A 122,000-nucleotide genomic window follows, 5' to 3' on the forward strand; every position below is an offset into this window, starting at 1 on the left:
GAGATCCTTTTTTAACTTTTCAGATCTTTAAATAATAAAATGCTTGGTAACATGTTGCTAAAAGATGGGGACACTATACTTTTTTATGATATTGGTGGGAGTATAAATTTATTAGGACACTTTGGAAGGCAACTTAGCAGTGTCAGACTTTTAATACAGACCTCTGTTTAAGTATCTATTTTATAGAAATACTCTCATGTGTTTAGGAAGAACGCCATTAATACAGGAATAGATATATTAAATATGTAATATCCATATGATAGAATATTATGCTGTATATCAATCAGCTTGAATATGTTTCAAAAACCTGTTGAATGAAAAAGCAAGTTGAAGAATGATACTAAGAGTATGATGAAATATATATATACACATATAATATCTAATGATACTATCTTTATGAATGTACATATATTTAATGTATTTTTATGATTTGTACTTTAATTGTAAAATTTAGTCTAGTATGATAACTGTCTAAGATAGCAGTTCACTCTCGAGGGGGACTTTAGATCTCTCTGTGAGTTTCCTTTTTTATTCTTTTGGAGAACCTATTCATATACTAGTTGGAAAACTTCTGAAAGATCTAAAAGAATGGAAGCAAACATGTCAAAATAATAACAAAGGTTGATCTGGGGTGATGGCAATGTGGGTGATTAGTACAGAGTGAATGTTACTAACTTTTTCAACTTTCTCTATATTCTCCAAATATTTTTTTAAAAGAGAACTGTAAAACTAGGGTAGCACAGAGTGGCTTTTGTGTCCCACCAGCCCAAAATTTGCCAATAGTGTAACCTCACTGCTAAAATTATCAGGAACATTAATATAATTTGATCACTGAGTTCATACCGAGTTACCAGCTCCAACTTACCGTTATAGTGAAGTCATATTTGGAACATTGTGTAATTTTGAGTGTTACACATTGGATGAGGTGTTGACAAACTGAAATAGATTCCAGAAAGATTAGTCAGTCTAATGAAGAGTCTAAACTTTAGACTCCAAAAACATGGTCCTATGAAGGAAAATCGAAGAAACTATTTAGCATAAAAACAGTTAAAAATATCCTAATCGAAGGAGATATTTAGCATAAAAAAGATGTTAAAAAAAAGAGGGAAATTGCCTCTAACTATTTGATGTTCTGTCTTATGGAAGAGGCATTAAATTTACAGTTAAATGCAGGACTGTTATGTAGGGGAAGAGTTAACTCAATCCTGAAAAAAGAGGATAGTATTAAGAATTAAATAAGTTCTGGTAAGAACTCATAAAATAATGAGCCCCATGAACCCTGGAGTGTTCCAGTATAGTTGGATGACCCCTGTTAGAAAATGGTCTATATATACTTCCTTCTCTAGGTTGGTGATTTGACTAGATGATCCCAAGGTGCTTCCTTTCAGTCTGAAGCATAAATGATTTTATGCATCCTTGATCTTTCCTCCCCAGACTGGAAATAGACCTAGAGTGTTTGTTACTCATCACTGATAGGGCCAGCTGAGCACATCTGGCCAGAACTTTAGAACATGCATAGGATGGGTGTAAGCTCTTCCCCCAAATGTTTCATTTTCCTCTTGTTTCTCCAGAAACAATAGGATGCAGTAGACAACTGTTGCTCAATAAATTGGAAGAATTTAATAAAAATCTCATTTCATGTTGCTAAACATCACAATTATAATTTAAGAAATATGAATTTCTTACATTATGTCTAGTAATTAACTCATCAGAATTCTGGATGACAACAGATGGTAAAAGAAAGAGAGACCCTCAAAATTGTACAATCACAGATAAAACCACTCTCTCTTGAAGGTGTTTCATACTTCTTGTGACTTTTCAAATTGCTGTAAAAGTTCCTTCTTACTGTTTGTAACCATTTTCATTCCATTTCTTTCTGTTTAAAATGCTTTGAGGTCTTCAAGGAATTCTTTGTAGAATGTATGTGGTGAAGTATTAGGTTAACTAGCTAGTATACTTTATTATCGCTCCATCTTTCCTAATAAGATACCACTTTGCATTTTTCTCATCACCCTTTGATCAATAATAGGGATGGAGAGAGCTAAAATGGTGATTTGTAGACAAGATATTGAGACATAAACTACTACATATTCATTTAACCAAAGTCATGGGTATGAGGAAGGGATAACTGGATGTAATCATACCTAGGTGAGGTTTCAAACTTTCTTGGTATATCACAACTTTCTAGGGGCTGGTGTTAATCTGAATGTTCAGCCAACACTCCATTGGTGTGAGAGAAATGCCATGCAATCTTACAGCACAAGGGACACACTTGGGTAGGGACTTTCAAATCCAGATGGTAGGGAATTGGCATTGGTAGATAGAAGGGGGTCAAGGATCGTATTCTCTCCCTTCAAATTCTTCCTTGGAGTAGAAATATTGTATCTGTTCAGAGCTGACAGAGACCCAGTGATTTACACCCAGGAGTAAGGGAAGGGAATGATTACTGAATCAGGAAGCCTTTCCAGACTCTACATTGCCCTGTTTTCACATCTGGCAAATGTTTTATGGGCTGTGTATTTGAAGCCTTTTCCCTCTTTCATTGGGTTGATTTCTCCCCTAAGAATCAGAGGGGATCAAGCTCTTAGTAGCTTCTGGCCAAGCTCCTCAGTTTCCTGTCTACTCTCCAAATACAGCAGATGCCCTATAAGGAAACTGGCCATTTAAGTGCCCTCATGTTTCCAATTTGTTTTGCAACCTCATGAGATTTCAAGAGCCTTGCCAAAGTCTTCTCTAAGGGCCAAACCCAATCCTCAGTTCACACACAGTATATACAGGATGGGTGAGAGAACAGCAGACAATTACCAGGTCATTGAGGAATGCTTTCCTCTGAATTTTAGTTCATACAGTCCTCAGTTTTTCCACAGCTACCTGTTGTGTATAAAAGTGTAATTTTAAAAATTATCCAGCTTTCTATAGGTGTTGCAGTGGGAGTGTTAACTAAATGTGACCTACTATATTTTATTTAGAATGGGAATACCTTTTTAAACTCTTTATTGAAGTATTTAGTTCATTAATCTTTAGCATTTAAGTTGTTTTTTAAAAATAAAATATTTGAGATATAACTCATGTACCATTTAAGTGTAAAATTCAGTGGCTTCTAGTATATTCATAGAGTTGGAAAATCATCACCACAATCTATTTTAGAACATTTTTGTTATGTACCCATTAGCAGTCACTTCCCATTTCTTCAACCCTTCAAGCCTTAGATAAGCACTAATCTAACTTCTGTTTCTATGGATTTGTCTAGTCTGGACATTCTACGTTAATTAAATCAAATAATATGTGGTCTTTTGTGACTGGATTCTCTTATTTAGCATAATGTTTTCAAGGCTTATTTCGCTGTGGCAGTATGTATCAGTAATTCATTTCCTTTTACTGCCAAATAATATTCATTGTATGAATATATCACATTTTATTTATCCATTCATCAGTTGATGGATATTTGGGTTGCTAATGCTTTTTTGCTATTATGAATAATGCTGCTATGAACATTTGTGTTAACGTTTTTTGTGTGGACATGTGTTTGTATTTCTCTTGGGCACATATCTTGGTGTGGAATTGCTGGGTCATACGGTAACTCCAAGTTTAACCTTTTGAAGAACTATTAGACTGTTTAACAAAGTGGCTGCACCATTTTATATTCCCATCAGCAGTGTATGAAGGTTCCAGTTTCTCCATATGCTTGACAACACTTGTTATTATATCTTTTTTATTATAGCCACCCTAGTGTGTGTGCAGTGGTCTCTCATTGTGGTTTTGATTTGCATTTCCATGTGGATAATGATATTGACCATCTTTTCATGTATTTATTGGTCGTTTGTATAACTTTGGAAAAATGTCTGTGCAGATCATTTCTCCATTTTTAATTTGGATTATTTGTCTTTGTATTATTGATATGCAAGTGTTCTTTACATATGCTAAATACAAATCCTTTATCAGATATATGCCCTGAAGATGCCTGTGTGCTGTATTTTCCTTTACTTGATGGTGTCCTTTGAAGTACACAGTTCTTAATTTTGGTGCAGTCCAACATGTACTTTTTCTATTGTGACTTGTGCATTTTGTGTCATGTCTAAGAAGACACTGCCTAACTCAAGGTTGGAATATTTATTGCTTATATTATTTTTCCAGGACTTTTAGTTCTTCTATGTAGGTCTGTTATCCATGTTGAGTTTATTTTTGTGTATGATGTGAAAAAGGGATCCAAGTTATTATTTTGTACAACAACATTCAGTTGTCACAACAGCATTTCTTGAAAAGCTACTTTCCCAATTTAATGATATTGTCATCCTTGTTGAAAATCGACTGACTGTAAAGTGTGAGGGTTTATTTCTGGACTTTCAATTTCATTTCATGGAAAGTTCTTAAATTCTTAGCAGCTTAGCAGCCTATTTATGTGAGTGTGTGTGTGTGTGTGTGTGTGTGTGTACATACATAGTTTTAGTTGTTGCTAGCAAAAGACTCATTTAGGATATCTAGTCAGCTATGTTACTAGACATTTTTAACTGTAAAAAATATTTCACATTAATTTTCTTCATCTTGCTCTAAAAATATCTCCATATTTTTTTCAAATCACTTGGTATGGTTGTCCCAATTCAGATTGTTTGTCAATTGTTTTCAAAATGACTGTCTAATCAGTTTTAAGAGGAAATTTTATAACAGTTTAACGAATTCTGGATCATTCTTAAATTATGACTCTATTTTTTTCTCTCTGCTATCTTGCATCTTTTTCTCCATTAAGTTTCTTTGGGTCCCAGATACCACTTTTGACCTGGTAATAAAGAATATTTCACATTTTTCTTAATACTATTTTGTAGTTATTTGATGTAAATATATCTCCTTTTCCCTTCTATTTTAGTTCTGTATTGCTTTAATTATCTCATTTGCCCCTTAATAGCTATCTAGTCTTCTCCCTAAGATTGCAACCTTCTTCCCAACATAATCTCTTGTTTCCTCTAGTAAATTAAACTTGTCTTATTTTACTCAATTCTTCCAATTTCTTATGTCTGATAGTAAAGAATATGTTTTCTTTTTCATTTCCTAAGTAGATATGATCCTAGAAGGGAGTGTTCAATGCACGGGTGTCATTAAATATCTTTGAGTCTTCAATACTTTTGTTGAGTTTTTCTCAGTTTTGTCCCAGGAAATATTACATGACATTTACAAAAAGTATCTCACTCTTTTTGTTTTGTTTTGTTTTGCTCATTGACAAAATCTACCAAGGTGCACAGGTGTTTCAGTGGTGGAATGCTCGCCTGCCATGCAGAAGACCAAGGTTCTATTCCTGGCCCACACACCCAAAAAAGGTTAAAAAAATAAAAATCTGCGTCTAGCTACAGTTAAAACTATATTTTGCTGCTCAGAGGTATAAAACTGGGGTCAGAACACTATGACATGCAAAAAGAACACTATGACATGCAGTAGATTTATTGGAACCCAGGCACAATCATTCATTTATGTATTTACAAAGGTCTGTGGTTACTTTCATGCTACAGCAGTAAAGTTAACTAGTTGTGACAAGACCATAAGGCCTGCAAAGCCTAAAGTATTTACCATCTGATTGTTTACACAAATAAGTTTGCTGATCCATAAAGGCAATGAACAAAAATTATGTAATTAACAAACCTCAACTATAGCATGAGGTGATGAGATAAGCCACATAAATAAAAGAGAATAACCTTATAAAGAGATATCAATAATAGGTAGTGAGTGGAAGAAGCTGAACTATGCATACTGATCTTCCTCCATACCTACCAAACTTAGAGGCTCATTCACCCCTCCAGGAGGAATAGACTGTGAAGCAAGAGCAAGGATGTCTAAGGAAAATCTCTCCTCATGCAGACCCGAAGAGCAGGGAGAATCAGAACTTAATGATGGCAAAATAACACCACAAAAACTATAAGAATAGAATAAAAAAAAAAACAAGTATAAAAAGCTGATGAATGGAAAAAAATGTATGGCTGTGGTATTAAAACACAAATTTGAAAACATAATGGAAGACTAATGCCTTTTTTTTTATATGCTGCATGGCAGGGCCACATAGCCTTTTTTTTCTATGTGAGCATCCCATTATTGCAGCACCATTTGTTGAATTTTTGTTTGTTTGTTTGGTTGGTTTTGGGGGGAGGGCATGGAACGGAAATCAAACCCAGGTCTCCTGCATGGCAGGCGAGAATTCTACCATTGAACTACCTTTGCATTACCTTGATGTCTTTTTAATAATCAGACTTTTCATTTCTGTCAGAATTTCAGAAAGGGAAATAAATACTTGTGATCTCATGAAATCTGAGATCGATGTTTTACTTATGGTAAGTCATGCTTGAAAATGGTACGAAGGGTAAAATGGTTTCCAAAGTTCATACAGGTCAGCAAGTGACAAACTTTGCTCTGAATCCTGAGATAGGTGGAATGAAGCAAATTTTGTAGGTATTCAAGAGTCACAGTATTCTAGAAGAAAATATGCTTCTTTGCATTGTTTTCAATCCTTACTCATTTGGTTTCCCATTTCTACATTTGTAATTTGTAGATCACATTGGCATTTGAGACCAAGTATTTCGTTCCCTCTTGCTTCAATTCTTTTTGTTTGTTTGTTTGTTTGTTTGTTTTTTGGTTACACCATGCTCTGATTATTAGCCCTTTTTAAAGTGGCTTCCATTAATATTCGAGGGAGATTTAAATGTCTTAATCTCATCTTCATGTTTCTTTTGAAATCACACTGACTATAACCTAAAATAGTAGTCAAAATCTGTATCTTAGAACAACTGTGAAAACACAAACTATTACTCGTCATGAATTTCATACTAGGAAATTAAAGTTGTAAATAACAAGGCTGCTGGGAGCAACTGATAAGATATTTATGGATTACTCATATTACTGGATGATTCCTCCTGAGATGAAACCATCGTTGATTTGCTATTTTTCTGAAAGAAAATCCCTAAATTAGAACAACTATTTTCTTGATGCTCCACATGAAATTTACTCAGGAGATTTTAGGTTTAAAGACATTTTTCTGAAACTAGTACAGATGCCAAAATTCCTTGATATTTTGGTATTTTTCCTAGAGGATAACAATGATGGGACTCAAAACCTGTTGCTTGTTTTAAATGTCCTTAATAGGCATGTTTGAACTCAGTATAAATTTAAGAATAAAGATTGGCAAATTTTATGAGTAAACGAATACTTTTCCATGGGATTTGGACTCAGAAACTTTTGGGTCAAAACTCAACTCTGTGATTTTTATTTATGTGTTCTTGGGTAAGGTTTTGTATTAGTCAGTGTTCGCTAGGAAACAGAACCGACAGGAGGTATCTGTAAATAGTGTGAGATTTTATAAAAGGGTCTCATGCAACTGTGAAGATGCATGAGTCCAAGTTCTGTAGGGCAGGCAGCAAGCTGGCACTCTGATGAAGGTCTTTGATGAATTCTCCTGAGGAGGCTGGATGGCTGAAGTAGAGATGAAAGTTATCTCTTCTGACTGCTGAAGTCATCACCCTTTGCTTAAAAGCCTTCAACTGATTGTAAGATACTCCTCTTTGTTGATTGTAGATGCAATCAGCCATACATGCAATCGATGATTTAAGTCCACAAAATACCCTCGCTGTAACAAATAGGTCAGTGCTTGCTTGACCAGACATCTGGGTCCCATCCCCTGACCAAGATGACACATTAACCTAATCATCATAGATTTCTTACCTGCTTTTACTTCAGTCTTTCCATTTGAAAATAATGAGAATAATCATACTTTTGTCATGGGGCTGTCAAAGATTTGTTGAAATAAAATTTAAAGAGAGTTTAACACAGTGCCTAGTGTTTATTAAATTCTCAATCATTTGATATCTATTAATACAAAGAAATCCAACAAGAAGATCCTAGCTACTGCATCCCTCAAAAGATAGAGAATTTATGTACCCAGATCCAATATTCAAGTCAAAGATTAAAAATTTCCTTTCCAGCTGCTGTAGCCTATGAGTGTTGGCCAAGTGACTAGATGTATCATAGAAAAAGTTCATCAACACTGAGTTATGTGAATTGTGAAGAAAATATTGACAATATAAACAATTGGAAAAGGATTATTATAAAAAATTAAGAAGAAAGCCTAAAAGTAAAATCAATTTCAAACTATATGTCCTAATTAGGGCTGTCTAGATTATGCTGTGACAATTAATAATTCACAGAACCTGGTAATTTAAGATAAGAAGATGTGCTTCTTACTAATGCAACATGTCCATCATGATTTGACTGTGGATACTGCTTCTGTGAGTTGTGCTGATGAAGTAGACACTATCTGGAAGGTTTCCATTCACTATAGCAGATAAAACATGAGCCCAGAAGGGCTCATGTATTAACAGTTAAGTGTATTAGCAATTAAGTGCTCAAGCCCAGAAGTGACAGTCATCATTTCCTCTAACTTCAACCACATGTAGATCAGGAAGTGTGAGCAGGCCATGTGCCTGGAAGCTAGAGAGCTTCAATGGGTAACATAATGGCCAGTGTACAGAAATATGTTCAAAAGCTGTGGACAGATATTTTACAGAAAAGGAAACATGCATGGTCAGTAAACATATAAAATGATACTTAACATCATCATTCGTAATCCAGGAAATGTAAACCATATTAGCATACCATTTTATGCTTACTGGGTTGATAAAAATTAAGATCTGAGAATGCTAAATATCATATATTCACATAATCTCATATGTTGCTGGTGAAAATGTAAATAAGTATAATCATTTTGGAAAAAAATGTATTGATCTTCTAAAGGTCAACATTCATATACCCTAAGTTCTAATTCTATTTACAGGTATAGACCCAGAGAGCCTATTGCACATGTCCAACATGATATATTTAGAAGAATGCTTATAGAAGCCCTGTTCACAATAGCAAAATCAACATGATGTTCACCAATGACAGAATAACTGAATAAAACATATAGACACATAACAGAATATAAAACAGCAGTCAATATGAGTGAAATATATTAAACTCATCCATGAGATTTATGGATGAATTTCAACAAAATAATATTAAATCAAAATGGTATTAAATAAAATGCATTTTTCAAAACATGGCATACCACTTGCATACTTCTCAAAACCCAGGACAAATCTAAGAAAAGAAGAATGAAGTTGGAGGACTCATACTTACCAATTTAAAAACTTATTACAAAGCCACAGTAATCAAATCAGCATGATAATGACATAAAGTTAGGCATATTGACCGATAGAACCAAAGTGAGTGTTCAGAAATTAATCCTCTCACCCATGGCCAACTTGTTTTCCACAAGGGTATGAAATCCACTCAGTGGGGGACAGAACAGTCTCTTAAACAAATGGTGCTAGAAAAACTAGATATCCATAAGTAAAATAATAATAATAATAAGATGGAGATCTACCTCATACCTTGTACAAAATTAACTGAAAATGGATCAAAGACCTGAGTTCCCAAGACTAAAACTATAAAATTCCTAGACATAACTATAGGGATCATTCAAGACCTTGAGTTAGGCAACAGTTTCTCAGACGTTATGCCCAAAGCTCAAGCAACATAAGAAAAAATAGGTGTGAGATTTCATCAAAATTAAAATTTTTTGCACATCGGAGGACTTTGTCTAGAAAGTAGAGTCTACCTACAGAGTGGGAGAAAATATTTGAATATCACATATCCTCTAAAGGTTTAATATCCAGTTTATCTAAAGAAATTGCACAATTCAACTATAAGAAGACAAACAACCTCAACCCAATTTAAAAAATGGGGAAAAGACTTGAACAGATGGCTCTCCAAAGAAAATGCATAAATGGCTAAGAAGCATATGAAAAGATGCTTAGCATCATTGGCTGCTAGGGAAATACAAATCCAAACCACAGTGAGCTTTTCATTAAAAAAATGGAAAATAAGTGTTGGAGAAGATGCGAAAAAAACAGCTACACTCACTCATTGTTAGTGGGAATATAAAATGGGGTGTCTGCTGTGGAAAACAATTTGGCAGTTCCTCAGAAAGTTATGTATGGAATAGCTGTATGACCTGGCAATGCCATTTCTAGGTATATGCCCCAAATAATTGAAAGCAGGGATTTGAACAGATATTTGCACACCGATGTTCATGGTGACATTATTCACAATTGTCAAGAGATAGAGGCACCCCAAGTGTCCATCAACAGATAAATGGGCAAACAAAATGTGATATGTGCACCAATGGAATATTATTCACTCGTAAGAGGAATGAAGTTCTGATACATGCAACACGGATGAACCCTGAAGACCTCATGTTGAGTTAAACAAGCCAGACACAAAAAGACAAATATTGAAGAATTCATTGATATGAAATAATTAAAATAAGCAAAATCTTAGAGTCAAAAACTAGAATGCAAGTTACCAGGAACTGGGTTGATGGTAGGGAATGGGGAATTAATGCTTAAGTGGTGCAGATTCTACTTGGCTTATGGAAAAGTTTTGGTAATGGACGGTTGTGATGGTGGCACAACATTGTAAACATAATTAACAGCACTGAATTGTAAGTTTGAATGCGGTAAAAAGGAGAAATTTTAGGTTTTATACATGTTATCAGAATAAAAATAATGGACTGTACAACACAGTGAACCCTAACGTAAACTATGGACTTAACAGCACATTATTTTAAAAACAGCAAAGGTGGCAAAAACAAATATAGATATACTTTTTGGAAAATATATAGATGCAACAAAATCATATAAAAGAGGAAAACAAGAGAATAACATGGGATTGAGAATGATATTTACATTATGTGGGGTAAAGCAGAAAGAAGGGATTGGAGGAGCCATAAGATTAGATGTAGGCTACGGTCAAAATCCTGTAATTTATTTGGGATTGTAGTTTCATGGATAGTCAGTAAATTATTTTAACAATAATTTTCTATTTTTAACCAATTAAATAAATAAATGAATACATAGAAGTGGGTCATGCATGTAAGAACATGTAATGTATCACGGATTATGATTTTATACTTAGACACTCCAAAATAAGAAGGAAAATCATTTGGACGAAGAAAAAAATGTATTGGTCACCTGAGAGAGACTCAGAAAGAAGGAAGAGAAAACAGGAAACCATCACTAGGGCCAGATCCCAAATTCCTCATTTCGGAGAGGAGCTAAAGCCATGCCAGCAGTGTGGTGGAGCATGAGAACCAAGCTTCTAGGATACTGATAAGAAGTGGGACTGCCCTTGCTCAGTCTTGAATAAATCTTAATACATCTAGTGCCAAGGTAGAAGTGAGCTGCCTGCCAGTGAATGGGGCAGAAAGAGTTAATTGCCTGTATCTTATAGGTGCGAAGCCCAGAAATCACTAGAAGCCTAACTTGAGCTGCCTGTAATCAATATCATTTGAAACTATCCACCTCATATGACACAGACATTAGGAAAATTCCTGCACAAAGAAGCTGTTACAAATCAGGGCCTATATGAGTTGTGGTGGTGGAATGTAAATTAGGCAACATCTGAAATAATTCATCCCTGCAAAAGATAATTCACAGAGCTATAGTTCTGGCAAGATGCTGTACTTAAGATAAAAAAAAAACTCTCCACTGTAAGATCCAGAAAAGATAGAATATTCCATAGATGATGCTTGAAAAAATGGCTTTTCAGAGCAAAAGGTAAAATTAGGTCCTTAGTTCATACCATACGCAAAAGTAAATTATAGATGAGTGACAATTCTATTCAAAGTGAACAGAGACATATTTTCATAATGTTAAGGTGGAAACACTTTTGATCAAAATGATAAAATCCCAAAGGAAAAGACTGATAAATCTAAATGCATTAAAATGTAAACCTTTTCTATGATCAGAAATAAAATCAACAAAATGTAAAGACAAGTCACATATTTGGAGAAGGCATTTTTAACACAGTTATCAGAATACATTGCATTTCTATTAAATGACAAAAAACAGTAAGTTAATAAGAAAATATATACAAATATATACAAATGGCCACAAAACATAATAAAGGATGTTTAACTTAATTAACAAATAGGAGACTACAGATTAAGACCAAAAATATTATACTACTGATGTCCATCAAGTTGAAGAAATTGTAGTAAATAAAAATGGTATAAACAATATTGGTGGTGAGTGTGGGGAAATTTGTATTCTAAAATGCCAGTGGAATTTAAAATGGAGCAATTCCTTTGAAGATCATTTTTTGCTTATTAAAGTAAATATATAACTGTCACCAGGCCTTCTATATGGCTTATCAAGAGAATTTCTGGTAAATGTATACAGGGAGTCATAAAAATAGATCTTTCTTAAAGTACTTTGGGAAAGAAAGAGAGCAATTAATTTTCTCAAAATACATGCACATAACAAAAGTTCAGATGTGTATGAGCATTCCTGAGTTTGTTGGGAAGATAATTAAACAGTATTGGCCAAGTCCCACAATGGACTGGAGAAAAAATACAGGATTATTAAACTTTCCCACCTGGGAAATCCCTGATACTCTCTCAAACTTTAGGGATTCCCATTAATAGGCCAAGCCCTTGATCTTGAGGCTTGTGCTTATGAAACATATCTTTAATGGAGAAGCTAAGCCTACCTATAATAATGCCTAAGAATTACTTTCAGAGAACCTCTTTTGTTGCTAAGAAGTGGCCTCTCTCTCAAAGCCTAAATCTGCAAGTAAAATCATTACCCATTCCTCTACATGAGGCATGATTCCAGGGATGTAAGTATCCATGGCAACATGGGACATGACTCCTGGGAATGAGCCTGGTCCTGGCACCATGGGATCGATAAAAATGGGAAAAGAAATGTAACAAAAGAGGGTATCACTGTCTAAGAGATTTCAAATATGGCTGAGAGGCTATTCTGAAGGTTACTATTATGCAAGCTTTGGCTAGGATATTGCTAATTGCCATGGTACGCCAACCAACAGTATTCCTATAAACGCTAAAGAATATCCAGGGTTCTACATGAGATTCTACAACAGTTTCACTCACTAAGTTTATTTTTCAAGAACCTGTAATCTCCATATGGTCTCTAGGTCAGATAAGCTCTGAAACCCAGAGCTGACAATCTCTCCGAGAGCATCAACCAATTGCACCCCCCTACCCCATAATGTTGACATTCTTTTTAACCTGAGGTAGTTAGAATGACCATTGCCCAAATATCTCTAAAGAGTGGAAGAAAGGTCAAAGGAGAAGAAGATTTGTAACAGAGAGGATAGGCTTTGACAAATGACTATCACTACTGATTCATTGTATTGATATTTCTTTTTAGTTTCCAGTGTCTTAGAGCAGCTAGAAAGAAACACCTGAAATAGTGGAACAGTAACCGAAGCCACACTTTGAAATTTGTTCTAAAACTACTTGTTAAAATGTACTTTGAAATTTATTGTTTTATATATATATATTTCACAATAAAACATGTTAAAAACATGTATGTTAAAATACATAAACATTAGGAGCATGAGAACAGAGAAAATGATGGGGAAAGGATGTGGCTTAGTTGTTTCTCTAAATTGTTATTTCTTTAACATAAAAATATACTGTGCAAATGTGTTTATATCTGTTAAATGTGAGTTCATGGGAGACTACTATGTTGCTCCCTGTAGTTTTCATATTTAGAGATTAGTACTGAACTCTGTTAGAAAATTCACATTTGTATACTTCTGTTTAAATGGCAAGTATAGCCATTAAAATAAGGGCAATAAAATGCACCTCTTCCTAGTGGAAACAAAGAAAACTCAATAATGAGAAGAAACAACATGGTAAATAGAAAACATAGAACAGGAATATATTAATGATTACAAAATATATTAGTGATTACAAAAGTGTTAAATAGCAGAAACTGATTTATCAAAACAGATTGTTTTAAATGAGGAAGATATTAGAACGGAATGGAAGAAAAGTCTCGTTTCAGGAAAGCCTGGGATCACATCAACTGCCCAGAATGCCTCCTGAGAATCTACTTCTGATGTAGAAGAGCACATTTGCTCCAAGTACCCTCAGAAGTTCACCTGCAGTAAACACTAACAGGCTGAAATGAAACTAGAGCAACAGCTAGGAGTACAGACCCGTAATTATTAGGCATGTAGACCTTTCGGAGAAGACAGTGAGCAATACACAATTGGCTCTGAAATCAGGCTCTGCTGAGAAATAATAAAGAGAATGTAAGCTAATCGTGACTCACTTGGTAATCTGGTGTGGGCCACTTCCTTTTGTGTACAAACATGACAAACTGTGTTCCTCTTTCCCATCCAGGAATGGTGGGAATAAAATAGTTTTAGAAAAGTTTGTCTCTATGTATTTCTGAATGTTTTAGTGTGATTTTTTTTTTTAAACATTAGCTTTAGCTTCAAAAACAAAGTTTATGAATCCTCTACTTATCACACCGTTGGAAATGCCTTTGTCTTCTCTCAGTCTACACTGACCGTTCGCTTGCCCAGGCCCTGATCCATTTCTGCCTAAATTAGAAAAGACAGAAATGCAATAACTAGAGTAAAAGTTTGCAGCCGTAAAGCACTTGCTTGAGACTTAGGAGAACTGAGTTTATTTCCTGCTTTGGCATTAAGAAGTAGTGTGATTTAATCTCTAAACAGTGTGGCTTTCTTGTTTTTAATCTTTCTTATTCAGAGAAAGGGGTTTGGCTAGGAGAAGCTTTATGAATTCTTCTCACCTAATTGCTTTTTCTGCAACCGTGTGCCTGATATACTCAGCATCATCTCTGATGGGTTACAGTGTGTTGAGGAAAGCATGTTTGATATTCATAATATCAATCTTTCCCTTCCTTGGTTCTTTCTTCTCCCTTTCCTCCATCTTTTTTTTCTTTCTTTCTTTTTTCGCATGGGTAGACACCAGGAATAGAACGTGGGTCTCTGGCATGACAGGTGAAAACTCTGCCAGCTGAGCCACCATGGACCTCCCTCCTCTAATGTATTTTAAATTACCTTCTTCATTATACACTGTGAGTTAATTCTGCAGTAAATAACAACCCTGATCTTCCTGTCTTTTCTATCTTTGATTGATTCTAATTTCTAATTGCCTCCTGCTTATTCCCTCTTTAACTCCCCCCTCAACCTCCCATCTTGTATCCAAGTCATTAGAAATGATTAGAACTACACCGTTTAGATTTTCCATGTGCTTCTTTCTCTCTAGGCATGACTTATTCTTACACAAAATCATGTCATGGACAGAAAGACTAAATAAACCCTGATCAATGAAACTGTTGCCTCTCCTCTGCCACCTTCTTCAATTAGTGTGCCATTTGATCTTTTATTTTAGGCTCTTATTTTATTTATAGACATGGGCAAACTGAATTTTCATGCTTATTTTGTTACTTGTGTGACATTTGGCAAGGGACTGCTGTGTTACTTGTGGGAATTCATACTAACTGTACCTGTCCCATGATCTCAGGGTGCTCTTCATGAAGCTGCTTTCTTATCCTGCTGTGTCCTTTTTAAACTTCACACATTAGGACATCGTGTGAGTTTTTTTTTTACCATGGTTTCTTTAAAGTATGATACATGTGTATTTGTGTGTGTGTGCTTTGTATTTGGGTTTTTATTGCCACCTCACTCTGAAGTAGCTAGCATAATGCTGATATGTAGAAGGTAATGAATAATAATTTATGGAGTGAATGAATGGAACTGATGCAAATATAGAAAAGTCAATGAGGTATAGAGAATGCCGTTTTCTATTAATAAATAGGACAGAGAAACACATTCATCTATATAAGAAAAGTCAATGTTTTTAAAAAAAATTCAACAAGATATTTGTGTAGCTCCCACTCTTCAGATTTGTCTTGGAATTTTCTAAATCCCACATGTTCTTAGAAGACACATTTAATGTTTTTAAATGTTAGAAAAATAAATCATGTTTTCTGGGAAACATCACTATGATAGCAATTACTTGATTTCCAATTTTCAGATGACTGTGGCTACCAACTGTCAGGTAACAGAGACTACAAGAGCATGCTAAACATAACAGAGTTAAGTTTTCCAACAAGAAAAGTAGTTTTGTTTTCAATAAAAGATAAAGCCCACTTTGGCATGAGTTGGACTGATTTATAGTTCACTACACTGGTGTGTATAAAAATAATTAAACAGTCCAGTTTAACCAAGACTCCAACTCAGTGTGTGACTATCAAATAGAAACTGGCTAATATACTGAAGAATGTTCTAAACCCCACCAGAAAATTTTTTTTTTTTTTTTGTACATGGGCAGGCACCGGGAATCGAACCCAGGTCTTCTGGCATTGCAAGCAAGCATTCCTGCCTGCTGAGCCACCATGGCCTGCCCCAGATAATTTCTTTAAACATCTATGTCCAAATGGTGAGTGTACATATGCTTGTACAAGGGTATTCTCTGTAGCATTGTTCATGCTAATGAAAAGTTGGAAGTAATTCAAACAAAAGAGCATTAGTTAAATTATTTCATATCTATAAAATGGAGACCTATGCTGCAATACAAATGATGCAGACTTGTATCTGTTAACCTAAAAGAGTTCACAATATATTTTAAATGAAAAAGATTTTTGTAAAGCCTGTTAATACTGTGTTCTTATTTTGGAAATATATTATTTTAAATCCTTTTTCCTCTTTTTGCTTGCTGGTACTTCCTTTTGTTCTATATTCAATATGAGTTAATGTTATAAAAAGAAAAATACTGTCAGGAAGGATATAATCATGTTCTATGCATAAGAACATTTTTATGCTTTGGAATATAATCCAAGAAAATTATTAGCAATGTATGCACCACGTGTAGAATTTTTAATTTATTTACCCTTCCTTCAGCAGCGGTTCCCATGGCAATATTAGACATTATCATATTTAAATATTTGTCAATTTGATAGGTGAAAAATAAATGTTATATATTCATATTTTATTTTGAATCTTTAAGCAATTTGGAATTAGTGTGTTGAGCAGGAATTTTAAGTTTATGCTTTACTTTTCCATGTAGCTACCTAGTAAAACTAATCTCATTTATTGAGTAATTGAGGCTTCCCCTTCTAATATGAAATTGTAATCTTTTAACACACTAAATTCTTAGATGTTATCTGATCCATTTCCAGACTTTCGAATCTGTTTCACCTATTCATCTGTTTATTACTATGCTATTTTAGTTTGTGAAAGCTGCTGGAATACAATATGCCAGAAACAGAATGGTTTTTAAAAAGGGAATTAATTAAGTTACAAGTTTACAGTTCTTAAACCATAGAAATGTTCAAACTAAGGCATCTAGACAAAGATACCTCAACTCCAAAGACTATTAAAAATAGAAAATTATCAGTGAAGGAGGTCAAAAATATGAATAACAGTGTTGTGCTTATAAGGGACCCCTTATAAAGTGTTGACAGGTATACTGATGATATATTTCTCTAGGTCTCTGGATCAGCAAGTTTCATGACCAAGTTTCATTTGCTGACCAGTGCTTCTCATCAGTTTTTCTGCTGTAGATTTCTGTATCCTTATTGCTATAAGTTCCCTTATCCTTGTTGCTATAAATTTCCTTATCCTGTCACCCAGCTTATTTCCCAGGGACGAGCTGTAACAGTAGCTCCTTGCAGTCTGTGACTCATGTTCCATAATATTTAATCTGCTGTTTTGGCCTTTTTCACAAAAATACCTCTTCTACAGTAAATCACATTTTAAGTTATGCATACAACAGGTGTGGTATGTCAAGCAACTCTGGTCAGTGGTTCATTAGGAAACATGGCATGTGGTAACTATTTGAGAGTGCTTCTGAAATTTTATGGTGTTCATAGGAAAGATATTTCAAGATAATATTCATCTGTAAAAACTCTAACCTTTTCTGCATTCTTCTTATTTTTGTTAGAGTATTTTCTCTTAGAATTGAACTTTTTCCCGTCAAGAGTCCTGTCATCTTTGGCCATCTTTCCAAATGGATACAAACTTTGTTCTTATCTCAAAATTCCTTTGTGCCAATTTATCACCCCAGCATGGATAGCTCCTTCAGATTTTCCATTTTGCCTTCTGGAGTGACTGCCTCATTGTTTACAAGATCTTCATTACCTTTCAATTCATTTTACCTCATTTGACTAACAATATCAAGGATAACACCTGCCTCCTTTTAGTAAATGATTCTCATTTTATTGTCTCAATTATTTTTTCTGTGTCTCTACTGGAGTCCATTCTGACCTAACCTGGCTTGCGCTCTGGAAAAATGGCTGTGTGGGTGAATTTTAAAAGTTGTAATGTAATTCAAACCAATATGAGCAGAGAGCACCTAACTTCAGCCAGAATATCTTTCATATTCTAAAGGTCTCTTTAATTGCCTGTAGCTCTTGAGTAATGATAAACAATATGGCCAGCAGCAGTGCAGCACTGTACTCTATGACAGCACAAGTGAGCTGCAGTATATTTTGTAAATCACCAAGGAGTGTCTAGAAGAAGAAACATAGATCCCTGAGTTCATGTTGTCATCTTACATGAGGGTTCTCATGCACTTTTCTTGTTACAGGAAATTTCCTTTGCTTCTACTGTCATTTAATGGTGTTTCATCTTTATGGGTTTTTTCTCTAATTATATTGAAATTTAAAAGCAAATCTTTTTGGGGGGAAATATATGCTTCCTAAATTGTTTTTTTTTATACTTTTTTGAAATTATTTTAAGAAGCATACTTTTTTGAAATTATTTTAAGAGGTATTGGTTCTTGTGTTTCCTAATAGACATGTTGGCAGAGCAACCACTATAGATTTATGTGTCCCATATATCCAGCCTTCCCCCTACCCCTCATTCTCAGCAGATCACTTTGGTCTTATTCCACATGAAAATATATTTGCTATAATGTGTGTTTCTGCAGAAACTATCAATATATATTTTAAGTGTCCCTATATCTGTTACCATTTTATTCCAATTATTTTACCTGTTTTCTTAATCCCATCTCCTTAGCACCCAATGAGAATTAAGTTTAATCCTCCCCTCTGATTTTTCATTCTTTATTGGGGGGGGGGGGATTCTTTCCATTCAGCCTATTATAGCCTGTATTATTTTAGAAGCAAAAGCAATCTAAATTTTGGAAGCAAAAGCAATCTATTCCTTCTTTCCTTCAAAGGAAGGTGTTCTAGTTTGCTAGCTCCCAGAATGCAATATACTGGCAACAGAATGGCTTTTTAAAAGGAGGGTCTAATAAGTTGCAAGTTTATAGTTCTAAGACCAATTAAAGAAAGTCTATAGAAATGTCCAATTTAAGGCATCCAGGGAAAGATATCTTGGTTCAAGAAGGCCGATGAAGTTCAAAGTTTCTCTCTCAGCTGAAAGGGCAAGTGGTGAAGTCTGGTAGCTTTCTTTTCTGGCTTCTTATTTCAAGAAGCTCCCCAAGCGGCATTTTCCTTCTTCATCTTCAAAGATTGCTGGCTGGTGGACTCTCTGCTTTGAGGTTCTGCTGCATTCTGAAGCTTTCTCCACAATACTTCTTTTATAGGATACAAGTAAACTAATCAAGTCCCAGGTAGAATGGGTGGAGAAACAATCTCCACTTAATCAATATTAATACACACATTTGATTGAGTCACATCTCCATGGAGATAATCTAATTAAAGTTTCTGACATACAGTACTGAATAGGGATTAGAAGAAATGGCTGTCTTTACAAAATGGGATTAGGATTAAAATATGGTTTTTCTAGGGTACATAAATCTTTTCAAACCAGCACAGAAGGGTCCTATAAACAATATATTTTTATGCATACTCTCTCATTAATGCTGCCCTCATCTCTCCACTGAAATTACCCTTGACAAAGACACCAGTGACCTTTCAATTGCAAAGTATCCAAAGACTGCTTTTTGATTACTACATTTAGCTACGTTGGGATATTTGATATCCTGACCAATTAATTACTTATTTAACCTCTTCTGCAATCCTAGCTCTCTGGTTTTCTACAATTCTGGCTTATTGTTATTATTTTTTAATCATTTTTTAATTGTGAAATACAACATATATAAAACAAAGTAATAAATTTCAAAGTACATTTTAACAAATGGTTATAGAACAGATTTCAGAGTTTGGTATGGGGTACATTTCCACAATTTTAGCTTTTTCTTTCTAGCTGCTCCATGACACTGAAGACTAAAAGAAATAGAATGATTCAAAAGAAATAGAATGATTCAAAAGTCCTACTCATGTGTTAAATCCAAACTTCTTGTAATAACTCCTCCTTCTCCTTTAATCCTTCTCCCAATCTTCAGAGGTATTTGGGTTAAGCCCATTCTAACTATTTCACATTGGAAAGTGGTGTCAATAATATGGGTGAGGGGGGTGGAACTAACTGATATTCTTGGAGAGACTGGTTTCTCTGGGTTTCAGGATTTATCTGGCCTAGGAATTATCTGGATATTTTAGGTTTCTGGAAAGTAATCTTAGTTTTGTAGAATCTCAGATAAACCCCGAGGTGTTCATTAGGGCTAACAGGAATGATTTTGGCTGGGTCTGGCAAACCTTGGTTATTTGCAAATAATATCTAGCTGAAGCTGGCCTAAGAGTAGCATCCAGAATAGCTTCTTGACTGTTTGAACTCTCTTAGCCACTGATACCTTATTTTGTTACATTTCTTTTCCCCATTTTGGTCAGGAAGGCATTGTCGATCCCATGATGCCATGCCAGGCTCATCCTTGGAAATCTATCCCACATTGCCAGGGAGATTTTCACCCCTGGATATCATGTCCTGCATAGAGGAGAGAGTAATGATTCTCTTTGCAGAGTTGGGCTTAGAGAGAGAGAGAGAGGCCATATCTGAGAAAAAAAAAAGAGGTTCTCTGAAGCAACTCTTAAGCATAATTATAGGTAGGCTTAGCTTCTCCACTACAGAAATAAGCTTTATAAGAGCAAGTCTCAAGATCAAGGGGTTGGCCTTTTGACTTGGGAGTCCCTAATGTTTGAGAGAGAGTATCAAAGGTTTCCTTGTTGGTAAAATTTAATAGTTCCATGTTTTTTCTCCAGTCCCTCATGGGACTTTGTCTGCCTTATTTTTAATCACCTATATAGGACCAAGATTTTCTATTTCTCTTTTTTGTTTTTCTTAAGTCTATGTCTCTGTCATGTGTTGAGTTATTGCAGTGTGGCCTTCTCTACCCCATGCCCCAAAGACTAGTAATCATGGATAGGTGGGGGAGAATCATGATTTTCCCATTCTTTGGGAAAACATTTGCACAAACATTTTCATCAGTTATTCTCTGGCATGCCTTAAGTGGTAGAAAAGGAACATGCTAACTATAAGTGGAATGTTATGTCCAAGACACATTTACCAGTTAAATTCTAAATCTTAATTTCTTCAAAATGATAACTTTACCATTCACCTTATCCAACACTAATAGCATCTTTGAATAGTTGGATTGGTTTCATTTATAAATGCAGTGCATAAATGATCAAAAATTAATAAGAACATGTATATAACAACTTTGCTTGATTATAAGTGAAAGAGAAATCAGAAAGGATTACCTAGTTCTACCCTTTGACTATTGCCAACTTCTCAGAAGCTTGTGACACAGAAACAGAGTTTGTAGAGTGACTCAGCTATTGATAGATAATGTTGTTAAACAATGTTCTTCCACATAGCTTGTTTGAAAGTAAGGACAATGCCATAAGGCTCAGCGTTTCTGTTGGTTATGGCTGATGAGATCCTACTGAGTCAAAAATGAAGAATGAGGTCTGAGGATCTACTGAAAAAGTTTACTCAGAGCTTGAAATTAACAACTTACATTCACTCTCAGCTATTTAAAGTCCATTTTAATTAATCTATCACATCTTTGGCATTATTATTCACGTGGATATCTCTTACTTTGTAGACTATGCATAGGGTTTCTATTACAGAGAAGCTGATCCTCTTTGTCTTCCAAAGGATCCATTCTGGGGCCATCTTAGTTATACAAAGCCAGGGTAAGCAGATATTTTTCTAGGATTAATGTATAATAAGATTTTTGTTTTATTTTTTAAATGGCTAAAAAAGCTGCAACATCTGCTTGTTATGCAGAGTAGAACTCTGCAGAAAAAATGATAATTTAAATGTAGAGCCCTGGGTCTCCATGAAAGGGTCAAATTCTAAACTATATATATATCTTCCAAGACTCAAATTTAGGGAGTAATTATGGGGTGGGTTAGGGTGCTATGAACAAAGAAAGAGATTTATGAATAAATAACATTAAACCACGACATTCATCACACACTCACCATTGTAGAGCTCATCCTATGCCTACCTTAAATGCTATAGGAGAACAGTCAAATCACAGTTACCTGGGTCAAAGGATTGCCAGCTGTGGGACATATAGTGTAGCACCTGACAATGAGGTGATTCAATCAACTGTTGAATCCCAGACAGAGAGATCCTGAAAGCCACAAGAGACAGGTAACGTATTATGTATAAAGGAGGCTCATTAAGTACTGATTGCTCAACAGAAACCTTAGGGGCAAGAAGGCAGTTGGGTGACATATTTAAATGCTAAAAGGAATAAATTCTGTATTTGGCAAAACTGTCTTTTGAAAAAGAGGGAGAGATTAAAAAATTCCCAAATAAATAAAAACTGAGAGAGTTCATCACAGATAAATCAGCCCTATGAAAAAATGCTAAAGGGAGTTCTTCAGGTTGCAAGAAATGAACACTAGACAAAAGGTCAAAATCAAATGAACAATTAAATGTCTGCAAAGCTAACTACATGGGTAAATATAAATGCCAATACTACTGTATTTTTAGTTTGTAACTATACATTTTATTATTTACAGTATCTGATATGGAAAGATATAAAAAATAATGAAAAATCTATGGTTTGGATTCAAAATGTATAAATGTGCAATTTGGAAAGAACAATAAAAAGATGAGTAGAATGGAGGGCATAGAACATAGTTTGTGTATGTTGTTGAAGTAAAATTAGTAAAGTTGGTATCAAATCAAACAAGACTATTATATTAGGATGTTAGGATGTTACATTTAAGGAGATATCTGTAAAATATACAAAGAAAAAATGAGGAGGGATTGTAAAGGCTTCACTACCAAAGATCAATTAAATATAAAAATAGATAGTAATGGAAGAATTGAACCATGCAAAAAGGTATAAGACCTACAAAATCAAAGGGAAAAATGTCAGTAGAACATCTGCATTTTCAGTAGTTAATGTAAATGTAAATGGGATAAATTCTCTAGTCAAAAAGCAGATACTGGGAGAATTGATAAAGAATGACCCAGCTATATGTTATTTTGTAAGAGACACACCTTCAATTTAGAAACACATGTATGTTGAAGGTGAAAGGATGGAAAATATATTCCATGCAAATATTAGTCAAAAGAAAGAGATGGGTGGAAATTCTAATATCAGACAAAATAGAATTTAAGTAAAAAACTATTGCAAGGAACATAGAAGGAACCTATACTTATAACAGTGTTAATTGATCAAGAAGATATAACAATTACGAATATATATATACATCAAACAGCAGAGTCCCAAAATATATGAAGCAAACATTGATAGATTTAGAGAAATAGATAATTCTACATTAATAAAAAGAGACTAAATACACTTTTAAAAAATAAATGATCTTCTAGACTTAAGCTTAATAAGAAAATAGAGGATCTATACAACACTATAAGCCCAATATGAAAAGCAAATATACTAACATACACACACACAACACTTCAACAAAAACAGAATGCTCATTCTTCTCAAGTACACATGGATCATTCTTTATGATAGACCATATATTAGGTCATGTATCAAGTCTGAATAAATATAAAAAGATTGGTCTCATACAAAGTATTTTTACCAAATAAAATGGAATGAAGCTAGAAATCACTAGTAGAGGGAGAACTAAAAAATTCATAAATAGGTGGAAATTAAACAATACTCTATTAAGCAACCGATAAATAAAAGACGAAATCACAAGTGCAATTAGGAAATATCTTGATATAAATGAAGATAAAAACACAACATACCAAAACATACAGGACTGTGTCAAAGGCAGTACTGAGAGGGAAATTTATAGGTCTAAATGCTTACATTAAATGGAAGAAAAATCTCAAATCAGAGAGCTAACCTCGCAGCTGGAGGCTCTAGAAAAAGAAGAGTAAACTAAACCCAAATCAAGCAGAAGGTAGGAAATAACAAAGATTTGAATAAAGATAAATGACATAGAGAATTTAAAAAATAGAGAATCAAACCAAAAATTGGATCTTTGAAAAATACAATAAAATTGACAAACCATTAGCTAGACTGGCAAAGAAATGAAAAGAGAGTATGCAAATAACAAAACTAAGAAATGAAATGGAGGCCACACTACTGACTCCACTGAAATAAAAAGAGGATATTATGAGCAAGTGTACACCAACAAATTAAATAACCTAGATGAAATGGACAAATTCCCAGAAGCATACAAATTACCCATACTGACTCAGTAAGAAATAGAAGATCTCAACAAACCAATACCTAGTAAAAAGATTGAATCCATAATCAAAAACCTCCCAACTAAAAGCGCCCAGGACCCAGATGACTTCAAAGGGGAATGTTATCAAATATCCCCAAAAGAATCAACAACAATCTTATTCAAACTTTTCCAGAAATTTGAAGATGAGGGGACACTTCCAAAGTAATGCTCTGAGGCCAGCATCATCCTAATATGAAAGCCAATTAAAGATATCACAAGAAAAGAGAATTATGGACTAATATCCCTTATCAATATAGATACAAAAATCCTCAACATGATATTAGTAAACTGAATCTAACAGCACATTAAAAGAATTGCCCAACATATATCCCAGGAATCTAAGGAAAGTTTGATATAAGTAAAACGATAAATATACATTAATAGAATAAAGGAAAAAAACACAATATCATCTGAATTGATACAGAAAGGGCATTTGACAAAGTTTAGCTTACTTTCTTGATAAGGCACTCAGAAAACTAAAAATAGCAGGGAACTTCCTCAACATAATAAAGGGAATATATATATAATGGTGAAAGACTAAATCTTTCCCCAGTTATACTGGCAACAATACAGGGGTACCTTCTTTAACCACTGTACAATATGCAGCATTGTATAGGAATTGCTAGCCAAAATAATTAGGCAAAAGAGGTATCCATATTAGAAAGGAAAAAGTAAAACCACTCTTATTCACAGATGACAGGATCCTATCTATAGAAAATCCTTAGAAATCTACAAGAACATTAATAAAAATGATAAATGTGTTCAGCAAAGTTGCAGGATATGAGATCAACATGCAAGAATCATTGGTTTTTCTGTACACCAGTAAAGAACAATCTGAAAAAGAATCAAGAAAATATTCCATTTGCAATAGCAACATAAAACATAAAATATTTAGGAATAAATTTAATCAAGGAAATAAAGGGCTATTACATAGAAAACTATAAATTATTACTGAATAAAGGACTTGTACATAGAAAACTATAAATTATAACTATAAAAATTTTATTTTGAAATTAAAGCTCAAAATAAATGGAAAGGTATACTGTATTCATGGATCAGAAGGCTTAATATCATTAAAATGTCAACACTATCCAAAGCAATTTACAGATGCAATGCAACCCCAACCAAAATTACATCAGCCTTCTTTTTTGAAAAAGAAAAGTTAGTCATTAAATTCATAGGGATGGATGAAGGAATCTGAATAGCCAAAACTACCTTGAACAAGAACAACAAAATTCAAAAATTCACATTTTCCAATTCCAAACCGTATCCCAAAGTTACAGTAGGCAAACAGTGTGGAAGTGGAATAAGGAATGAATATAGCCCAAGGAAACAGAATTTGAGAGTTCAGTAATAAACCCACATATTTACGGACAACTGATTTTTGACAAGGGTGCCAAGTCCAACTCAAGGAAAAAATTGCTCTTCAACAAATGGCGCTGTGAAAACGGAATATCCACATACAAAACCAATGAAAATGGAACCCTACCTCACACCATACAGAAAAATTATCCCCTAATGGATCAAGGATCTGAATATACATCTTATAGACAGAAAATTCTTATAAGACTGCATAGGGAAAATTTTTAGCACCTTGGATTGGCAACAGATTCTTAGTCTTTATACCAAAAGCATGAACAACAAAAGAAAACATAGGTAAATTGGACTTCAGCAAAATTAACCACTTTGTGCATCAGAGGACATTACCAAGAAAGTGAAAAGACAACCTACAGAATGTGAGAAAATATTTGGAAACCATATATCCAGTAAGTGTTTAATATCTAGAATGTATAAATAACTCCCAAAACCCGAGAACAAAAAGACAAATGATTCAATTTTATGCACATACACACACCAGAATGGTTATTATTTTAAAAAATGCAAAAATAAAAAGTGTGAGGATGCAGGAACCCTAGGAAATTGTTGGTGGGAATATAAAATAGTACAGTTGTGCGAAACAGTTCGGTGGTTTCTCAAAAAGTTAAACATAGAACCACCATATGACTCAATAATTCCATTCTTATTTATGTACCTAAAAGATATGAAAACAGGGACTCAGAACAGATATTTATGCACCAATATCAGCATATTGTATCAGCATTATTTACAATAGCAAAAAGGTGAAAACCACAGATGAATGAAAAAAAATGGTGCATAAACACAATGGAATATTATTCAGCTACAAAATGGATTAACCATGAAGACATCACGTCAGGCAAAATAAATCATGTTGAATACATGCTCCTTAACTAATTCAATATGCATTCATTAGTACTATTATGTGTCACATACCAGAATCACGGTTTAAAAACACAATCAAAAGGACTAATATTGTCTGATTCCACTTATATGAAGAAACTGAAAAATGTATATTTATGGAGGCAGAAAGTAGAGTACAGGTTAGTAGGGGTGGGTGGATGGGGAAATAATCTATAACTGGTAGAGGGTCTCTATTTGCAGTGATGGAAAATTTTGGTAATGAATGGTGATGAAGGTAGCACATTATTTTGAATATATTAATACCACTGAATTGTATGCTTGGGATTGATTGAGATATTTTATGTGGTATACATGTTACCACAATTTTAAAGAAAGTGAGAGACTAAAGAGACAATGACAATTGAATACCATATTAGATCCTGGATTGAATCTAGTAATGAAGGAGGACATTCCCAAAGAATATTAAAGGGAAAATGAAAAAAATGGAATATACAGTATATACCTTACATGATAAATTTACTCAACTTGATAATTGTACTTATCCCAGTAAACTATTGGGTTGCATAAATGAATATCTTTATTCTAAAGAAATATACATGGTAGTAAAAAAACATAATGAATCAAAGAAAATTTATGGAATGCCTCCCAAAGTTAGGAACATGTGATTGTTACTTGGAGGTATGTGTGTTTTCAGTTGGAGGTAGATATAGGTTGGCAGTGGAGCCCAGAAAAAAAAAAAAAAAGAAAGAAGAATAATAGAGAAAAAGATGGGCGGTTTGTATCCTCTTTCTACCTGGAAGAACAAGTGCTTGGTCAAACCACATCTGTTTGTTAAGCACATCGGATTACACAAATGGTGCATTAGCCTGACCACATTCCATATAGTCATCACCATGCTTTTTTAGTTTAAGTATTGTATAATAAGAGGAAAGGCCACTTCATGTCACTAACCCAAAGGACCTATTCGAATAAAGCATGTCTTAAATACACAGCTAGTGGAAAAAGGCCAAAGGGGTTACTGGTCCATTGTAAAATTAAAACCTAAGCAAGAAAATAGAACCTCATGTAAATATAGTTCCTGAAAGGTGATAAGAAAATCTTTTGATTTTCTTTTGTAAAAATGTATTTGCTAAGCTTAAAAGCAAATAGCTTTCTTTCCTTTGTGTCACCTTATCTACTTACCACTGGTGGGAACATGATAAGTTAGAATAGGAAACCCTAGGACTTTAAATTGGTTTTGGTGTTAGAAGACAACTCTTTTTCCTTTTTCTTCTAAGACTCAGCTGCTCATGCCTTGTGGTTTATTTACTCAGTGTCTTCTCCGTTGAGCAATCAGAGGCTTTGCTTATTTCTCAAGAATGGTCCTCCTTCAATCATTCATTCAGTGCACAAACATTTATTCAGTAGCTACTGCTTTTTAAGCAGGGACTCAACATTGACCACTACATATCCAAAGGAGCACTCAGTCTAGGCTAAGGGAGGTTTATCTTAATAACTTTGTAAAATATATTGATTTTTGTGCTTACTTTCACATAATTGTTAAATTATAAATGTAATATATTATCATTAGTTAAAATTAGAAATACATTAAGAAAAGAGGGGAAAAAAACACTTGTCTTCTACCACAGAAAGAAAACCTCTTTAAATATTTTATTTTCCCTCTCAATAGGTTTTAAAGCTTTTTTAAATTTTGATTATTTTGTATATAACTTTATTGCCTCATTTTCCTCTAATATTGTAATGGAAATAATTCTCATAATATTAAATCTCATCCTAAAGTTCATTTAAAATTATGGCTTAATATTTCATTGAATAAGCATGCAGTGATTTATAAGCCTGTTTTTGGATATTTATTTTTATTTAAAACTTTATAAATAAGGGAATTGACATCTTGATGTATAAAGCCCTTTCCATATTTCAGACAGTTTCCTTAGTGTGGATTCTCAGTAGTTTAATTATTTGTTTAAAATACAAGAAAATTTTTAAGGGCCTTGCTGCATATTGAAATCTTGAATTTGGCACTCTTTAGAATGTATCTTCCCAGAAGTTACTTTCAAACTCTAAGTTTGTACTTTTGGCTGTTCTTTTACCCTAAGTAGAACTACAGATGTGATGAGGTACAGTTTTCAACAAGTATCAGTGTGTGTGCAGAAGAAAGAAAATGAATGTGGTCAACCAGATAAAAACCCTGTAGCCCATAATCCCACAATTTGTCCCATAGCATGTATTTATTCAGTGTCTACTGTCTGTCGGTCAATTATATATTCCCATCAAGCAAAAAAGGCAAATGACTCAGTCATCAATGATCTTGTAGTCTACCTTTTGTTTGAAACAGTGTCATCTCTTCCATTCATTCCAGAAATGATCTGAGAGCATAGCTGTTTAGGAAATAATTTTTTTTAATTATAAAAATGTGTATTGAGGATCACTGACCCAATGGTCCCAGAATTTGTCATTTATATTTAGAAAAGACCTACTGTCTTATATATCTCCATAATACACAGAGGTCCTTTTCAGGATTGTGATGAAGAATGCTATGTGCCAATATAAAGCACAGCCTAATCATGTAGGAAACATTTTGAATAGCAGGAAAACTGTTATTATCCCCCATTTCCAAACCACTTCCCATGTAAACAGACACATGTGTAAATTAATGCACTCATTAGAACCCATCAGTAAAGCCAATTCCACCCAACTAGTATACCAAAAACATGTAACTTTGTTATACTAGTAGCTTCTGTTCCCATTTCCCCAGGTAGTGTTTGTTCCAGTAATACCAAAAGATTACCAGCAATAAACTAATGTATTATACTATATCCTCCTCACAGTCTTCATTGACCAACTTGTTCCTGCCTTCTGGGAGCTTTCCTTCCCTCGTTGAGTGTCAGGCCCTGACCTCTGTGCATAAATGTATTCCAGCATTAAACACAAATGTATTGCGATGATATACAGGCAGTACTCACTTTGCACAATTCCATGGTAACTGCTTTTGTCTGTCTCCCTCATCAGACTCTCAGCATCTCAAAAGAAGCGATTGTGTTTTTTACTGTGATCCTGGTATGTGACACATAGTAGGTACTAATGAATGCCTATTGAATTAGTTGAGGACCATGTATTCAACATGAGTTAAAAAGTGGATATATGTTTTTTGTTCCCTGTAAGAGACAAAGGAGTCAACCTGGGCTCAAGAGATAAGGGACCTGTGAAATTCCCAATCCTGATGGCTGGAAATGCTCAATAACTAGATTTAAAAATTCCCCTGTGGTGTTAGTTGAATGCATTGTGATCCTTTAGAGAAACTCCATTTCAATGAAATCACTTCATTAGGAGAATGTGCTCCAAAATCCATAAAAAGATTAATAATTTTAGTGGGCAGGAATAAGTTTTGTAGTAATAACATGGGTTCAAATATATAAATGATATATTTGGAGTAAAAATAACTATATAAATAAATAAATAAATATAAATGATATATATATACATAAAATAAAGAAAAAATCTGAGTATTTGAGTCAGAAGAAAAAAATCTGGAGATGTAAGTCAGCTGTACAAGTCGGAAACAGGTTGGTGATGGAGCACTGAGACAAAACCTAGTCCAAATTCCAACCCTACCACTTACTAGATAAGTGACTTTGGGCAAGCTAATTAATATTCTTCCTCTATAAAATGAGTACAACTGAAATTTACTCTTTTAATCCTTTTATCATTTTACCCTCAATTTTTTCATCTGTAAAATAGTACTTCTCACAGGAGTGTAATAAGGATCAATAAGATAACGTGTTTAAGGGATTTAGGAGGATACTGGAATTTACTAGGTATTTGAATTCAATAATTTGAATTAACTAGGTATATATGAGTTATTTTATTAATCATACAGTGTAATTTCATGAACATGCCCACTTAGTTTCTCTACCACCAATTCCTGAAATTTCATTCTTTTTTCCCTCTCCTGGTTGTCAGTTGTAATACGAATACTCCTGGTTAGGTAAAAAACCTTGTGCTTGTGTTCTTGTGCTTACTACAGGATAATTCAAGCTCCCTGAGAGCACAATTGTGTAAGAATGGAGCACAAGATAATTACAAAGGAGAATTCAACGTATTAATCAGATTGGATTAAAGCTGTTCCACTGAACTGCATGTGTATGTAAAGGAAGACTAGCATTCTCAATCACTTTTTGCCAACATAGCAAAAAAATACATAGAATGAGAGAGACAAACATAAATATATATATGTATATAAACATTTAAATGTGCATATATTATTTCTTTAATCTAGGTTGTATGACTGCCACAAATCCAAGATATATCAAAATAGTTACCTCATTGTGGCTTATTGGGTTATAATAAAATTTTGGAAATGGACTATTTTTAAGTGCGGAGTATGGAGGAAGATAGAGAAATGACATTTTATGGCAAATGAATCTTAGAGCTGTGCAGCAGTCAGAACTTCCGTCTGCCGTGCCATTGTGCAGGATCACAGCCTCAAGATTGCACAACACCTTTAGTAAACACTTCCTTAAGCAGAGACAAGAATGAACCCAGGCATTTCATTCGTCTCAGCTGAGAGGAGGCAGGTACAGACCACACAACACTCGTTTATATGAGCAAGAAGGGCAGACACTAAACTCCTGGAATCACCAAGCATGTTGCAAGGGCTTCTTCTGATGGCTACTTTTCTCCTTTCTGCAGACCCAAGTAGGTGTTTTCATCCTTTTCAGTTTCTGTGAAGTCCCAGGGAGGTGTTTAACTCCTTGTTAGATTCTGTTAAGTACGTCAGCAAACTGCTCACTTTTCATCTTCTCCAAAAAATTTACTTTGTAGACTATTTTAAGAGGTTGGGTTTTTTTCTCCACAATCAATTTTACTAACCAGGTAGGGCTGGTTTTAATCTGTTGTTTTAGGGATTGTGTCTGACTTGAAGAGTCATTGTAAAGGGAAAGCTGTAAGAAGTCTTGAACCAATACATGTCTGTTCTGAGAATCTATAGAAATAAAAGGAGAGATTTCATAATTTCAAAATCACATAGTTTAAAAACCAGTGTCCTTTTTGAGTCAAAAATGGAATTGTAAAAATTGACTTTGTCTTTTATAGAGCAGTAAAGCAGCCAATTTTACTGGTTTGAGGTGTGTAGATGGTTCTCAAGAAATATTTGCTATTATTGTTTGGGCCAGTTTTGTTGATTCTGTTGGCTTTTGAGTGAACTTTTATTGGAAATAAACAGTTAATCAATTTTATGTTTGTAATTTACTTGACAAAGCAATTTTGCTATTAAATTTAAGCAAATAATTCACTTCCATTGTCCTGGTTATACAAAATATTTAAGAATTCAAAGATAGAGGAATACTGCTTCTAATTAATAAATCATGTCTAGCAAGTCTTTCCATTTCTGGTAAATGTTTTCCAATTAGATTTTGACTAAATTAGAATGGATAATACATTTCCTCTGCTTATTTATTTTTATTGAGCCTATCAAAGTCAGCATATTGGCTGCAGTGACTAGGACTCCTTCCCTGGTAAACCCCTTCCCTGGTAAACCTTTTATTGGATCTTAAAATGCCTGCCATTATCTGAGAATGGCAATGAGGAATGGACTATTAGCAAATGGGGGCATAAAAAAGATTCACCTCCCATACCCACTGAATATTTTATCACTAAAAATAATTTTTTCCACACCTGGCTTCTCATTCATTTTCCAGACTTGTGAAAGTTTCATTAATATATTTAAATATAGAACTGATACTAGGTAAGTTACTGAATTAAAATTCCTACTTTTTGAGCTAATCTTAATAGAAATCTTTCTCTACACTCTCCAGAAATGCTACCACCATGGACTCTGAGGGACTCCTCTTTTAGTTGAAGCATAAGAACTGCTTGGGTACTAACTTTGTTCAAAAGCCTAAAGATCAAGCAGGATCTATTAACAAAATTCCATGGCTAACACTGGGGATCCACCGACATTACGGTTTTTTGGTGGACTCAGGCACTCTGACTGATTCTGCATCATCTGATTATGTAGTCACAACATGGCAACAGGTGCAGCCTAGGAAGTCCTGCCTAAAGGAGTGAGGTCATTCTGAGAGCTTGATGGTTTTGAAATTGTTCTTGTGATAAGTGTAGGACAAACAGAAAAGATCTTACCTTTTATCCTGTATTTTATCTTGTATTTTCAAGAGTGTGTCCAGAAATATCCCTGCTATTACTCCTACTTGGCTTTATTTCCCAGTCAGAATGTAAAAAGTAAAGAAATTTTCCTTTTTCCAACTCTTACTTATTTCTGTGCCCCTGTCATTAAAACAATAAGTATTCTTCTGTGACCCTCTGACCATTACTTTTCCCCAGCTCCCACATGCTTGAAGTAAAAGAATAAGGTAATTATAAGGCCCCTTTTTGTAATGAGTGTCACAACCCCCTGAGAAAAACAGCCCAAGGGATTTCATTATAGGAAAAGAAAAAACATGAATATTTATGAAGGATCTGAGAGATGTTGGGGATGAGGAACTAAGTGTACTGACAAAAGGAGAATGGCCTTTATTATATTCCAGCAGAATATCCAAGGAGTACGCTAGTTTTTCAAATTATTTTACTTCAATTTAGCACCTGTCTCCTGCTTTATAAGGTGTCTAGAAGACCCACATGATTAATTGCAGTTTAACCCTGATGGCCCTAAGAACAGATTTAGTCAGGATGTGTTTACTTCCTCAATATTTGTTCTCACTTTTAGTCCATAATGTTTAAAATCAAAAGGTAGTTTGAAGGTGCAGAGAATCTTAGCTGTTCAGTCAATGTCATTGCATAAACTCTGATAGAGCGGTTAAGGTCCTGTCTTCAGTTTAGAAAGACATTTCTTTAAACAGTTTTGAACAGATTTGTGCAAAAAGACAATGTCAATATTATATACAAATGTTCTACACTCCAAAGTGGCCCCCAATACTTTTTTTAAATAAATTAACAGCCCAGGCTGAGGTCTGTTATATCAATCTCATTAATGAGCTTTGACTTTTCAGAAAATAATGAACATAAGAATACTTATCTAACCCAAACTAAAATAACTATTTTCTTTTACTTGATCCAGTTTTCCTGGTTAAAACTAATCCAACATGTGAGGTCTGTGGGAGAGTTTGTGAGGAAGAGAAAGCAAGTATTAAAATGAATTAGTAGAAACATATTGTATTACACCTTGGATTTGTGTAATCCCTGGCAGTTAGATGGGTTTATTCCACAGGCTTTGAAATAATTAACCTGACGTTACTCAGCTGGGAGGTGTTATTCAGCGAAATCACCATCCAACTAAAGGATGAATGAGCCAAACGATATGTAGGTCTGCATCACCTCATGACCCCTGTGTAAGTTGTTATTTATCAGATCTCCTTTCACGGGCCTTCTTTAAGGGAAATTCTGTTGTTTTTAAGACAGCATACTGTGTTATGAGGATTTGGGAAGAGGTGGATATCAGATCACTTCAAACTGAAAGAATGTGAGGATGCCTGAGGCTTCCAAAAGAAATATTATGTGTAGTTGTTGTTGCCATTTGGAAGCGCTTGGCTATCGAACAAAGAGTTGGAAATAAAGTACTCAACTAATTTACATATTTGACTTTGTGTTTAAAATCCAGTTGGTAATTTCTGATTTCATGAAACACTGGGATTCAGATACCAACTAGAGACATGGAGATCAATGTGCATATCGGGTAAAACTTGTGTTGACTGGATTGGTCTGTCAACACTTCTAAGCAGGGAGAGTGTGTTTGTGTATAGCCTTCTGTCTTCATAAAATTAATTAGTTGGGCATTATTATTTTATGACTTGAAGGCAGCTTGGACTAATATTTTTGGTTAGCATCATGTACATTATAGATGAAAACCACTAACAGCAGTTTTAGAAGAATGACTCTGGCTGTAACACTGGTGAATATACGACCTTATTAACTCCATATTAACGAGACTAATTGCATTGATTAGACACAACATACAAAACAGCATGTTTGTGCCTTACGATACACTTGTCTTGTGTCACGGAAGTAAAGGGGCAGTAGGGAATTATGTCAAGACCATCAGTTAATTTTTTTTTTTTAATAAAAGGGTATTTATTTTGTTAGTTATTCAGAGGAAAGGCAGCATCAGTTAATTTTTGACCAGAATAATTTCCTTCTTTCTTGTTGTCCTACAGTTTCATAATAATTATGATAATTATGATCATTTAACTCAATTAAAAGAAAATGATTTATTATTATTTTATATATATTAAATATATATATATAATAATATATATATATATATATATTTTTTGCATGGGCAGGCACTGGGAATCGAACCCAGGTCTCCGGCATGGCAGGCGAGAATTCTGCTACTGCACCACCATCACCTGCCTGAATGATTTCTTTTTTATTAGAGAAGTTATTCGTTTACAGAGAACTCATACAGAAAATACAGAGTTAACTCCCCCCATTATTAATACTTTGCATAAGTGTGCTAACTTTGTTCAACTGATGAAAGAATATTATTATAATTGTACTATAGACTAAAGTCCATAGTTTACATTAGGGTTCCCTATTTGTGTTGTATAGTCTTATGGCTTTTTTGAAAAATTTTATTCTAGTAACATATAAATACAACCTAAAATTTCCTCTTTTAACCATATTCACATATATAACTCAGTGCTGTTAGTCTTTTTAACTTTGGTTATGAATTTTTTTTAAACTAATGCTATTATTTTCATTTTTTAGCAAATAACTTAAATAGAAATGAAATTTGCCTGGTGATTACCTCTATGACAGTAAAAAGTGAGGAACTGAGAGACCTTGTGGTGTAGGTTTTGAGTTGTGGCTATAAAGTGATGAGGCTTATTTTATCACAACAGGCTAGAACTTAACTATCCAAGTGATTTTCTGTCCTTCAGAGAAGTTATAAGAGATTCTGTATTTATTTTCATAAAAGTATAGACTGCTTGAATTGGCTTTAGAGACCATTTAATCTACCCTCTCTTTTCACTGAACTAAAAAACCCATACAAAACTAAAAATTAAGGCATTCTAGTGTTGGTGTTGTGGCTTTAAGCATTTTTTAAATGTTTTTTGAAGTAAATCTCAAGCCCCTGAAAGAAAAGCTCTTTCATTATTTCAAAACCTCATTTTTGACTGAGGGAATTATTAGTGAAATTAATCACCTGTTTTCTGTTCTCCAAAGTTAAATGCAAATAGCTTTTGTCTGACCAGATCAAGAAAAGCCATCATAAATGATAAAAATGGACAAAATTAGGACTTTTTAAAATTTTATTTTAGCTTCTGAAGAAAATTTGAAAAGTAGATGTTTTCATTTCTGGCCCATTTTGGGTTAAGTGTACATTCTTCTAAGGTGACTCACCAAGAATATTTGAGTGACTCAATTTAGTGGCTTGTTAAAAAAATTGACCTAAGTGTTAGTTTTCAAACTACTAGAAATGGAATGGTTTTAAAAAAGGGAATTTAATAAGTTGCAAGTTTACAGTTCTAAGGCCATGAAAATGTCCAAATTAAGGCAAGGCTATAAGAGTGTCCAAATTGGCTCCCACCGCCGCCATCCAGCCCTCCTCTCCCTCTTTCTCCGCGGGCGGGCGGAGGAGAACCAGCTCCGGTGAGATCGCCGAGGGGTGCGGGCTTTCCCGGGCGGGACGGCAAGTGGCCGGAGTCCCTCCCTTCCTCCTTCCCAGGCCAGCTGGCAGAATTGGGCAGGCGGTCCCCTCAAACTGCGGCGGCTGGCGCCCCCACCACGCGAGGTCCCCCGGACCAACTGAGAGAATTGGATTGGAAATCCCCAGACCGCGGAGAACGGTGACCGGGGGGGGTCCCTTCCAAACACGTGACTCCCTGGTCCGGATGGGAACGGTACACTCTCCCGGGCTGCGGCGGCTGGCGCCCTACCGTCACGCTGGGCGCCCCGGGCCGACTAGGAAATTTGGTCGGGCGCTCTCCCGGGCTGCAGCGACCAGCGACCCTCCCCGCGTTTGGACCCCCGGGCCGGCTGGCACTCTTCCAAGCCGCTTCGGCTGGTGAACCTCCCCCACGGCGAGAGTTATCCAAAATTAAAGGACCCACAGCACCTTTTACTGGTGGAACCTGCAGACAAACGTGGGCCATGAGTGCCACCTACTGGGAAGGATAAGAAAAACAGAACCCAGAGATTTCACAGAAAAATCTTTCAACCTGGTGGGTCCAACACCCAGGGAAATCTGACTAAATGCCCAGATGCCAGCAGAAGATAATGGATCACGCTCAGAAAATTGAAAATATGGCCCAGTCAAAGGAACAAACCAATAATTCAAATGAGATACAGGAGCTGAAACAACTAATGCTGAATATACGAACAGAAATGGAAAAACCTCTTCAAAAACGAAATCGATAAATTGAGGGAGGACATGAAGAAGACATGGGCTGAACAAAAAGAAGAAATAGAAAAACTGAAAAAACAAATCACAGAGCTTATGGAAGTGAAGGATAAAGTAGAAAAGATGGAAAAAACAATGGATACCTACAATGATAGATTTAAAGAGACAGAAGATAGAACTAGTGAATTGGAGGATGGAACATCTGAATTCCAAAAAGAAACAGAAACTATCGGGAAAAGAATGGAAAAATTTGAACAGGGTATCAGGGAACTCAAGGACAATATGAAGCGCACAAATATACGTGTTGTGGGTGTTCCAGAAGGAGAAGAGAAGGGAAAAGGAGGAGAAAAACTAATGGAAGAAATTATCACTGAAAATTTCCCAACTCTTATGAAAGACCTAAAATTATAGATCCAAGAAGTGCAGCGCACCCCAAAAAGATTAGACCCAAATAGGCGTTCTCCAAGACACTTACTAGTTAGAATGGCAGAGGTCAAAAAGAAAGAGAGGATCTTGAAAGCAGCAAGAGAAAAAGAATCCATCACATACAATGGAAACCCAATAAGACTATGTGTAGATTTCTCAGCAGAAACCATGGAAGCTAGAAGACAGTGGGATGATATATTTAAATTACTAAAAGAGAAAAACTGCCAACCAAGACTCCTATATCCAGCAAAATTGTCCTTCAAAAATGAGGGAGAAATTAAAACATTCTCAGACAAAAAGTCACTGAGAGAATTTGTGACCAAGAGACCAGCTCTGCAAGAAATACTAAAGGGAGCACTAGAGTCAGATATGAAAAGACAGAAGAGAGAGGTATGGAGTAAAGTGTAGAAAGAAGGAAAGTCAGATATGATATATATAATACAAAAGGCAAAATGGTAGAGGAAAATATTATCCAAACAGTAATAACACTAAATGTTAATGGACTGAATTCCCCAATCAAAAGACATAGAATGGCAGAATGGATTAAAAAACAGGATCCTTCTATATGCTGTCTACAGGAAACACATCTTAGACCCAAAGATAAACATAGGTTGAAAGTGAAAGGTTGGGAAAAGATATTTCATGCAAATAACAACCAGAAAAGAGCAGGAGTGGCTATACTAATATCCAACAAATTAGACTTCAGATGTAAAACAGTTAAAAGAGACAAAGAAGGACACTATCTATAATAAAAGAAACAATTAAACAAGAAGACATAACAATCATAAATATTTATGCACCGAACCAGAATGCCCCAAAATACGTGAGGAATACACTGCAAACACTGAAAAGGGAAATAGACACATATACCATAATAGTTGGAGACTTTAATTCACCACTCTCATCAATGGACAGAACATCTAGACAGAGGATCAATAAAGAAATAGAGAATCTGAATATTACTATAAATGAGCTAGACTTAACAGACATTTATAGGACATTACATCCCACAACAGCAGGATACAACTTTTTCTCAGGTGCTCATGGATCATTCTCAAAGATAGACCATATGCTCAGTCACAAAGCAAGTCTTAACAAATTTAAAACGATTGAAATCATACACAACACTTTCTCAGATCATAAAGGAATGAAGTTGGAAATCAATAATAGGCGGAGTGCCAGAAAATTCACAAATACGTGGAGGCTCAACAACACACTCTTAAACAACAAGTGGGTCAAAGAAGAAATTGCTAGAGAAATTAGCAAATACCTCGAGGCGAATGAAAATGAAAACACAACATATCAAAACTTATGGGACGCAGCAAAGGCAGTGCTAAGAGGGAAATTTATTGCCCTAAATGCCTATATCAGAAAAGAAGTAAAAGGCAAAAATTCAGGAATTAACTGTCCACTTGGAAGAACTGGAGAAAGAACAGCAAACTAATCCCAAAGCAAGCAAAAGGAAAGAAATAACAAAGATTAGAGCAGAAATAAATGAAATTGAAAACATGAAAACAATAGAGAAAATCAATAAGACCAGAAGTTGGTTCTATGAGAAAATCAATAAGATTGATGGGCCCTTAGCAAGATTGACAAAAAGAAGAAGAGAGAGGATGCAAATAAATAAGATCAGAAATGGAAGAGGAGACGTAACTACTGACCTCACAGAAATAAAGGAGGTAATAACAGGATACTATGAACAACTTTACGCTAATAAATACAACAATTTAGATGAAATGGACGGGTTCCTGGAAAGACATGAACAACCAACTTTGACTCAAGAAGACATAGATGACCTCAACAAACCAATCACAAGTAAAGAAATTGAATTAGTCATTCAAAAGCTTCCTAAAAAGAAAAGTCCAGGACCAGACGGTTTCACATGTGAATTCTATCAAACATTCCAGAAAGAATTAGTACCAACTCTCCTCAAACTCTTCAAAAAAAATTGAAGTGGAGGGAAAACTACCTAATTCATTCTATGAAGCCAACATCACCCTCATACCAAAACCAGGCAAAGATATTACAAAAAAAGAAAACTACAGACCAATCTCTCTAATGAATATAGATGCAAAAATCCTCAATAAAATTCTAGCAAATCGTATCCAACAACACATTAAAAGAATTATACATCATGACCAAGTAGGATTCATCCCAGGTATGCAAGGATGGTTCAACATAAGAAAATCAATTAATGTAATACACCACATCAACAAATCAAAGCAGAAAAATCACATGATCATCTCAATTGATGCAGAGAAGGCATTTGACAAGATTCAACATCCTTTCCTGTTGAAAACACTTCAAAAGAAAGGAATACAAGGGAACTTCCTTAAAATGATAGAGGAAATATATGAAAAACCCACAGCTAATATCATCCTCAATGGGGAAAAATTGAAAACTTTCCCCCTAAGATCAGGAACAAGACAAGGATGTCCACTGTCACCACTATTATTCAACATTGTGTTGGAGGTTCTAGCCAGAGCAATTAGACAAGAAAAAGAAATACAAGGCATCAAAATTGGAAAGGAAGAAATAAAACTGTCACTGTTTGCAGACGATATGATACTATACGTCGAAAACCTGGAAAAATCCACAACAAAACTACTAGAACTAATAAATGAGTACAGCAAAGTAGCAGATTACAAGATCAACATTCAAAAATCTGTAGCTTTTCTATACGCTAGTAATGAACAAGCTGAGGGGGAAATCAAGAAATGAATCCCATTTACAATTGCAACTAAAAGAATAAAATACCTAGGAATAAATTTAACTAAAGAGACAAAAAACCTATATAAAGAAAACTACAAAAAACTGCTAAAAGAAATCACAGAGACCTAAATAGATGGAAGGGCATGCCGTGTTCATGGATTGGAAGACTAAATATAGTTAAGATGTCAATCCTACCTAAATTGATTTACAGATTCAATGCAATACCAATCAAAATCCCAACAACTTACTTTTCAGAAATAGAAAAACCAATAAGTAAATTTATCTGGAAGGGCAGGGTGCCCCGAATTGCTAAAAACATCTTGAGGAAAAAAAACGAAGCTGGAGGTCTCGCACTGCCTGACTTTAAGGCATATTATGAAGCCAAAGTGGTCAAAACAGCATGGTATTGGCATAAAGATAGATATATCAACCAATGGAATTGAATAGAGTGCTCAGATATAGACCCTCTCATCTATGGACATTTGATCTTTGATAAGGCTGTCAAGCCAACTCACCTGGGACAGAACAGTCTCTTCAATAAATGGTGCCTAGAGAACTGGATATCCATATGCAAAAGAATGAAAGAAGACCCATATCTCACACCTTATACAAAAGTTAACTCAAAATGGATCAAAGATCTAAACATTAGGTCTAAGACCATAAAACAGTTAGAGGAAAATGTAGGGAGATATCTTATGAAACTTACAGTTTTATGGACCTTAAACCTAAAGCAAGAGCACTGAAGAAGGAAATAAATAAATGGGAGCTCCTTAAAATTAAACACTTTTGTGCATCGAAGAACTTCATCAAGAAGTAGAAAGACAGCCTACACAATGGGAGATAATATTTGGAAATGACATATCAGATAAAGGTCTAGTATCCAGAATTTATAAAGAGATTGTTCAACTCAACAACAAAAAGACAGTCAACCCAATTACAAAATGGGAAAAAGACTTGAACAGACACCTACCAGAAGAGGAAATACAAATGGCCAAAAGGCACATGAAGAGATGCTCAATGTCCCTAGCCATTAGAGAAATGCAAATCAAAACCACAATGAGATATCATCTCACACCCACCAGAATGGCCATTATCAACAAAACAGAAAATGACAAGTGCTGGAGAGGATGCGGAGAAAGAGGCACACTTACCCACTGTTGGTGGGAATGTCAAATGGTGCAACCACTGTGGAAGGCAGTTTGGCGGTTCCTCAAAAAGCTGAATATAGAATTGCCATACGACCCAGCAATACCATTGCTGGGAATCTACTCAAAGGACTTAAGGGCAAAGACACAAACGGACATTTGCACACCAATGTTTATAGCAGCGTTATTTACAATTGCAAAGAGATGGAAGCAGCCGAAATCTCCATCAACAGAAGAGTGGCTAAACAAACTGTGGTATATACATACGATGGAATACTATGCAGCTTTAAGACAGGATAAACTTATGAAGCATGTAATAACATGGATGGACCTAGAGAACATTATGCTGAGTGAGTCTAGCCAAAAACTAAAGGACAAATACTGTATGGTCCCACTGATGTGAACGGACATTCGGGAATAAACTTGGAATATGTCATTGGTAACAGAGTCCAGCAGGAGTTAGAAACAGGGTAAGATAATGGGTAATTGGAGCTGAAGGGATACAGACTGTGCAACAGGACTAGATACAAAAACTCAAAAATGGACAGCACAATAATACCTAATTGTAAAGTAATCATGTTAAAACACTGAATGAAGCTGCATCTGAGCTATAGGTTTTTTTTTTTTACTATTATTATTACTTTTATTTCTTTTCTCTATATTAACATTCTATATCTTTTTCTGTTGTGTTACTAGTTCTTCTAAACCGATGCAAATGTACTAAGAAACGATGATCATGCATCTATGTGATGATGTTAAGAATTACTGATTGCATATGTAGAATGGTATGATTTCTAAATGTTGGGTTAATTTCTTTTTATCCGTTAATTAATAAAAAAAAATTTTTTTAAATGGAGAAAAATCAACCCCCCAAATTATGTGTAACACCTTAAGAGAATTCAACAAGATTTCCGGATACAAGATAAATATATAAAAGTCAATAACACTCCTGTATACTAGAAATGTTCAATTAGAAAATATAGCAAAAAGGTCACATTTACAAAAAAAAGGAATATTTAAAAAAAAAAAAAAAGAGTGTCCAAATTAAGACATTCAGGGAAAGACATCTTGGTTCAAGAAGGCTGATGATGTTCAGGGTTTCTTTCTCAACTGGAAAGGCACATAGTGGCGTCAGCTAGCTTTCTCTCCAGGCTTCTTCAATGGCTTCACCAGGGACATTTTCTTTCTTCATCTGCAGCAGTCTCTGGTTGTGTAAACTCTGGTGGTTCTGGTGGCTCTAGAGCTTTTTCCATAATGTTCTTCTTAAACAGCTCCAATAAGCAATCCCACCTTGAACAAGTAGAGACGCATCTCCATGGAAACCACCTATGCTAAAATTACCACCACAATTAGGTTGGTCATTATCTCCATGGAAACAATAAAAAAGATCCTACCCAGCAATATCGAATAAAGGTTAAAAGACATGGCCTTTCTGGAGTACCCAACAGATTTAAACTGGCACACTCGGTAACATAAGTTTATATTATCATAGAATTTACATCTGAGTACTTTAATGAATGAAGTAACCTTTAGAACCCTCTCAGGCATTGATCAGAGAAGGGAACTAAAGCCTTTGCAGTCACAGTGTTAGTAGGTTGTTCAATTGGCCTGTGGTTTGCCTTGTTTCCTACCCCAATCTATGTTCTGGGTATCCCTGCAGCCACCTATAGCAGCCAAAAGCAGGTTAACTTTGTGAAAACTCTGAATTTCTTTCTAAAATGACATAAAAAGAAAAACATTGAGATAAGAATTCAAGATTCAGATAGCCGGTTGGATTAGATAACCTTCCCATTCCCTCTTAATTTAACATAGGCTCAGGCAAGTTCTTCTCAGGCTAATGATTTGTTCTAAATTTCTGCTGCTCCAACTTTCATTTTTTTATGTGTTTTATATATAAAAGCAAAGGTTTATCTATTGATAATTCCAGCCCATTGTACAGATATGGTATTGGAGCTTTTCATTCATTGATGTAGAACATTACTTTTGCCAAATCCAAGAAGAATATCCTAGAATCAGAAATGATGCACATGAGTTATTTTTATTTTTATAACACTTTATAGTTTCTAAAAGGCTTCAACTCAGTTATTCAGAGACTGATTAATTTCTTAGCGATTTAGTTTGGCTTCTGCCTTCCTTTTCTTTTGCCTCGTACTGCTTCCATGTCCCTGTACATGGACCCTCCACAAGGAGTCCAAGATAGGAAAGAGAAATGAGAAAATTCACAAGCAATATTTTTAATAGATAATGAAACACTCTAATGTTAGTGGAGAGAATATTTGAAGATACAGTGTAAAGTAAAGATTTGGGAGAAAGAGTGGGCTTCTGGTTTGTCCATCTCTTCTGTTATCTGCACTTTTACAAGCCTCTGACATAACTACCTTAAGGTCTCTGTGTGTGGCGTCACTTCTGCCAAATGGATGACCATTACTAGTTGATCTATTTTACTACTGCCAAGCTAAGTTTTCTCTTTCCTTTACAGTAAATGCCGCAAAAAAACAACCTGGAATAAAGATGTATGAAGTGGTTTATCCCAGAAGAATTCATCCACTACACAAAAGAGAGGCCCAAAATATTAAGGAACCAGATCAACAGGTATACCTTTTGGTTTATCCAATATTCTTGATGTGCGTGTATTGTATCAAATGGACTTTGTGAAGTTTTCAGGCATAAAGATTTGGAGTTACATAACAATTATATCTGCACTTGTGTTTGTTTTGTGACTAATTTTTTAAATGTAATTTTATTAAAATATATTCACATACCATACACTGGAAAGAGTGTATACAATCAAAGTTTCACAGTATTATCACATAGTTGTGTATTAATCACCATCATCATTTTTAAAACTGTTACATTACTCCAGAAAAATGAATAAAAAGAAAACCCCAAACATCCCATACCCCTTGCCCCTTCTTCTTATTGAACACTAGTATTGCAATAGAGATAGATTTTGTAAGTTGTACTGTAGGATTTACAATAGAGGTAGGTTAATTAGGATAGTATATAGTATTGATATATACTGATACTGATATATATATATGTCAGTGGCACAGAACAAAACATCCAGAAGTAGGTCCATGAAAACACTGACAACTTTTTTTTTTTTCACTATAGTTATACAATCATTATCAAAGATCAGGGTTACTGGATTACAGTTCAACAACTTCTGGTATTTCCTTTTAGCTATTCTAAAATATTAAATGCTAAAAAAAATCTATGTAGTGAGTCAGTAGTCACAGTCATCTGTTCAATCCTAATTTCTTATTTATACTTCCTCACCCTCATTTGATCTTTCTCTCAATCTTCAGGGTTATCTAGGCAATGACCATTTTAACTTCTTCATGCTGAAAAGGGGTACTGACCTTATTGGGTAGAGGAATGAAACTGGTTGATATTCTTAGAGAGACTGCTTCTGATGGTTTTCAGGGCTTATCTGACATAGAATCAATATGGAAGCCTTAAGTGTCTGAGAAAAATAAAATCTGTAAGAAAACTTTTATAGAGGCTTAGATAGAACCCAGGCACTATTTTCAGGAATACTGTTGGTTGAGGCTTGGCATAACATGGTAGTCAGCAACATCTGGCTAAAGCTTGCATAAGATTAACTCTCAGAATGACCTCTGAACTCTATTTGAAATTTCATAACCACTGAAACTTCACTTTGTTCCATTTATTTACCCCTTTGGGTCAAGAATCTCAATTCTACAATGCTAAGATCAGGCGTATCCCTGGGAATCCTATGTTGCCAGGGAGACTTACATCCTTGGGAATCATGTCCCACTTAGTGGGGGGGGGGGGAGGTGTTAGTGAGTTGTAAAGTTGTTTTAAAGAGAGAGATCGCATCTGAGCAAAAAAAAGAGGTTCTCTGGTGATGGCTCTTAAGCATAATTACATGCAGGTCTAGCTTCACCATTACAGAAATAATTTTCAAAACAGCAAGCCTCGAGATCAATGGCTAAAAATGACAGGTCGTGTTTTATGACCTATCTTTTCTTTTTTTTTTTTTTTTCACATGAGCAAGCACTGGGAATCGAACCCAGGTCTTTGGTGTGGCAGCAGAAACTCTGCTTGCTGAATCACTGTGACCTGCTCATGACCTGTCCTTTTTAATCTTCAGTATAACCAACAGTTATATTGTTTTCCTTATTTTGCAAATTAAGATTCTGAGAGATAAAATAAGCTGTCCAAGTTCACATAAATAGTAAGTTTTAATATATTTATGATAATTTATAATATCCTGTTTCCTTCCAATAAAAATTGCTTACAACTTATTTTATATCTGTCTCTATGTATCTCTCTATCTACCTATCTATGTACTTACAGAAACAAACAAAACCATGACTCTTAAAACAAGTAGAAAATAAGATATTGTAGGTGTGTGTATGTATATAAAATTAGGGTGAATTACTATAATGGAACATGAGATTTACCTCTGTCCTTTCTAAACAGGCAGCTATTAAAATTTGTATAGTTCTTGCTACCTAATGAAACAACACTTTTTCAGTCAACATTCATTCTACAAACATTTATAGTTGTAACAGAAAAGCTGAAACATAAAGATTCATTCAATAGCAATTAGCAATTTTCTAATTATCTACACTCTGAAGTTTTCTTCTTGGAGCCAGGAAAATACAAATAAATGAGATATAAGGAAGGACTTGAGAGAAACTTGCCAGGTACACATATTCTCCCACTGAACAGGATTCATCTGGATTATTCTAAAGCTGACAAATTTATTGTCATAATATAAATAATAAATAAACTTGTGGTTGACTATGTTTCCCAAAATAATTATCATTCATCAAAATGTTTCCTCTAAGCGTAAAGGATATCCATATGCACTACAGTCCCCTTAATATGATTTTTTTCTGAAGCTTCTGGCATGCTCTTAAAAATGCCAGATACCTTTTATCACTGAAGACACTGAGGAAATTTGAATACAGGCAAAAGGTTTTTAATCACAGATCTAAAGTGATTTTCTTGTAACTTTAAAAATAATTTTAAGCTTTTGAACAGTTTATTTTGATGAGAAACTATACATTAGTTACTGATACATATTAGGTCCTCAATATTAATTTTTGAAATGATTGAACAGATGGATGTGTTTAATATAATGTGCTTGATATTTATTGCAAATAAATTATATAGTCCGTTTCTACGTTAAATGGCTGCATGAGGCATATATTTTCCTTATCCTTAGTGAAAGTATAAAGAATTTGAATTCATATGACCTGTGTTCATGTCTTAGCTTTGTCGATTCTCCCTGTGTGAATTTGGGCACATGTGATCTTTAAAGTCTTTGTCTTACAGTGGAGATAATAACAATAATTCTTATATGATGTGGTTATTTTCAGATATGCATGAAAACTGAAGCAGAATATGTATGTTAATTCTCTTCTTAAGATTATGCCATATATTATATTCTAGTTCTTAACTTTCAAGTCTCTCTGTGACTTTGTGACACAGTTTATTAAAACTTTTTCTTTCTGCTTCTCAATATAAACTCTTTTGTGTTTAGCCTGAGTAGTAAGGCTTGTTTCTACCTCCATGCCCTTGCTGATGGATTTCCTGCTACTTAAAATGTTCTCTCTGTATTAATGCCCAGCTTATTTTAATATTCTTTGTGAAGGCAGCACTGAATATTCTTCTATATATCATTACATCCTTGTCCTGAAATCCTACTTCAATGGCGGTCAGTGTTGCAACATTTAGTACTTAATTAAAAAAAATATATATTGATTTTATATCTGTAGTGCTGATATGTGATGTGTACGTGTGTGTGTATGTGTATGTGTGTGTACCTATGGCAATATGTATAGCCTTCCCTTCTGGTTTGAACCTAACAGGATCGATTTTTTAAAGATAAATCTATGTTTTTGGTAAGTTTCTGCCTTATCCATTCATCTTGCCCTCCAACCCCTATCCCAGAACATAGAAAGTGTTTAACAAATACTTGTTGATACAAAGAAATCCTTAGAAAGTGCATCAATTCTATCTATTAAAGGAAATAAAAGCATTAAAACAGATATCCTAGAGAATTAAAAAAGGGTGCACAGATCATTTGAACATTTCAATGTTTTCTTATTTGGTGAAACTTATTTTTCTTTTTGTAATTTTATTTGCCTAGAACATTTCCAAGTTTCCTCCTGCACCCTTTATCTATAAAGAGTAGAAACAGGCAAAGTATTGGACATGATGAATATAATAGGTGAGCACTGGATGCTGCCACTCTGTCCCACAAATACAGCTAAGTCTCTCATGTGTACTCCTTAGTGTCAGGGTGACATTAATCACTGGGTGATGACTGAAGTAACCCGAACAAGTAGGTGGCTGATGTATTAAATGCAACTCCTGGCTAAAGAAATATCCCAGCAGAATTAATCTGATTTTTCAGATGATGGTTCCCATGCTCTCGTTTCTCAGAATCTCATCTTTTTTTTCCTATTTACTGATCTCTAGTTTACATTATTTCTCATATATTTTGAACTGCCATATGTGTAGGGTTGTCAAGTAAAAGTATAGGGTGCCAAATTAAATTTGAATTTTGGATAAGCAACTACATTTTAGTATCAGTATGTCTCAAATATTGTATGGGATATACTTATATTCAAATTATTCACTATCTACACGTAAAATTTAACTGCTGCACTTCATTTTACTGAGCAACCCTATCCACATGGCTTTCATTTTCTTTCTGTGAATATCCAGAACTAAACCCTAGCAGTCTATCCATTCCAGCTCTTGTTCTACCTACAAATATAAGGCTCCAATCCTGCTGAAAGACTGGTATTTCAACCCTATCCTGTTAACATCACTGAATTCAGCCATATTACACATATTTTACAAGCATATACTAGAGAAGCAAGTTACAACTTTGGCTGCCTTGCAACAGGCACATTCCTTCCACTAGTATATAATCTTTTTTTCCTCAGCCACAGTTTAGGACTAACATGAACACTGTCCTACAGGTACAAGCCAAGCTCTTAGGAATTATCCTTGTGGTTTCTATTCTAAGATGATAGATCTGCCTTGTATAAAGGTTTCACTAGCAATTACTTGAAAAATTCATAATTCAATACAATGCATATGACAAGGGAATTTCTGTATTTCATTTATGCTCCTGGGCCTCTCATTCTATTAATCATTCTCAAGTCAGTGAAGAGATGGATGACCCATCTTAATTATTATGTGATAGTGCTTTCTATCTACTGGGCTAGAAAATAAAGCTACCAGACATTATCTGTCAGCTGTGCCAAAGGCATGGTCTCATCTTTTCCCACTTCATCACACATGGCAATCTTGCTTATGGGTTGAGTTGGAATGAAATAACTGTTTGTAATGATTTTCTGGAAGGGTGCTAAATACCAGGGGAGAAACTTGAATATTTTAATCATGATTTTATATTATTTAAATGACTTAACATGAAAATTGAATAAACACTTCTTGACTAAATAAGTAATGGACGAATGAATGAGTGAATGAATAACTATATTGGAGCACACTGCCCGATGGTTTGCTTGCATAAATATATATGCAAAGAATACTTAATCAAGGTTCTTGATGTTAGGAACTTATGTTCAAAGTTTGTCACTATTATGCACAGACTTCTGCCTCCAGATTGCACAATTCCTCAGAGGCCAAAACCAGTCTTGCTGTTGGCCTGTGACATAAGATAGAACATCGGACAGCATAATGCCTCTTCCACACTGAGAACAATTTCAGGCCACTAGCTAGTTCTACCAGGATTTCTAGAGACCTGAAGTTCAGTGTATGTAATGGTACCAATTATACTACTAGAATTAAGAATGTCTCTGGGAATTCTAGGGTTTCATTTGCTTGCTATTTCCTATGCATCCATGGACGTCATCTTTATGGATTTTCTCCCATCCCAGGATCATCCATGACTGTAGCCTTCACAATACACCCACTGAATCTCACCTATGACATTTTTTTTCTGGAGGAAATTTTGATCTACATTTCCCTGGGCTTAATTAATTTCATTCTGGTTGACAGCCTTAGTGGATGTTCCCCAAATCAAATTGCATCTTTTCTTTCCTAATGTATAGTTCAGAACTCAGATAGTATGCAAATAGGACATGCTGTTTATCAGCAGGCATTATTCTTATTCATGGATTTCTACTTCAGAAGTATGGCCATCACATCACCCAGTAAATTCTCCATAATGGTTGCATTGGGTTGCTGTAACAGAGTACCACAAAATCACTGGCTCAAAATAATAGAAACTCTTTGCCTCACTTATAAAGGGTAGAATCCAAAGTCAAGGTGTCAATAGGGCTTCTGAAACTTGTAGGGGAGAATCCTTCCTTGCCTCTTCCCAGCATCTGACGGTTGGCAATGCTGGGCTTTCCTTGACTTGCAGCCTCAGCACTTCAATTTCTCTCTCTATTGTTACATGTCATTCTCCTCTGTGAGTCTGTTTCACCTCTCCCTGTTTTATAAGGACACTAGTCATATTGGACTAAGGGCTCACTCTACTCCAGTATGACCTCATCTTAACTTCAAATTCCATCTTCAGTGACTCTGTTTCCAAATATGATCACAATCTGCAGTATATTTGGAGTAAGGGTTTCAACATATCTTTTTTGTGGGATACAATTTACCCTATAATGTTTATAATTCAACTCCTAACATCTTCCTTCACGGAGGCTCTATTTTCCTTTCATCCATAATCTCAACCTCAGTGTCTGCTACCTCAAAAACAACTCCAATTAAAAATTGTGTCTTTGTCTAAAATAACCTCCAAATAATATTTATGTGAGGATCCACTAAAAAACATTGCTGTCAGGAAACAGATAAAATACATACCCTGGAAGGCTCTTCTTTGTAGAATACCATATCTGGTATTCTCCTAATGTCTTCATTATACTTGACCTTTCTTAAATTTAATAAGTGATTATGATGCTTCCCCATGTCTTTTATTTCAACCCTCTGGCTTTATTCCATCTCCTGTTATCCATGAAAATGAGCTGAATTCCATCAGCTTCTCCTAATCTAGAGTATTGTATATTTATAGTCTGGAATTTTTGACACTAGATCAGACCCAAATGACTGATGATTTAAAGGAAATGGTCAAATCCCTGCACAATACCCTTGACTGAGGACTCTGATCCACTGTTTTTCCTCGATGAGCTCAGATATTCTTTGTGCCAGGTATGAGAGGGAAGAAGGAAGGCTTGGCCTTTGATGCAACATAGCAGAGGAAACCTGATGTGGTCCTTAGTAAGTGGCTCTCAACCACATCTGGTCTACCATTCTTAGATGTCTTTAATGACAGTTTCCTAGTACTTCCCATGAATTTTTAAGTATTCGTTACATCTACTGATAATAGCCCTATTTTGTAGATGGACATCAGAATTCAGTACCAAATGATATCTTCTTTAAACTAATTGTGTATAGTCTTCTATATATCCTTTTGTGAATGCAAATATAAACTTAAAACTAAGGTTCTGCTTTTTCCACATGGTTTACTTCAGGTAATCTTTCCTCTTTCTGAATTTCTAAGACTGTGTTTTCTTCTTGATGATTTCTTCCCACATTAGGGTTTATGTTCCTGTTCTTTTGCCCATATTCTGAGCTCCCCTTCATCTCGAGAAGATATTAAGACTACAATCTTCAGTAGGGACCAACAGAGGTTTTGGTCAAATGAGCCAGAGCCTAACTGGCTAGTTCATGTCTCAGCTCAAATGTCACTTCCTCAAGGAAGATTTCCCTAACTATAAAAGGCTAAACTCCCTACACTGCTTCCATATATATATATATATCTTAGCATACAAGAGATATATGGTCTGTATTCCATAAGATTAGAAACTGTCTGAAAGCAGGTATTAATTTTTCTTGCATGGAGTTGAATTTCTAGCACTGAGCAGTGTCATACACATAATAAGCATTCAAACAATATTTGTATAATGCATGGATGGGTAGATGGATGAATGGAAAATAAATTGACGATGTCAGATAATTTGTCTATTTAGTTGGCAGTGTTGTTTGATCTGTTAGGGACAGAGGCAGACATTTGGCATTATACTGGCTACTGCTAAAGCGCAGCAGAAAACATGTGCTAATGATTAAACAGATTGACATAATAGCCAAATGAGTATTTGGGTGTGTTTTTTTAATTACCAGTAAAAATTTGTGTATTTTTACAGGAAAAATTTGAAACTGAATTGAAATATAAAATGACCATTAATGGAAAAATCGCGATACTTTATTTGAAAAAAAGCAAGTAAGTATCTTTACTTCTGACATTTCCCTCAACCAATAGAAAGTTAGCATGTGGAAAATGCACCAGTTGAGTCTATTACTACCTATTGCTCTCACAAATGTTGACTACTCAGCTTTTGCTGTAAACTGGCCTGAAGTGGTATGACAGATACCAAGAATAGTAGAAACACGTTAGGTAAAACAGCAGTTTACTAGTGATCTGATACTTTAAAAATAAAACCCAGTGAATAAGTACAAACAGACATACATTTCATCAAATTCTATGAAGGAGAAGATAAAGAGTCTCCAAGTTTTCAGTAATTTTTAATTCCCCCCTTATTACTACATTTTTTTCTTCCAACTCTAAAAGACTAGGTATTAAAACCATTTGCCGTAACTAAACACTACAATTAACAATAGCACTGCAATACTCTTTTATCAGTTGTAACACAAGTACTATACCAAAGCAAGCATTGATAATGGGAATAAAAGGTATGAGTTTTTTTTTTTTTCAGGGCAATAAAAATGTTCTCAAATTTACTGTGGTGAATGCATAATTCTATGATTAGCCCAAGAGCCATTGATTGTAAACTTTAGATGGATTTATATGGTATATGAATAAAACTGTTAAAAAAAATTTACCAAAAAAAAACATTTGCAACTAGGAAAAAACAAGACACATAAAGTTAAAAAGAACTCTAGATCAAAAGAATACATTAGTAGTAAAATGAGAATTAGGCTCTTATTTCAGCACCAGAGCTCTTTTAAGTCAAGCTCACCACTAAATCCTCCATTTTTCTCGTATATTATGTTTTCTTATTCCATCATTCTCCTCGTTCAGTCCATTCTACATCCTGCTAAATTTAACCTTTCATTTCAATTTTCTATGAAACAGCTCTCACCTAGACACTGATTATTCTATAATATACTATTTTAAAACAGTTTTTTTCTAATTCCACGTTTGCAATCTCTTTCAATTCCTACTTTGTTCTGTGAAGGACAGGAAGATTTTGCTCCCTTCTCCAAATAGACAGTAAACTTTTGTAAAACAATACATCTGACCAGAGTTTGGAAATAGTGTGGTATAATGGAAATGGTACAGGTTTTGCGTACAGGCAGACATGGATATGATTCTTCGCCACTTGAATTATAAAATTTTTCTGAGAAGTAGTGAGAATAATAAATAACTCATAGAATTGTTGAAAGACTTAAACAATGCATGCAGCATGTCAAATACAGATATAATGATGGCATTCTATACACATTAGTTTCTTCCTTCTCTCCTTGCCGCCAGTTATTTTGAAAATATATTCAAATTCTGGTTTCCTGGTATCTGATGAATTTTAAGAATCTTAGTGAAAATGCTGGAAGGAACCTAACTACCATATTCAAGTCAATTTCCAATAAACTTTCCTCTGCACTGGTAACAGTCACTGAAAATAATCAGGGTACAAAATTCAGTCATCTTAAACTGGTGAGGAGCATTGCCAATTTCATTCATTTTAATTGACTTTGCTCTTCTCCACTCCATTTCTTTCTAAAGTCTCTTCTCAAGCAAGTATACATAGTCCTAGGAGGGGGGAGATGTTCCACGCTAGTCAGGAATGCCTCTGCCTCTCTCAGGCTTCCCATTTTAAGCAATCCTTTCATTCATATTCTAGTTTTGAGATGCAAGTAAGATGAGTTCAGGATGTAAAACTTTCATGCCTATCCAGTGAATGCTTTTACTTTGATCATTGGCCTTTGTTACTAGCATGCATAACCATGACATTTTTTGTTGTTATCCAGGGATCTCCTTGCACCAGGCTACACGGAAACACATTATAATTCAACTGGGAAGGAGGTCACCACAAGCCCACAGATCATGGTATAACAGAGTCTCCCTGTTAACTGGGATGTGATCTACAGACCCAAAGGCAGCATCCTTACCAAGCAAATAGTAGAAGAAAAATGGCATTTGTAGCAGTGGACTGGTGCATGCACTGTTCAGCAGTATAGTTACTTACTTGAACCTCCAACTTTTTTATAGTTTGACAATAAAAAAGGAATTCCTTGAAAACCATAGTAACCCTTTCCAAACTTCAACAGTTCTCATAGGAGAGTAAGCAGAAGGAGCTTGTTCTTTTAGTTAGAGGAGTTTGCATGTCTGGTGTTCTAAGTCAATGCCAATGACTTAGAATAATAACATAATAATGGATTATGTCATTTCTCAAACTCAAAATATTATTCCCTCAATGTAGAGTTGTAGAATTCCATTTTTTCCTTTAATTATTTCCAAATGACTCTTTTTTTTATAGAGCCTCTCTTTGCTCAGACTGAGCAATTGACAGTGTTCTGGATTTATGAGAGATAAATTATCATTGTTTTCTTTCCCTATCCCCATTCTCTACTTAGAAACCCTTTAAGAAGTCTCTTCTATATCAGTGATACTAAGTTTTACGTGAAGCAACTCCTCTTCTGTCTCAAAGTAGGACAGTCTCCTTGCTTGAACACCTACAAGAAAAAGTTTCAGGATAGAATTTTACTCCAATTGGAAGCAGGGAATATGGTGCTGATACAGTGATTTTGGTGGAATTCTTTGGATTAAAAAACACAAACAAACCAACCAACAAAAGACATCAAGAGGAGCTTGTAGGTCTTCATTAGAAAAATTTAGCAACCAGCCAAGGGGAAGAATGAATGTCTGATGTTTTGTGGATGCAGTGTTTAAATTTACCTATGTAAATTTGTTTCCTCCGAACAGTATTCAGCCCTATTATCTTTGTCCAGCAACACCAACATTTAGTTAATACTCTCTAAGTGTTTGGAGATCATTGACTAAAATTTAAAGATTTTACCATAAAAAATATATTTTTTTGTTCTTTTTGAGTCTTTAAGTTGACTGTTGTTCAGCAGAAAATGGTTTAAAAGCATTATAGATTGTGTTTCAAAATTTCAAATTCAAATTTATTTGTTCTTTTTGAGTCTTTAAGTTGACTGTTCAGCAGAAAATGGTTTAAAAGCATTATAGATTGTGTTTCAAAATTTCAAATTCAAATTTAGCACATCTTCCTTTACAAAAATCTTTTTTTTTCCTTTTCTTTAGGATAACTGCTATTACCAGGGACACATCCTTAATGAAAAAGTTTCTGATGCTAGCATCAGTACATGTAGGGGTCTACGGTAAGACTTTGTGGATGTTTTTCATTGACCTGTGATTGTGGTGTGCTTTTTATAAACCTAAAGAATCTTAAATATAATTAATTTTATTATAGTTGCCTATGTATCCTAAGGGCTCAAAATTGTTGAAATTTGAGGGAAATATCCCTTATCTTGAGAGTGATTTGTAAATTCCACTTTAGAATTCTTTGCAGAGTTGTTTTTTAAATTATACATTTTTGAGTTCCATTCTTCGAGTCAGATTCTTTAGGGAATTGGTGTTCCACTCTATCTCCTCTCCTTATTCTAAACTTTCTCTCTAGCTTCTTATCCATGCCTATGACATTCATTTCTTTTTGTATGTTTTTTTTACCTCCCATGCATCTGTCTACATTAAGACGTCTCTTCTGATGCTCAGACTTGATTATCTAATCTCCTTTTCTGTATCCCAGTTAGATAAATTAAATAAACTTTAAACTCAGTATGTCCCAGAGAAAACTAGTGGTTTTTCTTCCAAGTTTTGTATTTTACCAGTGTTCTTAGCTCAATTGTATAGTATGATCAATCAACTGCATGCCCAATTCAACAACCTAGGCTCCTTCATGAATTCTCACTTCTCAACTTCCCATTTAATCCATTACTAAGCCCTATTAATGATATAGTCTAAATATTTCCTGAGAAACTGCCATATCCTAGACCAAACTACCATGATCATTTATGCAGACCATTGTAGTATACCACCTAACTCATCTCCCTACATCCACTCTAGCTGTCTTCTAATTATATGTACACTTAATCCAGTCTCTTTTATTATATGCCCTTGGAGATCTCCAACTTTTCTTCATAGTGATTATCTGTTTGTAGTTACATGTTTCTGGGATTATTTGGTACACATCCATCTTCTCCATTTGAATATAAACTCATAAGAGGACAGACCTTGTCTCTTTTTTTAATCATCTGCCCTTAGGCCAATGCCTAGTAATGACCGGTGCTGCTCCATGTTTTGGTTGAGTGAATCTTAGCTCAGGGCCTCAGCAGAGAGAATTGAGAAGAAATTGATGATATTCATTGATCATATGTTTTGTGTTATCTTCTTTAATACTTATAATCATCCTATTTGGTAGGTATTATTCCTATTTTATAAGTGAAGAAACTGAAGTTATGTGGGTTTATGGAATTTTCCCATGGTGTCACAGCTAATAAGTGAGACCCAGGTTTGAACCAATAAAAGACCTAAAAAATACACAGTTCCTGTTTTTTTCTAGTGCATTTTTAGCACAGTCAAAACATGGAAATTGGAAGAACACTGATATGAGAATTGGGACATTTCTATTCTAGTGCTGGCAGTGACCTGGGCTAGCTGTATAACATTACAGTAATCACTTCTCTCCAACAGGTCCCACTTCTTCATGAAGGAAATCATTTTAAATATCTCTAAGAGTATCTTCAACTATAACTTTTCACTGTATTCTATTGCCATGAACTTGAACTGCTTTGTCATAGACTAGCAATTCCATAAGGTTATATTTTGGATGTCTAGAAGTCTATAAACCCAAATGCAGGAACACTTTTGTTAAAAAGCCTGACTTCTCATGTTTTTCAGGGGCTACTTCAGTCAGGGAGATCAAAGGTACTACATTGAACCTTTACACTCCACAAATCAGGATGGACAGGAGCATGCACTCTTCAAGCATGACCTTTATGAGAAGAATGCTGACATCACCTGTGGGATAGATGATGTGTTATGGGCACATGGATCTCGGCACAATGTGGCCCCACCTGACGACACTCTGATTGTATGGATAAACTTTAATTTTTTTCTCTGCAGTGCTCTTCAGAATCCTGTCCTGGCTGCTCTGTATTTCAGTCTTAGCAGCTGCAATTGAATGAAAGTTTACATTGTTGAAAACAGTAAGCTATTAGAGATGCTAATCATAAAAACTTGCTATAGGGCCATGGTGGCTCAGCAGGTAAGAATGCTTGCCTGCCATGCCAGAGGACCTGGGTTCGCTTCCCGGTGCCTACCCATGTAAAAAAAAAAACTTGCTATATATTGGTGGTTCATTTAACAAGTTCTTGTGGCTCAACTATTATCAACATGCAAGGATTAACAAGCACTTTAAGGTACAACCTGTCCTCTAGGAACAGGCAATTTTCACAATACTCTCTGAAACCAATAACAAAGCACAAAGTATAAATTATTATTAATATTTTGAAACGGAATACCAGCTGTCTTCATGAATTCATTCAACACATCTTGCTTAAAGTACTGCCATAGGTGATGGGGAAATAACAGTGAGCAGAATGGATTTAGTATCTGTCCATAGGATCTTAGAATCGTTTTTCATGTATGGAATTCTACTTCTAGTCACAGAAGAAAATGAATATGGTTTTTTTAGAACTGTGAAGTGCATTTCAAAATAGTCTAGTCATTATTAATTTTAAGTCCTTCAGGATCCTCTTCAAATTCAACCTCTTCTAAATGTCCTCAGAATCCGTAAGCACTGGACAGAATTGGTCTTTCTGGTTCCATTTACTGTGGATTTAAATTCTACCAGTGATAGCTGAGAACCCAGAACCACACCTAGCTATATCTTTATATGCTCCCATAAATTTTGGCCTCCTGATTTACCTGGTTACAGGCCTTTGTTCCCGCCCTCTCAGTTCCTCTGAACCCATGTGGAAATGGTCTTGTCTTTCATGATGCCATATTGTTTTGGTTTTCCTCCTACTCCACCAGTGCTGCTCCTTTTCAGTTCCTTTTGTTGGTACCATCTTCAGGCTGACCACTGAGTAGTAGAGGACCTCCCAAAGCTCAGTCCTCGATCTGTTTCTTTGCTTTATCCATACATTTTCCTAGTAATCATCCTGTTCTCTGTCTTGTTTAATAGGAGTTATATATTAATTAATGTATATCTCCAGTCTTGGCCTCTCTCCCAAAGGCCAGACTCTTATAATTAATGACTACTTACTTGATGCATCCATTTGAATGTCTAATACCAAAAACTTCTTGTGTTCAAAATAAAACTACTGATTTCCAGAGCCCACACAAAGCGTCCTGTGCTTTTTCTCTCCCGTCTCAGTTAGTAGTACCATCATTCACCATTTGTTCAAGCCCAATCAGGAAGTTATCCTTGGTCCTGCTTTCCTTCATCCCTCCTCATGTGATGGTTGTAATTATGTGTCCCTAAACATATTCCAGGTCTTTCACTCAGCTCCCTTTTCATGACTCCCACAACATACCATCCATCTCACAGTAACTATGGCAACAACCTCTGACCTTCCCACTTCCACTCCTACCTCAGTAGAATTCATTCTAGGTGGAGTGATTTTTCTTTTAATTGTAAATCACAGCGTGTTTCTTCTCTGCTTAAAGTCCTCTACTGGCATCCCATTTCATTTAATACAAAATTCAAACACCTGCCCATGGATTACGAATTCCTATGTGATTAAAGCCCCGCCTGCCTCTCTAATCTCTTCCACAGCCTCTCCTGACCTCCTGTTTATGGTTTGATAAACACTATTTTTTTTCCCAATATTGGTTTACCTTAGATTCTTTTTGCTAGTTTTCTCCTCTGCCTAGAATTATCTGTTTATCCACCCACTTTTGGTTGCTCATTTTCATTAATATGTCTGCTTAAGGGCCAACTATTTAGAGAAATGTTCCTTAGCCATCTATTCTGAAATAACTACCCAGACACCCAATAACATATCACCCTGTTTAACCCTCTGACATTTCTATATTTGTTTGTTTATTGTGAGGGCCTTAAGCACATGGACTGTGTCTATTTCACTGCTATATCCTTAGCACCCAGAGCTGTGTCAGCACACAGTGGGTATTAATGCATAGGTTGCTCCTGGGGAGGGTGGAATGGGGGTGAAAGTACATATCTCACTGGATAATACCTGAAAGTCTGCCTCCTGTAATTTGTTTTCATTAATGGAAGCTGTTTTACCTCTGAAAAAGTCAGAATTGCCAAAAATGCAACATATATACGTGTACACTATGTACACAAAAATGTATACAATTTGATGGCTTATTATTTAGTATGAATATTGTGTCTGCTACTGTCAATGAGACAATCCACTATGTAAAGCTTTTTTTTTTCAGAGAAAATAAGGAAGCTTGGAATGTGTGCTGCCTGATCCAAGGCTGCCTGAAGCAAAAAGAGCAGATTAGGGTCCATGGCAACTCTGGGCATTGAGTACAATTAAAGAGGGCATGTCACCAGGATAGGAATAAAAGGCTACTACAAAAGACATTAGGAGAATGCTGAGGTCAAAGTTTCCCTATTTCTGGCAGGATGACTAGGAAAGTATATGTTCAAACCATCAAAAGATTTTGGTTTTCGTTCCAACTCTCACAACAATTATTTGTGTAGTCATTTAAACTGTGGTGAAATGATGGGGTCAAATGAACGTTACTGATGTCTCTTGTAATTCTAACATTCTGAGTCCAGTCTATAAGTAATGCTGGCCGTTGAATTGGAGTTAAAATGGTAATACTTTCTTCTTTTACTCTCAGCTACTAGTTATCCTCTTATAAAATGACACATTTCAAATAAGAGTGACTACCACAAGAAAGATATCATCTTAGTAATTTTCCTCCTTATGTTTCAGAAACTGAAAGACCAGAAAGTCCAGGAACGTAAAAAATACATAGAATATTATTTGGTCCTGGATAATGGTGAGGTAATTATATCAGATAATTGCAGTTAAGCCTCTCTTTACATAAATTTATTTGCGATATTAAATGTTCTGAATCAGTTTAAAATATCATGAATAGGAGCTATGTTTACAAATTGCTCTGAACCTGTGAAATTTGACATTTTTAATCAAGCAGATATGATTTCTCTTTTTCAGAAATGTGTGCCTGATGTGATATGTAAAAAATTGAATTTGTGCACTATAATGCTCTTTATTATTGTTTGAAGAGCTATTGCATAGCTTCCAATTAAATTCCTTCTCACATTACCTTCTGTCAAGTAGTACCGCCATTTATAAACTAGATATTATGCTCATCAGGGAGTCATAAATATAAAAATATTTTTGAATAGAATCCTCTGAAAAAGACAAGTCTTTGGTAAATTCACTGTTTTCTTTTATAAGAATGCATTTTCATATATTGGGTTTTCTAAGAATGAGGTCCACATGTGTAATTTCAAAAAGAAAAATCTCATGCCACAAAATTATGGGTAAATTAATTAGTTCAGATCCTAAAACTTTGATCTCTCATTATATTAAATTCATTTTTGTTCATATTTTTTAAATGAATAAGCTATTCTTTGGACTGAATCTGCATGGTGTAGAAAGTATGATATTTAACTGAAAATATGTTTGGGGCATTCCTTACAGCCTTATACCGAACAAGTTCTTCAAGTGACAAGACATCATATTTTCTCCCAAATGCCTTAATCTAGTTGTTAAAGTAAGGAAGCAATTTGTTTGTAACTTACAAGTGTTAACTTTTATAACTGATCCTTAATTATTATTGATAATGATATATAAGCTGAGATTGTCTTTTAAATCTTCCAATTAAATTGATTTCTATTAATGTCCATTTTTTTGTCTTGCTTTTAGTTTAAAAAATACAATAAAAATCCGGAGAAAATAAGAAAGAGGGTTTTTGAGATGGCCAATTACGTCAACATGGTATGATATATTTCTTAAATGTAATTTCAGCCAATTTCCTGGGAGTTGTCATTGGGTGTTTTCTATGACTGCTCATGAAAAACAGGGAGGGAGAGTCAAGACCCCTGAGATGATGCTGTTGATTGGCTCCTCTTAGATCTCTTAAATTCCAAAGCCCATCTCATTCATAAAACTGTTGGTTCTATGTTCTTTAAACATGATTTTATCATCTTTAGATTACAGAAAAACTTTAAAGTTTTTTTGTATCCCTTATAATTAAATCTTAATTGTTAGTTTCTTATTAGTTGAACAGATAATTGACATGCTTCATTTGAAACGGATGAGTTATTTTGTGGAATCCCATAAATACTGTAAGAATATAAAGAAAATGAGGGTAGATTCAATGAGTGAGACCACATCTCTCCTCTCACCATAAAGATTACACTGATTTTCTAAGAAACCCCAAGAGCTGGTTTTATTTACTGAGTACCTATTTTGTGCCAGGTAATTTTCTACGTTACAAGATAAAGTGATGAAGACAAGAGACAAATATCCCTTCCTTCAAGGAGTTTACATTCTTGTTCAGTGAAACAAACTGAAAATATAGAAAATAAAACATATAGCATATCAGATGGTGATAAGTGCCATAGAGAAAAATAAGCCCAGATAAAAAGAGAGATGCTGCCTCATGGGTGCTGTAGTCTACGGAAAGGAGATAGGTGCCAGCTCTTCAGGGAAGAGGATTCAAGGCAGAGGAAGAGCAAGAAGCAAAAGCCTTGAGGGCAGGACCTTGCCTGTCATGTCTGAACAACAGCACAGAGGCTTGTGTGGCTGGAATGGAGGGAGCCAGGGTGAGGGTAGGAGGAGATGATCTCTGAGAGGTGGTGGTAGCCACCGTGCAGGCTCATGAAGTCCTTTGTGGACCTGTGTAAAGTCTTTGTTATTCTGTATGAAACAAGAAAATATTGGAGAGCCTGAACTGAGAAGTAACATGATTAGATTATTACAAAGAAATACCTGTAAAGATGTTCTTTAAAGATATTGTTAACCATTATGCTGAAAATAACCTGAAGAAAAGCAAGGGCAGAAGCAAGAAGACCAGTTAGGAGAACTGTGACATAATTCAGGGCAAGAAATTATGGTGGCTTGCATAAAAGTGGTAATAGTAGGTTTGATGCGACTAGCTGGGCTCTGGATATAGTCAACAGGGTTTATGGGGAGCCAGGGATAGGAGACAAAAGAAAAAGGAGTCAAAGTAACTTTGAGATTCTGATTTGTGCAACTTCAGGTCAAGGAAGAATGATAGAGAAAATGACTAGGGAGAAAGATTGGGGTTTCTCTTTTGGACACATTACCTTTGAGAGAATTAAGTGAATATGCTGAATAGATGGTTAAATAGACGTGATTGGAGTTCGGGGCTAGAGAATATATCCTGAAATCTGCATAACGATATAAATCTCTAAGTCTTCAGATGATATAGATGGCATAAGACAGAAGTCAGCAATCTACGGTCTGTGGGCTAAATGCTATGTTTTCAAATAAAGTTTTGGTAGAACACAGTCAGGCCCATTTGTTTCCATACTATATTTGGCTGCTTTCCCTTTATGATGGCAGGGGTAAGAAGTTGCAACAGAGATCATCTGGGCTACAAATCCTAAAATATTTACTATCAGGCCCTTTACAGAAAATGTTTGCTGACCCCTGGTATAAGGTCATCAAGGAAGTGGGTGTAGATAAGTAGGAAACAAACCCAAGGTCTGAGCTCTGGCAGTCTTCTTTAATTAGACAGCAAAGTGGAGGAGAAACTGCCAGAGACCATGAAGAAATCAACAGTCAGGTAGGAGGAAAATCAGGGGAAAGTGTTTTTCTGAAACCTAATTGAAACAGAAAAGTATCAAGGGACAGGGATAATCAATGATGTCAAATACTTCTGGGGACTGAGAGTTGGTCATTGGATTTAATGGTTACATTGATAAAGCCAGTTGCTTTGGACTGTAAGAGCAAAAGCATGATTAGAGAGTATACAAGAGTTTTGTTATAAAAGGGAGGAGAGAAATGGGGCACAGATTAGGGTGGGAAGTGGTATTAAGAGGGGTTTAATTTTTTCTACCTAAAAATGGATCAAATAACAGTCGGTTTTATGCTGATGGGAATGACTTGATGGAAAACTAAACGTGGATAATGCAGAAAGGAGACAACTGTTGGAATATTATCTTGATTGAGGGAGAGATGTGAGATCTAGTACAGTTGGGAAGTTGCCCTTAGGCTTACATCACAGAGGAGGTATAGAGCATTTGGATGAGTGTAGATGTGGTAGAGGGAAATGGAGGAAGTTGTCTTCTGATTATTTCTATACTGGCAGTGAATTTGGAAGCATGGGCATCTGTTTTAAGTAGGTACATGTAAAGAAGCGTTGCAATTTCTAAGAGAGAGAAGTGGGTATGGAAAAATGTTGCTGAAGACTATGAGAATGAATGGATTTTGAGAATGCAGCAGGTTTGCTGGGGAGAGTAAGGGTCACCTACTGGTTAATCGTCAGCTGACTTGTATGTTTTACCAATGTGTCTTCAGGGGCATAATGGGGGACAGAAGTTGTGGAGAGGTGGTTTTGACCAGGGTTGGGGTTTTATCAGGTGACTAAAATAAAGCATGTAGGAACAGGAAAGTTGAGGGATGGATAATAGTCTGGATGGATTTGTATTTCTCTTTGGTGATCGTTACAATCCTGAATGTTTTGCTTTCCAAGCTATTTTTTTAATTGTCTTCAAATTTCTTAGCAGAAAGTTACCCCATAAAAAGGCCTATCACTGCACAGTTTAATTAACCCTACCAGTCAGTTAAGTTTTCATCTTTTATTGTCTCATAAAATTAACTCTTATTTTCTAAGGTTTATTGCACATGCATTGTCATTTTTTATTTCAGTCCTGTTTTAAAATTTAGAGACACTTACCTTATTGTGTTTTTCTTGTAGTGTGGTCCTCCTTTAATGCTCAAATCATCATTGAGCCAACTTTGTAATTCTGAAATATTGTGCCTTTGAAAATGTTCAAAAACATATGACTAAATGTAATTATAATTTCTTGAGTTTCAAAGCAGAAAATGTTTCTTTCTACAGGGCCTTTGAACCAAAAAAAGGAGCTTATAGACCAAAGCATCTAAGGGCATCTGGCTTGCCTTTGAATGGGGATGATAGGGTCTGCAAAAAAGAGATGGTAACTTCTGTCTCACAAATATGGTTGGAAAAAAAGGTTTTATACTGCTGCTATAACTTTGAAAATATAAAGTACATTGGGGGGCAATGCAGCGGTGGCTCAGTGGCAGAATTCTTGTCTGCCATGCCAGAGACCCAGGTTCCTGGAGCTTGCCCATGACAAAAAAGTAAAAAAATAAAAAATTAAAATAAGTAAACATAAAATATATTGGGAATATTAAAAGATAGTATCAGTATCATAAGTCATTGTTTTGCCATTTACTCTCTTTGGCAGCTTTATAAAAAGCTCAATACTCATGTGGCCTTAGTTGGTATGGAAATATGGACAGACAAGGACAAGATAGAGATATCCCCAAATGCAAGCATCACCTTGGAAAATTTTTCCAAATGGAGGGGAAATATCCTCCCAAGAAGAAAGCGCCATGATATTGCTCAGTTAATCACGTATGTATAGATTTTCCCCTTTGCACACTACATGATATTCAGCATAAAAACTTTTCAAAACCTTGGCAAAGTAGGTGATATCTGAAGGTATAAGGTGAGAGGAAAGTACTTCATAGGTGGTTTTACACATACAGCAGCCAATAAAGCACTCATTTGGATCTTTAAATATGCCTTTATTTTGATCCAAGGATTTTCATTTTCAACAGATAAGCCAATAACAGCAAAGATTCATAAAAAGTTTTGTCTGCTCTATTGAGGGTACAGAAAGGAGAGATAAATTTAGATAATGGGAAGAGGAATTTATATTCTATGTTTAAAAAGAATTCCCGGGTGTTAAGCTCTAGTAAGGAGAAACTTCTTGGATAGAAGGAAATACAAGTATTATCTTCTAATCCCTCATCTGTACCATTCTGTGAAATGACCAATTAAAAGATCAAGGAAAGAAATGCAATGACTGTAAATTACACAAGACTACTGAAAATAAATCAATGAAATTCTGTAGCGTTTGCAGTTGGAATCAGAAGACTGCAGGAAGGAATGATGAAATTATTGGGGAGTTCTCCTAAGTCCTGCCAGAATTAATTAATATTCTAGGCTGGTTTTCTATTGCTATTTAACAAATCAGCCTAAGTATTCCAAGATGCCTAGGAGATAGCTTTAGAGTTTCTTCCCACTTAACCAGGATTCAAGGGGAAGATACTACAAAAGGGCATGAATACTGCAAGATGGACTCATTGGAGGTTCATCTTTGAAGAGTATCTTCCATGAGTCATTAATTCTAGACTAATGGGTGCACCAGATAATGGAACTCATTCTTTATGGAGAGGTTAGTGATTTTTCAACATCTCATAGCTAGTGAGTAGTAAGGAACTTGAACTCCTACCACAAAGCCTCCAGAGGATATACTCAAATTGCAAAGTTCCATGTACTCTCATATTGTAGAGGAAAAGGGTAGAAAGTGAAAAAGCATAGAAAAAAATGACAGATGTATAGGTAAAAAAAAATGGTATTTGAATACTAAGCGTATATTTCTGGAAGATACCAAGGAAAAAACAGGATAAAGGTACTGATAAAGATATGATGGAAGGACCTTTTCTTTCCATTTGTAAATTAAGAGTCTTAAAATGTGTTAGAAAAGTTAATGAAAGATAACCTTGAAATGAAAGAAACAGGGTATAACCTGTTTAGAATCCTAGACTATAAATCTACTTTACTCACTAAGAAGAGGAACCAAAATAAGTAACTCCAGAATAGGGGAAAGTTTTATTTTCTATAGGTGAGCTAGTAGTAAAATTGAAATCACACAAATGTAAAATTAAGTATAAATAACTTTGTTATATAATTTCAAATAAGAACAGAAATGTTATAAATCTTTAAAATATGCATAATATGAAATACGATTTAAAAATAACAAATAATCTGAAATCTCAGATTAAATAAATAGATAAAGCTCTTTGGTAGGGTATGGAAAATGGGAGGAATTTCCTCATCTGGCATAGGGAAGTCATACTTTTCGCTCTTGATGTTGATATATAGAAAAATATAGGCTCAATTTTTAAATTTAAATGTATCCACTAGAAGAATCAGAGACCAGAATTTTCTACAGAAAGCAAAATAAAACAAATCATTGCAAATGTAATGAGAAGCAAAATTACATAAGACCAAACATATCATTTATATAAATAAATGTGAATGATTTGAACCCCTGTTTAGTAGGGAAAGTACTTCAGTAAAATAAGTGTTTTAAATAACACAAATACTTTCAGAATGGGCCAAAACCCCAAATCCTTCTAAAATGTTGAAGGAAAACAGCAGTAAAAGCATGTAAAAATATATGAAAATTACATATATATAAATATATAAAAAAGCAAGGGTGGCAGCACTAGTATTAAAATGAGATATTTCATATCTAGAGAGGAAGAGGGATATTTATTAGGACCAAATAAAACATACTCTTTTTTTTCTTGGTAAAGGATGAGTTTCACAATGAAAATAGAATAGTCATGAGTGAGAGATATCAAATATTCAAAGCGATTACACCCGAATACTTGGATTTCAGGTGATATGAGAACCATTCTGTGAGGGAAAATGTGTCTCATGCAAATTCAAAAGCTGAAGGGAAAACTCAAGAATGATAATTTGCAATATCTGCTAACAAACTAGACCTCTGGATGAATTCTCTCTTAAAAAATATAGCTTAGAATCATGAGTTGGTTATATCAACTTCTTCCTTTCTTTCAGGGCAACAGAACTTTCTGGAACTACTGTGGGCCTTGCTTTCATGTCTACGATGTGCTCTCCTTATCACTCTGTTGGCATCGTTCAGGTTTGTTTGAAGACTAACTGGTAATTCTACAGCTCATGGTGATTACTTACTTTAAAATAAGAAACCTCTATGATCATGAATAAATATAAAAGTTTCTAAATACCCAAGATTTAGAGACCAAATTAAGCTAATGTATTTTACCACTGCTATGATATATGATGATGGTGCAAAGTGTTGGAGAAGGAAAAATTTGATACAAGCCTGAAGAGTGGGTAAAGAGATGAGAGGGATAGTAGGTGTTACCTGGCCTTTGGAGAAAGGACATGGTTTATATAGGCTGCTGGGCATATTACATTGGGAGAATATCTGAGCAAAAGGGATATGGTGCACATGTGTCTGACATATAAGGAGGTTTGCATAACTTGGAATGGAGGTGAAAACTCTGATTATCTGAAATGATAATTAAACTGCCTCCTAAAATTGACTTCTGGCAAACATATCAAAAATATTTTTGAGTGATGTTCTTTGAAATGTCAGGAATAAAAAAATATGGCCCCATTATTTCACTCCTAGGACACATGTGGAACAAACCATGTGATATCTGTTATAAGTTTTATGAGTTTGATATCTTAAGGTAGAGTTACCTGATAAAAAAGAGTGGCTGGAAAAAGAGTTTATAAAAGATATACAAAAGAGAAAGGATGAAATATGTTGGAATATGTCAAAGAGAGAAGAGGGACCTAAGATTTTCTACAGATACAGCAGTTATGCTTGTTTGGATAAAAGGGGCAGATACAAATGAGGGGAATTTGGCAACTACTTAAATATTTGAGACATCAGGACGCAAACAATTTTTAGTGAGAATGAAGAATTTTAATTATGTTGATGATGATATTTCATATTTTTTAATGTACACAACATGGGATGAGGGAAGAGAGCACAATAATTCAATCAGAAACTAATCAAATGACAGTGCAAAGCTGCTTGAATTATTTCAGTTCTTAATATATTAGAGTTCTAAAAGTCAGGCTTATTGATATATAATTTACATAACATAAATTCATCTTTTTTGAGGTACAATTCTATGATTCTTTAAAATGCTTACAATCATGTAACCTACATCTCTATGAAGGTTAGAACATTTTCACCACTTTAAAAATTTCCCTAGTACTGCTGTGTAGTCAGCTTCTCCTTCCTCCTCCATTCCCTGGCAGCCCGTAGATCTGTTTTCTTCTCCAGAATGTCACATAAATGGAATCACATAGAGTTACTTTTAATGAGTCTAGCATCTTTCAGGTATCACAATGAATTTGAGATTTATTTATGTTGGTGCATATTTTTACATCATGATGTCCTGTTCTTTTTTTATCAGGTTGAGGAAGAAATATCACTTCTATTCTTAAGTTGTTGAGTTTTGATCATGGATGGATGTTGAAATTTATCAAATACTTCTTTTCTAATCATAAAGGATTTTTATTGTGAAATATAACATATATGCATACAACAATACAATTCAAAGTACATTTTAACATGTAGTTTTAGAACACATTTCAAAGTTTGCTGTGAGTTACAGTTCTGTAATTTCAGATTTTTCCTTCTAGCTGCTCCAAGACACTGGAGACTATTAATGATTTGGTAGTCACACTCATGTATTAAATCCTGACTTCTCTATTATAGCTCCTCCTTCTCCTTTGATTCTTCTCCTAATCTTTAGGGGTATTTAGGTTATACCCATTCAAATTTTTTTCATGTTGAAAGGGGTGTTATCAATTTGGGATGGGGGATAGAAGTAGTTCATGTTTCTGTACACACTGGCACCTCTGGGTTTCAGGACTTATCTGGCCTAGGAACCATCAGAAGGTTTTAGGTTTCTGAAAAGTAAATTTAGTGCATGCAATATTTGTAGGATCTCAGATAGAGCCCAGGAATGATATTGATTGGGGTTTGGCCAACCACAGCAATTAGCAATATCCAGCTGAAGCTTGCATAAGAGTTGCCTCCAGAATAGCCTCTCAACTACATTTGAACTCTCTAAGCCACTAGTACCTTATTTTGTTACATATCTTCTCCCCCTTTTTGTCAGGAAGGCATTGTTGATCCCACTGTGCCACTGTCAGTCTCATCCCTAGGAGTCATGTCCTATGTTATCAGGTTGATTATATCCCTGGACGTCATGTCCCATGTAGGGGAGAGGGTAGTGATTTTCCTTGAAGAGTTGGACTTAGAGAGGAAGAGAGGCCACATTGGAGCAAGAAAAGAGGTTATCTGGAAGTAACACTTATGCATAATTATTATAGGTAGGCTTAGCTTCTTTGCTGCAGAAATAAGTTTCATAAGTTCAAGTATCAAGCTTGACCCATTAACTTGGGAGTCCTTATTGTTTGAGAGAGTACCAGAGGTTTCCCAGTTGGGAAAGTTTAATAGTTCTGTGGTTTTCCCTCCAGTCCCTCAAGGGACTTTGCCAATACTTATTAATTATCTGCTCAACATTTTTCTGGGATGTATCCAGATATTACATTAAGCTATACAGGATTACAAGCCCTCATTCCCAGTTTGGGCTCCATGTATTTAAGTTATTCAAAGGAACTATCCAGATGGGTTGAGTTAGATTGTGTACTACAGAAATTTTAAGTTTTAGACAAATAAAGGTCTCTTCCTTTGGCCTCATACAGTAGGTGAAGTTCTAAAATACACTGTCATCCTTTCTCTGTATTGTTAGTCACCTTAGTCCCAACCATATTGGCTCCATTTTTATCTCTAATTGAAGTCTGATCTCTTTTTTGGTTTCTTTAACAGTTGTTATATATAGTAATGCTGACTTTCAGAACTTTAGAATGCTAACTTTGAGTCTTAGATGTCAACACAGATACCCAGAGCTCCAGGGAAATATCAGGTTATACACATATGTTATAGCATTTCAGAATCTAGCAATAGCACTTAATGCTTGGGAATAAATATGACTGCTATAATAACTTACAATATGGACCCCAATTTTCTTATAAGTATTCTCTAAAAGTGACCATACACTATTTATCCTTTTGTTTCTGGCTTATTTTGTACAACACAATGTCCCCAAGTTTCATTCATCTCATTGCTTGTTTCACAACTTATTCCTTTCTGTAACCACCACAATATTCCATCATAAATATACATCACAGTTCGCCTTTCTGCTTCTCAGTCATTGTACCATTTGGCCACCTTCATCCTTTGGGTGTAATGGATAATGTCCAAAATAAGCAATCCATGTCTCACAGTATCCTCACTTACTTGTACAGTCCTTATCACTCTCGATTTTAGACACTTTTCACTGCTCCAAGGAAAAAAGTAACTGGCAAGCACATCCTGACCAAAGAGAAAATCCAAAACTCCCCTTAACTCTTGTCCCTTCCCCCAATTATTTATCACTAGTATTGCTGTAGTACTGGTGATGTCTTCCTGTTAAATATAGGCCATAGCATGCAATAGAAGTTTTTCCCTGATTCCCTTCTATTATTGACTCTTTGTACAAGATTCATGCTTTTGAAGTGGTTCATGCAAAAGCTTACTTATATTTGTAGTGTTAATCGGTGAAATACATGGCTCTATACAAACCCTTTCAATCATATCCATCTTCAGTATGGCAATATTATAAACTCTCTAATGAACTACCCTCACTTCTATCTATTCCCATATATTTGAGTGCAACATCATTAGGATGCTGTTTACCTATCTCTAGCTTCTGTGTGTATCTAGGTCCCCTATATCTACCTTAAGAGACCTTGTGTTTACCTTTACCAGGGTCATATTAGCAAAATCATGCAGTATCTATCTTTTTGTATTTGGCTTATGTCATTCAGCATTATGTCTTCAAGGTTTATCTATGTGGTCATATGCTTCAGAACCTCATTTCATCTTACTGCTGCATAATAATCCAGCATATGTTATATACCATTTTGTTTATCCACTCTTCTGCTGATAGGCATTTGAATTGTTTCCATCTTTTGGCAATTGTGAATACAGCTGCTGTGAACATTAATGTGCAAATGTTTGTTCATGTCACTGCTTTCAATTTTCTGGGCATACACTGAATAGTGGTATTGCTGGGTTAATGGGCAAATTGATATTTGTTTTTTTGAGGAACTGCCAAGCTATCTTTCACAGTGGCTGTACCATTATACATTTCCAACAGCAGTGAATATCTATTTTAAAATTTCCACATCCTTTCCAACTTTTGTAGTTTCCTGTTTGTTTAATAGCAGACATTCTTATAGGTATGAGATGATATTCCATAGTAATTTTTATTTGAATTTCCCTTATAGCTAATGAAGGTGACCATCTCTTTATAAGTTTTTTTTTTTCCTGCATGTTGTGTGGCAGGGTCACATTTCATTATTTTTCTGTATGAGTATCCCGTTATTGCAGTACCACTTGTTGAATTTATTTTGTCCCGGTTCAGTGGATTTGGGAGTCTGTTGAAGATCAATTGACCATAGATTTGGTGGTCTATTTCTATACTCTTAATTTGATTCCTTTGATCAATATAATGTTTGTGCCAGTTCCATGCTCTTTTGACTACTGTAGCTTTGTAATAAGCTTTAAAATCATAAAGTGTCAGTCCTTCCACTTTGTTCTTCTTTTTTAGAATATTTTTGGCTATTTGAGATCTCTTTCCCTTCCAAATAAATTTGATAACTAGCTTTACCAGATATTCAAAGTAGGTTGTTGGAATTTTGATTGGCATTGTGTTGAGTCTGTAGATCACTTTGGGTAGAAATGATATCTTAATGATATCATTAATTTAACCTACCTATCCATGAGCACAGAATGTCTTTCCACCTACTTAGATCTTCTTTAAACTCTTTTAGCCATGTTTTTTAGTTTTCTGTGTACAGGTCCTTTACATCCCTGGATAAGTTTGTTTATAAACTCTTGATTCTTTTAGTTGCTATTTTGAATGGCATATTTTCCTTAATTGTCTCCTCAGTTTGGTCATTACTTGTGTATAGAAACATTTACTGACTTGTGCACATTAACTATGCATCTCGCCACTTTGCTGACTTTGTTTATTAGCTCCAGTAGCTTGGTCCTGGATTTCTCAGGATTTTCCAAGTATAGGATCATGTCATCTGCAAATAATGAAATTTTTATTACTTCCTTTCCAACTTGGATGTCTTTTATTTATTTTTCTTTCCTGATTGCTTGTGCTAGAACTTCTAGCACAATGTTGAACAATAGTGATGACAGAAGGCATCCTTGTCTTGTTCCTAATCCTAGGGGGAATGCTTTCAATCTTTCACTACTAATTATGATGCTAGATATGGGATTTTTATATTTTTCATACATACTTTTTATCATGTTGAGGGTATTTCCTCCAGTTCCTACCTTTTGAAGTATTTTTATTGTAAAAGAATGCTGAATTTTGTTGACTGCTTTTTCAGCATCAATCAAGATGATCATGTGATTTTTTTAAACAATCAAATATTTACCAATCTCTTACAATTTCTTCTTTGACCCACTGATTGCTTAAGAGCATGTCGTTTAATCTCCACATACTTGTGAAAGTTCTGGTTCTTTGGTGGTTATTGATTTCCAGCTTCATTCCATTATGACCAGAGAAAGTTCTTTGAATAATTTCAGTCTTTTAAAATTTATAGAGACCTGTTTTGTGCCCCAGCATATGATCTATCCTGGAGAATGTTCCATAAGCACTAGAGAAGAATGTATAACTTGGTGTTTTGGGGTACAATGACCTGTATATGTCTGTTAAGTCTAATTTATTAATCACACTGTTCAGGTTCTAACCAAAGTGTGGCTTCGGGACCACTTCTTTCTGTGCACCACCGCTTGCCCAGGTGAAGTCATGACTGAGCACACACACTCCATTCTCTCTGTCCCAATTTCTCCACTTTTTCATCCAGGACCTCCCTATGTAATGTAGAAGACTCTCTCTGGTCTCTTGCACCCTGGAACTGCTGTCACAGTCATTTTTATGTCCATTACCTAGTTGTTCCATAGAACAGGGATGAGCTCGGACTATCTTATTCCACCATCTTTCCAGAAGTCTCATATAGTTTTTCTTCTGTAATATGTTGACATGGTAAATGACATTGAATTTCGAATGTTGAACTAATCTTGCATTTCCAGAATAAGCCCAACTTGATCATAATTATCTTTTAAGTATATGGCTTGATTCAATTTGCTAATATGTCTTGAGAATTTTGACTTATCTTCATAAGATATATTAGTCTGTAGTTTTCCTTTCTTATGACATTATTTTTTTATCAGAAAATAAATATTTTTTTCTATCAGAGTAAAGCCAACCTCAGAAGATGAATGAGAATGTGTTTCCAACTCTTCCATTTTCTGGAAATATTTGAGTAGAATTGTTATAATTTCTTCCTAAAATAGCTGATACAGTTTACTAGTAAAACCATTTAGCCCTGGAGCTTTCTTTTTGGACAGGTTTTTAGCTATAAATTCAATTTCATCAATAAATATAGGACTATTCAGGTCATCTTTCCCTTCTTGAGCGAGTGTTGGTAGTTTATGTCTTCCATGACACTTCATTTAAGTTGGGATAAATTTTAAATAATTTCTTTTATTATGCTTTTAATATCTGTGGAATTTATGTCGATGCTCCCTCTCCCATTTATGATATTGGCAATTTGTGACTTTTTAATGGCCAGTGTGGCTGAAGGTTTATCAGTTTTATTAATCTTCTTAAAGAAGCAGGTTTTAGTTTTATTGAAACTCTTATCTTCTCAAGCTCATTGATTTCTGTACTTGCCTATATTGTTTGCTTCCTTCTCCATAATTTGCATTGAATTTGTTCTTTTTTCTTCTTGTTTCTTAAGGTGAAATTTTATGTCATTTATTCAAGATTACTGCTTTTCTAATAAAAGCATTTAAGACTATCAATTCCCACTAACCCCAAGTTTAGCTGCATCCAAGATATCTAGGTATATGCATTTTAATTTTAATTCCATTTGCAATATTTTCTAACTGCTCTTTTTATTTTTTCTTTGATGTGTATATTATTTAAAAGTGTGTTGTAATAATCTCTTATTGATTTTTTAAAGTTCTATTATGTTCTGAGACTCTATTTTGTAGAAATTTAATATTTTTAAGTCTTTCACATTTGTTTTTGTAAATGTTCCAAATGAACTTGAAGAAAAGAGTTTATTCGTTGTTGTTGAGTGGTGTGTTCTATAATTGTCAGTAAGATTAACTTGGTTATAATGATGTTCAGGTCAGGTCCTTTAAATCCTTATGGAGGGAAAGGGTTTAAGTATCCAGGTCTAACTTTGGATTTGCTACATCGTCCAATTCATTTAAGTGGCATAAATTTTAAACAATTTCTTTTATTACACTTTTATATCTGTAGAATTTGTATTGATGCCCCTTCTCTCATTTATGATATTGGTAATTTCTGACTTTTTAACAGCCAGTCTGGCTAGAGGTTTATCAGTGTTATTAAGCTTCTTAAAGAACCAAATTTAGGTTTTATCGACACTCTTACCTTCTCAATTCATTGATTTCTGTTCTTGCCTTTATTGTTTGCTTTCTTCTCCATAAATTTTGTTTAATGTATTTGGAAGCTCTGCTGAGAGGTTTGTACACATGTAGGGGTGTAATAACTTCTTGGAGAATTGCCCCCTTTAGCATGATGTCATTTCCCTCTTTAATCTTGACAACTATCCTTAACTTGGTTGTTTAAATAATTTATATTTAATATGATTTTTTACATTGTTGGGCCAAAATATTCCATCTTGCTGGTGGTCTGCACTTTGTTCCACCTATTCTATGTTTTATTTTTTTCTGTCTGCTTTTGGATTATTTGCATATTTTTAAATAATGTCATTTTATGTCCACTATGAGCTTTTTATTGGTACCTCTTCCTTTTTGTTAGTACCTCTTTCTATTTATTTTTTGGTGGATTTCCTTGCATTTACCACATACATCTTCACTAGTCAATTTAACTTGTAATAGTATTACACTCCTTCACATATCCTATAAGGATTTTGTGAGAGAATAGCCCAACTTCCTCTCTCCCATACATATACACCTTATAATGTATTTAAATTTTACAGGTGCTATAAAACACAGTGCTATACATTCACTTTAGAAAGTGAGTTATCTTTTACATAATTTAAAATAAGAAAAAAATGAATTTTATATGTACCTTCAATTATGCATTCTTAGAATTCTTCATTTCTTTGTGTAGATTCAAGTTTCTGCCAAGTATTATTTTTTTTCCAGAATAAATTTTTTTCTAAACATTTCTTGTAATGCAGGTCTGTTTATAATGAATCCCTTGCCTTTTTTTTTTTTTTTTTTGTATGAGAAAGACTATTTCTCCTTCATATTTGATACTTCCTCTAGGTTTATAATTCTGGGTTTACAGAATTTTTCTTTAAGTACTTTAATTGTTTCAAGTTACTATTTTCTGGCTTGCAGAGTTTCTGATGAGATGTTTGTTGTAAACCTTACCTTTCTTCCTCTGTTTGAAAGGTCTTTTTTTCTGACTACTTTAAGACTTTGTGTTTTTCTTGCATCAATGTTATTACGATCATAATCTAGGGGGTTGGGGTGGGGGGAGTTGCTATTTATCCTCCGTGGTATTCCTTGAGCTTTGGGGCCTTGAGCCTGTTGTCTGTGATTAACTTCAGAAAATTCTTGGCCATTATTTCTCAAATATTTGTTCTCTCCCACTCCTCTCTTTTCTGAGATTCTAATTACACATATGTATGGCATTTGATATTGTCCTATAAGCCTTGTTTGCACTCTTCTTTTCTTTCCATCATTTTCCTTTTTGTGTTTCAGTTTGGGTAATTTCTTTTGATGTATTGTCAAAGCCGCTGATTGTTTCCTCAGTTATATCAGTCTGTTTCAAACATTATTCATCTTTGTTACTGTATTTTTCACTTTTAGCATTTCCATTTCATTCTTTCTCAGTGTCCATTTCACTGTTAAGCTTCCTACCTGGTCTTGCATTTTGACAATTTTTTTACACTAAAACTTTAACATTTTGATCAGTTATTTTAAATTCCCTGTCTGATAGTTTTAATGCCTGTGTCACGTATCAGTTATTCTGTTGTTTGCATGTTTGTGTCTTGTAGGGGTATTGATGTCTCCTTGCTCTTTTGTACACATTTTTATTGTTTGTTGAAAGCCAAATAGCTTATATAACACAGTAGACTGAGGTAAATATATTTTAGGCATGGGAATAACCTCATTCCTTCTACAAGGCCTTTAGTGAGAGGGTTTGAGACAATCTAACAGGAAGTGATCTGTACGTGTTATGTTTTTGTTGTTGCTTTGGTTACTTCAGCACACCACAGACTTCAAATTCCTCTAGAATCACTCTGAGTTTAGAGGTAGATGCTGCTTTGCCAGAGTTTTTCTCAAAGTCTGCTCCACACTCTTCTTTAGGCTTTCCTTTTGAACTGTACCTCACTGAGGTTCTCCAGATGCTCTTGCTATCTTTCCCAGTAGTTGATTGTCATTATTTGTTACTGGGTGCTGCTATCCCTTTCGTGAGAGGAGGGGATAACTAGTCATTGGCAAGTCTTGTGCCCCTTGGATCCTGGAGGGTCCATCTCATGTTCCTGCCTCACAACCAGCTGGAGGAGACATCTCATGGCCTGGTTGACTATATATTCCTGCTCCTCTCCCATAGGTAGAGGGTTTTTTGTTTTTTTCTGTTTCTTCCTCATAGTTGCATTGGGTTTTACCAGTGCCCTAAGGGTGTCAGGATATGTTGTTCTTCCCCCAGCAATTTGAGGCTTTAGTTTAGGGCCAGGACCAGGATGAGTGAAGTCTTAAGATATTGATGTTTTATTTACCGTGAATTTTTTTTTTTGCATCAAGTTTTATTGTTTTAGATATTGTATCAAAATATTTATTAAGATTACTGAAGATTTTGGTACATCCTTAAAGTTTGCATTTGAGGTGTGTTTCTCAATTACCACACCCTAATCCTGGCCCTGCTCTTGTTCCAAGGGAGAGAGAGAGAGAGGACAAGGGTCACAAGAAGGATCCTGGTGGGGAAGGGGTTCATGCCTTTTCTTCCGCTTCCTTCCACCAGGCCTAAACTATGAGGACGGCTTCATGGAGAGTTTCATTTGGTAATGTCAGTGGAGAAAAACCTGGGTGGGTAGGACTTCTTGTGTCTACAGTCCCACATGTTGTGTATTCTCTTGCTAGATCACAGTTAGCAATTAAAAAGAAAGATTAGCTGAGTCCTTACTTGTATCAGTTAATGTCTTGTATCAGAAAGCAAATTTTTACATCTCTAGGTACATTTGTCCTTAGATTTTAGGTTTGTTCTTCCTGCAACTTCACTTCTAGGATGGGTTCCAGAAAATTGTGAATTTGTCTATTATCTAGTGTCTTATTTATTGCAAGTTTGGGAGATATGGTCTTTTCAGAGCATAAGTGGAAAGAGCATGACTAGGGGAGGATTTCTCTTTTACTTTGTCTGGTTTTAGTCTTGCCTGGATTTCAAGAGTGAGCCTTTTTTTAGGGATCCGGCCCATCCTTCCTGTAGCAGCCAAATTCTGCTATTTTTGATAGGTCTTTTGTGGGAGAGTGCTTCCTACCCTACTGCAGTGAGGGGAGACCTCAAAGTTGCTATTTATATAGATTCTTGGGCTCATGACTGTTTTCAGCCCCTCCACTGGGGGGAGTAGTAAGGGGTCATGCTTTGTTTTGTAAAAATATTTTCAAGCCACAACAGACCTTCAGCTGAGCCCCAGGTTGTCAAGGATTGATGCTTCTCCTCCAGTGGCTTATGGCTTAAAGCTTGAAGATTTTGTTCCTTAGGGGAGGACAGTCCAGCTACAGCTTCATACTTTTCTCATAGCAACAATTGTCACTTTGCACCTCCAGGCCTGCATTACCAGGGAAGGCTCTTTCTAATCTACTACTCTGCCACCAAAATCTGTCATGATCTCCTGGATGAGGCTTTATTTGGACACTGTTCCATTCTTTTTTAAACTTTGTGGTCTCATTTTTTCCATCTATTGTTAAACTTCATATTACTAAGTAGCAGGATTTACCAGATTCATCTCACTAGGATAAAACAATATAAATGGTAGGCATTAACCTCCTACCTTAAAAACATGTTCCTTTTTGCCACCCTCTACTCTTCCTCATGAATCTCTGTATTTGATTTTTTGAAATGTAACTAGATAAGGGAATCAAGTCTCTGTGGGTAGGGGTTGCTGGTGGACTCCTCTCTGTCTACTAGGTGATTAGAGCAAGCAGTGACTCTCCAGTATTGTTATATTGCTCCTTGATAACTCGTAGAGGATAATGATTCATTTCCTTGCCCAAGAACCTCTAATTAGAAATAATTTGAAAATGAAGTTGGCTATTGGAGTTGACTGATGTCTTGCTTAGACAGTAATAAAATTGAGAAAAATATGAATGATATCAAAGGCTAGGTTAACAAAGTTTTACATCCCTATTAGCCAAACATATCAAAGACTACAAATTAATTTAGAAGGTATTAAAATGTAAGCCATGAAGGAGGGAGATGAATCATAGAGAAAAAAAATCTTATTCCTTCTCATTGTTGAAGAAAGTTCACTATTATCTCTCAAGGCAAGAGATCAGAACAATTTTCCTCATAACAGGGACCCATACACAAGAACAAAGAGCAGGTCCCATATGCTATGGTAGATATTCAGTAACAAGGACTTGTGGTGTGTGTGTGTGTGTGTGTGTGTGTGAGAGAGAGAGAGAGAGAGAGAGAGAGAGAGAGAGAGAGAGAGAGAGAGAGAGAGAGAGAGAGAGAGAGAGAGAGAGAGAGAAAGAGAGAGAGAGAGAGAGAGGAAAAAAGAGAGAGGAGAGAATTTTATGAATAATGTGTGAAAGCTCTAATTATATCTGTCTACTCCACCGGGCAACAGAAAAAATAATTAACTATAAAAACCACATATCAGAGTGATAACTCAGTTTGCAAAACAGAGACTCTGTTTCCCCATTTTCACCCTTAGGACCACAGTGATAACCAGCTTAGAGTTGCAGGGACAATGGCCCATGAAATGGGCCATAATTTTGGAATGTTTCATGACTCCTACGTTTGCAAGTGCCCTTCTACAATATGTGTGATGGACAGAGCACTAAGGTGAGACTTTTCATTTTTGCTTCATGGTCCGTACTATGCTTTTTGTCATCTTCAGCAACATGTTCAAAGTTTTTAATTATTAAGTTGCAGTATCAGAATGCAGATATGAATGTGTACCTAAGCTAAACCACAGTTCTTTTCATCTACATGAAATATTTTTCATTAACTAAAACACATTTGAAATATATTCTCTGATGTTGAAGCAATTTGTCATTTTATTCTCATCTTATCTACACAAGTTCCAGTTTCAGAAAACCATCAATATTTATCAATTTTTCAGAGAATTCAGAATGAATAGTGGTAGGAGAGGATGCTATGAGAAAAATCCAATTAAAGGAGAAAACTCCCACAGGAAGATGTAGAGAGGGTCTGTCATAGGATATTACACATTCCTGGTTTGCCTTAGGCAAAATTGCCTTGGAATTTTACCTTTAAAAATCTCAAGATGCCTTTCATGTATTCATTTCCTCTTCTCTAGCCCATTTGCCCAACTCACTTAAACAAGGCTTGTTCTGCCATGCCCCTCACCAAAATAAGATATGACTTCCTACCATGTTACATACCTTATGTTATCACTCTCAGATATTACTGCGTTTTTAAACATCATCTTTATACATTTGTGGAATGGAAGGATTCTGTCTATTGGAATTCCTCTGATAAAAAATGAATTCTTAGACATGTGAATAAATTAGATTTTACTACATAGCCAAAATAACCTGAGGCAGAATAAGATTATCTAGATATTGGAAGCAGTTTTGTTCGACTAAACTGCAGGCTAAGTCTATCTTTTGAGAAATGACCACATTTGCTCATTGAGCTGGAGGTGTTTGGTCCACCCAGTCAGGTTAATTCACCCACACCAAAGAGCTCATAGTTTAGCAGTTTGTCTGTGGATTGGACTTGGGCCTTTGGGGGTAGATTGTGGGTGTAATCATGCCGAGTATGTGAGATATCACTCCCTATTTTCTAAGTATGACTGTATTTCTTTTCCACTTTCCTTATCTTCACAGTTTCTATATACCCACAGACTTCAGTTCCTGCAGTCGTGTCAGCTATGACAAGTTCTTTGAAGATAAATTATCAAATTGCCTCTTGAATGCCCCATTGCCTACAGATATCATATCAACCCCGACGTGTGGGAACCAGTTGGTGGAAATGGGAGAGGACTGTGATTGTGGAACTCCTGAGGTACTACCAAGCACTTTATAAAATGATCTAATTTGATTTTCAGGTGTTTAGATCAATCATGGAAGAAAGAATGTCTGCCCAGGATGAAAGTACACGTTTTTTGTAATTTTGGGTACTTTCATTTGCTGATATTTGTCAATCAATTTCTTCTGACAACAAACCATGCATTGCTTTATAACTTCTCAGCATTTCCTTCCCTATCCCTGTTTTGTTATGTACCACTTGTCAGCTTGTGCTTTGTGTCCTCATCCCTCTCTTTCTGACTGAAGTACTCCAAGCTTCTTGTATGACTTTTCATTACTGTGCAGTTGATTTAGATGCAGGACTGAGATAGTGCTCAGAGAGTGCAAATAACTTGCCCAGCATCATAGAGCTGCTAGAAGGAGGAGCCAAGATCTGGTTTCAGGTGTTTCTGTTTCCAGCATCCCTACATCAGACTGCTCGGGGATCTAGTGCTTGTCCTGCCTCTGAGCTTAAGAGTTACTGTTGGACGTCCCTGGCCCGGCCTGCCCCTATTCACATGGCAGCCAGGTTTCTGAATGGGACCTTTATATTCATCTTATTAACATATTAGGAGGAGTGCTATGCCAAGGCCTCAGAGGACTGGCTTTTCAGTAATTTAAGAAAATGTGAATTACAAATTTATTCACTCTATGAGAAGGAATAATCTTTCCCAGATGATCTTTCTGTTTGGACTAAGGGAAACAGTTTTAACCCTAAAATGTAACTCTACACATATTCTTCCTCTCTGGGAGTTTAGAAAGTCTCTGAGATAGGAGTTTCCTTGATGCTCTATGAAGGCAGCTGATTTCTCAAAAAAAAAATGAAAAACGTATATTGCTTTACTCAGAGATGAACTAAATGTCAAAGGTGAATAAAGAACTGTATCTCCAGATTTTCAGCTCATGCTCTTAGAGATTGAATTATCAGCTGGATATATGAATAACTGAGGAGTTGAACTAATGATGTTCTACAATTATTTAGATGACTTTTAAAACAATCATCCTTTTTTGTTTGTTTGTTTTCCTGTCAACTTGTAACAAAACCACTAGGCCATTTTCAGTATTACTATTGGGTACTGGGGGAAGAAGGAAAGATACATAAGTTAAATGAAAAAAGATGTAAGTAGGACTTTGATAAACAAAGCATCAATTACTCCATGCTTGTTTTATCTCTTATGTTTTCAAATATTAAGCTTGTTTTTTATCTCTTATTTAATTGAAAATATTTTTCAGTCTCTACCAAAGTAAAAAACTTGTGATGAATAGATTATATTATGAATTGTGCTGAAATGGGACCAAAAATCATCTGTCATTTTCATTTGCATCTAATATTTCTTAGGAATGCACCAACATTTGCTGCGATGCTAAAACATGTAAAATCAAAGCAAATTTTCAATGTGCCTTAGGAGAATGCTGTAAAAAATGCCAAGTAAGATTATTTTATTTTATTTCAAAATAAGATTATTTTATTTCAGTAATTATAGTTACTTTAATTTTTTTCCCTATGAAGATCTTAGAGGCTATGTTAAATGGAATAGGTAAAGCAATATGTTTATTTCTGTCTACAAAATAATACCACTTTCCATTTACCAAGCACTCACTAAGTGCTTTATATAATACAATCTGTTTAATATCCCAATAATCATTTGAAGTAGGTATTATCATCTCATTTTGCTTTGGAGGAAGCAGAGGCTCAAATTAGAGAAAGTACAATGTAATATGGCCTCTAAATGGCAATCCCCAAATCTGACCCACCCTAAAATCACTGCCCATTACTTCTATGAATTGCTTCTTCTGGGGCCGCATGGACTGCTTAGAGCAAATCTCATAAAACTGGTCATGAATGCTTTTAACAAAGCGTTGGATAGAAGAGCTTTAACTATGAATGATATGGCGGCACCACTACCTTTCCCCTTTGAAGTCACTTCAGGATGAAATTCTTAAGAGAAGACATACAGTGAGTATATCATGTCACTTTGTGGAGCTTTTTAAACTTTCGAGGTCGCATTTTACATACTATGATTGCCTATAACTCCTCTATATTGTCCTGATTTATGTGTTTTTCTCCTTAGTTAGATTGACTCCCAAGGGCAGTGAACTGTCTGATTCATCTTTGGTACAGACTTTGATACATTTTAAATACTTAATATTTCATTGCAGAATGAATGTGTAGATGGCATATCAGGTTCTGGGAAAGCTGGGAACTTGGTTTGTTTATTAATGTCAATGGGTGAGGAAAGAAATGAAGGTGATCAAAAGGTAGCAAATTTAAGAATTTAAGTGGTACTCAACAAGTATTTATTAAGTGTTATTTAGTAGAGATTATGAGAGATAGTAAAAAATCAGTCTCACAGTAAATAACTTACTTTGTACCTAGGATAATAATATATACACACTCTTGAAAAATGAAAATATAATACATGGCTAGGTGCCCAGAAAAATACTGCAATGCATTCTATTTGTATAACATTTTTCCACATATGCTCTCACATCATTTTCACAATGATCTTCTAAAATAGCTATTAGATAAGGGAACTGATATTTAGAGTGATTAGATCAGTTTTCTAAGGTTACACATGTAGGCACTAGTAGAACCAGAATTCAAACCCATGTCTTCTAAACCCTAATTCAAAACTCTTTCTACCACCATGTGTGGAAAATAGGGGTAGCATTTTCATAGAAGAATTTTCATGAAAAATGAGGTTTTGGTCTGGCCTGGAAAATATGAATATATTTTAAATAAGCAGACAGAAAGAGGAAGCATACCCAAATGAAGAGACAGAGAGAAAATACAGACATAACAGAAGGCTTGTGGGACAGCAGATAAGGTTGTTTGGAGCAGTGGGCACTGATCTTATATATGGAGGATCTTATATACTCCGATTGAATTTTTGCTGTAAAAGTATTTAAGAGTTTTTTGATGTCATGAGAGCATGGCTTGCTCACTTCAGGTAGGGAAAGCTCTGCTCCCCATGTCCTTACAGGCCTTCTCAAATTTGTATGATGACAGAGTTTGTGTCACTAAAGTTTCTCTGAGAATTTAAGAGCAAGACTTGTAGTCACAGGTAGCAATGGAGTTAATACATCAAACGAATATTTGGTTATTTCTCCCTCATGAAAATTCATTACATAGGCAGCAGTGAGTTGAAAAGAAATATCTGAAAATACAATGATAAGAATTAAGTATTAGGAGACTTGATGCCTGGGAAAATCTCAGCACTTGCTGATTTGGTGCTTAATACCAATACCAAGAAATCTCTAAAACTGCAGATTTAAATCTACTTGAAAGTCTAACAAAGATGTGGGGAAAATTCAACAAAGGAAAAAATAACTCCTTTCTTTGGATCTTCCTTCTTGTTTCTTTCTGTATTGTCTGGGCTATCTTTCTCAAGAGTTTGTATTACAAACTCAGAAACATTGATTGCTTAAAGGTTTAGGACGTTGGCCAAAGTCAACATAAATGATTTAAAAGGAAATGGCTTTAACTTATACAAGGAAAATGTAACCTGGAATAGAGTGATGCCTGCAAGTAACTTGCCAAAGAAGGCCAAATGGAAAATGTTACTTTGAGGCTTTAGAGTAAACCAGGTAGAAAATGCCTTCTCTCCACATTTATTTTCCTACAGTTTGAAACGGCTGGTGCTGTTTGCAGACCAGCAAAAGATGAGTGTGATCTGGCTGAAATGTGTGATGGTAAATCTGGTAACTGCCCTGAAGATAGATTCCAAGTCAATGGCTTCCCGTGCCAAAATGGAAAGGGCTACTGCTTGATGGGGATGTGTCCCACGCTGAAGGAGCAGTGCACAGAGATGTGGGGACCAGGTAGGAGGAGAAACTCCAGCATTGCTGCCCTTCCTGCCTCCTCCTATGTGCATGCAAAGGAAAAACTCCATATCCCAGATGACAGTGTTTAATCATGGCCAAGGGAACATTCAGCCCCATTCTTCTTAAAAGCTGGGTCACTGCTAAAAATCATGAATAAGTACATTTTAGGACTTAAAGTTAGTTTTAGCAAATCAAAATACAAGATGGCCCAAGTTAAATTTGAATTTCAGGTTAACAACAACTTTTCTTTTTTTTCAGTTTGATATGTCCTGTGCAATATTGAGGTGGTATACACATACTAAAAAAAAAAAAATTATTATTTGTTTATTTGAAGTTTGAACTTAACTGGGTGTCCTGTATTTTATCGGGCAACCCAAACCAACATCCTTCTCCAGTAAGCAAACCTTTGGAAGCTGTGTGGTGTGTGTGTGTGTGTGTGTGTGTGTGTGTGTGTGTGTGTGTGTGTGTGTGTGTGGTGTGGTGTAGTTGAGGGCAGGAATTCTGGGAAAGAGGAAGAAAGGAAAAAGGAGGATTCTCTGACAGCAGAAAGAGGAATGAGGAAAAATGAAAGCTCTTAAATAGTAATTTTTTCCTCAACACTGAAAGTTGAGAGACCATATTCTCTGATTATGTTAGCATTAAATTAATACTGAAGGTATAATTAAAAAACCTCCAAACATTAAAAAAAAATTTAAGTTGTATGAAATTATTTGATTAAAAAGACAATTTTAAAGATTACTTATTTGACATTCCTGGATGTGATGTGTACTATGCAACATATTGTTAATTTCATATCTTTTCCTGCCATACTGTCAGATTCTTACTGAAATGGATATGGGGCTATTTTATTAAAATAGGGGAAAATCAGCATTGTGCCTAAAAATATTTTAAGAGAGTCATCACGTGTCAGAAACTTCAAATAATTCTTGAAATTATACATAAGACAAAGACTGAAGAAAGCAACAAAAAAATACTGATTCCCAATACACCCGGGAAAAAGCATTAGCTGGGAAAGAAATGAAAAAAAGTCTCTCAATAAAACCCTCTGGGTCAGGCAAATGTGACTGAGACATAATATGAAGACATGCTTGAAACCATTAGTGCATCAGAAGTGCACTGATGTGCTGGAATACGGCTTTTGCCATCCTCCTACTTGTACTTCTTTGGAGCAATATGCTAAGTTAAAGGTGAAAGCAAAGGTGGCTTTGCCAGGTAGAGGCCCTGTGTTTCCTGGCTAACTGCAATCTATGGCAAAAACCTGGAGAAAGAAAATATTTAGCACAGACATGAAACTGTGTCATCACTGTGAGCATTCCCTTTATTATATCATTATTTTATTATTTAGAATATTTATATTGATACATATAACATTTTATTATTTATTTGTAATAACATGTTTATTGTTATATAATATTGATATAATAAGCTCACTATTATAATGTATTAATAAATCACTGCAATGAAGTTTAACCATTGCATTATCTTTTTTGCCTGGCTCTGTTAGTACCTGTCTCTCCTACAAAGCCGTAAATATCCTAGTACAAGAACATTGTCTAGCTCACAGTGGTATCCCCAGGGCCTCCTAGCACTGGGGTTGAAATTTAGTAACTGTTCAAAATTATCTATTAAATTAATGTTGAGCAAGTTTACTGGAATGGGAAAGACCTTTTAAATCACTTATTTAAAGGCAACTCTTACAAAGAGAACAAGATTTGCCTAAGTAAAATTCCAACTCTTTCAAACAGATCACAAATCTCTTTTAAATTGACTGCAAAGTTTGAAAAGTCTTATGACACATGTAACGAACTAAAAAGATCACTTGTTTTAATGTCAAATCATTCTGACAAATTGATAGAAATTTTAAATTCATTCAGTATTGAAAATGTAGCGAAGATCATGAGCAGGCAATTCATCATAAAAAAGAATTGCAAATGTCCAATGAACATTAATACAATTTTAGCACACTAGCAATGTAAGAAATGCAAATTGAAACAAATTACTCAAATACGCTTCTTAAATTTGCAAAGATTTACTAAACTGACTGCTGAGTGTTGATACAGGTGTGACAAAACGGCTAGTTTCATGAACTACTAGTAAGAATATTAATTAGCACAATCTTTTCGGAGAGATTTGAATAAACAAATGTACAACCTAAAAAGTTGTTCATGATCCTTGCCCTGGAGATTGTTAACAAAGAAGAATTATTTGTAATATGCAGGAATATTTTATTTACAAGGACTTTTAGCCAGAAATTTTAAATGATGGTCGAATATTGGAAATATATTAAAATCCAAAAATAGGGATTAGCCAAATAAATTATAGGGTATCTACCCAACAGAACTCTTGCAACTATGATGTTGTAAAATATTTAATGCTTGGGTAATGTAAATGGCATATTGCTAACTGGGAGATGTAAGCTATTAAGGAGTTAGTGATACCTGGTGCATGAGTGACACTTTCTGTAGTATTAGCGGAAATAACTCTAAATTCAGGGATTAAGAAAATGCTTTTTTAATTATTAAATGTTACAAAGACACAAAACAATGAAGAAAATACGTTAATAAAAGTCATAACATTTTGAGAATTCAAATATGAAATTCTTTTAAAGTGGCCTAAGTTATTTAAGAACTTACATATCATTATAACCTATGTTTAATGCATAAAATGGTTTGCGTTTGCAAATCTATATAATAGTTTAAATAATTTTTCTTGAAACCAAAGCAATGTCTTCATAGTTTTTTGTTTTGGTTTATTTTTTAGCTTAGTTTTTTTTTTTAAGATTAGTTTCAAATGCTTCCCTGTGTCAAAGGGGCTATCTACTGAACTTCAGAGGGGGCACCCTAGCACAGTGGAAGGGACATAAGGCTGAGATACAACTAGGTGTGGAGTCTGGTTTTTCATTTCTCTCTGTAACTTAGTCAATAGGGTCTTCAGTCTTCTTATTGATAAAATGGGAATGGTAAAATAATGGCTATTATTTATCAACCACTTAGTATTGACCAGACATTGAAATCAGCGGATCACATATATTAGCTCCTTTAATCTTGACAACACCCTGTGAGTTACATACTACTGCACATCCTTATTTTACAGATGAGTAAACCCAGACACAAAGAGATTATTTCACTTGCCTGATGTCTCACAACGGCTCAGTCTTGCGTAAAACTTGAGCTCTTCTTCACTGTTGTCTACTGCTCATATTACATGAGAAATTAAGTAAGATAACATACGTGATGCTTATCACCGCACCTGGCACATTGTTAGAGCTTGAGTAATCACAGCAAGCATTGTCACAATAGTACCAACAGGGAGGATAATATTCAAATATCTGCTTATGGGCTCTTAACATAATGACTGCAGCTATGCTGACCCTCCCTTTTTTAGAAGGATTTTTAATCTTCAGTAAATCAGCCAGATGCTTAGTGATATTTAGACAGGCGGTATCCAGTAACATAATATTTAAAAGATATTTTGAATTCTAGCCAGGCCTTTTGACACCAAATTATTGCAGTCTATATTTCAGTTAATGGTCAGTGGAATTATCCTGGTTCTGTATTTTATTAATCCTCTGCAGCTTTGAATTTCTTATCTCTTTTGTTTTCAAAATGTCCCTACTGACTGTGCCTGGCCCCAGCAACTGAGGTTGCAGATAAGTCATGTTACAGCAGGAATGAAGGTGGGTCAAAGTACGGGTACTGTCGCAAAGTGAATGACACACTCATTCCCTGTAAAGCAAAGTAAGTGGCTTCCTTGTTTGACATTTCCTTCTCACAGAAATATTTTTCTTTCTTCAAGTTCATCAGAAACTAGGCGATTGGCCAGTATTAGCATAAAGGGATCTGGAAAATGCCTGGGTTTTTTTAGAGCAACCATGTACCCTGCTAATATTTAGGGGTTCTATTATTGAGGATGAAGGGGAGAATGAATGTAAAAGGGTCTGTTACAGGAAGAATTACAATTAAATAAACATTAATAGTCATGGACCTGATTTGCATTTGTATAAAACTGTATTTGGGATCCTACAATTTCAACTAAATAATTTTTTACTTTTCCTCAGTGATTCCATGTGTGGGAAGTTGTTCTGTCAAGGTGGGTCAGATAATTTGCCCTGGAAAGGACGTATAGTAACTTTCCAGACATGTAAAACATTTGATCCTGAAGACAGCAGTCAAGAAATAGGGATGGTGGCCGATGGAACCAAATGTGGGAATAAGAAGGTAAATTGAAGTTGTGACTCCCACGCAAAACATGTTTTTCCTTCTTTTTTGGTTCTCAGTTATTTACAAGTTGCTTATTTCTTAATTTACCAGAATCATCATACCTTGATACAATAGGAAGGAATTTGAATTAGAAGCACTTTGATAGAATTAAGACATAAGAGTGGTAGAGAGCATGATTAATAACAAAAATAAGCTCTGTCATTATATTCTAGTTCAAGCATTAGGACAAAGTTTAGAAACAATTGACTCATACAGACATGACTGCAAAAGCATATGAGTGTGTGTCATGCTGATAGCATGTAGCCATATATGTTTGCTTTCCCAGATTAGAACTTAAAGCCTACTAAACGTCCAGACTATGGGGTAGTTGGAATTCAGTTAATAGATTTGTACATCCGTTGAAAATATAATGAGTTTATAGTCTCAGGCACTCAAAATTCTTAGCCAAGGCCAACATGTTAGGTTTGATAATTAAGAAGCCCATCTGTTCTAGAAGATTAAAGCTATGCTGTTAATTGCATTAAGGTATCTATACCACCCAATAGCTGCCCTGATTTTTCATTGTGGTACAGCCAACCATGAAAATGCGTATTTATTTAATATTTATTAATATTTATATTTATTAGACATATTTATTTAATATATTTTGGCTACTTAAATGTAAATTCATTCCATTCACTAATGCAAGCACATTTTAAACTTCGTAGTTCAGTATAGGAAATTCTTTTAAAATATTTTGCAGGGCGGGCCACGGTGGCTCAGCAGGCAGGAATGCTTGCCTGCGATGCCAGAGGATCCGGGTTCAATTCCCAGTGCTTGCCCATATTAAAAAAAAAAAAATTGGAAAGTAATTATAGAGAATTACCTTAAATCAATAAATATTTGTGGACTTCCCACAAATATTTGTGTGTACCAAGCAGTGTGATGGGTTGCACAGATAGAGACGTAAATGTGATTGAAATGGTATCCGAGCCCATATACTTACAGATAAAAAGTTAGGAAAGTCTGTAACTGCTTGCAATTATAATGTTTGTTCTTGCCCTCACAGTGCTTACCTTCTTCCTTTCTGCTATAGTTTAAGTCAGAATTAAGAACAAGAAATTTCATATAAAGTAGAGGCCCTTAAATGGATTTTCCAGTTCCTAGACACTAATTTCTTCATGTTTTCTATGGCAAAGCTTTCAAAGACATTCAATCTTCATGGCAAGGCATATGTCCCCCATTTCTGTCTCTTCTAGAGCTAGGTCTTTCATGACTGCCATGAAAGATGCAGTACTTGGGCATTTATGTCTATTTGATTTTAAGGGGAGGAGAGTTACCTGGACCAAGGTGAAATTAAGGTATTCCCAGGTCTCCTGGTATTAGTCATCCTTGTTCTTATTGTTCATCTCTTAACCTCTCATGCAGTCATTGCTTCTGAAGTATAGAATGGTTTGGATATTTCTTATAGGAAGAGATTTAGTTAGCCAGCTCTTGTTGGGTTGGCTTAACTAAAGACAATATTGTTATCTCCAGAGTCCATCTTCAATTCCTTTCTCCATTCCCTTCTACACATACACAATGAAGAGGAGACTATCTTTTTGATTTTTGATGATAATCACATGGCATTGCACACTTTACCCGGGATCTATTGGCCTCTTAACATACATCTCTTAAGTCTTAAGTTTCTTATCTGTAATAAAAAGAATGCAACCCTAACGCCTGCATTTTTTTTCTTTATTCAAGGTTCTGTTGCGAAACATTTCTACCAGTTACTCAATTTCCCTTTTTTCTTCTCAATTCCAAGTTCCTTTTTTTCTGCCTCTTAATCATTATGACAGATAAATAATTCTTTTTATTTTATATTTATTTTCTTCAGATTCCTGCCATGCCAATTTGCATGCTGTATCAGGGTGCTTTAGGCTGCAGGGAATAGAAAAACAACTAAAATGAACTTCAAACAATTCATCATTTTTGTGTAAATCAAGAGTGTGGTTAGTTCAGTGGTAGAACATCATAATCGAGGATCCGGTTTCCTTTTATCTTTGCTTTCTGCCATCTCCAGTGTTGGCATAGCCACTCATGCTGCCTCACTCACAGCCCAAAATTGCTGCCCCTCTTTCCAGGCCATTCATACAGATAATAATGACAGGGGCAGGAAAAGAAAGGTTTTCTTCATGTCTTTTCCTTAAAGTAAAGAAATCGTTCTTAGAAGCATCCTCCCAGTAGTCTTAGTATCATTTTTCATTGCCCAGAATTGTCTCACCCATCCACTCTTAAATCATTACCTGTCAAGGGAAAGGGCATAACCATGGTTGGCCTAGGTTTGGTGAAATTCACCCGTAGAGTTAGAGAAGGTCTCAGATACTCCTGAAGCACATGAGTGTCCAACATCTGAATAAAGCCGAGACCTGTGGCAAACAATGCCATCTGCCATCCATAAAGCAACTTGAGTTAAGAAAAGAAGCTTTAAAGTTATTTTTAGCAGTAGAACATTTTATTCAGACAAAATCATATGAGTAAGCCCAAATATACAAAATAAAAGCAGAATAACCCTAGGGCTAACCCTAAGATGGGGCGCTGGACAATGCTTCTGCCATTCATTAATGCATACATGTATTCATTCCTTCAATAGCATTTAATAAGTACTTAATGTGTTTAGCACTCTTGGTTAAACTTAGTAAATTTTAGTGCCCCAAAGTAGGTCAGTGCTCAATAAATGAAAACCTTTATGATAACAATAAAGAGAATATTATTAAAACTATTCAATTTTACATAAATGGGTATTTTAATATTACACTGATGTGATGTTAACATATATTTTCTCTAAGTTTTTGTTTGGAATGGGCACCTGGTATCATATGCAATGCTTAGTTCAATGCTAAGTTGTAAATACCACAACCTTAGGAGTTGAACTGAAGCTGTGAATTAAGGGACCAAATAATAAAGACTGAGGTAAAGTAAGGTAGTCTTATTTAAAGAAGATTTCCTAATTGTCTCATTATAAAAATTATCTATATCCCATCTCCCTTTTCCAAAAGGATGCAGTGATTTCCATAATTAAAACGGTGAGTTTCAGAACCAAAAAGGGTGATTAATAAATATAAGAGTAAATTCCAAAGAATCAACAATTTGCAGAGCTAAAAGCCATTGGATGTTAACATCAACTTCATGTTTTTCATCTCACTCTCAGGTTTGCATTAATGCAGAATGTGTCGATATAGAGGGAGCCTACAAGTCAACCAATTGCTCATCTAAGTGCAAAGGACACGCCGTAAGTGTGAAAATATGATTCCCTAAATCTATCAAATCTTATGTAATACTAGGTAAGTTGTCATGAGCTAAAGCTATGTTTTCAGCATTAAATGATTAGCATTATTAAGTTTGTCTAGCCCTGCAGTAATGTGGTCAGTGAAAAATTTCTTCTAAGAACCTGTTACTGAAATTAGTATTCTCAATTCATAAGTTACATAGATAGAGGAAAGGCTACATGAAGAGCAGGGGTTATTCTCTGTCAGAATGTGGTGCATTATAGATGAGTAAGCCCTGGGGTTTGTGGTAACTTTAGTGGGGAAACTAACAGAATCATTGCTCCTCTAGATTTGTGATCATGAGCTCCAGTGTCAGTGTCAAGAAGGATGGGCTCCTCCCGATTGTGATGATTCCACAATGGTCTTCCGTAGGTAACATTACACATCTAGCCTGAGAAATCTGCTCTACTCTTCCAAGTTTTCATTTTGAATTATGTAAGACCCCATTGCCTCTTTTCTCCCCTCCTGAAATTCCTGCCATGTAAATATTGAATGTTTTCTGCCCTTGCCCTGATCTCTGCAAAGCAATTTCTCACTATTTTTTTGAAATACTTTCAGGCTTTAGGAGGCTATTTTGTTTTTGTATTTTGACAAAAATGTTTTAGTTGTTTTAAATGGAAGGGTTGGTACAAATTTCCCAGACTACCATTAAGAGAAACAGGAGAGACTGACTATACTTAGTCTTCAATTAGTTCCATCTTCAACTCCAACCCTCTTCAGTCATAACACTCCCCATCTGCTCTTTGACCTGTCTTGGCTGCCAGACCATGTCCTTTTGAATTAGGAGTGTTTGGGGAATTACTGCCACATTCCTCTTTGTTGTCTTTGATATCATGTTGCTTCTCCTAAATGAAGAGTTAAAATTTTGTCTTCCGTGCATCTTTTTGTTGTTCTGAAGATATCCTTATCTTTAACAGGATTTCCTCCTAGCTTATTTTCCTTCAACCTTTAGGGATATGATTTATTATGGCAGGTGGAGCATACTAGAATGTCTGAGCTGAAGTCATTGCCTTACCTAGAATTCTGCTTCTGCTCTATCTGAGTTTGTCTGCATGTGTGCATGTTCACAGTTGTTATTTTTTTTCTTGCATTTATACAAAATTTAACCTGGGTATTGATGTGCTAATATCTCTAATAAGAGAACTGTGACTGTTTGCATTGCTCTTCAAAGCTATACCTCCGGCTCTCATTTTTCCCTCTGTTTTGAAAGAAATAAATACTTGAGGTAGCAAAAGACTGAAGTTATGCCCATTATTTAGTTAGTAAATTAAAGAGAACACATTCTTCAATTCACAGAGTCACTTCTTTTCTGCTCATAATAATTCCTGTAGAGAACAACCATCAAATCAATAATTGCTCTATCAAGTCTTTCTAAAGTCACTTCTAGCTCCTTTTCTCCTACTGACAAAAATATAATGTTAAGACTTCAATTTGTTTTTCTCGGTTTCCTTCTAAGGCTGCATTCAAAAATATTTCTTCCATTTTCGCCATCCTTCCTACTCCATTTTATCTTCACATCCCTAAGACCTTCATTTTCTGATTATCACAAACATCATCTCTTCTAAGAATTTTCAGTAATATGATGCTTTATATACCTCATATTGAATGCCTCATAAATACTGCATTACTTAAATATTGTTGCACTAAATATGATTAAAATATGTTTTCATTTCACTGATTAGGAGAGATTTTCCAGGGAATGCCGTTCATTGGAGAAACAGTAGCTGAAATTGTGATAAATAATGAAATAAGGTCTAATGTGATGTGTGGATGTGAAGTTCTCTCATCCTTCGCTGGGCCCTCTGTTCTCTTTGATTCAGACTTCTCCATTGTGGTTGGAGTGCTGTTCCCAGTAGCAGTCATATTTGTGGTTACTGCTATAGTAATCCGGCACCACAGCACCAGAGGAAAGCAGAAGAAAGTTCAGAGGTAAGACTTTATCTCGCTTTGGGAACTTACTGACCTCCATTTTACTTTTATTTCAAGGGTTTGACCCAAATTCTTAAATTTAGTTTTGTTTCACTTCAAATATTTAGAAATATGTGCAGTTATTTATATTCTAGAACTAGAAGCTGGGGATCCCTTCTACCAGGAATCCTTTACAGCATGACATTTGTCTTTTTCTTCTGTTGGTCTCTATTTATAATTAATAATAATAGTAATAATAGCCATCATTAAAGAATTTATATTGATTAAAAATATGATATATAGTATTTATTGATCACTGATTATACAAAGCCCTTTTACATCCATTATCTCCTTTGATCTTCACAACAATTTCATGAGATAGTTATTATTTCCATTTTACAGATCCTTAAAACAATCCCACAAGGTTAAGCACATCACATTTTTGTTTTTTTTTTTTAGCATGGGCAGACACCAGGAATTCACATCACATTTTTTTTAAAGAAGATATTTTTATTGAGATTTCTTCACACACCATACAGTCTATCCAAAATATGCAATCAGTGGCTTACAATATCATCACATAGTTGTGTATTCATTACCATTATCATTTTCAGAACATTTCCTTTACTCCAGAAAAAGAAATAAAAAGTACAAAGAAAAAACCCATGAATTCCATACCCTTTACCCCTCCCACTCGTTGACCACTGGTATTGTGATCTATGCAAATTTCTTATGCCTTACTCCCCCCCCCATTATTTAATCACTTATTTTGTTCTTATTTTTGTACTAATACATCCATACCCTGGATAAAGGGAGCATCAGCCACAGGTTTCCACAATAACACTGTCACATTGTAAAAGCCATATAATTATACAAAAGACTACTAGAATACCGTTCAACAGTTTCAGGTATTTCCCTCTAGCTATTCTAATATACTAAAAACTAAAAAGGGATATATATATATATATATATAATGCATAAGAATAACCTCTAGAATAACCTTGCAACTCTATTTGAACTCTCTTTGCCACTGAAACTTTATTTTGTTTCATTTCTCTCCTCCCCTTTTTGGTCAAGAAGGCTTTCTCAATCCATGATGCCAGGTCCCAGCTCATCCCTGGGAGTCATGTACCATGTTGCCAGGGAGCTTTACACCCCTGGGTGTCATGACTCATGTAGTGGGGAGGACAGTGAGTTCACCTGCCCAGTTGGCTTAAAGAGAGAGGCCACATATGAGCAACAAAAGAGGTTCGGGGGGAGGGGGGTAATTCCTTTTTTTTTCCTTCTATTTTTTTATTTAGAAAAATCTTCACACACATACTTTCTATACGTGGTGCACAATCAATGGCTCACAATATCACATAGTTGTATATTCCTCACTATGTTCATTTTTTAGAATATTTGCATCACTCCAGAAAGAGAAATAAAAAGAAAAAAGAAAAAAACTCATTCATACCATTCATATTACTCCTTCCTCTCATTGGCCACTAGTGTTTCCATCTATCCAATTTATTTAGCTGATATGGAAACAGATGCTCAAAGAGGGTCACAAACTTGTTTAATGTCTTCCAAAGTTTAAGTAATATACTATCATAACTTTCTAGCACTTTTTAAGACTAATGTATTTATCCATAATGATTTCTAATAAATATTGAATGAATAAGAACTCATTAATGAAATTACATAATTTAAATAAAGTTGAATTTCAATATCATCATTATCATAGATCAGGGCTCTGTAGAGGATCAAAAAGGAAACCACTTGCAGTGGTTATGAATTATAGGATAAGGAAAGCAGCTAAAATAAGGAACTAAAAGTGCAACAATTTTCTAAGGAACCCAGACAATAACCAACAATGAAACAATGGGCAAAGGCAGTTGATGAACTTCTACTGACATTCTCCATCATATAAAGTGTTAAGTCACTGTACATAAAACGTTTTCTCCTACAGGCCACTGTCTGCTGCTGTCACCAGGCCACATAAACACAAGAGGAAACCCCGATCAGTGAAAGCAGTTCAACCCCAAGAGGTTAACTATATTTTATACCGTTTTTCATGAGCTCTGATTGGTGATTCTGTCACCCTCTTTTCTAACCACCTGTCAATTTCTATCCAGAAGCATTTTACGAATCCACTTCATCAATTAATATGTAACAAGGATTGTGGATTTGAAAGTACCCACAATCAGAAAATTCTCCTTTACCCTTTGATAAATGTGAAAAAAAGAGTCTCCCTAAAATTCAGAGGCTATTTTGCTGGGGTTCAAGAAATGAGAAGAGAATAAAGAGAACTTGGAGAAGCAAATGCTGGATGTCACTCTTTCCTGATCCTAGGTTGATTCTTTTTGTAAATTTTCCAATAGAGACAACAAATATGTTTGTTAACTGTTACTTCCTTGGTTGTGTCCAGTAGGCTTAGAGATTTTAGTTGAAGTTCGTCAATGAAATCTAATTTCTTGGTGTTATCTTAGCTCCCATGCCTTGAAAGGACTGTTTATTAGAAGCTGTACTTAGGAAACTTATTATTTCATTTAAAAATATTATTTCTTCTTTTTAGATGAGTCAGATGAAGCTCCATGTATCTGAACTACCAATTGAAGGCACTGAACCCCTAGCTTCTTTTGTGAGTGTAACTGCTCTTAAATCACACCTTCAAGGAAATGTGACTGAAAGATATAACCCCAGTGCCTAAATATTCTCCACAAGAATGTTGAAATTTGTGTGAATATTAATGTAAAATTAGATTCATCTGCAAAACTTTTTGAAAATATGAAATGGGAGAAAGCATGTTTCTCTATGTTACCCCTAAATTTGAATGTCCAGACTGGGAAGAGGATAACTGCTTACAAGAAGAGTACCAGTCTGCTTCACAGCTACCATATCATGTGCTAGATGTTATTGGCCTTATTTCCTAACCGTATGTGTGGACCTAAATGAAAGCAATCAAAAACTCAGGTTTAGAACCTGCTGATGGGTGAAATCATGTATTTTCCATTTCTGAAGATGATTTAATCCTTTTCATTAAGCACACCCATTTTCAGGGCCCCATCCTTGAACTAAAATCTTTATCTCTTTATTAGCTAATTACAAAGCCAGACTTTCCACCACCGCCGATTCCTACATCCATATCATCTTCCTCTTTCCTTGTAAGTATCAAACGGTCACTGAGTGATTCTTTTTTAATGTATCTGGTGCCCAATGAGAATAATATATCTAAATCCATGGGATCTTAGTCAAATTACAGCTTCCTGTGGCTAATGTGAGATATTGTAGCACATTTGTGCTAGGGATATTTGGAGAAAACAAGGCCTAGTTACTGTCTATTGACTACTGCAGACATTAATCCTTTGTTATGAAAATCGGTACTACTGTTGTGTAATTTTTGAAAAATAAGAAATAGTCCTGCTGTATGAGGTAAACTCTCTTTTGAAGGTTCATCTCTAATGTTTATTTTAGGAGATTTAAAATCGTATCTATCATAGAACAAGGCCTGTTATTAGTCACACTCTCCTAGAGGAGATAGGATACACATAATATATCACATATAGGCAAGCCTGGAATAAAAGTCAGGCACTAATGAAGTAGAATATATAATTAATTCACTTATCAAATAGTTACTGGGTATGTTCCTTACGCTTAGTATTGTGATGTGGGTAAATGATAAAGAGTTAAAATACAAGTTCCTTTTAAAATTTTACATTTCCGGTGGTAAAACAAATGATATATGCATAAAGAACTTAAACCTTCAATTACTATTTGTGCTAAAATGCGTAACATTAACAATAAGAATATGGTAAGGTGAAAATGAATGGAGTTGGAATGGCTAAAGCTGGAGGAAGTCCCATTGATTGAGTAGCTGGACCCTTATGGTTGGATAGAATTTAAATTGGTGAAGAGGAGATGAACAATGATTTTTAAAAGGAAGTAAATATCAGCTAACATGAGAAGAGCATAAAATTTCTAAGATCTAACATTATTGTTGCCCCTAATATAGTATAAAGACACAAATGCGCTGCCTTCTACTGTTTTCGACGATAAGTCAACATCTACACCAAAGGTAAGAGATCCATAGCCAAACTATTCTAATCCTGCAGCATTCCTAGTGACAAGGAAAGAAGTACCGACCATGCCTTCCTTGAAGTTCACTAAGAAGCATGCATGATTCTGGGATGGGTCCTAACATGAAGGTTTCTGGGTTTGTCCGGTAACTAAGAGGAGGGAGATGGAAAGATCTAAGCTAGAAAAGTATGATGGTTTTCAAATTCTTCATTTTTTCAGAAATGTGTCCAATGGGATATTGAGAGTGAAGATGATCTCCTACAGCATAAATAACCAATATCCCATGCTTCTTCTCCTGTTCCCTTTCCCTCCCATATTATGATATTTGAATCCCTCTGTGATATTTTTTTTCTCACCTTCCTTCCTTCCCTCCCATGCTTCCATATCTCCATTGGTAATACATCATCTAAACTATAAAATAGGAAGTATAACTACAGGAAATTTATTTCCATTTCTTAATAGTTCATATTTACATAAAATAGAAGTCTAAGTTTTAAAGAGAAATGGATCATTTAAGAGTTTTATCTTTTTAGGGATCAAATCCAGAAGTCTGAAGCAACAGCTAAGCAAAGATTGGTGGGATAGTCAACTCTGAAGACTAGACATTCTGGATTGAGGAGAAATAAACTTGCTTCATACTACCATTTGCTTTTGATATCCAAAAAAGTTAACATTCCTTGATTAACAAAATGTTTTGAAGAGATTAGACAATATTTTTCAAGAGAGATGTACCCTTGAGAATCTTTGTATGGATCTACAATTCCTATTCTCCATGCTCATGGGAAAGAAGATGACTCTGAAGTAACAGCTATTACGTTTAAATCACTAATGAGGTGACTTTCCTAGGCCCCCTTTTGTTTATTGTGATACTAACAACTATTTGTCCAAATGTTTTAAACACCTGAATTTGCTCAAGGTGTTTGATTTAATGAAGAACAAACAAAAAAACTCAAAGGAAACCAGGTGGGTTGGGAGAAAAATTGTACATTCATCACTAGATGCATAGCAGTCCCCTTGTGTTTTAACCATTATCTTGTCAAATTAGAACCCTCAGTTAAGAAGAAAATTATGTAAATGCTAGATACTCTCTGTGTTATATAAGATGTCTCTTTCCTACATTATCTTGTGAAATCCTTGTTAGCTATGTCATTCACAATTTTCTACGATTGAATAAAATCTTATTAATTAAAAATGTTTTATTATCATAGAAATTTGCATAATTTAATTACTAGCAAGGTTAAAGTGAGCTTCACTTTCCATATATAGAAAATTTTAGTTAAATAAATTAATAGTATAAACTCAAGTTGAAAACTTGTGGCCTATAGGCCATGTTTAGCCTGCAGATGTATTTTATGTGTCCTGAATGATGTTGACTACACAGTATTTTGAAATATTTTGAATTTATTGTCAATATTTAAAAATTGGGGATCTTGAATAAACATCTAGATTCTAAACTTTCTAAAAGTAATCAAATCGTCTTTTAACAATGGAATAAATTGCCCAATAGCCACAATCAGCTTAGTTAAGTAGTGGTGGTGTAAATGTATTTGGTGGTCCATCAAAGAACACTCTTATTCTTTGCTTTCAGAACACCAATTTTATTTGGGCATCCATCATTTAGGAAAGGTGATTCTAATCCCATCTCAGGGATAAATCCCAATTACTCTAAATCAATCATAATAATGTAAATTCCTTTGGTTAATTTGGGATAAGCATTACAACACTTTTTGGCCAATGACCTGAGGGAAGAGGTGTTTTAGTGAGTTTCTTGGAATTACTTCTTTATCCTGGCTTCCAGGTGGTGGCACACAGATATCCATCTCACGTTATGGCAGCCATATTGTAATTATAAGGTGGGAATACCAAATAAGATAGAAGAGAAAGATGAAAAGAATGGTCATTTAATAACGCCATTGAATTGCTGGATTTATTATCACTGGAATCACACCACATTTTGTTGGAGTTTCTTGTTATGTGATCAATAAATTTTCTTTATTGTTTAAGCCATTTTGAGTTGGGTTTTCTCTTACTTGCCACAGAAGTCATCCAACTAATAAAGAAGTTGCTTTCCAGTTTATCATCACAGAATTATCAAAGAATGCGCTCTCCAGTTTATCATCACAGCCAAATGTGCATTACACATTTGTATCACTTATCTGGCCCCTATAGGCCTTTCTCTCCATGGAGGAGGACATTGCCCACAAAAAATTCATCTGCCTTTACAGTGTGTAGTTCTAGATAAGCTCACTCTGGCTTCTAAAAGGAAGCTCAATCCCATTCAACACAGAGTCCACCTATCAAATTACACCTTTCACCATTGTAGGAGCCTTTTTTCCATGTAACAGCTTTCTCAAAAGCACCTCAAAACTGTAATTTAATCTGACATGTGAGGTTCTGGAAGATTCTGTCCTGGCCCAGAAATAAATTTCTATTTCTTATACGACTGCAGTGTACTTATGACCAACCTATGAGTCTCTTCTGTTATTTGTCTGTTTGTTTTGTTTTAATTTCTATATCCTCAGCAATAGATTTACCTCATTCTTTTTAATATCTTTAGGATAGAAATCTTGAATCCATACATTCTGAACTAGCCACCTACCTAGGCTAGAAATAAAGCATATACTCTCAGAGAGTGGCATCTGAAACATTCCTGTGGGTTCTGAAATGATGATGCTAAGTCCTTGATGCAGAGACGTTATAGGTCCCTTATGGAGGTATATAAGTGGAGGATAATGCCAAGTATTTTCTTATCATAAGACTTTGAACCAACTCTACCAAATTTCCTGGTCAACTGAACAGTACTGCAGAATAGCTTAGAAGATTTACAGTAAAGACTTTTTACTTCATAGTCCTGTTTACAGACTGCAATATACTAACTGCATCTCTAGGAAAGGTTAGCTAATATATTAACTTTAAGGGAATTCCACTGATTTGACATTTAACCACCTCAAGTATGCCACTGAGCCTATTTATCATGAGTTATATTTACCCTCTCCACATTTTTTAACAGATTAAATTATGGTCTTATCTAGGTACCCTATGGCTGATAACATAAGGTTTCCCTAAATACCCCTTAACACCTCACCAAGTTACTCGTTTTTTTTTTTTTTTTTTTTTTCTTTTCTGAGTTTTGGGAATGCTTTTAACTTTGCACAAAATAGTGAAGTATGCAGCTTCAATCAGAGGATATAGTAAGGATGAAACTATTCATTCATGTATTAAGGAACTGCGGACATTCTTTCATCAACACCCAGCTGGGAACTGAGGGCATCCTTTGGTCAACAGCCAGCTGGGAACTGAGGGCATCCTTTGGTCAACAGCCAGCTGGGAACTGAGGCCCTTAGTAAAATAAATGTGGAGGAAATGAATTCTGCCAACATTTGCTGAATGACCTTGGAACAGATCCTGTCCTAGTTGAATCTGGACTGCAACCTTGTAAGAAACTTTGAAGCAGGCCCAAGCTAAGTTATCACAGACTCTGCACCCACAGAAACAACTGTTTTAGTTTCGTAGGCTGCTGAAAGCAGATGCCATGAAATGGCTCAGCTTAAACAATGGGAATTCATTTTTTACAAGCTTACGGTTTTAAGGCCGTGAAAATATCCAAATCAAAGCATCATCAAGGTGATACTTTCTTTCCAAAGCTGGCTGCTGAAGATCCTTTTCTCCTCTGCCACATGGCAAGGCACATGGCGGCTTCTGCTGATCTCCCCCTTCTCTTCTGGGATTCATTGCTTTCAACTTCTTGCCTTGACTTTCTATCTGTCTGTCTGCATTGCCTTCTCCTTTAAAGAACTCTGGTAATAGATTAAGATCCATCCCAAATAATGAGGGCCACAATATAACTGAATATCCTCATCAAAAAGTTCTACTTACAATGGATTTTCATCCACAGGACTGGATTAACTTTCAGAATATGATTTTCAGGAGTACAAGTTCTAAACCATCTCAATTAGTGTGTATTCTTTTAATCTGCTATATTCTGGGGCAATATATTATGCAGTAATTGATAACTTTTACCGGGGGGGTGGGGATCAAATATTGCAAATGCTGTCAAAATCAGATAGATTTAGATAGAATTAACCACTATATTTAACAGGTCTTTCATCATCTCAAAACTTTTCTCCCTTCTTGCTCCATATATATTCCCTTTCATTGTTCTCCTTTCTTCTTTAGGAATACCGATTTTCCACACGCAATCTTTGATGGTCACTCTTCGTGGTCTCTCTCGTTTTTATTTCTTTGTTTTCCTCTTAGCATTTTTTGGAAAAATCCACAAGTCTGTCTGTAAATTTTTGATTTTATGCTCCATACTGTTGATCCTGCTCTTTGCTAATTTTAAGACATTTCATAATTATTTCTCATATTTGCTTAATAACATTCTCTTCTTTCTTATTTCACTTAAATTTTATAAAAGTGGCTTCTTAACCATCTTTGTTGTTTGTTTCCAGGATCTCATTTGTTAAATTAAAATAACAAAATATATTCTCTGTAAATTTTATTACTGATTCTAACAGTATGTCCTTCCTCAACCCCTTGGGTACTATGCTCCCCCTCTTTCTCAAACATATTATTTCATAGGTGTCAGGTTGCTGTTTGCACATTCGGCTCATACTAATGTTATAAAGGTTCTACCCTGATCTCTAACTTCCTTCTATTTTATTTCTTTGCTGTTAGAATCCATCTTTTGGGCTTAAGTGAAAAGCTTTGGGACACTAGCACTCTGAGTATAATAGGGAAATAGTTTGACCATGAGCAAATATCACAAATTCTTTTCTTTCCAGGCTTTTCTTTCTTTTTAGCAAAAGTGGTCTTGTTGGAGCTAGGCAAGGAGTGGCACACACAGCCTTATGGATTATACTGAGATCTACCTCACTAGGGAAGGTCTGACACTTTGGGAGAAAGCCTCTCCATCAACAGAATCTACAACATCCAGGCACATCTGCTCTTGAATTCAGTCTAGCCTCTTCTGCTGGAAGAACTCAGCCTAGTCTTTGCTGCTGCTTCCAGAGGAAGGCTCTCCTTTACCAACACCAACTTCAGATACTTTTTGGTGGCCCTGGGTGGTCTGCTATATTACCAAACACTAATAAAAAATAAGATTCTATTACTATTGTGCTAAGTAATGTTATGAAAATTAAAACCTTACAAAAGTAAAAATTATAATATATAATTTATTGTGAAGCCAACTGTTTTAGTTTGCAAGCTGCTGGAATATAATATACCAGAAATGGAATGGAGTTTGAAAAGTAAATTTATTAAGTTGTAAGTTTACAGTCCTAAGGCTGTGAAAATGTACAAACTAAGGCATCCAGGGAAAGATACCTTGCATCAAGAAAGGGTCAAGAACACCTCTGTCAGCTGGAAAGGCATGTGATAATATCTGCTAGTTTTCTCTCCTGGCTTCTCGTTTCATAAGAATTCCTGGGGGTGTTGTGTTCTCCTTCTGCATCTCCAAAGATCTCTGCCTGTGTGGCTCTCTTGGCTCTAAAGCTATTTCCAAAATGGTCCCTTCTTAAAGGGCTCCAGTAAGCAACCCCACCTTGAATGGGTGGAGGAACATCTCCACGGAAACCATCTAATCAAAAGTTACCACCCACAATTTGGTGGGTTACATCTCCATGGAAATAATAAAAGAGATCCCACCCAGCAATACTGAAGGAGAATTAAAGAACTTGGCTTTTCTGGGGCACAGGACAAATTAAAACTAGCATAACTCTCTCTCACTCAGGACTTGTGTTGAAGTCCAAACTTTTTGGGATGCATCTACCATTTTAATATTACACGGTTAAGTTATTTATGTGGTACTCACATCACAGAGATTTTTAACTTTAAAAAACTTGTCAAAAATAACATTATTTTAAAATTTACACAAATAACAAATATGCAATGTTTATTTAATGCTCTGTATAAAATAATATAAACTTCTTGTAGGAAATTTGGAAAACTAAGATAAGAAAAATCTTCTCTAATCCCACTCCTTAGATATAATTAATATTAACAGTTAGTAATATGGCTATCTCGCATTTATCCTTTTCCTTTCTCTATTTATGTCTGATATATAAATTAAATACTCATTTTTAATTCACACTATTTTATTATTATTCCAAATTTTATTTAAAATTATGCCTCAAATCTACAAGGTAATATTAATGATTGTGCATAATGCCTTATGAATATATTCATACTTTATCATTCCACATGTAAGCCTTTTTTTTACATTTTCTTACTATAAAAATAATGCAGCATTGACTATTCATGTATATACCATCTTTGAGCAGTTCTCTGCTGCAATTTGGGTTCCTAGGGAAGCAGATTCTGAAATGGGTTTCTGCACACAGGAAGTCTAATATGGAGCGCTTTCAGGGACAACATCTCTGTAATGGAATGGAAGCAAGCACGATTGGCAGAAGGAGAAGTTGGAGGTGACGGTACACAATGAAAGCCCTAGCTGGCCCTGCCCAGCTCTGAACCTGGTGTGAGCCTTTAGATGGTACCAAGTTGGGACAAAAGGGCACTGTGGAGAGCCGCCTCCCGGGTCGGGCCTAGTGGACACGCCGCAGCCTGCCCTAGAGTTCCCCCCGCCCATCGAGTGAGCCAAGATGGCGCCCGCATCCTGCCTCCGCGTATGACGTACGCGCCCGCCAACCCTGTCTACCAATCACCCTTGTATACGTGGCGTTAGCCCATTGGGTTTGGATTTTGTATATAAAGGCGTTACCCGGACGGGGAAAGCGAGACGACCCGCAGGGAGCCGTACCTGACGGCCGCATAGAGGTTGCTCCCCCGTGGGGTATTTTAGCCCGCGCGGAACCTGTTACAAAGAATGCAAGCTTAGCTCCAGTAAAAGTCTGTGCTCACAACCGCCGCGTGTTACGGATTCGTGTCTGCCATTCAAGTCGGTTTGTCTGCGTCTGTCTCTCTCTCCTCTGTCCCCTTCGCCGGCCGGGGGCTTGACGCTGAGCGAGAAGTCCCGGACAGGGCACAGACTTTATCCCCTCATGTCATGCAGATATAGCACGTGGTTTGCTCTGGAGAGGGGTGTGGTATGACTGTGAGCACGATGACTTTACTCAGTGGAAGCATTTTCCAAAGATGACTGAATGCTTTCTGTGGGCAGCACTGCCAACAACTGGGGAAATAAGTTTTTCTGATCTTTAGGGGAACTCGGTGGCCCAAGTTAAAGTCCATTAGATCTACTTATTTCCTTCGTATAATACTTTATATTTTGGATGGCTGACTTAAAAGTTTTCAAACTTTTTGCTACACTTTGCCAATTTTTTCCCCAGAAAGTTTATGTAAATTTTAATTCCCATTAGTAAATTTGAAAGTGCCCCTGCATAGATATTTCTCATTGTCATTATCTGGCTAGTATCCGAACTCCATCCAATCCTCCACACTTGGAGGATTCCCACATTGTAAGTCATGATGGACATGGAGCCCCCTTGGTACTGTAGCAATGAAAAATATATTAAATGCTTTTCCCAGGCTCTTTTGTAGCTGTAGCATAGCCGTGGCCAAGGCTCTGCCTTCAAGATGCATTAGAGTCAAGAGTTTGTAACATAAAGAAGCAGGAAACATGGAAATTCTGTTTGGTAATAAAGAGACGGCAATAAGGTTGTATTCCTTAAGATCCATGTCAGCAGGGCCAGCTACTGGATCAAAGCTCATCCAGTACCAAAGGTTTTGGAAGCGTTAGTTGAATAACAGTGGTGGGGTGAGACAAGTGTTCTGCACTCATCCATTGCTGCATGTGGGCTAGAATTCTTGATTACACAGTTCTTGAACCTAGTTCTCCAGTTCTCTTGCTGAGTCTTTCAGCTACCGAATATCACCTTAACATGCTTATTTTCTGCTTACAACAGCTGGAGATAATGTCTAAAGCTTCACATCCACACTCACTTTAACATCGTTTTCATCCTTACTCATTTTATAGCCAATGTATTGCTATTTATTTTTTCTTTTAACTTGTACTCCTTTGATAGCAAACATTTTTAAATTGTTAATTTTACTCACTTCATTCCTGGTATAATAGAACCATCTTTTTAAACCAGATTTATTGCCATCTCTGCCTAATAAGATCTATGTTCAGTGGTGCTTTCTTAGAACTACCAAATAACTGGATCAGTTAAATATTAAAATCTTAAGAGTGTGAACCTGGTGGGAATAACTAGTTATAGAAGTTCAGATACTTACCAAAGTGCAAAACAAAGTGATAATAACATTATTGTAGCTAACCATCTCCTCCAGATTTTGCAGACTTTTGAGAAAGAAGTTCTCAACCACTGAACTGCACAATATGTTGCATTTTCTCATAGAGAAAGCCTTTTCCTCATAGGCCAAGCGTTATGACTCAGAAGACGTATTTTTTCTTTTTTCCTTATAAATCAATATATGTGATTAATTTTTCCTTCTAAACTCTTCAGTGCTGTGAAATAGCTCTCTGAGATTTGTTTATCCTTTGGGGCATGTTGTCACTCTAATTAGAGTGGAGTCTACTGGAGATTTCAGGCAGAGACCCCTTACTACCACATAGAAAGCTAACTTCTCAGATAGGGAACATGAGAAAGTTAAGAGAAAATTTAGTGGTGACAGAGAAGAGAATAAGAATTAAAAAAAATAACAAAATGGTGAGGGAAGGTAAACAATGCATAAGGACAGAAGATGAAAATAGAAACAATCCAATGGCTCTGCCAATAACTAACTTTTTAACCATATGTAAATAATCTTAAAAATTGGGGAATCCTTTAATGTACTCATTTATAAAATGGAATTAACAATACATAATCTGCCACTTTCCAAAGAGGGTTTTCTAAGAAATGTGTAAATGCAGTATGATAATATAAAGAGTAAAAGATAAAAGAAAGAGGTGGCCATGGTTTAGAATGGTAGATAATGTGCATTGTCAATGACCTATCAATACGATGACTCCTTTGTTGAGTTTACCAATCGTGAGTTCCTCTCTGTGCAGACTACTGTCTTTGTGTGTAAGTAGGATTGGGAGAAAGGTTTACTTATTATTTTTACATATTTCATTGATGAGTCTCTGTTTTTTCTAAATATCTTTTATTCCCTTCCATGCTGATTTTAGAATTTGTCTCCATAGTCCTATCAAATTCTTTCTTCTCACATTAAGCCTTAATCCCAGTCAGAACTTCTGGGTTAAAAAGTCAAAGATGGTTCCAGATTTGAAGCTGCCATTTGCAGTGACCCTGAGTTTATCTTATTGGAGAAGTGAATAAGCACTGACTTCATCAAGCTTTTAGAAAAAAATGAAATTCCAACCAGTTGCAAATTTGAGGAATAGAAAATAAAATCAATATCTCAGAGGGTAACAGCAAAAGTTTACATTTGTAGAGCACATTATGTTTTATACATTTGTATGTATGTGACTTCACTTAATCCTTATTACAATCATATATGAAGTAAGAGTCATTGTCATTTTACAGATGAGAAAACTGAGATAAAGATGAGAATATGTTATTTTTCTTTTGTCCGTACAGGTAGTAAGTACTGGAACAAGAACTCAAACCCAACTATTCTAATTCAAGTTTTTAGCTTCTTTCATGCAACCGTACTGCCTGCAGCAAAATTGTTTTTTAATCAGAAAAGCATATTTAATATTATAGTATTAGGAATTGAAAGTAGGTAGATTATTTTATCTCCAGCTACAATTTGTTTTATATGGTATTTCCAGTGACAATTTATCTGATGTTGGAGCCAGATTGTATGTCCCTTGATTGTCCATTCTTGAAAATCCCTTCGCATGTTTCTTCCCCTTCATTTTTTTGACTAGTCCTTAGCTAAGAGCCTGGGAAATGCTAAATACTCAGTAAATCTTTGTTTAACGAAAGTGTCCCATCAAGATTATGTATCTGCGCTTTTTGCAATTCACTCTTACCCGATTTTTTTCTTTTCTTTTTTAATTCAAATATTTACAAATTCCTAGTTGAGTATGTTGACACTGAGGTTAGTCTCTTTCCCTGCTGTTCAGGGACTCACAGCCTAGTTCTAATGACTGACATAAATAAATATAGAAATAAAGAAATGGCTCATATAGAGATAATACAAGTACAAGAGAGCACAGAGAAAATGTTTGTCAGGTGAGGGCATAAGAAGATTCTCAGAGGAATACTTTATATCTTAAATGATAGGCCATTTAAAACCTAAATGATAAGCAGTTCATGAGGAGGAGAAAGTTGAAACCGTCATTCAAAGGACATAATAGAGTTAAAACAATAGTATTAATGAAATCATGATTCCAGAAAGATTATAGAATGTTTGGGGAACTGTAAGCAGTTCATCAAGTGCAGACTGAATCAACGCTTCTCATTGATTTATTTTTGAGTCTCTTTATGTATTTAGATAAGTTAATTAAATATACACATATTTGTGAATACATGAATTGGGGAGGTTTAGAAAAGTACAACAAAAGAAAAGAAGTTATGAGAATTAGAAAACAAGAAAGCAAAAGAGTTATGAAAATAATAAAGCCATAGTCCAGACGAGGCTGCTGAAATATAAAACATATAGTCCTACATGTTTGATAAGTATGAGATACAACTTTAAATCTAAACTACAAAAAATAAAAATAAAAAAAATAAAGAAACAAAAGAAGCAAGCAGGATTGACATGAGATTCACAGTGAAAATATCAGTCAAGTATGAGGGGAAAATAAAAACATTCATAGATAAAATAAATTTAAGAGCTTCTGTCACCAGCAGACCTACTTAGAAGTAATGGCTAAAGGAAGTTCTCTAAATAGAAAGGGAACAGTAAAAGAAAGTCTATTGAAATATCAAGAAGAACAGAGAAACAAAACTGTGAATAAATACATCTGACTTTACTTCTCTTGAGTTCTCTAACTTATGGCTGATGGTTGAGGCAAAAATCACCCTGATGAGCTTCTAAGTGCAAGTAGAGAGAATCCTTAAGGTAACTATTATAAACAGGGGAGAGTAAAGAGATGTAAAGTGACAAAATATTTCTACACTTGAGCTGAGAAATAATCTCTGATATTTTATGTAAAATAAATAAAATTATTTTATGTAAAATAAAATATTCTGTGTATGTATAATGTAGCTCGTGATACGTTTTGTTGACATAATGTAATACCTAGAGAATTCATTATGAAACTATACAAAGAGATTCGTTCAAAGCACTATAGATAAATCAAAATGCAATTCTAAAAAATGTTCAAGTAACCCACAAGGAGGCAAACAATGAATCCGATTGTAAACGATGGAATATAGTCAATAATACAATTATAAAGATGTTCTTTCATGAACTTTAGCAAATGTACCATGCTAATGCAAAGTTTTATAATAATTATAGGGTGCTATATGGGAACTCTGTATATTATGCATGATTTTTCTGTAAACCTACAACATCTCAAATAAATAATTTAATAGGCAGGTTGAAAGTTAAAAGATGAAAAACTGTATCATGCAATTATTATTATTGTTATTATTATTATTCTGTTTTTTACTTAAGCAATAGGAATTTATTGTCTCAGTTTTGGAGCCTAGAAGTCCAAAAGTAAGGTGTGTGCAAGGTCATGCTTCCTCCAAAAACTGTAGCGTTCTAGTGATGGCTTTTCGGCCACCTGCTATCACATGGCAGTCTGTCTTCTTTGTTCTTTCTCTGTTTTCTTCTATTTGGCTGCATTAGATTTTATCTGCTTATACGGACTTCAGGCATACTAATGAAGGTCCACCTGATTCATTTGCCCTCATTCAAATAGGATCTTTATTTTTCTCTTTATTGCACACTTTATTTTTTGGCATTGCAAACAATACATAATCATTGTATAACCTGTGTTTGTACAGTAAGCTAAAGAAATGAAATTAAAATTAAGGCAAACAAGGAAAAATCTATAGATACAGACATCAGCATTTCTTAAAATTTAAATATTGAATGCTAACTTAAATACCATTTGATTAGCTATCAAAACTATACATTTTCAAAATATCAAGTAGAAAGTTATGAGAAACATCAGCTTTGCAATAGTAATGACCTGTTACTGAACACTTTCAAGTCTTTGATTTTAAGAAAATAAAAAGATACAGATGTTTTTACAAATAATATATGAAAATCTTATCTCTTATGATATTATAACATTTAAAATCTATTTTATGTAATAGTACTATAGCTACTTGTGCTTTCTTTTGGCTACAGCCTACATAGAATATCTATTCCGTCTTTTCACTTTCAATCTGTTTGTGTCCTTGATTCTAAAATAAATCTCTTGTGAGCAGCATGTAGATACATCATATTATTAAATCTATTCTGTCATTCTTTTAATTAGTGAATTTGTCAATTAACTTTAAAAAATATTAGTTTAAAGCAAATCTTGGGTCTAGCATCTTATCATAACATTTATAAATACAGATATCAGAGTTTCTCATATTCTGAAAATTAAACACTAACTTAAATGCCATTTGATTAGTTTTCAAAACTGTGAAGGATCTCAAAATACCAAATAAAAAGTTATTACAATTATCAGCCTTGCTATAGTATTGACCTATGTTATTAAACATTTTTCAGTTTGGGATTTCAGGGAAATGAAACGGTAGAAATGCTTTTACAATTAATATATGAAAATCGTAATAATCAAAAATGTATATCTTAGCTTATCTACAGTACTTTAAATATAATATAATCATTATAAATCCTGTGTTTTTATAGTAAGTTTCATAAACCAATTTAAATTTAATACAAACTAAGAAAAAAAATCTAGAAATGTAGATATCAGAACTTCCTAAATTCCAAATACTAATCCATTCCGTCAATCTGTATCTTTTAATTAGTGAGTTCAGTCCATTAACATTCAAATTTACTACTGTAAAAGCAATTCTTGGGCCTAAAGTCTTATCCTATAATTTTTATTTATCAAATCTATATGTTCTTTTCCCTCTCTCACTTTTTATCCTTTAAGTTACCCTTACTAATACTCTTTAATTCTATTCCCTCCTCCACACCTCTCTCTCTAGTCTTTTCTCAATCAACAGAACTCCCTTTAATAGTTCTTGTAGGGCAGTCTCTTATTGGTGAATTCTTGCAGCGGTTGTTTATCAGTGAAGATTTTAATTTCTCTTCAATTTTGTAGGACAGATTGGCAGGATAAAAAATTCTTGGCTGGAAGTCTTTCTCATTCTGAATCTTAAATATATCATACCACTGCTTCTCACCTCCATAATGCCTATTGAGTAGTCTGAACTAAGTCTTAAATAGATTCCCTTGTATGTAATAAATCTTTTTTCTCTTGCTGCTTTCATGACTTTTGCTTCTCTTCAAGATTTGGCATTCTGATAAGTTTATGTCTTGGAGTAAGCCTTTTGGATTTATTCTATCTGGGATTCGTTGGGCCTGTTTGGTTTGACTGTTAGCAAACATTAATTCTTTTTAACTTTTTTAATGGTATTGCATAAAATATATACAAAGCAAAGAAATAAAAAGGCAATAGTTTTCAAAGCATTCTTCAAAAAGTGGTTACAGAATAGATCCCAGAGTTTGTCATGGGCTACCATACGATCCTCTCAGAATTTTCTGTCTAGCTGCTCTAGAATATAGGAGGCTAGAGGGCTTAAATACTTTTTTTGTCATCACAATTGACTTTTCTTTCCTTCTTTATTTGTTTTTTGTGAACAATAACACATATACAAAAAAGCTATACATTTCCAAGTACAGCACCACAATTAGTTGTAGAACATATTTCAGACTTTGGCATGGGTTACAATTTCACAACTCTAGGCTCTCACTTCTAGCTGCTCTAAAATACTGGAGACTAAAAGAGACATCAATTTAATGTTCAGCATTCATATTCATTTGTTAAATCCTATCTTCCACCATCAACTTTGATCTTTCCATACCTCTCTTCAGGGTTGTTTGGGCTATGGCAATTCTAAATTTTTGCTATTGGAAGGGTCTGTCACTAATATGGGATAAGGAGATGGAAATATCTGATGTTTTGAAGAGGCTGGGCTGGTTTGCAGGATTTATCTGGACCAGGGACCCATCTTCAAACATTAATTTTTAAAAAGCAAAAATGGCTATACTAATAGGAGATAAAGTACATTTGAAAGCAAAAAAATAACCAGATAGAGAGTGACATTATATAATGATAAAACTGTCAATCCTTCAAGAAGACTAGCAACCCCAAGTGAGTATGCACCAAAAAAACAGAGCTGCACACTATGTGAAGAAAAACTGATTAAAAAAGAAAGTTGATAAATACATGATTTTATTGGGAAACATCAATACCCTTTTTTTGACAATTGATAGAAAAACTAGAGAGAAAATCAGCAGAGATATAAAAGAACTCAACGACAAATACAATCAACAGTATCTTACCAATATTGCTAGAACTCTCCAACAAACAACAGTAGAATACGAATTCTTTTCAAGTGCACACAGATTATACGTTAAGATAAATCACATTGTGGGCCATAAAACAAAATGCAGCAAATTTAAATAATTGGTGTTATGCAAATATTTTCTCTGACCTGCATGGAATCAAATTAGAAAGCAATCACAGAAAGATAAGAAAATCTCTACACATCTGGAAACTAAACAACGCAGTTCTAAATAATCTATGGTCAAAGAGGAAGTCCAAGAGAAATTAAAAAAAAATGCATTTAACTGAGTGAAAAGGAAAAGACAATGGATCAAAAAATTTGTGAGACACAACTAAATTGGTGTAGGAAGGATATCATAGTATTTAATAGGAAGAAAACTCTAAATTAATAATTTAAGAGCCACACAATATACTGATTAAAAAAAGGTAAAAATAAACCCTAAGCAACAGAAAGAAGATCATAATAAGCATAAGAGTGAAAATCAGTGAAATTGTAGGAGAAAAAAAAAGAAAATCAATGACATAAGGGCAGAGCCTTTAAAAATATTTTTTTAATTGAGATACCTCTGAAAAGACTGACAAAAAAAAACTTTAAAAAAATAGACAAACTCTCAATATCAGCAATGAAACTGGAGATATCCCTACAGACTGCAGACATCAAATGAAGGAAAATTGCAAACAACTGTGCAGAATCACATAAATTTGACAAGTTAGACGAAATAGACCAATTCCTTGAAAGACACAAACTAATAAAACTCATCCATATTAAACAAAAATTTGGATTACCCTATCCAAAAGTTCAAAAATCAAAAAAACTGATAAAACACCCAAAATTAAATAAAAATTTGGATAACCCCACCAAAGAAATCTCCAGGCCCAGAATGTTTCACTGGAGAAATCTACCAAACATTTTAAAGTATAATTAACACTAATTTAATATAATCTCTTTTGTAGAAAAAGAGGGAACACTTCAAAATTTGTTTTACGAAGCTGGTATTACCTTGAAACCAAAACCACATAATTATCCCTCATGATTGCAGTTGCAAAAATCCTAACAAAATAATACCAAATAGAACTGTCAGTTCAGACCCAGCAGGAGTGAAGGGAGTGAATGAGGGTGCACTTTCCTCATTGATACAGCAGCCAAGTTGGATGAAAGTCGCCAAGATGGGCTCTGACCCTGCATGCATGTCCCATTGCCACCTCCATTTCTTTCTTGTGTTCTGTCCTTGTTTCATTTGTTTCCTCCTTGCACCTGTGGTTGTGAACCCCTATCCTTTCCTGTGATGTCTGCCAGCCATCCCCAGACTTGTCTCCAGGGGACTGGGAAGCCTAGGGTGGTTGTGAGGGGTGCCCTGCTTGGTGAGCGTCCTACCCCTCCCTGACCGACCCAGTACTGAGACCTAGCAGGAGAGGCCCTGGTACCCCTCCAACAGAGAGCAGAAGTCAGAGGCCTGAGGTCACCCAGCTCTCCTGGGTGAGGTGGAGACCCCAGGCCAGAGGCAGTCCCATCAGAGGGAGGGTGAACCCCGAGGGTCTGTACGATTGGGGAAGCTTCTGCAGGTGACCCAATGCCCCATTCTCCTGGTTGCTTGACCTGGTCTGGAGCTATATTTTGATGCCATTAAGAGACTTTGTTTATACATAATGTTGATATATTTTAAAGGTTGTTCCAAAGAGTACATTTAATAAATATTAAAATGAAAAAAAAAATCCGATAACAACTTAGGCTCCAAACTTGGGTAAATAATCAAAAATCAATTAATGTAATACATACTATCAATAGGCTATAGAAGGAAAACCACGTGTTGATGTCTGACAATTCAGAAAAAGAACTTGACATAATTCAAACACACCCATGATAACAAATCTCAAAAAATATGAATAGCAGGGAACTTTTTCAACTTAAAAAGAGCATCTACATTATACCTATAACTATAATTAAATTTAAGGGTCAAAGACTGAAGGCTTTCCTACTGAAACTTGGGACAAGGCAATAATGTCTGCTCTCATCACTCTATTCAACAATGTTCTGGAAGTTCCAGCCAGCCAAAGAAATAAAATCAAAGATAAACAGATCAGAAAGGATAAAATAAAACTTTTCCTATTTGTGGATGTCATAACTGTAGAAAGTCCCAGGAAATTTGCAGAACTATGCCTATAACTAATAAATGAGTACAAAAAATTTGCAGGATATAAGATAAACATGAAAAATCAATTGTATTTCTCTGTATTAGCAATGAATACATGGAAACCAAATTCAAAAATACAGCATTATTTACAATTGTCTAAAACATTAAAATCATCAGGACATCTTACAAAACATGTCTAGGACTTGTATGCTGAAAACTAAAAAAATACTAATAGATGCCAATATTAACATTTTGATTATTGATTCAATGTAAACCTAAATCAAAATCCCAGGAAAATATTTTTTATAGTAATTGTCAAGTTGATTACAAAATGGAAATGGAAATGGAAAGGACCTAGATTGCACCATAACAAATTCATAAAATAAAAAGAAAATATTTGAACTATTTTTATAAAATGGCAATTATCAAGACAATATGGTACTGGTCAAAAAACAGGCAAATACACTAAGATGTAGATATTCAGTTGATTTTCAACAAAGATACCAATGTAATTCAATCGGCAATTTGATAGGTTTTTTTTCCAAAAAATATTGCCGAAACAATTGTATGAATATAAGAAAAACGAAAGCAAGAAATGTCAACAAAATAAATTAAAGTAATTAACATGATGCCTCAAGTACCTAGCAATAAATTCAAAAGATTTTAAAGACCTCTGCAGGGAAAATTGTAAAACTTTAGATATAATAAAATAATTACTAAATAAATGAAGAGATATATTATGATCATGGTTAGGAACAGTTAATAATTTAAATATATCAATTACACATAAATTGGTCAATAGGTTCAATGAAATTCTAATAAAATTCCCCAAATAAGTATTTTTTTTAAATGGATTCTAAAATGTAAACTGAAGAATGTGGCCAAGCAAAGAGAAACACAAAGATGTTTATACTTCTCTAATCAAGAGGTAAGTTCTGTTTCTCTTCACCTTGCATCCTGGCTGGCTTGTGACTGGTTTGGTCAATGGCACAGACCTGCAGTGATGCTAGGCCTTTTGTAGGTCTAGTCTTTAAGGGGACTCACAGCTTTTGCTTTGGTCTCTTAGAACTCTGAGAACCATGACTGACTATCTTGAAAACATTAGAGATTGAGAGTGGGAGGGAGGAAAAGAGAGAGAGAAAGAGAGAGCGAGATTGATTTTTGACCAGCCTCTAACATTTGTCAGCTCAACTGAGACTCCAGATATCATGTCATAGAGATAAGCTGTGCCCTGCCTGAATTCCTGACATACAGACTTGTGAGATGGTGATGAAGATGATGATGGTGATGATGAAATTGTTTTAAGTCACTAAAGATTAAGATCGTTTATTATGCAGCAATAAATAGAACTATATACTTACACATATTTAACTTAACTCTATATACACAATTCAATAAAATAGTATTTAAAGAGAAGGGAAGGCAGGCCGTGGTGGCTCAGTGGCAGAGTTCTCGCCTGCCATGCTGGAGACCCGGGTTTGATTCTTGGTGGTTGCCCATGTAACAAAAAAAATAAAAATAAAAAATAAGAGAAGGGAAAAGTAGGGAGTGATGCATATAGAATTCAAAATAATGGTTAATATAGATGAAGGAGGCAGGGTGATGGATAATATAAATTATGGTCAGAGATATGTTATTGTCCAAAGTTGTAACTTTTGTTTTGAGTGTTGAACTATACATGGACTGATAAGATGGTGGTATCCACCAAGGATTGTACTTAATCCAGTTCTCTTCACATGATATCCAATGAGGAAAGTTGATCACTGTGGATGGCGTAGTAAAGCAGATTCTATATAAGCCTAAGAACTGCAAGGTACCTGGAGGGGAAAATTGAGAGGAATATCAGGCTCCCCTCTGTGAACTCGCTGTTTCTCCAAGGTTTCGAGCCCTCGGGTCCTCATTGTCTTAGTTATTCTCCAATTTCCTGTAACAATTTTTATTTATTTTCTCCTGCTGATCTGGTAATCCTCAGTGGAAGGTTGATCTGATATAAGGCAGTGCACCTTCTATGTATGAATGAATTTGTATCCTATTTGTTGCTCTTAATATAAAACTATTTATTTCTCCAGGTTATTTCCAAGTCTTAGGAGTTATTTTAATATGAGATGAAATGTTGATAACTAGAAAAACTAGGAAGGAAAGATTTGGCATACAGTCATTATATCAAATAGCAACATTTTAGAATCAAGGGCAGGTTATTTAAATATTTTGTGTCCAAGTATCTTCCTCATAGATTTTATTAAGCATTAAAAATATTCAAATATATGTAAGCCATTTAGAACAATGCCTGGCTATATACGTTTTGCTATTATTATCATTAATGCAGCTCTCTTTAGCAGCAATTCCCAGTGAGTTTGAACAAGCTCAGCTTGTTTGAACAAGTTCAATAGGTAATTCCAATATATTGGATTTTATCCAATCAGTTGAAGACTTTTGAGGGAGAAGAGAGAATTTTCACTGCTTCTTCAGCCAGTGAGCCTCTCCTGTGGAGTTTGTAAAGACTCTTCATCGGAGTTGCCTGCCTCATAGCCTGCTCTACAGATTGGGACTCTTGCTTTCCTAAGTTTCATGAGACAATTTTATAAATCATATATTTACAGATATCTCTTGTTGGTCTGTTTCTCTAGAGAATCAACTAATACAGTTTTGTGGAGGTTGTAGAGGAATAGGAATACTGTTCCATTGCTGGTGGGAATGTAAAATGGTGCAGCTGCTGTGGAAGGCAGTGTGGCAGTTCCTCAGAAAGCTAAATATTAGAATTACCATATGATGCCATAATCCTGCTGCTAAGTGCATATCTAAAAGTATTAAAAGTAAGGATTTAAACAAATATTTGCACACCTATGTTCATAGTGTACTATTCACAATTATGAAAAGATGGAAGAAACCCAAGTGTCTATCAACTGATGAATGAGAAAACAGAATATGGTATATACATACAATGGAATCCGTTCAACATTAAAAAGGAATGAAGTTAAGGGACACGTGATTCATGTGTCAGCATAGATGAACCTTGAAGATACTGTATTAAGTGAAATAAGCCATACACAAAAGGACAAATATTATATGATCTCACTGATTAGAAATAATTAGAATACACAAACTCACAGAGTCAGAATGTTGAATATATATTACAAGGGGCTGGGTTGAAGGTAGGGAATGGGGAGTTAATGTACAGTACAGAATTTAAATTGGAGTTGATTGTAAAATTTTGGTAATGGATGGTGATGATAATAGCACGACACTGTGAATATAATTAACAGCATTGGTTTATGTAAGTGAATGTGGTTAAAAGGGGAGATTTTAGATTTTATATGCTATTAGAATACAAATTAAAAGATGAAACAATGTGGATGATGGACTAAATCTAACTTTGCAATTATAAAAATGTTCTTTCATGAATTATAATGAATGAACCTCACAGATTCAAGGTGTTAATAATAAGGTGGTATATGGAAAATCTGTTATTTTATTCATAAAAAGAAGATAAATTTCTCATGATTTTTTCATATTTTTACCTATGCTCAAATTATACCTAATTTACTTAATTATCCTTTAAAATGGTATATTATAATCTTTGTACAGACTTTTAGTACTCTGTAAACTCATGGTCATGTGAATATTGCACTAAGACTTTGTTTAAACCAAAGTCCACAGAGCTGCCATATACACAGTGAGAGAACTTTAGTTGATGCCTTGCCTGATATCAGTGGAACTCACCATCATGCTAATATCCTAAAATTAAAATATTTGAAATCACTCAGTTTCATCTGTACTGGTTATAAGTTGTTTTTATCTGCCCAGCAGCCTTCTTTCCAAGAAGTTGCTATTTCCTTATTGCAAGGAGTGCTTGTAGAAATATTAATCACACTCCTCCCTATCCCTGGCTGATTCAAGTATCCCATGCCATTGTAATAATGATTGGTCCAAAGGGGTTAACAGGTGACAGAATTAAGGCCAATGAGAGTCCTTGTATTGGAATTAATGTATTTTCTCTTTCAGAGAATACACCTTTCTTCTTTTGGGATAAACATATAGAAATTTAAACCTCATGCTGTTGGTGGCTGTTTTAAGCTACATAAATTGAGTCTAATTTTCAAAGGGAAAATGAGGCAAAAATATATAAAGTGTATAAAGTAGGTAAAAAGAAATAAGGCATGTAAAGAAAATGAAAAAGGGAGAGGATGAGCTTCTGGATTGAACAAAGACTAAAGTGAGTTGCACCTTGAACTTCCCAGTTATATGAACCAATAAAGTTGCTGCCATGCTGAAGCAAAAGTATTGTGATCCTCTCCAACCACAGTAAATGCAAATATTCTGACAAAATGATCAGCCATAACGCTCATGCCAATATTCTTTGGTCAATATCCAATATACCCCTTATCCCCAACATGCATTCCTTTTTTAATCTTATGCATTGTTCCATTTACTGTTCAATATAGTCTCATTTACACTTCTGCAGTTTAATCTTACAACAAAAACCTTGTACAGAATCTGGAACATAGAAAAATATAAGTATCTGTTTAAAGAATGTGTGAGGGGTGGGCCACAGTGGCTCAGCAGGCAGAGTTCTCACCTGCCATGCTGAAGAACAGGGTTCATTTCCTGGTGCTTGCCAATGCAAAACAAAACAACAACAACAACAAAATGTGAGTTCTACTAAACCTCTCTCACCCCTTCTACTAAAATATCTAGAGACATTTATTTACTACAAACATCCTTTCCATATTCACCCCCTTTATGGCTCATCACAATTGAAATCTCATTCTCCATGCCATGATCTTGCTGCCTTGGATCCAACCTTAGAGATGTTTCTTACATACTCCACATATAGCTCATAAATTGGAAAGCTTTTCCCTAATTCACCAATGATGTTTCCATACTATTGTTTGGTTTGTTTGTTTTTTTACTTTTATTTCCTTTGCATCTCATGTTGCTCAGAATCACACTTTACTCCTACTCATCTTGATATCTAACAACTTTATGACATTTTCCAAACATACATTAAAGCTGTGTGGTGTGGTTGTACACAATACCCAGTTCCCTTATTCTGGGTCAAATAGCTAAACTATGTTCTCAGCTTCCTTTAGGATTAAATATGACAGTTTGACTGAATTCTGGACCAAAGAGTTCCAGGGATGGTAGATCATCATTTCTGTGCCTGGCCCCATGAATCCTCCATAGTTCCTCTTTCTCCAGCTACTAAGTGGATGTTGACTGCCAGAGCAACCCTGAAAGCTACATGTTGAGGATTGCAGAGCCTCAAAATGACTATGTGGGGCAAAGCTCCCTGATACTGATTGGACTTTAAATGAACAAGAAATAAACTATATTATGTTTATACCACGGAGGTTTGAGGTTTATCTGTTTCTGCCCCGATAGTGGCCTTTGACAGTATACCATGCTACACTTCCATACTGATAAATTCCACTATAATTCTAGAATTTTAAGATTTAAAAACACCAAAAATATACTAGCATTTATAGTTCTTGGCCCTTATGACAAGCAACTTGACTTCCACTGGCCACAAGCATTATCATCATTTCAGAAAACTTAGATACATAACCCAATTTCTAAATTCAAACTTTACATATCTAATTCTTCTGTGATTTGTAATCTTATTTGGTTCATCATCTCTAAATTTATCATTTTTTTTTTTTTGCTTTTCTTTAGTGAATTCCTTCTTCCATTAATCTCAAGGATTATCCCAAACCTCTCAGCATCTCAAACTTTCAACCCAAACCGCTCACTATTCTTTTATATTCTTGGAATAAGCTTCTCTTTTTAGGCAATTGAAGCCATCATGGAAGATCTCCCTCAAGAAAATATTCTAAATACTGTAATTTTATATCTATCACCTCTTCTCCTACCTTAGTGACTTTGGCACACTATATTACAGACTCTCTGGGGGTGATTTGAAGTAAATTAACCTCTTTGAGTTATCTATAATATGGGATTATTAATATTAGCCATCTACTTAGCTCTATAGTTATAATGATCAAATTAAGTGTTGGAAGTCCTTCAAAGACTGTAAAGGAATTTTTAGTGTAAGGGATTATCGCAATCTTTGCCCATGTTGTTATTCTATTTTAATTTCCAGTTAGACATATTTAAACATCTGCCCTTAGTCCTCAAATATACTTTACTATGGAACATTTCAGAATGTTGGACTATAAATTTAATGGTGACAAAATTCTCTGTGGTCAGGATGTTGTTCATAAATTTCTTAGTTTTATAATCATAAATTAAGTCCCATGTTCAGTTAATCCTTAGTTATTGTATTCATAAGGCTTATATATGCCAATTCTCATTCTCTCCAGATGCATCAAGTAAACAATTCTTTCTCTGTTATTTCCATACTTGTAATTTATAGGCCTTTATTCAACTACTAATAAACAGTGTCAGTAACCTCGTTAGATAGTTTGATTTTCAAACTTCTTTCATGATGATGTGTTCGATGAACACTTTTGAACTTCTATTATATTCAAGGTATTATGCTCCTAAGAGTAGACCAGACAATATATCTCCTACCCTTTGTTCTGTAATCCCCACTGAACAACCAAATTGGGAAGATATCATCAATAAGATTCATCTGTTGCTCAAGCTGTAGCTTAGACAACACTCCCAATTCCTGTCTCTCTTAGCTATTACATCCAGTCAATCAGCAGGCCTGAAAACTTTATGAGCTAAATATTTCTCAAATGTCTACCTTCTTATTTTAAGTCCTATAGCATATGTCCCTCTATAACTTTGTCCCTTCATCTAGCACAAGTTTTATGTCACATATGTTTTGTTCAATAAGGGACATACTGTACTTCAAGAAACATATTATGATTGTTTACATATCAATGGCTTTGTTCATGAGTTTTCTTTGACCAGTACCCAATTTTCCTATTCTTTTTCCACCTAATATTAACTGACTAGCTCAGTCCACGAAGTGAAGTGCCCTTTCTAAAATCTTTCTGAATACAATATACAAATTTCAATAATAATGCTTCCCATTTGTTCAGAATTTATCTGTAGATATGACTCCATCATTAGACTTTATTAAAGGAGTAGCTCAATGGCAAGAAAGCAAGGACATAAATGGTCAAGAAAGCAAAGCAATAAATACTAATTGTATAATTAATTAAAATTAATTTCAGAATTTAGACTGTTATCAGAGTTCTCAACAGTAACAACAGTTGTTAAAAGACAGTAAAAAAAATAATATTTTCAAGGTGCTGAGAGACATTAACTCCCATCCTAAAACTGTACTCTCGGCAAAATAAAAAACAAGGACAAAATAAATACCCTCAGAAAAGAAAACTAAAAAGAAACAAAATGTGAAAGTACTAACTCCAAGCATCCTTTCATGACAAACTTATTAAAGGATATGTTTCATGAAGAACAAAATTGAATTTAAAAAGGACAGATTCTAAAAATAATCTTTGAGTAATCCACATTAATCATATGTATAAAACATTAAAAAAAAGCAACAACCAATTTGGGAGATCAAAATCCTGGTAAAACTAAAAGAATTAACAACAGATGACAAAGGATGGGATGCTGATGCTATTTAAACCATTCCATGTTTGATGATAGAGATGTTAACATTATAAAATAATCAAAAATGCAATAGTAGAAATATGCACTCATAAAAACACACATAACATATACACTCAATGCAATATTCTAATGTCATTAATAATACTGTCTTAATATTCAATAGTATAAAAATGCTTATGTTACAATGCTACTTAAAAAAAATATCAGGTTCCCTCCAGGGGACAGATGAGTAAAAAAATATGGCTAAAAAAATGTAAATAAATAATAGGTGAGGACAAAGGGTAAAATAAATTGGATAGATGGAAACACCAGTGGTCAATGAAAGGGAAGTGTAAGGGATGGGGTATGTATGAGTTTTTCTTTTTATTTCTTTTGCTGGAGTGATGTAAAGTTTTTAGAAATGATCATGGTGATGAATATACAACTATGTTATGGTATTATGAGCCACAGATTGTACACCATGTACGAAATGTTTTTATGTCAAGAATATATGTTTGTATGTTAAGTTTTTACAATAAAAATATTTTAAAAAAAGAAAAAAGTATCACATTCTTAAAACTCCATACCATAATATCTAATGTTTATAAAGTTTTATTTTATTTTATTAATGCATAGAAAATATCATATTTATGACCATGAACATCATGAACATAACTATATTTGTAATCAGAAAAATGCTAATGTTATTTTTCTGAAGTAGAACTCATAGTATGTCTCAAATATACTTCATATCCAGTATAATTGGGTTGAGATGAACACTGTCAGGAGAACCTCCTTTTGCACATTTCTTTGTAATTTTCTAAGCAGTCTCAGCATACAAACACATGCATGCACACACACGAATTTGGTCCTAGTGTCATCATCGTTCACGCTTTTCACAGATAAAGAGACTGAGAGTCAGAGAGATTTGCAATATCCTGGCTAAGACCTTGTCTGCTGCTTGTTTATAGATATACAGATTCATGCTGCTTGTTTATAGATATACAGATTCCATGCTCTCTGTGCCAGTTTCTCAGAAAATATACAGGGAGCTGAGTGCAGCAGCTGAAAGCTGAGGAGACCTCAATATTTCTGATTGAGGGGCACATCCAAAGCTGGACCCAAGGAAATCAAGCAGAAGATGAGTGAGAAAAAACTCACCTCTAAACAGAACTTCCTCGTATATGTGGCCTTGCTGCAAAATCACTCCAAATATCTTAA

The 122,000-nt window shown here is 35.0% G+C and overlaps 1 protein-coding gene across 5 annotated transcripts; it reads left to right on the forward strand.

Annotated features, from left to right (window-relative positions):
- The first annotated feature begins 31,142 nt into the window (after window positions 1-31,142).
- ADAM28 (ADAM metallopeptidase domain 28) lies at window positions 31,143-98,764 on the forward strand. Of its 5 annotated transcripts, XM_077152819.1 has the most exons (24): window positions 31,143-31,304; window positions 43,729-43,841; window positions 51,416-51,492; window positions 53,259-53,337; window positions 54,556-54,632; window positions 56,212-56,404; window positions 59,229-59,300; window positions 60,189-60,260; window positions 63,725-63,894; window positions 66,136-66,220; window positions 78,142-78,272; window positions 79,283-79,460; window positions 80,802-80,891; window positions 83,089-83,284; window positions 86,922-87,024; window positions 87,345-87,504; window positions 90,680-90,760; window positions 91,087-91,165; window positions 92,618-92,726; window positions 94,657-94,735; window positions 95,263-95,328; window positions 95,786-95,851; window positions 96,700-96,762; window positions 97,298-98,764. In XM_077152819.1, the coding sequence occupies exons 1-24, from the start codon at window positions 31,253-31,255 to the stop codon at window positions 97,316-97,318; spliced, it is 2,412 nt and encodes an 803-aa protein (XP_077008934.1). In that variant the 5' UTR covers window positions 31,143-31,252; the 3' UTR covers window positions 97,319-98,764. The 5 variants fall into 5 exon arrangements, with proteins under 5 accessions (XP_077008934.1, XP_077008935.1, XP_077008937.1 ...); XM_077152820.1 differs by lacking the exon at window positions 95,263-95,328; XM_077152822.1 differs by lacking the exon at window positions 80,802-80,891.
- Window positions 98,765-122,000: the final 23,236 nt, after the last annotated feature.

This window comes from Tamandua tetradactyla, chromosome 3 (genome assembly GCF_023851605.1).
Source record: "Tamandua tetradactyla isolate mTamTet1 chromosome 3, mTamTet1.pri, whole genome shotgun sequence".
Taxonomy (NCBI): domain Eukaryota; kingdom Metazoa; phylum Chordata; class Mammalia; order Pilosa; family Myrmecophagidae; genus Tamandua; species Tamandua tetradactyla.

What these genes read in the sequence shown, in the direction of transcription:
- ADAM28 (XM_077152819.1), top strand. Translation starts at nt 31,253, where the DNA reads ATGTTGCAAGGGCTTCTTCTGATGGCTACTTTTCTCCTTTCTGCAGAC. An exon ending in TGGCCAATTACGTCAACATG is followed by an intron (nt 60,261 to 63,724) that starts GTATGATATATT and finishes TCTCTTTGGCAG; the next exon opens with CTTTATAAAAAGCTCAATAC. An exon ending in GTGATTGTGGAACTCCTGAG is followed by an intron (nt 79,461 to 80,801) that starts GTACTACCAAGC and finishes AATATTTCTTAG; the next exon opens with GAATGCACCAACATTTGCTG.